This window comes from Euprymna scolopes, chromosome 43 (assembly GCF_053919585.1).
Source record: "Euprymna scolopes isolate OS-2025 chromosome 43, ASM5391958v1, whole genome shotgun sequence".
NCBI lineage: Eukaryota > Metazoa > Mollusca > Cephalopoda > Sepiida > Sepiolidae > Euprymna > Euprymna scolopes.
In genome coordinates, this window is record NC_136524.1 from 33668012 (window position 1) to 33812190 (window position 144179).

General features: G+C 32.5%; 2 protein-coding genes across 3 annotated transcripts in view; one reads left to right on the forward strand and one right to left on the reverse strand.

Moving 5' to 3' along the window:
• Nucleotides 1–14064: 14064 nt before the first annotated feature.
• LOC145268273 (uncharacterized) lies at nt 14065–113456 on the reverse strand. Of its 2 annotated transcripts, XM_080123644.1 has the most exons (7): nt 112742–113456; nt 83761–83841; nt 63781–63972; nt 51046–51141; nt 36332–36454; nt 16748–16930; nt 14065–14382 (listed from the first exon to the last, which is right to left on the reverse strand). In XM_080123644.1, the coding sequence occupies exons 1-7, from the start codon at nt 113308–113310 to the stop codon at nt 14295–14297; spliced, it is 1332 nt and encodes a 443-aa protein (XP_079979770.1). In that variant the 5' UTR covers nt 113311–113456; the 3' UTR covers nt 14065–14294. The 2 variants fall into 2 exon arrangements, with proteins under 2 accessions (XP_079979770.1, XP_079979771.1); XM_080123645.1 differs by lacking the exon at nt 51046–51141.
• Nucleotides 113457–138548: 25092 nt separating this feature from the next.
• The window catches only part of LOC145268275 (exocyst complex component 8-like), a 149125-nt gene continuing 143494 nt past the window's right edge, over nt 138549–144179 (forward strand). Inside the window, exon 1 of the mRNA XM_080123646.1 lies at nt 138549–138666. Coding sequence (XP_079979772.1) covers nt 138618–138666 — 49 coding nt within the window. The 5' untranslated portion in view covers nt 138549–138617. The remainder of the gene's footprint in view (nt 138667–144179) is intronic.

The window sequence follows — 144179 nt, forward strand, 5'->3', positions numbered from 1 at the left end:
TTATGCTGTTGACGTCAAAGGGAGACAATCAGTTAATCCTGAATTATTAGCTAAGAAGAGAATCTGATGATGGCAAACGTCTCTAAACTACAATGCCTAGTTGAATTTCATAAATAAAAATGCTCTATCATTTTCCAGTGTACAGTAATATTTTTCAATACCAAGTAAGTATTTAATAAAGTTTTGATGTTTTATTTTTAACTGCTATATTTCAAAGGTGTCATTGAATTTTCTTTTTTCTATAACGTGCATTAAGTTTTCTTTTTTATATACCATGCATTCATGATGCTGATAGACATAGTACAAAGTTTAATCTCTTTCTCCCCAATTTTATTTTTTTTTTTTTTTTAGTTTTTGTAGAGAAATGTTGCTTCCAAAGCGCATGAAACGGTCACTCATCTGGTACTGACCAGTCTAAATGCCATTTAATTTTCGTGATCTAATAAGAGCCAGTGTGGCAATAAGGATTTTGCCTTATAATTAGAATATTTGTTTAAATAGAGAGACCAGGAAATACCCTCCGTGCACATTCTCCTTTGTCAATAACATTTGCGATGGATGGGCCATGTCTACAGAATGGGCGACACACACATTTCCAAGATGCTTATGTACAGTGAACTTTAACTGGGCAAATGGTAAAAAAAAAAAAAAAAAAAGGTTGTCCACGCCTACGTTTCACAGACGTCTACAAACATGACGTGCATGTGGTATCGATCAAACCAGCTGGGTGGCACATGCTGCTGACAGATCATCCTGGAAAACTGGTATTCCAAGGACTTACTCTGGGTGAGGAAAGATATGCAGACCATGAAACAGGGAAAAAAAACAAAAGGAAAACCACCCAGTATATTCCCCAACTAGATCCTGCTGCTTCATCTAGCACACCTACTTTTACCTGCAACATCTGCGTCTGACCATGCAAATCCAGGATCAGCCTATTTAGCCACCATCAACTGGTGTTCCTCATCATAGTCCCCTACACTGAAGGATGTCCTGCCTATATTCCTCTTTAGAATGCTAACAATCATTGTTTCGATGAAAACAAGTAGATCCCAAGTATAAAATTTAAAAAAGAGAAAAATGTTTATAAATTGAAAAAAAAAAATAAATCTTTAATTCTGAACCAGAATTAGTTACATTATTTATTCCATCTTACAAGAACTATAACTGCTGATTACAGTGTGTGTGTGTGTGTGTGTATATATATATATATATATATATATATGATCGTTGAGCTGGATTAAATGCGACGATATGAAATAAAATGGAGGTGAAAGGACCTGAATACTCAACGTTTCGCCCGATTGAAAAAGCCCGCATAAATCGGGTGAAACGTTGAGTATCAGGTCCTTTCACGTCCATTTTATTTCATATATATATATATATTTATATATATATCAACCCATTCTTTGATGTCTTGGTTCTTGTTAAAACAATATATGAATGCTCAATTTATGAAATATGATAATTTTGTAGCTTACAGCTTAAGTCATCTCTTTTTGGCTTAAAATTTATCGGTATATGAACGACTACTGAATTATATAAACCCAGTAAAATTCGGAATACTACAAATAAGACATATATATATATATATATATATATGTATATATATATATATATATATATATATATATATATATATATAAGTGACCTTGTCTGTCTGTGTGTAAGGAATGATCTCCATCAATTTTTGGTCTACAGACTTGAAACTTGATATATAAACAATTCGGACCTGTGAAGCAAATTCAATTTGTTTTATAGTCAGTAAAAGTAACTGCTATGGGATCAAAACTGAAAAATTGGAACTTGACCGGCATAAGTTGATTAAACATGTACCCTCCACACATGCGCAAATATACAGTTATACGTTTAACTATGTTAATTTTTTAAGTTTTGATATGCATATGGACTCAATTCAGATGGCAACGAATAATGATGGAGAGATATATGTTTGGGTTTCGATTCTAGCTGATGGCACTGAATTTTTTGTTTTTTAAATCACTATTATATATATTGGCCTCTATAATAATAAATATCAAATCTGCATAAATCAAAATATTATATTGAAGCGTATTTTACGATCGGGCGAATAGCCACTATTATCTATTTGGTACAATATAATAATCAATAGAGTATTGGCCATATAATAATAAATACAAAATCTACATAAATTAAAATATCATATTTAAGCATATCTTATGACTGGGCCATGCTGAATGGCCTGCTAATACGATTCTAATTTTATTGGATGCACACTTGTTATTGCATAGAAAAATAATAAATTAAAATTTGAGCGGAAATTAATAAGTAAAATAATAACAAAAAATTGTTTTCATAAAAATTTAAATTTTTTGAATCCAGTTCATTCCACATAGACATTTTCATCAAAAGCTCACACTTGACCTTGTGTCTAGCCACTTGGAAAGGAGATCAATAAAAAATAAGTTCCAAAATTAGAATCTTACGTGTTTGTTTATATTGGTGATCTTCTTAAACAACACATTTCAGGTGAAGTCATTACATACTTACGTGTCATGGCGAAATTAGTATGAATTCCAAAAATTATGAAAAATGAGCCACTAAAAAAAAAAAAAATAAGTAAAAAAAATAGATCTTATTGAATTATCGAGTTTATCATGTTTTACTGCGAAAGAGTTATGAGATCAATTCTATATGACAAACAGGGGAGATAACCCTCCCCCCGCGACTTAAATTGACAAATTAATGGCCCACCATTTTTAAACCAACACATTGTGGCTTATTCTTTTGTTAAAATTACATCCAGCACACTTCTATCAGATCATTTTTAGCAATTTCTGGAATTTATACTAATTTCGCCATGACATGTAAGTACATAATATTTTTACTTGAAATGCATTGGTTTAAGAGATCACCAATATAATCACACACCAAATCTTATATACTGCAGTTGCTGAGGATTGTTATCTTAAGGGTCATGCATTTATATTACATCCTCATATCTGTGAGAGCACTGGCCTGTTGGTGTAAGTTTAACTTTTTTCATTACTGAATGCTTAGATTGAATGGACTACAATCTAAGACTGGATCTGTTTTTCTTAGCTTTTATGGTCACGTTTGAGACACTGTACAACAACTGGACCATGCTCCCCTTCTTTTTCATCTGCATAGTTAAGACATATAAACATGGAGAGTAGAAAAAGAGCTAATCCTCACATATTCAGGCATTGTTGGGCTTTGAGGAATCAGGAGAGCCACCAATCTTAAATGGACAGTTAATTTGACTAGTTTGTTTGCATAGCAAGCATGTTTGGGTATTTTAACGCAGAAAAAAAAATAGTTAACTATATATGCATAATTGAACAAAATCCATAATTTTATCCTAACTGGAGTGAGACTAGGGTTCAAACCTTCCCCTCAACAATATTAGTGCATATTTGAACACAAGAGATCTAGAAAGATTTGAACTTGGCATACAGATTCCATAATCCACGATGGTATTCCAGTAAACAATTTCCATGGATGGACGAGGAAGGCCTTGTCACACACAGTCCGACAGCAAAATGACAGCACTACTAGTGCTAAATCATGTAAGTTTAAAATTAGAAAAATAGATAGGAGAAAAATAAAATTTAAAAAAAAAAAAAACGTTGAGACATTCCAAAGGCAGACAATAACAAAAAAAAAAAAAAAAAAAAAAAAAAAAAAAACGGTGGAAAATAAAAAAAATTTCCCCACCCCAAAAATAACTATCAAAATTAACAAATGAATAACAACATCCAAACAATAAAATAAAGGCTTCAATAAGTATAAAAATTGTATATTATGAATGAGTAAATGAAGTAATATACAATGAAATCTGGTATATGATATATCAATAAAAATTGCATAACAGACAAACTCCTCCATAAGTACATCATACACACACAATCTTAACCTTATTCAATGATACAGGCAAGAAAGAGCAAAAAAAATTTTTAAAAAGAGGAAAATTGTTGAGTCATCACTGAAAGATCTCTTAAAGGCAGTGACAGGATTCAAAATGGCTTTCATAAAAGAGAGAATTAATAATAATTAAAAAAAAAAAAAATATTAACACTTATTCTTTAGTGTCCTTTTGCCTTGATAAGTAGTGCCTAGTTAGTAAGAAATTTAAAAAAAAAAAATGTTTTTTAATTTCATAAAATTTACAGAACCAGTTTTCTTCAATACAAATGTTTGTTTTTTTAATTTTTCATAAAATTTATAGAACCAGTTTTCTTCAATATTTTTTCTAACACAAAAGTTTAAATAGGTAAATTCTAACAGTAATTTATCAAAGATGCTGCTTTACAAAACGTGTGCCTTTTCATCTTCTAGATTGGCCCATTATGAGAAAGTGTGCTCCTATTTTTGCTCATTTTGATAAAAACAAAAACTCCCCCAAAAAAGTAGTTTGGTTCTTCTCCAGAATTTCCTCTACGTCCAAAAAAAAAAATAAAAATAAAAAATAAAGGAAATTCCGAATGATGTATGACCCATTATCAAATGAAAATATATCTCCAAAATTACGTAAATTGATTAATTTGTCCTATTTTTACTATAAAATCATTTTTAAGTAATTAATAGGAATTCATAAGCATTACAACATAAATTTCATAAGTTTGAAGTATTGTTGAATTATCTCCCTTTGTTTTTGTCTTTTTTAGATTGTTTTCAAAATGGCATACAAGACGGTCATTCTTTGGTTACTCATGAAATTTGATTTTATTTAAAAATAAAACTACTCAATGAATTTACATGATTTTTGGAATATGATATTTTCATTTCATCATGGATATGTACATCATACAGATTTTTTTCTTATTTTTGTCTCTTTAATATATAGGAGGAATTGTAAGCAAGAACCTACAGTTTTTGTTCTTTTTTTGTTATTTTTTCACTTTTACAGGTGTCAGCATATTATACGTATATTAAAATTATGGTAGCACAGAACTCCTACTATTTTACTGTTCAATGAACTTGGGATAAAAAAAAAATAAGATTCACAAAGCTCTGAAAAGATCAAAATAGTGAATGTTGGGTGCTACCATAGTTTAATACAGATGACGTCAAAAAACGCTAACACCTGTAACGTTATAATGTAATAAGTAAATAAGCTCATTTGTTATTGTGTGGTTCTTGTAACAGAGCCTATCTGCTAAGCACCAGTCTATATGACATCTCTAGACAGCAACCAATCACACAAGTGTGAAACAAAACCCAATTATCTGCAGCCAATTGGGGCTGCTAACTCATCTGTATGCTCACGACCAGACATTGCAATCATGTATAGATAACCTTCTTCCATTAAGAAGTAACAATAACCATTTTGTATTGTCTCAGAAATGATCATACATTGATTGTTAATATTGAATTCTTGCTGCATAAGTAAATGATTTTTCCATAAATCATTTTACCATTTGCTTTATATATATATATATATATATATATATATATATATAATTATATTAATCCACATAAAACTTTATGTATCTATTTTCAGTATTTACTTCAACAGTGCTTGATACCTAAGAGCTAGGTAATCTATATATATAAAAGCGAAAATGTATGTAGGTATGTGTTCGCTTTTTTCAGAAAAGCGGTCGCTCGCTTCACAACTTTTTAAAACTTTTTATATCACATATAAATCATAATATCTCATAGTTAACAACGAAGCTCGCCTATCTATTTAATTTGCTCGATTTTGGGAAGATAAAATATTCAATATTTGTCGCTCGCCGCATGTGGGTTAGTCTTTTTCCTATAACATCTTCAGGGGGGGGGGCGTTCAGCAGTAAATGAATACTATCCCGCAGTCAAACTTGACCTCATTAACTCATTAAAACGGGCACCTGCTAAATCCAAGTAATTAAATAAATTCAAACGTGTTTCCGTTAGCATCTCGCGGTGGGGCAATCGTTAACATCGCACTTTTTTTTTTCACACTTTAATTTACAACTTTGCCTCAACGGTTCGGGTTCGATCCTCATACTTACTTTTTTTTTTTTTTTAAAACCCCCCACACACACACCTCCAAACACCCGGGCAACGCCAGGTACCCCTCGCTAGTAAGTTTATAAAATATCTATCGCAATTAAGCTATACAGAATTTTCTGCTTTCATCCTTGTAAGGATTCATCAGGCTATTGCCTTATAAATATATATAAGCAAAATGTGTATATATGCATGTGTGTGTTTATATGTCTACCAAAAACTTTTGACAGTCGGACCATGACAAAATTGGTATTTTTTAAAAGTTCAATGTCTCAGACAACAAATATCGAAAAATTGATAAAAAATTTCACCGTCAACTGGGCCGTTTTTTTTTACAAGGAGAGGGTCACTTTTTTTTGTCAACATTTTTGCAAGTCAGTCAAACATTGCGTCAACGACATCGCATAAAACACGCTATTTCAACTGCCAGTGACGTCACAATCGCAGTGAGCGCATCGATAAGACCGTTTGCTTTTTTTCGCCTGCATACTACTCCTAATTTTTTTTTTTGCTCGTTGTTTTATTTGCTCAACCAACACCCTTACACACGCCTCCACATGCATGGACAACGCCGGGCACCCATGCTAATATATATATAAGGCCCCTTTAAGAAAACAAGTTATGGTCTCTTTAGGAAATCAAGAATAAGCAGTCAACTTCAGCACAATGCAATATTCCAACATCAGTTGTTGAATGCTCTCTAATTGTTTATGCCTGCTGATTTAGTATTTATAGATAATTTACTTCTCTTAGTTCTTGTGTTAACTGCAAGTGGCCTGAAAGTAAATTACCAGATTATGAAGTCAAGGATGATTTTGTGACTTAGAATCTAACAGCTGGTAGTAATTATCATCTCTTACACTGAAGAGAACGTAAGTCTGAAACACATGTTTTTAAGTTTAAAAATAATTGTTAGTATTCATTTTAAAATATTATCACTAACATATATAATTAAACTGAAAAAATAACATCAGCTACATATATAAAAGCGAAAATGTGTGCATGTGTGTGTGTGCATTTTTTTCTGTATGTTCGCCAAAGGCTCCCCCCCCCTCCGGTGGTTCTCGACTTGTTCGCTCATTCTTATAACTGTTTATATGCTACCGAGATGATAATATCTAAGATTTAAGAAACGACTCGGCGTTTACCAGCCCCACCCCCACAACACACGCACACACCACCAAACACCCAGGCAATGCCAGGCACCCCTGCTAGTCTATATATATAAAAGGCAAAATGGGCGCACGAGTTTTTGCATGTCCAACAAAGGCTTTTTTGTCTTAGAACTGTTTATATACCCCCTAGATAATAATATCTAGGATTTGCAAATGCGCGTCGCGTCTAGATTTATTTACATTAACTTTTACACAATTCTTGCTATTTTGGCCCCTCTCGTGTTGATTCGGTTTTTTCGCATAAAAGCGAAACTGATGTGAAACTAAAGTACGGTTCTCAGCCTACGGGCCGGGAGCGTCCAGAAAGCAATGGACATTTGGTTCATGTCGGTTTTACCGTCACATCAGACAATTGCTTTCATTTGGATACATTCCCCTAATAAAGGGGAGCTGGTTTTCCTCAACACATTGGGGAAACAAAACCAGACAAAGTGTGGTAAAAAAACAAACCTAAAAGAACTATCCCACAGTTAAAATTAAGTGCAGAATTTAATTTCCTTTGACTTAATTAAATTTGCCGCGCACCTGCCATTTATAAACGTTAAATTGAAATTGGTTTCAGTTACCTTCCTTTCGTGGGCGAGTGGTAACTTATCAAGTTTTTAGCCACAACATTCCGGGTTCAATCCTACCTACCTACCTAAACTTTTTTTAATTTTTTTTTTTTTATTCCACTTTTTCTTTTACATTATGCTTGCTGTTTTTTGTTTTTCCGATTTTTAAAAAAAAGTTTAACGTAGGGTTCGGATCTACCCTCTCCCAACACACACACATACCTACAAAAAAACTTTTTTCGCAGTTTTTTTTGTTTTTGTCAGTTTTTTTAATATTTGTTTTCGAGCCTACCTTCCTACCAAAACGTTTTTTCTTTGATCTACCCCCTCCCCTCCTCCCACACACACCTACAAACACCTGGGCAACACAGGGTACCCCTGCTAGTCTATATATATATATATATAAAAGGTAAAGCGGTGCACGCATTTTTTCTATTTCTTAGAACTTTTATATACCCCCTAGATCATAATATCTATGATTTGCAAAGGGACGTCTTATCTACATTTATTTGGATCGACTTTTATAAGATTCGCACTATTTCGTTGTGTCGCATGTTTTTTTGGCTTTTTAGTATAAATAAAGTGGAACTAAATTGAAACAAAGTCAGTTCCTTGGCTTCCCCGCCGGGGACGTCCAGAAAGCAAATCAGCTGTGATCAATGCGGTGAAAACCGTCATATCAGACAATTGCTATTCATTTGAACACTTCTAATTATTATGAGGAGTTGGTTTTCCCCCAACAACTTGGGGAAACAAAACAAAAACAAAAAAACTGCCTTTCAGCCAAAGTTAAGTGCGGGATTTCGTTCCGCTATGGTGTGATGTTTGACCTCATTAAATTTACGCACACCTGTCACATAACTTTTCAATCGTTTAATTTCATGCACTCTCATTCCACTGCCTTCGTAGCGTCGAGGTAAGTTACCATGCTTTTTTTCCACCTTTGCCTCAAGGATTCAGGTTCAAGCCTACCTGACACCCACCCACCCACCATTTTTTTTTCTTTTACACCTCAAAACACCCAGGCAATGCCGGGTACGCCGCTAGTCTATAATATAAATCTCACCTATCTGTAAGTATGTCTGCCTAAAACTTTCGACAGAGATGACGGATTTTCACAAAATAAGAATTCTTTTGGAGCTCGACCCTTCGGATGACAAATATAAAAAAATTGGCTAAGAGCATTAATTCCTTTACCCTCAACTGTGCACTTTTCTACAGGGAGGAGTCACTTTTTTTGCTGATATTTTCGAAAGTTATCCCCTCTTTTCGACTGACTAGCCTTAATTTAAACCTTCGCCAATTCCAGTTTGGTGATGGACATAACGGCAAAGATGTTTTATTTTACATTCTTCTCCTCTTTTGCGGTACAGGTTCAAGCCTGCCTGCCTGCCTGCCTACAACCATTTTCTTTTTTTTTTTTTTTTGCTCAATACTCACCTCCAAACACCCAAGCAACGCCAGGCACCCAGGCTAGTTTTCAAATAAGACAAACCTATATAGATAAAAATTGCTCTACACAATTAAAGAGAGCAAATCATAGAAGTTAAAAAGATAAGGAGAAAAGTTACATAACTTTATCACATTATCGATTCAATAAGAGTTAAAGAAAAGGCAAAAAAAAAAAAAAAAAAGAGTACAAACTTATTTAGCCCATGGCATTTCAAAACTAAATGCTTCTCATCAGAAGAGGAAAAAAGCCGGCATTATACAAAAATAAGGGTAAAAAGATAATACAGATTTCAAATCTAAATGTATTTGAAGTCAGTAGTACCCTTTTACTCTTATTTTTTGCATAATACTGGCTTTTTCTCTTTCGATGAGAAACATTTACCTTTGAAATGCCATGGCCTAAAAAGGTCCTTCCCTTTTTTCTCTTTCTTTCATCTTTATTGACTTGATGATGTAATAAAGTTCCTACATAACTTTACACCTTACCTTTTTAACTTATTCTTATATATAACTAGCCTGGGTGCTCGGCATTGCCTGGGTGTTTGGAGGTGTGTGTTAAACAAAAAACCAAAAAAGTGGTAGTAGGCAGGCAGGCTTTAACCCGTATCACAAAGGAGGAAAAGAACGTGGAAAAAAAAAAGTGACATCTTTGCTGTTGCGCCCATCGCCAAATCGGAAGTGACATATGTTTAAATTAAGGCTAGTCAATCGAAAAGAGGGAATGACTTTTGAAAATATCGGAAAAAAAAAAAGAAAAAAAAAAGAGCCCTCCTTGTAGAAAAGTGCCCAGTTGAGGGAGCAGGAATTAATGCTTTTAGCCAATTTTTCAATATTTGTCGTCCAAAGGGTCGAGCTTCAAAACAATACCGATCTTGTGAAAATCCGTTGCCTATGCCAAAAGTTTTAGGCAGATATACATACATACATTTAAACAGACAGGTGAAGTTTATATTATAGACTAGCGGGGGGTATCCGGCGTTGCCCGGGTGTTTGGAGGTGTGTGTGTGTGTGTGTGTGTGTGTTGGGGGAGGGGATAGATCAAAACAACCCTGTTTAAAAAAAAAAAAGAAAAAAAAAGAAAAAGAGAAAACTTTGGCTGGGTGCTTGGAAGTGTAAAAGAAAAAAAAAAGTTTTAATAGGAAGGTAGGCTTGAGCCCCGAAGCATTGACGCGAAGGTGGAAACGAAATGGAAAAAAATCGGGACCTAACCATCCGATTTCTGTTTCCCCCGCCCCATCATTCGTTTTTTTTTATACTGAAAAGCATAACGACGATGAAAACAGCGCATAAAAGTCGGGCAAATTAAAGATAGCCGCAACCCCCGTTCTTAAGTCGTAGTTATTATGATTTAGACGTGATATAAAAAGTTTTAAGAAGGAGTGAGCCGACCGAGAAGCCCTGCGAAAAAAGCTTTTTGCAGACACACACACACATTTTCACTTTTATATACATAGATTATAATTAAATAATAATTATTCTTTTACACCTATAAACACTTGTTTCATTCTTATGCAATTATCAGTGTAGGATAACAATTCCTGCCGGTTGAGAGAGTCGCACACAGCCACAAAACCACCTTTTACTCCATTTTCCTTACCTCTGGGCTACCAAACAATTGCTATGAGAAAGGGAATTAATAATTAATAAACGCAAAATTCAGGCGTAGACATTAGACAATACAGTATTTGAACAATCAAAGTCATGAACATTTCATAAAAGCTAGTTGACTGCCTCTTGGTTTATACTTCCCGGACAGTGCCGATCCTTAAGTATTCTTAAAGGGGCTTGATATTTAGAATTCAATAATAATTATTCTTTTATGCATATCAATATAATATTAAATGAAAGATGAGGAATAAAAGTTATATACAACTTTATTATATCATCAGAACAATAAGGAAAAAATTAAAAACTCAAGACCATGGCATTTCGAAACTAAATGCTTCTCATCAGAAGAGAACAACCAGAATTATACAAAATGCAAATATAGGAAAAAAAAACTGGCGTAATGACATATAGAAATCAAATGAGAATGAAGGAATAGGATAAGATTGTAAATTTATTTTTTATCTATATATGTATTTCTGTGTCCCCTATTTACTGTCTATCTCCTCCCCTTCTTTCTCCACTTTCTTTTTTTATCTTCCCTTTCTTCTTTTATTATTGGCTTTTCTATAATGATCCCAATTATTTCATAGTGGCCTATATTTTTTTTTTTTTAAATATTACCTACATGTATATACTACTCTTCCGATTTACCCTTACATGTTGTACCTACTTTTAATTACTGTTTAACATTTCATCCTATTCCTTCATTTTCATTTCATTTCTAAATGTCATTAAGCCAGCTTTTACCTATACTTACATTTTGTATATTTCTGACCCTTTTTCTCTCCTGATGAGAAGCACTTAACTTTGAAATGTGATGGCCTAAAGAGGTCTTTCCTTAAATTTCTCCTCAACTTTTCATTATTGTTCTGATGATATTTTATTCCTCATCTTTCATTTAATATTGTTTGCTTCTCATAAGTTTTGCTTTGTTAAAGATTTACTCTTTGATAGCCTAATTAAAAAACAAAATGGTATAAACATTTTATTTTGTACTTACGTGAAAAGGTTTTTATAAACAGTACAGTACACCAAAAATTACGCAAATTCATCAAGTCATTTTTTTAAACAATAAAAAACACATTTTCATGGGAAAATGTCTCATCCACCATTTTCTGCTTACATTAAAGTCAACAGCTAATGGACATAATTCAACAGTCATAATAGTACTGGCTAGAAATCATTGATTTGATTTTATAAAAACAAAAATACTGCATAAATTTGAATAAATTTCGGTGTACAGCCATTTTTTAACCTACTAAGTACGTACATAAAGTTTTTGCTCAATTATAATTGTTTTCATATTAGGGTAAAACTGGATAAGCAACCATTTTTCTCTTAATGTTAATTTTTTTTTTTTTTTAGTATATTTTATGGATTGTTCTGTTTTAACGTTCTTTAAAATGAGCAAATATTAATTAGTTGAATTAAAATTTTTGGCGGGCTGTGCCTGGCCTGCGGGCTGTAGTTTGGAGATTCCTGTCATAACGAATTATGAATGGAGATCGCCATCCTACCAGTGCCACATCTGTACACTCATTTGCATCTTATTTTCTTATTCTTTTTACTATGGCAAAACAGTGGTTTGTGTTAGTTTCTTTTGTTCTATTGCTATCATTGAGGTGCTGGTGTATTTAAACATTACCTAATGTCTGGCCTCGAAAAATTTAGATCACATGATATTATTTTACATGATCTTAACTTGAAAAATGTCACATCACCTGAAAGCACTTATCAATAATTGACAAAAAAAAAATTCAATTCAAATTATAAAAGACAAACAAAACAAAATAAAAATATTTTTCTAAAGAACAATCTAAAAACAAAACTTTCATTAAATGTAAGTGGATTCAGATTTTATATTCAAATAATCCTTTTTCAATTAATTTACTTAAAAACAACTTTGGTTTGGTTAGTTTTGTGTAGAAGTATCCATAATTATATTTTTTGATAAGTTTGTTTTTTCTTTCTTTTTTTTCAGGCAAAACTGACATTTTCAATGCAGTATGCTATTAAATTTAGAAAACAAAACAATATTTAATTAAAAAATCTTTTAAAATTGATTTCTTTTGTCAATTTGTGATTTTACTGATATAAAGTTGGACAATTTTTTAATCTATTGTTAAAAGTCCTCTGGTAACTTATTTTTTGGGGGGAAGGGGTAATTTCAGACTAGGTGACATTTTTGGAGTTTACACCATCAAGTAAACTAAATTTTTAGAGGGCAGAAATTTGGTACTGTTAAAATACACCAGCACTCACTGAAGCTGACGCCCTGATCAGTCTACTACTAAATTATATATATATATATTCCAGGTTAATATTTTCCAGAGGTAAAGCAACGAATGAATTTTTAACAAGGTCCATACAAGAGCGCTTAATACTGAAATAGAGCAAGATATACTTTTTATTTGTTTTACATAGGCAGTCATATGTATATGTCACTACACATTCCTAAGCATGTTTCGGTCAATGGGGTCTCTAGTTACTTATAACTGGTTGACAGAAACATGCTCATGAATGTGTAATAACATAAATGCTTATCTAAAAGAAATAAAAAGTGTGTATATATATATAATATATATTATATATATATATATATATATATATATATATATATAGTATCTTCTTTGCTACTGTAGCAAAATTCAACAGCCAAAAACTTGAGTTTTCATTAAAAACAATAGCTACCGTTTTTTGTCAATTTCAAACATAAGCAATGTTATCTACCTAATCGTTATGTCACAATTAACTAAATATTTCTGGAATATTACATAAAAAACATGTTTTTCCATGATTCAATGGAAAAAATAATTTCGGCCATGTTTGTTTTATCATGTGTGACAAACACAAGGAAAATAACTCATAATTTGAATTGGCCTAAGCTTTTGACAGTTTTCAAAAATGAATTACCTCCCCTACTAATTTGTGCGCTCTTCAGTTCTTATGTAAGCTAAAATTGCTAATTTCTTCGAAAACCATTTTCTTTAATAATTAATTTTCTACCTTACTGTTTTTCGTAATTTAAAAAAAAATTTTTTGTGACATGACAATTCAGTAAATACAATTGGTTTCGCTTGAAATTCAACATTATAATTTTCGAATTTCACTACAATAACAAGAAAACATGAAAACATTTTCTTTTTCTAAATTATGTTCTATAAGAAATCTGGTTACACTGAGAAACTGCTTTGAATCCAATCATGGTCTAGAGATGTGTACAAATGTGTTTGAGAAACACAACATTAAGAAAAAAACATTTAAAAGAAACAAAATTTAAAAAAAAAAAAAAAAAGGCCCATCTTTTAATTCTCTTTCTTACACCAGACAGGCATAGGTTTATTTAGTTGGGTAATTAATGAATTTTCTTACTAAGAAGATTTTGTTCACTGGATAAACTCTGAAATTTGGACAATCTTGTCTCAGTCAAATGACAGACAAATAGTTTATTTGTTTTGTTTTGTTTTTTTGTTTACTTTTGTAAGAGATCTTTTCTTTTCTTTTTTTCATATCAGATGTCCATTACATCATCATCTTCAGGTGAAAACGTGATATCATTGAAAGTGTGAGAAAGTGAGTTTGCTGTGTCAGGCAGTAAGCTGGAATATAAAAAAAAAAGTTCATTATTTGTTTGAATGATATAAATGAAATGTATTCTCAAATTTTTGCATAGTTAAGAATTTTTTTTTCAGAAGTCCTTTTTTTTTTCTTTTCTTTTATAGACCACAAAGTTGGAAGTGTTTATTTTTACAACCAACTCCCTATGTTTAGATATGCCCCAGAAAGGGATATATTTGTTTTAATTAGCCGAGTGAATCTTAGTTACACTAATAGAATAATACTATTTACTAAGTTGTCTTAATGAGCAGTTGTACATAATCATAATTGTGCACCGGAGAGATACTATTAGTATATTTAGTTAGCTGTACTATATCATAAAGGTCCATACAAAATTTCAGCCAGATTGACCCAGTAGTTCTCCAGAAAAAGTGGAACGGATAGACAGACAGAAAGATTAAAAGAAATATGACAGATTGTGAAAGTTGTATCCACTAATGATTAGTATAGAACAGCAACAAAACAAAGACTGTTGGATATAATGACTGACCCTTGCAGGACAAGGCAGGTATAGATTGAAGTATATTTATTCCAAATACGGTTCGATTATAGAAAGGATTGTGAATTTTATTAATGATTCCATGTGTGGCATTGTTTGGAGTGTTGTGCTTGATTAATATAAATATAAAAATTTGGTTAAAGTTTTTATATGTACCAAAAAGGGAAATATTTGTTTGAAGTGACTGAGTAATCTTGGCCACAGTAATAGAATATAATTTAGTAAATCACTTTAGTAAACACTTGTACATAGTTGTAGCTGATAATAAACATGTTTCAACGCCTCTCTCAGGCTGATACACCTGTCCCTATTTATGACTTACACCAGTCAATCATATTCTTGTGAGAAGGAATCTTGATGTTCATTACACCAAACCCTTGAAAAAATGAGATGAGTATGTAACAAAATTTAATTAACAAAAGAAAATGAAAGATGGCCCATAATAAAATTGAATAAAACAAAGGATTTGAGCAACCAATGACAAAATAAAGTGAAAAATAAAATATTTCCCAACCTGAGAGAACAATGATTCTTCTAACATTCCTCCTCTATGTAAAATTTTACTTAAACTGGGTCTATTATTGAGTTTATTCTATCATTTTAAGGGTAACTGACCAAAAAAAAAGTTTTACTTTGGAAGATAAATTCTGGGGAATTTCTTTTTTTTTTTTTGGGGGGGGGGGGTAGTTTACAAAAAAAAAAAAAAAAAATTACTTACCCTACAATTAATCCTATATCCAAATAGTTATCAATCCCACCTTCCTGAAAAAATCATGTCATTAACTACTACTAACCTAATGTCCAAGCCCCCCCCCCCTCCCAATAAAAAAAAATATCTTTAATCATCGCACAAAGTATAAGTTTGGGTGACTCTCTCCAAAGAAACAAACAAAAAACTTTAACATGTAATCACTTAAAAATGTAGTTTCTGACAAAAATTTAAAATGCACAGGACTTATTTCCTATGAAAAAAATTGGTTAACTGTCCTAAAATGCTAATAAGAGATCATATTACTATTTTTTTTATATAAGTGTGTAAATTTTTATTTATGTGTATAGTATATAAATTGTATAATTATTTTTAGCTCCTGTTTTTTTTCTGCAAAGAACCATTCTGTTACGTTTTAGAATTTTTTTACATTGACGATTAATGATTTGTATAATTCAAACTATTTTCATTTTGGTTGTTATTGCCAATGTTTCTCTTACCTTCTTCGGGTGTATCATTTTCAAACTCAGGAATTTATAAAGAATTTATAACTGAACCTGTCACATAATTAAGGTTTTCGCTTTTTATTAATGCAAATGAAAGCGAAAACTAAAAACTTTCTACAGTTCTAAATTTTTTAGATGAAGCATGAATATTTGTTTAGATTGAGGATTGATAATTTGTATTAATCAGATTATTTTTGTCTTGGTCATTATAGCCACAATGTTTTGGTCGATGTAATCTTGTACCTTTTTTAGGTGCATCATTTTCAAACTTAGGAACTTATACAGAATTTACAACTGAACTCCTCACATAATCAGGCAAGAATATACACAGATGAGGGCTATAACTGTGGAAATTCCACAGGTCCTGCTAGTTCCAAACCACATATGGGGATGCTACCAATGCACCAATGACGATAAATATAGTTTTTTATCGTAAACGTTAAATGGATTACATAAAAGGTTCCATTTGAAATTCAATGCAGATTCCCATATTTCAACAAGATACACTTAAAGGAATTCGGAGGTTACATAGACACTCAAGATGAAAACAGTAGCCAGAAAAATTCAAATAATACGAATTATCAGTCCTCATAAAAAAAAAACAATCAGAAACAATTTTTTATCGTACTTACCTAATATCTGGTAAGTTTAAGGCACTTTTTGATGAATTGTTTCCTCCTCCTGACGGCTGACTCTCACGCATGTTCTCAGTCCTAACACTGCCTTCAGATGAACTTTTCACAACGTTAGCCAAAACGTCCGGGGGTCTCCACAGCACAACATCTAAACATGGTTTAGGGTTTGGCAGAGATATTCTGAAAATAGCAAAGAAAAGCAAAAGGAAATTTTTATCTTAAAATAACATTTCAACGAATGAAATCCTTTTTTTTTAATATATTTTTTGGAAATGATTTGTAGGCATTTATTTTTTAATGTGGATTTCTGAAAATTAAGAAATTTTTGGTGTTTGTCCAGAATTCTCGCTATATTAAAAGACAAAAAGAAAAGAAATATCTTTATGATGTACATATCTGTGACAGAAAGAAAATATATCATATTCCAAAAAGCATAAATTTATCAAGTAGTTTATGTTTTTAAATAAGAAAATCAAATGTTGTGACTAAGCGAACAGTTACGATATTGCGCATCATTTTGAAAATAAGCTGAAGGAAAAAAGGAGAGAACTCCAAATAATTCGAACTGTCAAAATTCTAGAAAGCCATTCTTAACATGGAGAGAATGGAAATACTTAAATTTGTTTAAAAATTATTTTCTTTATAAGAATAGAACTACTTGATCAATCTATGTGATTCTTGGAATACAATTTATTTTTTTCATCGAAAAGGTACATACACATTTCTTTATTTTTTGTTTTTTTTAATATAGGGAGAATTCTATACAAACACCAACTTTTTATCTATTTTTTGTGTTGATTTATTTTTAGTGTAATTCTTTTTTACATACATTCACGAAAATTTAAGCAAATTTTCATCGTTGGGAATGATCGTCATGCAACTTCGCATCACAAAATTAAAACTTTTCTAAATCCATAACTTAAGTTGTGTAATCTATATTCATGCATTTCTTAGTATAGTCATGTTGAAACACTACTTTTGATTGTTGGATAATGCGAGAGAGGAAAGGAGTAGGAGTTGCCTAATGCCCATCACATGAGAGGAGGGGGGACGTTCTGGCTTCTGTTTTTCAAGTTGGGTCTTTTTTTTAGTTTGGGATTTCATCTATATAGAATGTTCGTCAGCCAATGGACAGTGTTAAAGGTGCTAATAGGTGCTTGCCTTTTTCCTGGGTCATTTAAAAATGACAGTTCAGACAGACTGTTTACTGGCTCCTTTGGAAATGTCGAAGTTAATTTATGGCACTTATCCAGTTTTACATCAATACCCCCTCTTGTGTTGCATGTGAGATGACACCACAAAAAAAATAGTGAAGAAATGATGAATGTGAGAAGTGCGAAGGGCCAACGCTGCCTTCACATTTTTACCAAGTTTCAGAAAAAATCTAATGGATGGGGCAAAAGTTATGGTGTAAAAAGTGTAATTTTTTGCAATTTTGGGGCATTTGTGACCCCCTTTTGAGCTCCTAGGAATGCTAAATCCCAGTGAAAATGGACAAACGATGCAGTTTCACACCTTAAGACAAGTATATTTGAATTCAGCACCATAGAAAACTACAATATAGATATACAGATCAAGTTCTTGAGTAATATGAAAAAAGAGCTCCAAAAAGGCATGTTTTTTTAGCCCTAAAAGTCCCAGAGGGCTGTGAACCAAAATTTTGGCAGGGTCATCCATACTGAATTTATATTAAGAACAATGGCCTCCACATTTTGGACAAGTTTCAGGAAAATCTAATGGATGGATCAAACACTATAGAGCAAAAAGTGTCATTTTTGGCCATTTTGGAGCATTTTTGAGCTCTTTTGAGCCCCTGAGGGTGCCGAATCCCAGTCTAAATGGATAACAGTGCAGTTTCAGGCCTTAACATATGTATATTTGAGTTGACCACCGTAAAAAAACCGCTACATAGTCAGACATATCCAGTTTTTGTTGAGAAATATGAAAAAAGAACCACAAAAAGAGGCGTTTTTAGCACTGAAAGTCCCCGAGAACGCTAACCAGAATTTTGCCAGGGTCACCCATACTGGATTTATATTAAGAACAATGGGCTCCACATTTTGAGCAAGTTTCAAAAAAGGCTAATAGATGGATCAAAAGTTATGGAGCAAAATGTGTCATTTTTGGCTATTTTGGGGCATTTTAGACCTCTTTTGAGCCCCTGGGGGCGCAACGGGAATTTTTGTAAAAATAATTTTTTTAGTGTGCACATATATTTAATGAAATACAATTTGTGGCAAAATTTCAGGAAAAACTAATGGACGGTTATCTGGCAATAGTCCGGACTAACAGACGCCACTGAAAACAGATCCCTCTCCGATAAATCGGGGGACCAAAAAATTATAATTGCACAAAAACACTTTATGTGTTGGAACAATTTTGGAACTGTTGGAACAGTTTAGTGTTGGAACAATGAATCAAAATTGAGAATAAAAAAATTTAATAAATAGATAAAAATAAAAAAAATTTTAAAAATCAGAACTTTTTGAGGTATCGGAATTGGAAAAAATTGTATATTTTCAGATGCCAAAAAACAATTCTTTTTATTGGTCCCCCGATTTATCGGAGAGGGACCTAGTTTTCAGTGGCGTCCATGCTATTGCCAGGAGTGGAGCTTGATTAAGTTCGAGTTACATTCCTTTGGCATTAAACTTAATGAAGGCGATATAAATGGCCAATGAAAGAATTCGGCAACCAAATTAGTTTGTTTTGTTTTTAACAAAATTGCTTCATGAATTTGCTTAATTTTTGCCGTACTGTCTTTTTTAATTTAACACACAAGTACATAAGGTTTTGTTAAATTGTTTTTTTTCTTTTTGTGATCAATTTTTAAATATTAAGGTGAAATTCATCTGTACTGTCTTATGGTTTATTTTCAAAGTTTTTCTTTCCCAGCCAGATAAAAAAAAAAAAAAAACACTTTGAATAAAAGATGACAAAGTGATAAGTCAAAAACCTGTTGACATCGTCAGACAGGAATTGAGTTTGGCTGATGTATGCGACAAAATTGATTGGCAAGTGGTTCTTATCCAACACTCATGACATCACCAAAATTAAGGAAAACTGAGCTTGGTCAGTACTACATGAGTGACCATTTACAAATAGAAGTACTGTTTATGTAGGAGGAGGACAACAACACCTCCCTGCAAAACTAGTGTTGTTTAATTTATCTCTTATGACTGGCACATGTATACAACTTATGTAGATTGCTTGTCAATTTGAATATCTCCTAGAAACTTCCTCCTCAACTCATGTGCAGGTAAAAGAGCTGGTTCCACCTACTCCAGTAGGGTGGGAAAAAAAAAAAAAAAAAAAAAAAAACTTAAGATACTTTCCATGAAAGAAAAAAACTTTTGATTTTCATTCCTAGTCGTTTCTATGTTTTCGTTTAAAAAATAAAAACTTTTATTTCTTTGAAAAATTTGTTGAAAATAAAAATATTTCTTTTATATAATTGAACACATGGTAGGTCTTATCTTGTGCTAAAGTTTTGTTGTTACTTGCACACCTATGTCACTGCACTGAAATAACATTATTTAGAAACCTATTCTTAACATGGAGAGGTGGGGAGAGGTTCTGTAAATATTCTGTACTTTCACCTAACAAATAAATAAACAAAAATATTGTAAAAATTGAATTTCACTTGAAAATACTATTTAAAAAAAAAAAAAAAAAAAAAAACGCATGGTAACATAGATGCATAAATACTATTTTGTTTTCAGTGTTTTTGCATTGTTCACATCTTTTTCCAGCAATTTTTTTGGTTGCTTAGTATAAACTACTGGAGGATGCCAAAGCAAACTTGGGTCAGGAAATCAATTGTTATAAATAAAAAAAAAAATTATTTACTCCTCCTCATGTCAAGGTTGTGTAGCTCTGCTAGTATTCAATAAATAGTGATATTTGAGTAAATGCTAATTTTGGTTTGTGGCATTGAAACTGGCAAAGCTCTTCATCCATTTTGTTTTGTTTGTGTTCCCTCAGTCGACAAGGTCATATATGTGGTGATGCTCTCAAAATATTGTATACTCCTATCACACATAAGAGTTTGCATAATAAAAACTGGTCAGAAAAGAAGAGAGAATGGAGAGCAAGATGTCTCCCAGCTGAAGTGGATTCGCACTCCATTTTCTGGCAAGAGCCATCAGTAATTTGGGCATTAAAAAGAGAGTGGAAAACAAAATCCATCTGTAGCAAGAGCGAAATGGTGAAGATGTGGCTAAAAGAAGAAACATGGGATTACAGTAGCTAGCTACCTCAATACAAGCTGTGGTGTGATTAACCCCAGATGGTTCATCTGAAGTAGGGTATATGATGTCGAAAGACTCGAAACACTTAAGGATTCCAAAAAACATCACTGACAAGGTTTTTATCATAGAGTGAAGGATAGAATAGTAGACCAATTTTTTTATTATAAAGTGGAGGATAGAATTCAAAATTATGTGGTGCGTTTATGAAAGGGAAAGAGCATCAACCATAGTCCAAAAGCAGATATCTTGATCAACTTTTCCCTTCCTAAGCGAGAAGTTATCTGCTTTGCAGATAGCAATCTGAGGGACAAGATATCTTCTTTGCAGATATCTTGAACTTTTCCCTTCTCTCACAGAAGAAGTGATGAAAAGTTTAGCAAGATGGTACAATAACAACTTGAAAGATTTCAAACAGGTTACAGTGACAATCAAAACCATTGACGAGAATCTAAAGACAATCAAATGCTGTCCACTCCAAGGTAAATACAAGGTATGGTGTCTTCAATCCAATTCTGTTATGGCCTCTTCTATCAGCACAGTTGAGGCAATAGAAACAAAAATCAGCAGATATACAAGAAAATGGCAAGGTTTGTTGCCAGAATTATCAAATGTAACTCTGTATAGCAAACAACCTAAACTAAAATTACTACTTAAGTCTATTGCAGAGGAGTTACTGTAAAATGTTTTTGACTTGTGATGGGGGGTATGAAACGAATGGATTCGCCAATCATTTTTATAACAACGGCTGTGCTAAACAACCAATCAAAACGTTGCAAAATTATTATAAAAATCGTCGAATTTTGGATTCAATCAGTTTGCCATTTGCTACGTCACGGACCGCATTTAATTCTTCACCGCCATCTTGGTTACTGATTTGAACTACGCCGCCATCTTGGTTACTGATCTGAACTACGCCGCCATCTTTGTTCAACATAATATCTTAGAACTTAAGAGGTTACCTACGCGACGGACCGCATTTGATTCTTGGTCACTATCTTCGTTACTGATCTGATCTACACCGCCATCTGTGTTCAACACAATGTCTCAAAACTTAACAGGTTATGCGCCCAGCCACCGTCTTTTCTTTGACGGATCGGAATCTAAATTTGAATTGTGGCAGGTAAAATTTCTGGGATATCTAAGGATTCGAAAACTACACAAAGTCATACAATCTACAACAGAGAATCCAAACGACCCCAAATTTCTCGAAAAAAAACGTGACTGTTTTTTCAGAACTGATTCAATGTTTAGACGATAGAAGTCTGTCTCTGATTATAAGAGATGCACTGGATGATGGGAGGAAAGCATTGAACATATTACAAGAACATTATTTATCAAAAGGGAAACCGAAAATAATATCCCTATATACAGAATTAACCTCTTTGAAACGTAACAAGGATGAAACGATTACCGACTACGTCATAAGGGCAGAAACAACCGCCAATGCCTTAAAACTGTCAGGTGAAATAATAAGCGATAACTTGTTGATATCAATGACCCTCAAGGGACTTCCAGCCGATTTTAAACCATTTACAACTGTTATAACTCAGAAAGACAAACCCATAAATTTCAGCGAATTTAAAGTGGCATTGCGCAGTTACGAAGAGACTACTCGTATGCTCGTGGATAATAATAACTCCAGCAATATTATGAAGTTCATAAATGCTTCTCAAAAGCAGACACCACCAAATTACGCAACGTATTCTCCAAAAGCAATTTTCCCAAGAAAAAGAATAAAATTATCTGCTATAATTGTGGACGACCCAACCACAAAAGTTTCCAATGTCGATATAAACGCTCTAAAATGGACTCCGTAAAAAACGTTGAGAACTTTGAGGAAGAATATACATTTCTATTCATATGTAACTTTGACAATACCACAAACGGTAAAAACCTCCTTGTAGACTGTGGTGCTACAGCGCACGTTATCACCAAGGAATCTGATTTTATTAACTTTGATTCAAACTTTAATCCTCAAAGTCATTTTGTCGAACTTGCCGACGGTAGTTAAATAAATGATATAGTCTTGAAAAGAGGCGATGCTAAAATATACCTAAAAAATAATAAAGGCGAAATCTATAACTGTATTCTAAAGAATGCTCTGTTTATACCTACATTTAAGCAAGACATATTTTCCGTGCAGGCTTCAATTAAACAAGGTGCGAATATACAATTTGGCCAAAATACATCAAAATTGACATACCCCAATGGAACTGTATTTGACATTAAAGAAAATGGCCGACTATATTATTTAAAAAGCATGGTTCCCTCAAAAACTGCCTGTCACGACTTGGAAACCTGGCATAAAATTCTAGGACACTGCAATACAGCAGATATAAGCCGAACGCCAGACAAAAAAGCTACGAAAATTCTCTCACTTGTGCATTGTGACTTAACAGGTCCAATCAGCCCGTTAGGGAGAAACAATCTAAGGTACGTTTTGAACTTTATTGATAATTTTTCCGGTTTAATTATGGTTTATTTTCTAAACAAACAAATCCAACACTATCCTCGCCACTAAGAAATATTTAGCTGATGTTGCCCCGTACAGTTCAGTAAAATGTATTCGCTCAGACAATGGGACTGTAAAGACTTTGAACTTCTACTAATTAACCACCGTATTAAACATGAGAAATCGGCGCCGTACTCCCCCTTCCAAAATGGCACAGCTGAAAGGGCATGGCGAACCCTTTTTGAGATGACAAGATGCCTACTTATCGAATCGAAATTAGCGCATAGTTTATGGACATACGCTTTAATGGCAGCAGCATATATCAGAAATAGATCGTTCAATAAGAGGCTAGGAAAAACGCTGTATGAAGCGTTTTGTGGTATAAAACCTAAAATGAATAGACTGCATCTATTTGGTTCTGATTGTTTTGCATTTATAGAAAACACTAGTAAACTAAATACTAAAAGCGAAAAAGGTACTTTCGTAGGTTACGATAAATATAGTCCTGCATATTTAATCTACTTTGCAGCTCAAAATGCCATAAAAAGGGTTAGATGTGTAAAATTCAATGATACATTAAATTTAAAAAATGGCGATCCAGTGAATGAAAAACGTGAAATATTACCTAGCATCTTAATCAATCACAATGAAAGTATTAATAACGACAATTACAGTACTTCTGACGAAAACAGTAACCAGACACGTCGATACCCAATAAGGGAGCGAAAAAGGCCAGACTTCTTACAAATTGAAAAGATACAAGATTACGCCGTGGATCACTGTTATTCGTTGAACAGCGCACCGGAAAGTTATGAGGCGGTTAATTCACAAAACCACCAAGAATGGGAACAAGCTATGGTATCCGAATTGAAAGCTTTATCTGAAAATAACACATACGAAATAGTGGCAAAACCAACAGATAAAAATATAATTTCTTCACGCTGGGTTTTTTCAAAAAAAAAAAAAAAAAAAAAAAATCACAGCTTCTGGCAGTGAAACTTTTAAAGCAAGATTTGTAGCGAAAGGTTTCTCACAAATTCCTGGAGTGGAATATTGTGCAACATTTTCACCAACGACAAATTTAACGACAATTAGAATTTTATTACAACTTGCCACACAGTACAATTTAAAAATACATCAAATGGATGTAAAAAATGCTTATTTAAATGCTCCGATTGACTGTGAAATCTAGATTTACCCTCCAGAGGGATTTAAAATGAAAAATAAAAATTGGGTGTGGAAATTAAATAAATCGTTATATGGACTAAAACAAAGTGCACACAATTGGAATTTAACACTCCATAATTATTTAATAGAACAGGAATTCAAACAATGTCCTGTAGACGCGTGCATGTATACCAAAAATGTAGGTAATAAATTGTTGATTTTGATTTTTTGGGTTGACGATATATTACTCGCCTCAAACTGTGACAACACTTTAAGAGATGTTAAAAATGAATTAAATATAAAATTTAAAATGGCCGATCTTGGACGACTGTCATGGTTCCTCGGTATAAAATTTACCTGTGAAAATGAAACTATAACTATGAACCAATCACGATACATTGAAAAAATTTTGCTCAAATTCAGAATGCAAGATTGTAAGCCGCGTTCAACTCCCGTCGAAATGGAAATAAATAAAAATATAGGGACCAAAACAAAATTCATAGATAACCGAATATACAGGGAAATGGTAGGAAGCCTCATCTACTTGATGACCGCAACAAGGCCGGACATATGTTACACTGTAACAAAGCTATCTCAAAACTTATCGAAACCGACAATTAAAGACCTTAATCGTGCAAAACAAATCCTTCGTTACCTAAAAGGAACCAAGGAACAATCTTTAAGATTTAAAAAATTCACATATCCTCTAAATTTAGAAGGCTTCTCGGATTCAGATTGGGCTAACTCTGAGGATAGAAAGAGTATAGCGAGGTATTGTTTTAGACTGTCAAAGACTGGACCTATGATCTCTTGGAAAACTAAAAAGCAACAAATTGTTGCACTTTCTACTTGTGAAGCAGAATATGTGGCTCTTACTCATTCCGCGCAGAACACCCTTCTAAAATCTATTTTAAAACCAGATCTAAGTAAAAAACCTATAGTAATTCATTGTGATAATCAGAGCAGTATCTTATTAGCAAATAATTCTATGATTCATCAAAGGTCGAAACATATTGATATCAGATATCATTTTATAAGGGATGAAATAAGAAAAAAATCTATTACTCTTACTTATGTGACATCTGAGAATAATATAGCCAACATTTTCACTAAACCTATAAAAAGAATAAAATTAAGACATTTTATAACCGAACTTTTTGGAATCTAATTATGAATAAATCTCTTTTCAGAAACCCAAAAGGAGAAGCATGAACAGTTAAAATCACACCAAAACAAAAAAAAAATTGTAAATTGTCCCAGGCACGACGTTAAACTGCGACCATTTCTGCCTTACTAACCAAATTAACCAATTAATACCTAACATAATGTTTCCAGTTTTTGTTACAAAAAAAAAAAAAGCCACTTGTTAAAACCCTTTTGTAAACCTCCTATTTTGCCAAATAGTTCTTTTTGTATCTTTTTTTTTTTTTGGCAAACATTTGTTAAAACAAAACAAAAATGTATATTTGTGAATTTTTGTGCATATGTTTATATGTATTTGAAAAGTATTCTATTTGTATGTTTACATATATTTAAAAAGTGTTTATTTTTATACGTATCCAAAACAAAAAAAAAATGGCTTCTTTTGCACACATTATACCAACATATTAATTCTTTTTGACCGATGAGAATAAAGACAAATTCCCATAGAACCAGAAGAAAAAGAAAAGAAAAAAAAAACAATTATTTTATTGGTTTATTTTTCTTTGTTCATTTATTTTTATTTATTTTTCTTTCCTTTTCTCAAGTGAAACCAAAATTGAATCCGAAAGGATTTTTCCATTATATCAAAAAAGGGGGTGTGTAAAATGTTTTTGACTTGTGATGGGGGGGGGGGGGGTATGAGACGAATGGATTCGCCAATCATTTTTATAACCAACGGCTGTGCTAAACAACCAATCAAAACGTTGCAAAATTATTATAAAAATCGTCGAATTTTGGATTCAATCAGTTCACCATTTGCTACGTCATGGACTGCATTTAATTCTTCGCCACCATCTTGGTTACTGATCTGAACTACGCCGCCATCTTGGTTACTGATCTGAACTACGCCGCCATCTTGGTTACTGATCTGAACTACGCCGCCATCTGTGTTCAACACAATGTCTCAAAACTTAACAGTTACAAACTTGGAAAAATCAAGTTCTATATGATGCTGGACAATTCCAATGACACAGTGGTAAAGACAGTACAACCCTCTATCAAAACAGGAAGGAAGTGGAGAGTTGGAGATGCTATAAATGAAGCAAAAGAAAACCTAGTTTCTTGGACAGAGAAATCTCTGCTGGGAATGACTAGAATTCAAGGATGGTCTATGGCTACAGCCAAAGATCACAGAAATCTGGTCATTCAGGAAATAAAGAGCAAAGAGAAAAGCAAAAAGCTCAAAAGTAGAGACAATGGACAAACTCAGAAGAAGCTGTGCAAAGATCCATTACATTGAACAACATTTAGCATATGTCACTGCTAAGGTTGAGCTTCATAATACGCTCAACTTATGACATGCTTTCGTCAATGACTAACCTCGCCAAATAAAAAAAGGAGGACAATTCAACCTGTCTTTTATACAAAAAAAAAAAAAAACACAGACTATGGAACATGTTCTTGGTTCCTGTTAAGTAGCCCTTGCTAGTGGCCGATATACGTGGTGTTATAACAGAGTACTGGAGGAACTGACCACAACAATAAGTAATCACATGAAGTCTGAAGCAGCTAACATAAACCGAAAGTTTTTTGCCGAGGGAGAAAAATGTGGATTGGACCAAAACGTAAAACTGGCCCATTACTAGTACATAGCCAAAATATTCTTGGAATCAATGAGGATAGATGGCTGGCTGGCAAAGTAATTACCCAAAAATTATAAGAGAAAAGTGTAGTTATGTCTGTGAGTATGTTGTATATATTATGTCTTCTTACTTACATAAGGGGACAGCCCTTCATGTAACAAGTAGATTTATTTATTCGTTTATTTAATTATTTATATTTTAATCTTATTTATTCATTTAATTTAAATTTATTCATTTCTAGTAATTGTATTTAAAATTTAGTTTATTTGTTTTATTATATTTATTTATTTTTCTTTTCTACTTTTCTTTTTAATTCTTTTCGATATAAGTTTGTCGTAACATGTTAGATGCAGCCTTTGAACATTTAAATGACAGGCGCAAAACCATTGCTCGTAACAGGAAACACTAAATTATTAAATGTCAATTTTTTTATTTGAGCAGTTCATTCAAATGAAAATTCAGATAATCGGATTCACATCAGTGGGTGGGTGGGGAGGGTGGTAGTAACAGAAAAAAAAAAAAAAAAAAAGAGACGAAGGCCCCGTAATGGTGCATATTCTCTCCTGATGACCAGATATTATCTGGAGGATGAAATAAAATATCCCACAAAAATAGATAAAAAGAAAACCAATAAACATGGTTATATACAAGTCTGAATAAACTAAGAGAGAGTCCCGGAAATGGCTCATTTTCTCTCTGGATAACTGACATTAACTGGAGGCTCTTTGTGTAAACAAATTGAGCATAGGTATTTGAATAATGTCAAAACATTGTTAATTCACTAGCTGTATAGCACAACGGTTACAAGCTCCGACTGTCATTTGGGTAATCGGGGGGGGGGGTCGATCCTGGTTTGAGGTAGTTGCTTGTCTAGCTGCACTGATGAGCTGTGAAACAGCGAAACAGTCCTGTATATGGATGACATATACATATATATATGGTTTAAATTTTATTCAAATCAGTTATACGTATTCGAAGTACTAAGGAGATTCTGTTCCAAAGGATCACTAAGAGATGGGGAACACATAATAGATATTCAGCACATGGAAGATAATCCAGAGATTTCAGGACAACTTTTATAATCTCCCTAGACAATTTTATACATACATGAATATGATCAAAAAATAGAATAAATTTGAGGTTTAAAGGAAGTTTGTCAACCCATAACTGTTTCAGGTTAGGAAGGCACTTAGAGATTTAGGACCACTTCCATTGTCTTCCAGTAAATTTAGACTGGACTCAAATTAAATTGCTTTTGGAGACACATTCCCCTATATGACTCCAAAAAGAATTCATACATTGACATGACTAGGACCAGCATTTCTCACTTGCTTACATGTCACCTGTCTTCCCCGAACAACTCCGTCTGTCAACATCTAGTAGCACATGACATCTCAAAAAAACGAATTTAGAAACAATAAAAAAAAAGTCATTCTAGCTGTCTGATATTGTAACCTGCACCTCCCAATCGTTTGCATAAATAAACCGACCATCAATCTGGCTCAATATGACGGAGAGGGTACACAAGTGTTATCAACCAATTTTTTTCAATAAATACACTTTTTTTTATTTATTTATCACTCGCCTGAAGATGATTCATAGAAATCGAAAACGTTTGTGACTACAACAAATTTCTTTTTACACTAACACAATATTCGAATGTTGGCCTACCTAATAGAAAAGATGGATTCGCAAGAGAAAAAAACAAGAATTATCCATGCTGTTCAATGAAATATATATATATATATATATTTTTTTTTTCTTTGTCTTTTCATTGAACTTTTTCTCAGAAACTAGTGAGTCGATCTGACTGAAATTTTGCATAATCTGTTATAATAAGGTGCAACAATTTAAGTATTATGGTATCTGTTCTATGCGCCATTAGAGATTAATAAGCATTAGTATTTAATGCAAAAATGAGCACAAATTTAACATTCAACCATAAAGCACTCATTCTAAATTAACGGCTAGAAGTTTTTTTATTATAATATAAAATTTAACTTTTCATTGTTTAATCATTGCTTTGTGCCTGTTTCTTTTCTAATTTTCTCATCTTGTGTATTTCACTGTTAACCACAGAACTCAGGATATTCCTTCAGGAGTTAAGCGTTCCGGTAAAATATAAATATTAATGTGGGATGATAATATATTAATATTAACATAACATTATTTTTACTCAGGCTGTAACAATACATATATATAAATAATCATCCACATACAGTACTGTTTTGTTATATCACAACTCGTCAGTGCGGTTAGACATGCACCTTTCCCTAGTCGTGGATTGAACCTACAACTGTCATGTTGACAGCCGGCAGCTCTAAACTAGATAGCTATATATTTAAATAAAATATGTGGAGATTTCTCTAGAACTCTTTCGGCTATCATCTCTTCAGAAAAAAAAAAAAAAAAAATCGATAGAAAGCAAAGCAATATTATTGGTGAAAATGAAGAGCACTAAGGGAGGCGCATCCGAATTCCCCTTAGTGCCCTTTATTTTCGCAAATAATATTGTTTTGCTTGCTATCGATTTTTTTTTTTCTGAAGAGATGATAGCCGAAAGAGTTCTAGAGAAATTTCCACATATTTTATTTAAATCTATATATAAGTTTTGTACCTTCAAACATTTTTTTATAACACACACATATATATATATATATATATACACACACACACACTAGCAGGCTGCCAGGCATTGCACAGTTGTAAAATATGCTTATATATATTTTAATTAATGCAGATTTTGTATTTGTTATTATATTGGACCCAATATATAGTAATGATTTAAAAAGTTTAAAAAAAAAAAATAAAAAATAAAAAAAAATAGCTTGTGCGTCACAACCAGAAATTAAAACTAAAACAATTGCGCTTATGGTTTACTTTGTCCTTTGACGTTAATACCTGAGCTATAAAGACAGGTTTGCTTCAAGGATAAAAATTAAAACATGAACCAATAATTATTACATTACACATGGATATTTGTAATGCCATCATTCGACTTTCACCTGGCAAATTCTATTTTTTTCATTTTCACACCGATTTTCCCCTGCTAAAACTCAAATATAAAGTTTTGCATAGGTTCGAATACCCTATATATTAAGTTTTATGTCTGTATACCAAAAACTGACAGAGGAGTTTGATAGGCAAAATTTTTTAAACAAATATATTTATATATATATACACGCATATATATATATATAGAAAGTGGTTTGTGTTTACTATAAGCTTTTTATGCAAATATTACGCAAGTGTAAATCCTATAGAATATCTGCATGAATATAATTACACATAATAGTTAACTAAGGATGATTATTCCATAAGAAAACCAAAAAGACTAATAGGGAATTAATTAAAGTGAATGTTTAAAAGAATATGCAAATTAGCTAGCTCTTTTGCAGATGAATGCAAATCCACAATTTCTTTTTAAATGAAAAGAAAAAAAAAAGGAGGTTTAATATGAAAACCAATACACAAAAAGCCCAAATTTATAGGAGTGTGTATGTATATATATAGCTTTCAAAGTTCCAAAATCAAATCTCCTCAGTTATTAATTGATTATATTTCAAAATGAAAATTATGACAACTAACAACAATACTTGCAACTAACAATAATTCATTATTTTCATATCTCAGTAAATATTATTATTTAAATTTATTTTAACGTTTTTATTTTTTGTATATTATTTTATTTTTATTATTTATTTTACATTTCAGTTCTATTTTTAAGTTATATTAATTGTGATATTTAAAATTTCTACAAAATTAGGTCTTTATCGCATTATTAGTGGCTTGCTTACCAGATAAATTCCTTAAAAAACAGGAAAACATTATTTCTAACTTATATGGTTCAAATAATCGACACATACTGCCAACAATCTTCTCGTAAAGATAACCTTCATACTGTGTTTATCTTAATTCATTATTTTTCGTATCTCAGTAAATATTATTAAATTTAAAGTTTTTATTGTTTGTATATCATTTTATTTTTATTTTAATATTTCATTTTATTTTTATTATACCACATTTCAGTTCTATTTTTAACTTATATTAATTGTTACATTCAAAATTTGTTCTTTGTTAAAATACTTTTTATGCGATAAAATGTTTTGAATTAGATTCGAAACTACACATCTGATTTCCTTTTGTTTACTTTTGCGAAGAATTGGTTTGATAGTTAAAATTGATGTATTTAATAATTTTATTTGTTAACCACAACACTAAATATAAGATTGTTATATTTGTGTATTTTTTTACATCTCTTTGTTTACGTTGAGCATGCTGATTTGATTATTCAAGATAGATTTTTTTTCTTCTGTTCTTTAAAATGTTTATCAACAGTTAAAGGGAAGCAACTCTGCTGATTCAATTTTTAAAATTAATTATAACTAGCAGTTCAGACCGGCTTTGCTTGGGCCCTATGTACTGTTCATAACTTTATGTGCATAATTATATATATTAAAACATTATATTTATTATTATAACTTTATGTGCATAATATATATATATATATTAAAAAGTTTGACTCGTGTTCAGGTAACCCCACATCTAAAATTTCAAGTGTGTAGATCCAAAATTAGCAGAGGAGTTTGGTAGAGTCTGCAAAGGTCAACTCTTTCAACTTTGACCTCTTGGCAGCTAAATTTTCGCCCAAAAACTGATTAAAAAGCTTGCTGCATGTCTGAATACCTTTTATGTAAAACTTCAAATGTTTAGACTCAAAATTGGCTGAATAGTTTGCTAGAGACCGTAAAGGTCAAATCTTTTGAACTTTGAGTCTCTTGGCAACCAAATTTCAGCTAAAAACTGATTAAAAAGCTTGCCCTATGTCTGAATACACTTTGTGTAAAATTTCAAATGTTTAGACCAAAAGTTGGCTGAGTAATTTGGTAGAGACCACAGAATTCAAATTTTTTTTAACTGACCCCAATTTTGACCCCTTAAACACTCATTGTTTTGGACTCAAATCAAATTAAAAAATTTGATCCATATCCAAGTAACCTACATCTAAAATTTCAAGTGTTTAGACACAAAATTGGCGGAGGAGTTTGGTAGAGTTTTCAAAGGTCAAATCGTTGAACTTTGACAACCAAATTTCTGGCCAAAAACCGATTAAAAAGATTTACCCAAATGTCAATACCCATTATGTATGTTAAAACTTTCATCTTGCGGTCATTTTTTAAATCTTTCTTTTATATTCTTAGATTTTCTCTTTATTATATTTAATTAATGTTCAATAATGAATATTTTCTTACCCTAATATACATTAGATTATTGAAGTAAAGCATATTAATCATTTAAATATATTTCCATTGTTATTATATTTATATTCGACACCAGAAAAAATATTTTCTGTTTGCTTTCTATTATACTAGCCCAGGTGCCCTGCGTTGCCCGGGTGTTTGGAAATGCGTATTGAAAAAAAAAAAAAAAAAGTGTAAGTAGGCAGGCAGGCAGGCTCGAACCTGTACCACGAAGGAGGCAAAGAACGTGAAAAAAAAATATAAATAAAAAAATGACATTGCTGTTGTGCCCATCGCCAAACCGGAAGTGGTGTAGGTTTAAATTAAGGCTAGCCAATCAAAAAGAGGGGATGACTTTCGAAAATATCGGCGATAAAAGCAACCCATTCCTGTAGAAAAGTGCCCGGTTGAGGGTGAAGGAATTAATGTTTTTAGCCAATTTTTCAATATTTGTCGTCCGAAGGGTCAGGCTTCAAAATGATACTAATCTCGTGAAAATCCATCGCTTCTGTCAAAAGTTTTAGGCAGATATACAAACATGAATACATACATTTAAACAGACAGGTGAGATTTATATATCGATTATCATATACTAGCAACATGAATGAATCAATCTAGATTAACTGAATTACTTTACCGCCAAAAGTAATTCTGCATTTTACAATAAATTAATATCCTACGTTAAAACTTGTCTTTATTTATCTACATTTGTTAACTCTCTTGTATACTTTCCATCTTATCGTTTCCAAATATTTTTAAAATTTGAATCATCCTCCTATCTGATTTTTACTATTTCTTTATAATTCGCCTTCTATTCATATTTCTATGTGCATGTATTATCAAATGTAATTTACACTTATTAAGAATTCTAAGAATTGGTATGGTTAATAGCTATGTTTGGTCCTAAGTCAATATACCTTGTCTCTTGTTACAATCAATTATACAATTTTAATTTCTGGTATCACTTAAAAGACTGCTCAAATAAATATTCTCTAAATCCTTAATATTTATTAAGTTAACTTAAACATAAGTTAATTGTGTTCTCCTAAATACATATAACAAACTAAAAAGTCTAGAGTGTGCATTATATATATACTGGGGGGGGGGGGGGGTACCCGGTGCGGACAAGGTGTTTGTAGGTGCATGTGTTTGGGGGGGGGGCAAAACAACCCTTTTTGGAGGTGTAAAAGAAAAAAAAAGTTTTAGTAGGAAGGTAGGCTTGAACCCCAAACCTTTGACGTGGAGGTGGAAACGAAATGGAGAAAAAAACCCTGGGACCTAACCATCTGACACGAGAGACAAGGAATGAAAAGCATCTTAATTTAACGTTTATAAAACGAAATTAACAGGTGCGAGAAACTTAAGTCGCGTGATGTTTGACCTTGAAAAATGATGCGGCTGCAAACCAGTTTTATACTGAAAAGCGAAAGATACATGGGACACTCTAAAAATCTGGAAAAAATAATGCGTGAAAGTCGGGCAAATTAAATAGACAGGCGACCCCCGTTCGTAACTCTTAGATATTATCATTTTGATGTGATATAAAAAGTTTTAAAAAGGAATGAGCTGATCGAGACGTCCAGCGAAAAAAGCCTTTTACAGGCATACACAAAAAGCGAGCATAAACTTGAAAAATACATAAACTCCCACAAAGTTATTTTTTTGTTTTCTCCCCATTTTCAGCATAACCCTTTATATCATTTAAGGCTATCAACACATACATACATCTTTTAATGTTATCATGTAAAAGGAATAGGCTAGGCAGAGAAGGGTGGAGAGGAAATGGAGAAAAAGAAAGGGATAGAAGTTGCATTTTTGCCCTACTAGTTAATTGTAAAATGATAAAATCTATTTATTTTTAATGTTTTACAGCAGTTTGTAGGTATCAAATGATCACATGTTTCTGACTTCTAATGATTGGTGATACTGTAAAACCGCAATAAAATGCTAAAACTAAATAACATATATGGCAATATATATATATATAAAACATGCCTGCCGAAATTAAAAAGATATCCAGAAAGATCAGAAAAAAGAATAACTGTCGTGTTCAATCAGACATGCTTGAATAATGACTTGCTGCCAAAATATACAATATATATATATATATATCTATAATATAAAGCTGAACGTCTGCGTGTGTGTGTCTGGTCACGAATAGGCTCCTATATAGTTGACTATTATAGAAAACTGATCACATATAATGATAGAAGATGTATCGAGACACAGGAATGGATATGTTTGATCTGGCATAATGATGATTCATTAAAATTGTGGGGTCTGCGTATGTGCCTGGTCCACAAAGTATGGAAATAAAAAATTTAAAAATGAAAAAAAAAAAACGTTTACAAGTGTTTTTGATATAGATGTCCATAATAATACTTTGATAAGTATGTTTTAACTTAAATAGGGATGGTATAAAATTGTGGGGTCTGCATTCGCGCCTGGCCTCAATAGAATGGAAATAGCCACAAACTTTAAGAAAGACTTTTCATATCTATCTGCATAAGTATACTTTCATAATTATGTTTCAGTTTGAAGAAATATGGTATAATAAAATTATGGGGTGTTCGTTTGCGCCTGACCTCCATTAGAATGGAAATATGTCACAAAGTTTAACAAGGTTTTTTAATATAGATGCACAGAATATTGTGATAAGTGTTTCAGTGTGAACAGGTATGGTATAATAAATTATGGGGTTTATCTATTTCATTTTTACTTTCATCATATTTTGCTTTGGTTTTGATATCCCCAAATTCAAAGCTATCTCTTTACAACCCTTCCTTTTCATAACCTATCATACTTTCATAAATCAGAGTCCATTTTCTGTAGACCGTTTTTGAATCCAGTCAACGACGGGTACTTTTGCTAGTATATGTATATATAATAATTAAAATGAGGGTTATTCAAAATACTTTATAATAAGTATCATAATTTATATTTTGTTATTATTCATGTAAAAAATCTACTTTCTTTACCTTGCTCTTGATTCAATTCCATGAAATTGATTTTTCATGTTATTAACCCATAAAGTTTTGTCCTATAAATAGGATAAAAAATGTTTTTTTTTAATCTATAAGATAATATATAATAGTACTGTTTATTGCATAATGTCTCTGAAGAAAGGATAGAATTCATCAATATTCATCAACTTGAGAGTTGTTGGAACCATCTTGAAAAAAAATTCTTGTGAAATTTGTTAAAATTCAATAGTTTTCAATTATGTATGAACTTATATAATTGAATCTTGAAATCATAAGTCATTAACTCATTGACGACAATGCAATAGAATTCTTTGCGTGAATTGATTTGTTCCGTAGCATAATGTGTAAATTTTATCTTGAATGTATAGCTTATTGATTTCTAAAATATATCATGCATTCAGTTATGCTATTTATAGGAGAGGAAATATTTTGCTATCTAAATAAAACAAATTTATTTTTTCACTTTATTTTTAGTCATTACACCAAGTTTTAACTCAAAAGACCAGATACGTTGGAACTTAATGGGTTAAGATTACATATACCATAAAAGAAACTTCAGCCAGTTTTGTTTTATAGTAATGCAAAAAAAGACAAAAAAATTATGAAAAACAAAGCACAAAAACAAGGCTTATTCAATATTTTGTAATTGTGAATTTGAAAATTAAACAGAATCATGTGTGTATATGCATGTTAAATATTTACATTTCTTGCAGAATTTTCCTTGGTAAAACTGTTTTAGGAGCTAAAATGTCATTACTTAAATCTTCCACAATGTGAAGTGATCGTTGCGTCTTCTTCGAAGTTTGGTTTTCATCATCATCGATTCTGAAAAAAAAAAAAAAAAAAAAAAAAAAAAAAAAAAGAAATTGCAGGATACAAACAAAGATCATGAAAAGTGTAAACAAAAAAATACATTTAATGATGCTTCTTCGCTATAACAACAAAATTCAAAAATCAGAATATTGAATTTCAAGTAAAACTAATGGTATCTACTTAATTGTCACGTCGCAGTAATGAAAATATCCAAAAATTACAAAAATAGATAAAGTAAAAAATGAATTATTAATGAAAATAGTTTTCAAATTAGTGAAAATTAAGTTTTGCTTAAAAGAAAAAAAAAAAAAAGAAACGGAGAATTTGAATTGTAACAAAGAAAGTAAATGTTTTCTGAAAATTTTGAAAATCTTAAGCCAAATTAGCAAAACTCAATCTTCACTAAGTGTCTGAAAACTGTTGCATATATATGTATCACGCACATATACACAGGCGTGTATGCATATACATATTGACATATACACTTTGGCAAAAGAACAACTTCAAGTACACTTAGGGTGGTTTCCCTTAAACTATTCGCTTTACCCAAACCAGATATTACACAACACCAATACAGCAGTCATTAACATTCCAAATACACTTTAAGTGTAATATGCAAAAATTATTCATTTATATACATAAGAAAATAAAAAAAAAAAGCTACAATAATTCCCAACAATACTAATTAATAATAATTCATCACAACTTGTATCCTGGAAATTGGTTTGACAGCCATTCTGCGACACCGACTTCCAGAAATAAAGAAATGAAAAAAAAAATAAATAAATAAATGAAAGGAAATAAAGGAAAGCCTCGTTGAGCAGTTGTACACGTTTCTTTTTATTTTCCCCCATTGAAGAAGGGATACTATTGAAAATTAGGGACATCAATACCTACCATCTTCTACGACATATTATGTTGGTAAATAAATGTAATATAATTGAAAGTTATTAATAATTTTTTCTAATATTGTCATTCTTTTATATGCTAACTCGTGTCCATGGTGTTTCCTAGAACCGTATTGATATAGTCTTCAAGCACAACTCCTTTCACACTACACACAAGGCTTTAAGCAAACTACAACATCTGTCTGTTTTCATTAATAATTGTCTACTCAATCATTTTTGTAATTTTTGGATATGTTCATTACTGTGACATAACGATTAAGTAGATACCATTGGTTTTACTTGAAATTCAATATTTTAATTTTTGAATTTCGTTATTATAATGAAGAAGGGCCCATTTAAAGACAGATAAAATGTTGATTCGATTTAATTTACAATGGATGAACTTTTCAACTTATTCAATGCCAGCAATTTATTTTGGAAAAGATTTAATCTTAAGTGAAGTATGGTAGATAAAAATAAAATAGCATGAAAACTTATAAAAACTACTAATCTGTAAAAAATATTAGTGGACACCAAAAATCAAAGAAAATAAGCAAGTAGAAATTAAAAAAAAAAAAATAAATAAATAAAAAATTTACTATTCCGAGAACAAAAACTCTGAATTTGCATCAAGCCAACTTGATTAATTCCCTTCTTCTAAAAGATAGACAAAATGCTGGCTTATTTATTTATATATATTTTTGTTTGTTTTTTATTTTTGGGATCCTTTTGAGATGAAGCTTCATTCATTCTTTTTGCAGACTGTTATTCTCATCTCCATAGTAGTTGTTTCACCACGTTTCGGACAACTCATCCTCTGGCCTTCATCAAGTGATTAACCATGACGGGAAAGGAATGCCAGGTCTCATAACTATATCCCCAGTAATTACTACTCCTATAATTGTTGTCCCTCCATGTTTCGGCCAACTAATCCTCTGACCTTGCTTGCGTAGGATTGAACATGCTATCTTCACACAATGCTCACCTGAAACAGTAGAGACTCAATGCCTCTATCACTGCTCCACAGGCACTTAAAGAAGGCCAGAGAAAGAGTTGGCCAAAATGTGGTTAAACAACAACTTTAAAGATGAGGATTGTCATATTAGCATTGTTACTTTGTATAAAATCTTAGAAATTTTTCATTCTTCTATTTCAGCAAACCTGTGATTCTAAAAAAACAAACAAAATTTACTGACTTTCAATGTGAAAGGAGAGATCAGGGCTCTGGTTGGATCAACACTGAAAGAAGTCGCTGAGTTTACGTATCTGGACAGCAACATAGTTTCCACACAGAGAGATATCGAAATTCGCATCTCAAAAGCATGGACCGCATTGGATGAGCTGCGTTCACTATGGACTTCGGGACTAACTAACAAACTCAAAAGGCGGTTCTTCAGGGCAGTGGTAGAGTCTGTCCTTGTTTACGGTGCTACAACCTGGACACTCACCAAAAGATTGGAAAGAAAACTAGACGGCACATACACCCGTATGCTACAAACAGTATTAAATATATCTTCGCAAAATCATAGCATACACCCGTATGCTACAAACAGTATTAAATATATCTTCGCAAACTCATCCCATGAAGCAGCAACTTTATGGCAACCTACCTGCCATATCTAATGCCATCAAAGAAAGATGCCTACGATTTGCTGGTCATTGTCTGAGGAGCAAGCATGAATTGGTGAGTGATGTATTGCTATGGACTCCATGACACGAACACGCAAGAAAAAGACAGCCTAGATCCACGTACATCCAGCAAATAGCACACGATGCCAACTGTGAACCTGAGGATCTGAGGCAACTGATGGAAGGCAGGAAACTCTGGAGAGGAAGAGTCACATTGGTCCAGGCAAGGAGCCAGTCATGATGATGATGATGATGTGATTCTAAATGAGCAAAGCCTTATTAACTTATCATTCGTCTTCCGAATCATTACACCATAATTACAGTCTGTAAAAAAAATGAATGCACAAAACATGTTGACTTGTCGCTTAGAGTTTTTGGACTCGGAACCAGAGCTTCATGAGCTAAGAAAGAATCTTAAAATTTTTTTAAATTCAATTAAAATTAAGGAAGTTATGACTATTTTTGTGCCTCACATGTTTGGAAATTTTTACCTCTTTAAGGCCATATGCATTTTGTCATATTTTTTACACTACTTTTTCAGTAAAAATGCTATATCTTTGTTATGGCATTTTTAAGGAATTGCAGCATATTTATGTATATTTACTGCAAATTATTTGGAAACCATTAATTTTTGGAAATTTTCAGTAGCATATTCTAATTCCTAGCACAAAAATACACTTATATGATAAATTTCATTGCTTAATCTTCTGTTTTAATAAAGATATAGCATTTTTACTGTAAAAAATGTGACGAAACGCATATGGTCTTAAAGAGGTAAAAATATCCAAACGTGTGAGGCACAAAAATAGTCATAACTTCCTTAATTTTAATTGGATTTTAAAAATTTATAAAGATTCTTTCTTAGCTCATCATCTTTCTATAGATACTAATATTGAAATATTTTAAGCTATTTCAATTTTTTCATGTGTATTGCTACTAATAGTGCAGGTAATAAAATAATCGAAATTTCAAATTGAATGTCGAAATAAACAATTAGATTCCAATTAAGGAATGTGGGTGATGTCAATATAAGTCATAAACAAAGGTGTCTGGTATTGCTAGTTGTACAGCATTTAAGTTTTGCAAAGAAAATGTAATATGCCAGTAAAGGGAAAGTATTAGTAGGGAATTATATGGAGATATATATATATATATATATATATATATATATATATATATATATATATTATTATAGTAAATAATTATATATTTATATATATGCCTTTGAAAGCATGCACATGCATTTATATACACTTGCTTAGCCAGTGTATTGTGGAACCAAATGAAATGGGTTAATGTGGTATAGTATTATTCAGATCTGAAACAAAATGAGGTTCATACTTGATACAAATATTGATATTAAAAAGGAAAGTTGTTATAAATAATTACTTTTAGTTTAATAAAGTTTAATAAATAATGTTTAGATTGCTGAGGTGTTTTTTATAATGCCTACAATTTAAGGGGGTTTCTTGTTTTTTAATGTGTAACCTCTCCCTGTGCTTCAATCTCGTAATATATAATTTTTAAGCAAACAAAAATAACAAGGCAAATTAAGGGAGGAACACATACAGCACCTGGAAGTCCCAAATAGTCACCTATTTTAGTACTAACCAGGCTCAACATTGCTTAACTTTAGTGATCTAAAGGTAACCGGTATGTCAACATTATAGCATTTCACTACATTAACGAAGAAGAACCGATATTTGACCCCTTTTTGGTTAATACCTAAGTTCTTTGTATCACTAAACAATACATTTACTCACACGCTATTCTCTATCTCTACAAATCTACTATCAGACTAATATAAGGATTATTGTTGCCATATTTAGGCTGGTTAATCTCTCTCCTATTTGAAGGTTCTTGATTAAGTGCAGAAACTTATTTGTAATTTGATTAGCCCACACTCTTTTTTTTTCTTGTCTGCAATCTCTTCCTCTTACAGACATGCTGTTGGTAGTCGTTTTTTATATCAATACCATTATTGCACGTGTTCTTCAGAATTGTCTAATCTATTCCCTGTTTCATGAGTTTCAGTTTGTATGTGGCAAAGTTAGGAGATGGAAAGTGTGTACGATTTAAATTACACGTTGGTCCTTCTAATCAAACTTGTTTTTCTTCGTAATCCACAAGGCCAGAAGAAGGAGTATCCATGCAGCAATCCTTTCTGCCACTCAACATGACTCTTCTTTATTACTCCTATCTATAAATAGGATTGATGCTGCTTTTCAGTTCCAAGAGACAATGGATACCCCCTGTATGGATAGCTGCGCATGTAATTGTGAAGCAAGGGTTGCACAATAACTAACCACACCTTTTCTGAATCGACACTGTTTAAGTCCAGTGGCAAGGAGAGGCTCAAGAGTGAGTAGAAACAATACCTAGATAAGTTGAGAGCACATACAGCACCTGGAATTCCTAACATTGCTTAACTTCAGTGATCTATCAGGAACCGGTGTGTCAATATGATTATGCCGTACATTTAATACTTATCGGATAATTTCTTTTTATCTTGAAGTATGATTTTTTTTAGCTTAAAAAAAAGGGGGGGCATAACTACACCTGAAATTAGCAATACATATGAAAAAATTTAAATAGCTTAAAATATTTCAATATCGGTATATATAGAAAGAGCTTGATGAACTAAGAAAGAATCTTTTTAAATTTTTTAAATCCAATTAAAATTAAGGAAGTTATGACTATTTTTATGCCTTGCACGTTTGGATATTTTCCCCTCTTTAAGACCATATGCGTTTTGTCACATTATTTTAACTCTTCTTTCAGTAAAAATGCTATATCTTTGTTAAAACACAAGACTAAGCAATGAAATTTACCATATAAGTGTATTTTTGTGTAAGGAATCTGAATATGCTATTGAAAATCTCCAGAAAATGAATGGTTTCCAAATAATCTTCAGTAAATGCACATAATTATGCTGCAATTGCTTAAAAATGCCATGTATTCATTAAAAGAAAAGTTAGAGAACTCAAAGCTAAATTGTAATGCATTTTATGTGCCAAAAACTGAAATCGAAATCTAGGATTGGTTAAAAATGAATATATTGCAACCTTCTGTTACCCCTCCCCATCTGACCACCTCTCCAAAATATGATTCTACCTTTATAGACAATTGCATGTGAACAACTTGAAAAACTTTAATAAAAGATTAAAAAAAAAAAATTATTTTATAATTTAATGTAAAATGATTTCCCATTTTGAATCATTCGAGCATTTTAGGGCAATTACCTCCCCCCCCCTTTTTCCTATGAAAGATAAATCCTGGGAGTTTTGTTTGTTTGTTTGTTTTCTAAAAGGCGATTATGCATGGTTTTAAGAGGGCCTTTGTGCAATTATGAGAAGGTGGGTAGGTTGCCACTCTGACTTTGGGTTAATGATAGGGCTAAGGAAAATTATATGTAAACATCCTGAAGACTTGATAGAAACAAAACAAAAACAACTTTAGAATTTAGAGTGGGGGCTGGTTTCACATAAATGTAAAATAATTCATCATTTCAAGACGATCCTAGCGTTTTAGGACAGTTGACCAATTTATTTTTTTTATGGGAGATTAATCATGTGTACTTTCCTTTTTAAACGTTTTTTACGCTTATATGAGCTCACAGAGGAAGTTTGTTTAGTGGGGAGTTCTGCCACTTGTACTTAACGTTATTGTTAAGGCCAAAGGTTTTAGGAGGAGGCTTGCCACTCGTGCCTAGGATTAGACATAGAATTAAGCGAGTTTTTTTTTTTTTTTTAAGAGGGTGTTTGCTACCCATTGTGTAACTTTACAAGAATTATGACAAACAGACAAAGATAAATGTTATTTAAAAAAGTGACGTCCCTCTTACAGAAAACATGATGCTTGGAAAAATATCAAGTATTTTTGTCCCATCTATTTAAATATAAAAAAAAGAAACAAGTTTTTGCTAAAGTTGACAAATTGTTAAAAAATTTTAATTTAATGTTATTTTGATTTTTAATGACATTTCTTGTCTTTTTCTACGGTTTTTATTTTTTTAACTTAGCACCTCCTCCAAATATTTAAATATTGATTATGTTTTTTTTTTATTTTATTTCATTTTTTTAATAATCGGGTAAATTAGTTTCCATTCGATAATAATTCACTGAGAAGGTTTTTAAAGGACGAAAATTAGAAGTGTATACCGTTCATACACATAAATCAAAACAATTGTATTTCACATCTTCACTTGTTCAAATATTTTAAAAATTTACTACTACCCAATTTTTAAAAATATTTGTATGTTTGATAACAAAATAGCTCTAACTAAACATGTAAGAAATTTTTTTTATAACCAAATTTTCAATTGAAAAAAAAAAAAAAAAAATCGATCTGGAATAAAAATAAACAACAAAAACAAAACGTCTGTTTACGCCATGTTATTGCTCTGCTGCTATAACTAATACTACAGAAGTCTTGATTCAAATTCATAACGATTTTTTCGGATATCATGTTTTTAAATTGCTACGAACCACTAGAGAAATCACTGTCCAATCATCTTTTTAATGAATAAAAAGTAAAAAGATTGTTTTATTTAATAGTGAGTGTTCAAAGACAAATCTTTTCAAAATTTTCTGTACTCGTCATTTTGAAATCTTTTTTTTTTTAACACAACAAAAAAAAAAACGAGTGATCGAAGGAATTTCGGACACTCGAAATTATTAAAAATGACATCTCTTTTGGCTAATTTCCAAATTTCATTAAACAATTCTTAACAGAAACACGGTACGAGTGTTTACAAATCAGAGAGGGTTATTACAAAATTTTACTGAAAATGCCGTTTTATGATGTTCACATTTTTATCACTTTATTTGCTTAAAACTCTAAAAATATATAATGTATGTTATTTACTAAATCATTTGAAAGTATATTCATTTCCGAACAAAAACGGTATTTTGAATACTTAAAGTGCTTTGGTTTTTAAAATATGACTATTTTAGTAGAAACCCTTGAAATCTGTGATTATCCAAAGTGTTTTATTGAGCCATGTGTATTGCTACTGAAATTCACACAATTGGAATATGTTCCTTTTATTCTCTTTAGTTTTAAGAATTGGCTCACAAATAAGAGCATAAAATTTAGTTGTTGCCCAACAAAAAGACATTATCAGCTTTTAATGATACTTACTATATATACAAAGGAATCTTGTGATGAAACCATGAGTTATATACTCTAATCTCAGTAGTGTTACAGGGCTTTACATTGCAAGCGAAACAGTCACATTTGCAAGTGATTTTTCAAAGTAGCGACCAGAAATAACAAAACGCTTATCTTTTGACAATTGTTTTTTTATTTCACGGGCAATCTTCCAAAACTCATTAATAAGTGAAAAATGTGCTTTCAACTTATTATTGTAAATAAAACAATCAAAGTCAAATGATATAAACAATAGAAGTTTAATAAACCAATAGCCTTCATAAAAAAAAAGAGTATATTTAAAAAACATCTGAAGAGTTTCAAATGTTTATACATTCAAGTTTCAACATAAAATTTGGCACATTTAGAATTATATTCATTTAAAATAAAAAAGTACAGAAAAGTCTTTATGATGTACATATTCGTCATGGAACAAGGATCTCATATTCCAAAAATCAAGTAGGTTTGTTTAGTATTTGGCTAATAGACGAAAATATTTACTTGTCAAGGGTCAACTAAAGATAAATTTGTCCGTAGTGTCATACATTATGAAGAAACATATTGATCACTTCTAGAAGGATACAATAAATAAAAATAAAATTAGAAACCGGATCTTTTTTCAGGTGTCACTCATAACTCAGAAAAACAACATATAACAGTAACCAAGTATCAAATTAATAACATCTATTTAAATCAAGAAAATGGAAATACCAAAACATTCAATAGGAATAAATGAATCTGTGTTCCAAGAAGCTTTAGGAATAATTAAACAAACGATTAAAAAAAAAAAAAAAAAAATTGCAAGGACAGTTTTCAATGAAACAAACCCTTAGAATATTTGGCCCTTATTTTTGTGTGGCCTTTGGACCTTGATAAGTAGTGATCAATATATATATATATATATATATATATATATAAACACAAAGTTTGAAGAACCTTTAATGGATTAAGTATGGAATAAAGATCCCGGAAGCCAAGAGACTCAACTTTAAATCTAAAAATATATTCCGTTCTTGTTTACTTAAATATTTATTTTATTTTAAAAATCAACGAATAAAGCAAACAACTCAGGTTGTGTATGTTTATTGACAAATGACACGTATAATGGCAGTCGACTGAAACTTGAAACGTGTCCCGGTTGAGTCTCTCGGCTTCCGGGTCCTTCCTTATTCCATACTTCAACCCTTTAACATGTTTTCATGTGGCATGTACGTAAACAGTGGATATAAAAGATGAATTTAGAAAATTTTCATCTGAGAGAGAAATTTGCACATGTGAAAGTTTAAAAGCAGGAAAGTTACTCAGATTCTGATATGGTAATTCTTGGTTATCACAAAGCTATAAGATTCTCATTCAAATGTCAGTTTCATCATTTGGGGCATTTAATTCTCCATATGTTTTATTTACTGTCCCTCCAGGAAGTTAGACACAAGGTTACGCATGGTTTTAAAAAGCAGTGCACTAGAAGCACACTTGGGTCTACACAAAATACTTGAGAATCCTTGTTAGCATTCTGTGGCCCAGGCAATTAGCAATAAATTAAACTCCTCTCTCAGTAGTAATACACACGGACGAAAAAACGCTTTGGATAATCACAGATTTCAAGGTAGTTCTACTAAAATAGCCATATTTTTTAAACCAAAGCACTTCAAGTCTTCAAATTACTACTGTTTTGTTCGGAAATGAATATACTTTCAAATGAATTAATAAATATGAATGTACATTATATATTTTAAGAGTTTTAAGCAAATAAAGTGATAAAAATGTGAACGTCATAAAATGGCGTTTTCGGTAAGGTTTTGTAATAATAATAAAAATAATTTTCGGTAAGGTTTTGTAATAATAATAAAAATAATAATAATTTGTTTATCTTTCATTAAAGTTTTTCATAGCATTTTATACATAATTTCCTAAAAAGGTAGAATCACATTTTGGAGGGGTGGTCAGAAGGAGTTGATTGGGGTTAAACAGAAGGTGTTAATCTACAATAATACCAAAGAAATATTGCAATATATTCATTTTTAAATGGTCTTATGTTTAGATTTAAGTTTTTTGTACATAAAGCACATTACAATTCAACTTTGAGTTCTCCAACTTCTTTTCTGTTTATGAATACATGGCATTTTTAAGGAATTGCTGCATATTTATGCACATTTACTGCAGATTATTTGGAAACCATAAACTTTGGGAGATTTTCAGTTGCATATTCTGATTCTTTGTACAAAAATACACTTATATGGTAAATTTCATTTCTTAGTCTTGTGTTTTAACAAAGATATGACATTTTTACTGAAAAAGTAGTGTAAAAAATGTGACGAAACGCATATGGTCTTGAGGGAAAAATATCCAAACGTGTGAGGCACAAAAATAGTCATAACTTCCTTAATCTTAATCAGATTTTAAAAATTTAAAAAGATTCTTTCTTAGCTCATCAAGCTCTTTCTATGCATACCAATATTGAAATATTTCAAGCTATTTCAATTTTTTCATGTGTATTGCTACTCTAAGAGAAGGTAAAGCCTAGAGAGTTGACTGCCTGAGCCAGACAGTAACAAAGTCCCTGTCAGACTTATGTTGAGCTTATAACGGCTGACCCCCCCAAAAAAACAGGCCCCAACTCTAATCAGGCCTTGTTTCTTACTATTTTGTCTGAATTAAATGAAACTTTGGTCATAACTAGTTTATTATATTCAAAAATCACATCAAAACACTAGGATCTTTGGCCTTTTTTTCTCCGTTGACTGTAAAATGCTCAAAAAAACAATTGAAGGTCCTGTTTTTTTGGGGGGTCACTCTGTACACCCGACTTAAGAATATGCCAATATATAGAGAGACTACTTTCGGTCAAGTCAAATCTAAGGTCAGGTTTTGGGTGCACAAATTCCCTCACTATGCGTCTATTTTATACAGCATACAAGTAACTTCTCTCATTACTGTCCACGTTCATACTCCATTAATGTTTCCACTTTCAAATGTATTAACATTTGATCTCTTTTTACTGTTCATGCATGTCTAGCTTTGAGGTAGAAAAAAAAAAAAAGCAGGTGTTAATAATGAAACAGATTATTTAACTAAATCTTGTTGAACATCTCAGTACAATAATAAGGGTGGATGCAGCATATTATATCATTCCTTGATGCAAGGTTAGGTGTGGTTTTGAGAAGCAAGAACATTAGAAGATAAGCACATTCTGGCCTACAAAAAATGTAGGAGCAGCCACATCAGCATCCCCCCCCCCCGGTAGAGGTACTTAAAACAATTAACAATAAGATAACCCCCCTTCTTAGAGAAAAAATAAAGCTTAGGCGAGTGGACCTCTTGGGACCATGACTTACAAAGCCGCTGTCAGAAAACAGTTTGAAGAAAGTATGAATGAAATTTCGCAAGCTACGCCTCTCTACACCCAGGATAAGTCGGATAGCAGTGATGTTAGGAGTGTCATGTTTAACAGACCCTAAACTCTATCTTAAAATTAATCAGATTAAAATGCTATGACGAGTCCATGATTAGATGTATCTGCAATGTGAATTACGCTGGTCCAGTCATGCGGGGTATTTATCTTTCGGGATAAACCATTGCAGAAGCACGGTTCTCCTGCATGGCAGAAAGGTTGGCCAGTTAAGGAAAACTTGGAAGCAAGCGATTAGACAAGACTGCACAGAGTGGAATGTGGAGACAGCTGACCCACTGAACAGCGAGAAATGAGAGCAAAGTTGCAAAATATCAAAAACGTCGGATCGCTAACACAAGAAAAGTGACATTAAATGTTTATTGTACCAGCAAATGAAAAGCAAAAGAGTGTTCTTTTATTTAACAGATGCCTTATTTCTTGTATGAATATATTTCTTTCTTCAGTAAAACAAATGGAAAACACAGAGAGGCACAATAAACTTACATACCCAAACTTCAATCTCTACTGGATGGTAAATTATTTCCAACACGTTTAATTGGTATATTATTTTATTATTGGAATTCTTTGAGAAGAGTAATTTGCATATTTATTTATTTATTTATTTGTGGACTGTTATGCTTGAAAATGAGGATAACCGTCTGCAAATAAGTAAATGTTTAATCGGGGTCGCTCAAGAGTAGAAAGTTATTTTCATAATATTAGAAAATATCAGCAGTAGTTCATACAAGGGAGACAACTGTCACACTTTCACTATCACAGAAAGTTATGCGAACTTTATGGTTTCTGTAATCGTGTCTTCGTATATCGAATAAGCAACAGTTTTGCGTACTAGTCTTTCAAGAAAAACTGGTTAACCCATTCGTCTAATCTGATTATTTAATATTTTGTTACCAACAAGAATTTTGATGCACGTAATCTTTGCATCACTTCCTGAAACACTTCTTTACCTTTCACCAACTTCCGGTTTTTGTTTTTGCCAAAATATTGTCTTGTTGTGAAATTATATTGCCAATCACTGCATGACTCGTATTGTTGATTCATAAGATATCTTTCTTCATCCACTCCAGAAAACACTGATCAAGAATTGCACTCACTTCCATCTTGTTTTAAGATAGAGATCTTCTTATAAACTCACCAGGTAGTGGTGCAATGATTAACAATTTTGGTGCTTGCCCAGAATTACTCCATATTAAAAAAAAAAAAAAAAAAATCTATATGATGTATGTATCCAAGGCAAAATGAAAATATATTCCAAAAATCGCAAATTGATCAAGTAGTTTTATTTTTATAAATAAAATAATTTCAAGTATATTTAAGTTTTCCAATATACCCTTGTTAAAATAACCTCCTAAAATCTCGCAAGTTTGAATTATTAGTATTTATCTTCCTTGTTTTCAAAATGGCATCTCAATATCGTCGCTTTTCATTTGGCCACAAAATTTGATTTTGTTATTAAAAAATAAAACTAGATCTTTTTATGTGATTTTTGTTATACAATATACTTTCTTTCTCTCACAGATACATACATCATACAGATTTTTCTTTATTTTTGTTTTTTTATATAGGAGGTATTTAGAACAAACATCACAATTTCATTGTGAGTAGATGCGTTGGTCCCAAAGGGTCATCAATACTAGCTGCAGATAAGGGTCAGCTTTTCACTACTGCTTCATTTTGATGATGCCATTGGCCTAGACCCAAGTGGAGCAGGTGGCTATGAAGCACTGAAGCCTTCAATACTTTATACAGGAAGGTTTCAAGAAGGAATTATTTAGCAGTACATCATTCTAAATAAGAGTGTGAGGTAATTATTCATCAAAAAAAGGCATTTGTAAAATCTAGCAATTTGGTTTCAAAATCTACCGATTTGAAATGGAGAGTCAACAGAGGAGATAATTAAGATTTCAATTTCTCACAAATTCAATCAGTTATTTTTTTTTTTTATAAAAGAAAAATTCGAACATTTAAAGATTACTTTTAAAGTCTTCACAAATTATGTGTGTGTATATATATATATATATATATATATATATATATATATTTGTTTTCTGAATAAATTGTCTGGTTTCAATTGAGTTACTTCCCTTTTTGCTTACATCACATGACCCAATATGTCCGACCTAACACAAACTTATTAAACTCTTTTTACTCTTATCTGAACTGTTTTCATTAATAATCATTTTTCTACTTTATTGATTTCCAAAACTTTTGGATATGTAACTATTTGCGACATGACAATTACGTCCTACGATTTGTTTTACTTGAAATTCAATATTTTTTTCGTTATTATAATACAGAATGTGATTTAAAACATTTCTTACTGTTCTAATTTGTCTCTCCAAGACACGTATATGGCAAGAAATAAGTGGATCCATTATCTATATTATATTTCTGTTAGTCTGTTTGTTTGCCTGTCTATTCCACTTTTTTTCTTTGAAACTCCCAGGGCTGATTTATCTCTGACTGTCCAATTGAGAGATCGTTTTAAGATTGTAATTATTCCAATTTCGACACAATAATTCCCAAGTTCAATATAAAGAGGCATTTGAGGAAGCTCAGATTACATCGGTCAAAACGTTATGACAATCAAGATGAAAATAGTAGACTGAATAACACAAAGGCTATGAAGTTCAAAAAGATGCACCTAAAGAAAGTTGTGAAGCGCAGATCAGCAGACCAAATAAATTCCTTTTGCTTGTTTTCCGAGTCAGCCTACAAAAATGTTTCTGAATTTTTTTTAGATGAGGATTGATAGTTCATATTATAAAGATTATTTGGACTACTGTTCTCACCTTGAGTGAGATTCGCATGTTTTGATCAAAGTAATCTCCAGCCTTCTTCAGATGTATCTTGTCAAACTCAGTACTCTGAACGGCATTTCAAAAAGAACTGGCGTAGCACGCTCTCATTCCATCAGCAATAACTTGATAGACGGCCTAAGTAATTTGCATTTGTATTTTTAGTGTTAGTATTTTTTAGTATCATCGCCCTGAGGATTGAACCATCAACCTCTAGAAGAGGTAAAGAAATATAATTGCGAATTACTTAGGACTTCTACCCAATCATGGCTGACGGAATGAGAGCGAGCTACCTTTCCTCCCCCATTAATTAAATAAAGGTTTCTGTTTGAAATTTCGTGCAGTTTTTCAGAGTTCAAGAGAAAGATTTCCAAGTTTAACAATGGTTGGAAGGTACAACTGGTGTGTGAATAGTACTCAAGATAGGAACAGTAATTAGAATAATCCAAATATGAACTTATACAATTTTTTCAGAGGGAGGGAGGAAGATTTGTTTACGTAATCTTTCTAACACTAAAAACCTATATTGTATTAACAGAAACGTTTTTTTTTTTGCTGCCACCTGTATCATGACACATGACCGACTACAGCGTTACATGCCTATTTCATCTCTCATATGAACAATCACCATCATCATAGGTACTGTAACATTTTCAGGTTTGCTTGGGTTTTTTTTGTGTGGGAGAGGGTAGATTATAAGTACATGGGCACATAAAGATAACTTACATTTCTTGTAGAAGTTTTCGTGGTATGACATTTTTGAAAGGTTGACTATCTGTTCTTATATTGGACAATTTTGAAGTATTATCATTAGAAATCATACTGTAGGAGGAGAAGAAGAAAAAAAGAAAATGGAATTCAAATAACAAACACAACTTGACTAAAATACAAGAAAATGTACAAATACCATTTTTTTTTTTTTTTTTTTTTTTTAACAAAAACTGTGGTTGTTGTCCAGAATTCAACTCAATTTAAAAAAAAAAAAAATACAGAAAAATTTTTATGATGTACATATTCATCACATAAAAATAATGCCATATTCCAAAAAATCACTTAAATTGATAAAGTAAAAAATCATGTTTTTGCTTTTTACTTTTACTTCCTCATTGAATTTGATCAATTTACATGTTTTTTGGAATATGACATGTTCATTCCGTGATGGGTAATGTATACCATACATATTTATCTGTATATATACGGTTTTTTATTAGATCGAATTTTGGACAAGAACCCAAATAAATAGATTACTAATAACAAGACAGTATATCATAAAACATAATTAAAGTTAATATATGACAATGATTTAATATCGATAATGAAAACATAAGTTATTCTTAACTTCACACCACCAAACACAACAAAGCATTATATTTAAATCGTTAAATTTTTTGGTACAAGTACCCCAATAGTTGCAGTTTTAAAAGTTTGTCATATTTTGATATCGAGCAATAAGTTCTTAATTTATTGTGGACTATTTTCCTCCTTTTTCTTAGTTCTTGTTTCACGACGTTTCTGCCAACTATTCCTCTGGCCTTCATCAAGTGGTAACTGCAAAGGGATAGGAACTCTGAATCTCCTAACTGCATCTTTAGCAATTACTGCCTTCCATAGTTGTTGTTGTCTCACCACGTTTTGACCAAGTAAGACTCTGGCCGGCTTTGGGTAGGATTGAATCCGCTATCTCCAGATAATTCTCACCTGGAACCATAGAGAATCAACGTCTCTATCCACTTCGCCACGGGCCCCGAAGTACGATCAAGGTTGAATTTTTTGGTCTTATAAATCCACGTTTATTTATCATCTGATCTTCCATGGTCAGGTCCGTACCGATTGGTATATATATTATTTAATTGGAATTCATTATTGAGATGAGTATTATTTATTAATAAATGGGGGGCTATATAGGGATGACGCACTATTTATAGTTAATTCCAGACTATATTAACTATTATAATAGTCCGCAATAAATAAATATATAATATCAGAAGTTTTTTTAATGAAATGGGATCAGAAATAACAATAGACAGCAATTACAAAAAAAGTAAACTTTTTAGACATTACTCTTAATCTAGATGATAACACACATGAACCGTATCACAAATCTAATCAAAAAATATTCTATATTGATTATCAATCGAATCATCCTAAGTATATGAAGAAGGCATTTATCTCTAACATTTCTAAAAGAATATCTGAACTTTCAAAGAATGAGTTTTTTTGATAAAATCAAAGGATATTACAATGAAGCTCTTCTTAGATCGGGTTACCATGGTAAAATAGAATACAAGAGGAGTGCAAACAGTAAGAGTAGCAAACCTAACTGCACAATATCGTACCACATAGCAATAAGAGAAAGAAAGAAACCTAAGATTAATAAAGGATGCATCAATAAGGATCAAAGGAATGAAAACAGGGAGAGTAATAATAGCAGTGAAACAGGTAATGATGAGGTGGGTACTAGGAATAAGAAAACCAGACGCAAGAAGCAGGTTTGGTTTAATCCGCCGTTTAGCGAGCATATCCAAAACAATATACGTAAGGAATTATACAGAATAATTGATAAAAAATTTCCCACCTGAAAATAGATTAAGCAAAATAATTAATAGGAACTCAGTAAAACTATCTTTCTCCAACTCTGCAACTTAGCCAACACTATAAGAAGCTCTAATAACAGGAAAATAAGCAAAATAAGGGATAATGTCAGTATCGGATGAACATGTTTTAGAGAGAAAATGTAACTGCAGAATACCTGGCAATTGTCCGTTGGGTGGCAAATGTTTAACCTCAGAAATAGTGTACAAATGTGAGATTAAGGCCAATAATATTAAGGAGGTATATCTTTGAGCCATGGGGTGCATTTTTAAGGAAAGATACAGAAACCATGTTGTATCCTTCCAAAATGAACCGGAGATGGAAACTAATAGAGAAGGTGTTAATGATAGAAGGGGGGATGGTACAAGAATCAACATTAGAAATAAAAAGAGGAACACAACTGCATTAGGTGATTGGGTCAGGGTTAGAAGAAGTCCTCTTGTATGAACTTGTCAATGGCCCTTGTCACAACCACTTTTATCTCCTCAATTGTTTCCTAATGACAGCCTTTAAGGTTTTCCTAGAGCTTACGGAATAACCAAAAGATACAGGGAGCAAGGTTTGGACTATATGGAGGGTGAAGAACTGTTTTGGTGCCCATCTTGGTCAAAGAGTCTGTGACAAGGATAGAGTTGTGGACTGGTGCATTGTCCTGGTAGAAATGCCACTGATTAGATTTGGAGAGCACTGGCCTCTTCTGATGGAATCTCTTCCTGAACTCCCTTAAAACCTCAACATAGTATTCTTTGGTGACTGGGATCATTAGCTTCTGTATTTTTGGGGTCACCAGATAATCAAGAAGTGCAAGATCTGAACCATATCCCTACTATCAGGATTTCTTTCTGATCTTCTGAGCACCCTTGGGACAAACTTTGTGCAAATCTTCAACATCTTTAGTTCCTTATGAATAATTGTGTGTACAGTTCCCACACTGACATCAAACTGTGCACTTATTGTCCCTACCCTATATACATGATGGTCCTTATCAATGAAATTCTTTATTTGGCCAATACAAGACTGGTCAAACTTCTATACAGTGGTCTAATGTGAAAGTGTTCCCAAATATATTTTGAGAAAGGTTCTCTTTGGAACACCATCACACATTAAATCACTGTATAGAAATTTGACTTTTCAAGTAAGATTTATTATTGGTAAAAAATAAATAAATAAAATAAAAGATTATATATATATATATATATATATATATAAAATACCACTTGCTTTGGCTTCCTTCCATAACACCAACAACCTTCCATTCCTTGTATTGTCATAGTTTTCCAACACTTCCCAAATTATATATATGATAAAAGGTATAAAAATATTCCAAATTTCAAGATGTTGTCCATCTTAACCTTTATTTCTTTAAGCCTGTTAAAATATTTAATTCTTGACAGCATCTGTTTCATAGCACAGAATTATTTATGTAATTATTATGTTAATTTTTTAATTTAATTGTAATGATTGATTAAAATTCAAAGATGGCATAACTAAAAGAAAACAATTATAACTTTTCTTCCGATTTTCGGATTTTGTAATCATGTCCATATTCCTTTATTTTCTTTTGAAATTGAGGAGTTCCTTTTTTCTGATGAGTTAAGGGCGGAATAAACTAAAAAATCGATGTAATCACATGACTAATTTTGCATTACAAAACAGGTGCTGTCAAGAATTGAACATTTTAACATGCTTAAAGAAATAAATAGTAAGATGGAAAACATCTAGAAATTTGGAATCTAGACCTTTTATTATTTATTTGTATATGCTCTGTAGTTACCTCGAGCTTCATGAATTAAAAGATTGATATAGATAAAAGGTGAAATATAATTGATTAAGTATATTTTCCCCATAAAAACACACACACACACATATATATAAAAAGCTTTGTGAACCACAAGTGGATAGTGAACTAAAGCGATATAGGAATGCTTGGTAACTCAGCACGAAATGTATCAATATCCCAACAAAACTGATAAGTAAAACATTACCAGGGTCAACAAATAGAGAGAGAGAGAGAGAGAGAGAGAGAGAGAGAGAGAGAGAGAGAGAGAGAGAGAGAGAGATGCATGTACAATGGATAAGTAAATATTTGCATTAAAGTTAAGCTATTCTGGTAGTCTAATCTGACTATGACCACAAGATACATGAGAGTAACGCATCAAGACATGTGGCTGGTTGGTTGGTTGTTTCTGTTTTATGGCATATCAACCCTTTTCAGGTTATTTAATGCCGAATCCAGTGATTTTGAAGAAAAGTTTTTTAATAGACTATATTTGTTTTTTTATTTTTTTTCAAGTCAGTTTCTATTTAACCCATAGTTGGGACCCTAACAGGTACTACCACTCCAGGTCAGAGTGGACCTGGGAGCAATGGCAATTAAAGGGTGGCTCCACATGGGGCCTCACCATCGGATATAGTTTAAGGTCATATCCAGGACCAAGACATGTGGCAGTCAGTTGCTTTGGGGTCCAAGCCAGAAAGAGAATGTAACAATACCTTCCGTAAATTGAAGATTTTCTTTTTATATTTATATAGACTAGATCATTAGCCATTACTATCAATATTTGTGTCTAAGATCATCTGCAAAGATGGAAAACAATTATTTTAAACTATACATTTACAATAAAATTCCTTCTATCAAATAAAATAGCACAAATGGGTTGCTCAGGTCTATTCTGAAATTAAGTGAGCATATAGAATGCGCATAAGTAGAAAAATGGAGACAGACAACATACTTTGAAATAAGGTAAAAGAATCATAAATTACCCTATAGGAGATTCAAGCAAAATTTGATAAATTCATTACAGAAAACAAATGGTAAAAAAAATTTTTTTTTTTTTTTTTTTTTTTTTTTTACATAGACGTCACCACTTATCAAGGCCGATAGGCCACTCAAGGATAAGGGTTAAAGAGTGTAGAGTAGTCAAAAGGACAATATAGTAATCGATAGTAATGGAAGTTCGGTAAATTTGTTAACCTAAGTGGAACGGCTCATCAGAAACTTGTTCACGTTGGACTTGAAGACAACCATATTATAGAAAGCTGGAAAGCAGGAAAACGGAAGACAATTCCACAGGCGTGCAGTTCTAAGGAAGAAACTTTGATCATGGAATCTATGTTTAGGTTTAGGTACAGATAAAGAGTGGGGAAAATTATTGATAGTGTTTTCAGCTAGTCTAGTGTTTCTTGTGAAAGTTTGGCGAGGGGGGACCATAGATTGAAGCTCAGTCGAACACTTTCCATGAAAATAACGATAAAGCAGAGACAAACTCGCAACATCTCTTCTGTGAGACAGAGGTTGCAGCGAAGAGAAAAGGACATCTCCCACCAAGCCCCGAAGTCTATTTTGAACTCTATCAAGGCAGGACAAGTCTTTTCTAGCAGCTCCTGCCCATATGTGGCAACAGCACTCCATCCTTGGACGTATCTGGCTCTTATATAGATAGAGAATTGCATCAGCAGTGAGATAATAAAGTTTCTTCTTGTGATGGTATTTTATTATGGTTAATATCTGGTAATACCAGCATCACTAAAGAAAAATAATAAATGGTTTTCATATGGGAGATTCCGAAATTTCAAGGATGAAAATCCGTACAGGAGTTATATTTATTGGACTGGCATGAAAAAAAAAAAAAAAAAAAATCTTGCAAAACCTTGTAAATGATATATAATGCCAGCAGAAGCACTATCATCAAAAATTAACCCCTGGTCGAAAACGGACAGACAATGGTTAAGACTATATTGAGTGAGATATCTTACCATAATTTTGTTGTTCATAAAATATGCTGAATATATTTTAATTCATGCAGATTTCGTATTTATTATTAGAGCCAATTCTCAATTGAATATTAATTGTACTAAATATATAGTACTGATTTCAAAAGTTAATAAAAAAATAAAAAGACTCTGGTACCATCAGCTAAAATCGAAACCAAAACATTTAGCACCTCAGCTGTATTCACTACCGCTTGAACTAACCTGACAGATAGATAAGAAAGTTATAAAATTAAACCACCTTTAGCTATGATCAGTTTCCACATGAGCAAAAGTAATACAAATATGCCAGCAAGTTCAAATGCATTTCAACTTACCGACTTGTGTATGCGTTATTCATCCATCCAAAGATTTTACTCATAAACCATCCTTGATGTATGATTACAATTTCTTGTTAATTTCAGTGTTATGTGACTAGTAGTTTAAGAGTTTATCGGTTAAATATTTTCACATAGACACACACACACATACATACATTGTTTGACTTATATAGACACACATACATACATTGTTTGACTTATATAGATAAAGAAAATGAAATTTTATGAGTAACAAAAAAAAAAAAAGCATCCATTTTTGCCACTATTTTTAAAACAATCTAAAAATACAAAAAGACAACTCAATTCACACTTGGTTGCTTGTTAAGATATTGTTAAGTTGACAGATGGATTTTTTAAAATATATTGTTTTAAGCAAAAACAATATTACATACTTAATTGTCATGCTAAAAATAGTAATATATCCAAAAATTATGAAAAATCATTAAGAAATTTATTTCTAGTTAAAAGTAATTTTTACGGAAAATTGGGTAAAATCACATTTTTCTTTGACGTTATAAAGTAGGCAGTAGGAGGCTATACCCAGGGGACATAACTCCGAAAAGAATATTTTAGATGATTTGTGTCATGGCTGCAATATTTGTTGTCTATAGCGATAGACTTTCTTTTATTTTTTTTACTAAAAACATAATAGCAGGTGTTCTATTCAATGAATTTTTGGATATATTACTATTTTCAACATGACAATTAAGTATATAATATTGTTTTTGCTTAAAATGATATATTTAAAAAATCTATTTGTCGACTATAGCTTAACAAGCACCCAAACTTGCAAGATTTCTGCCGTAATACTTATGAATTCAAATTAATTGCTTAAAAATAGTTTTCTTATTTAAAAATAAAACTACTTGATTAATTTACATGATCTTTTTAGGTACATTTTCATTTTGTTACAGATATGTAAACATACAAATTTTTGTTTATTTTGTATTTTTTTTAAAAGAACCAAAGATCTAATTAGTACAGGGTGACCCCCCAAAAAACGGGCCCCAACTCTAATTAGGCCCTTGTTTCTTAGTGTTTTGTCCGAATCAAATGAAACTTTGGTCATAACTAGTTTATTATATTCAAAAAATCACATCAAAACACTAGGGTCTTTAGCCTTTTTTTTCTCCGTTGACTGTAAAATGCTCAGAAAAACAATTGAATGTCCTGTTTTTTTGTTGTTTTTTTTTGGGGGGGGGGGTCACCCTATATTTGATAAACTGATAATGAAACCAAAAATAAATCTATGATGAAAATAGTAACAAAAAGATTAGTAAAAGCAACAAATTGGAAGACTCATGCATATCAAAATCCAAAATGGTTCATCAAACTGCAACATCATAACAAGTTTAAAAACAGGTATACAGTAGAATCAAATTATCATAGAGAGTTTATGAAGATAAAAACCATGATTTATTTGATGCACTAAAACCTCAAATAGCACCCAAAGCGAAACAGTTAGCAAGCATAAGAGAACAGCATCTTTAATTCTAGACATCTAAATATATAAAAGCGAAAATGTATGTATGTATGTTTGTGTCTGCTAAAAACTTTCGACAGACAGAACAAAAATTCACAAATTTGGTCTCATATGAAAACTCCATCCTTCGCCCGACAAATATCGAAAAATTGGTCAAAAACGTTAATTTTTTCACCCTGAAATCGGCACTTTTCTACAGGGGGGAGGGGTCAGCAAAAACCGTCCTCTCATGATGAGATCAGTTCTACGCATGCGTTAGACGACATCATAACTTGATTTATATATTTAAATATTTGAAGAACTGACACAATTTCATGTACGTCGTGTTGGCTCAGTTGGTTAGAGCATTGGGTGATTATCTAAACGTTTTGGGTTCGAATCATGGTGTGAAATGTCTTTTCTTTTTTTTTTTTTTTTGATTTTTTAAATTTTAATATTGAAGCAGAGTTATTTAGGCCATTTTTCACGTAACATTTGTTTTTCTATTTTTTTTTTTACTTTGCTTATTTTTAGGTTTTCATTAACAACCCCCACCCCCGACAGACCGCACACACCCAAAAACACCCGGGTACCCACCAATTTTTAAAATTTTAATGCTGAAATAGGTTTATTGAAGCCATTTTTCATGTGGTTTTTTTTTTTTGTTTTTATTTTACAGATTTTTTAAAGCAGTTTTAATGTTCGTTTTTCTGTTTTCTTTTTTGTTTTTTCGATTTTTACATTTAACATTGTTCGTTTGCCTTGCATTAGTTTTTTTGTGTGTTTTTTTCGATGCTTTGACCCCCCACCCCACCCCCCACCCGGGTAAACCCCGCTTTATTTTTCAGATAAGTTTTAACATTCGTTTTTCTGTTTTCTTTTTTTACTTTGCTTATTCTTAGGTTTTCATTAACACCCTCCTACCCCCGCCGACCACACACACCTCCAAACACTCGGGCAACGCCGGGTACCCCCCACTAGTTAATTAATAAAAGACAAAAGTATGACTTCAAAAAGTAAAATTTCAAAAGATCTGAAGTGATAACGATAATAATCATCCAGAAAGGACTGTAAACATTATGCAATGTATTTCTCGTGTTTTATGTAAAAACAAGGATAGAAACACGTGAAGCATGCACGCAAGTGCACAGTGAACGAGGCATAAAAAAAAATGACTAAGTTCAGCATTTGCTCCCCCCACCTCCCATTTAGACCCAAAAGTCCCCAGGAGACATCAAATCTTGGTGAAAAATGAATAAACGGGGCAGTTTTAGGCCTTAACATATGTAAATTTGAGTTCTGCACCATGCAAAAAAAGAAATGATTAAGTCCATCATTACTCCCACCCCCCATTTAGCCCCAAAAGTTCCCAAGGCCTTAACATATTTAAATTTGAGTTCAGCACCATGCAAAACTGCTAAATAGACATACACAGAAAATTTTAGACAAATATGGTAAAATACTCCCAAAAATGGAGTGTTTTTATTAGTCCTAAATGAGCCGCTGGGGCACACCCAAGAGTTATCACGAAGTATAGACAAACAAAATTATATAGAAATCACTTAGTTACAACTTTTCAGAAAGTTTTATAAAATCCAAGGCATCAATTTCTTTTTAATAAACACAAGTGTCAATTTTAGCCATTTTAACCTGAAAGGCATGCCTAGGGGGTGACAACCGGAGTCTTCCCGGAAAATCCATTCCGTTACGGTTTTACTCATATCATGTTTAATGTTTGTGCAAAATTTCAAAAGATTTCAAGGCGTAGTTATTGAGGAAAGTGCAGGCAGGCGAACAGACAAAGGTGAATTTACAGGTCCACCCTCCTTTTGTTGGGGGACCAAAAATATATGGTTTAATTCTTAATCCTATGTTCAAGTATATTTATTCTAATAACTTAATTTTTGTTCATCTCTATATATACACTGCTGATCAAAAATTTAAGACCACTTAAAAAACTTTTTTTTTTTTAAGGATAGATTTTAAACTCTTCCGACTTAAGGTTACCAATACTATAATCTAAAAGGTTATGGAAACAAAAAGCTACATTTCAAAAAATTATTTTTAAAATTTACATTTTTATTATAGGCTTTTTATACATGATCAAAATCATAAGACCAGAGACAAAAAATTCTATTAAATTGTACAAAAAGTGTATGAAAACATTCAATAATCACTCTTAATGAGTTCTAACTCCACTGCTTTTGATGATTTCAAAAATTCTTGGGGCATGCTAAAAATAAGGATTTCCATTAAGGTGCGGGGGGTTCTGCTCCAGTTTCTGAACATGGCTTCACGAAGTTCATTTTTTGTTGAGTATTATTTGCCATTTCAATAAACCTCTCTAGTCATCCATCCCGAAACATTTTCAATTGGGTTCAAGTCTGGTGAGCATGCAGGATGTCCCAGGAGATGGACTTCATTTTCTTGTAGAAAGCTCAAGGTCTGTCTTGCAGTATGGATTGTTGGAATAACCATCCATCCCCACACAAACGATGACCCTCCATCAAAGATGCTTTATGTAGCATGCTAACATAACCAGCTGCTGTCTGATGACCCTGCACCATCTGGAGCTCCATTGTCCCTCTGTAAGAAAAGGCACCCCATACCATTACGGACCTTACATCACTATGACGTGGAAAAACTTTCAGGGGGCATGTTTTTGTCATGCTAATATCACTGGAAGCCATCAGGACCATCTATATTGAATTTTTTCTGATCAGAAAACAGGACTTTCTTTCACTTCTCAACGTCACAGGCTTGGTATTCACGGCCAAATCTTAAGCAGTCCATTTTGTGACATGGAAGCAATCAAGGAATTTGTTTACACTTTTTATTTACCAACCACCTTAATTTGACTAGAAGAAAGTCCTTTGTCATTCATAAGAACCTGTCTGATTCTCCTACTCAACGCAGGAGAAATTTTGGGGTGCTTACCAAAGGATTTTGCTTTTTCATAATTTTCAGTGTTCTTTAAAAAGTTGCAAATAACAGTTTTACTGCGATTTACCTTAGCTGCTATCACTCGCTATGACAAACCTTGCTTATGGAATCCTAGAATTCAAGAGCGCTGAACTTTGGTTAGTTTTCTTTCTTTAGGCATGGTAACACCTTTACACAGTGATTGCTAGTCTCTAACTGAACTAAAAACATTAGAATAACCATAAATCTAACAATTTATACCCTTGATCTCATAATTTTGATCATGTATAAAAAGCCTAATTTAATAAAAATGCAAATTTTTAAATGAAATTTTTGGAATGTACCTTTTTGTTTCCATAACCTTTTAGATTGTAGTATTAGTAACCTTAAGTCGGAAGAGTTTAAAATCTATCCTTAAAAAAAAAATTTCTTTTTAAAGATTTTTAAGTGGTCTTAAATTTTTGATCAGCAGTGTTAATTACAAAAAAAAAATGTTTGTTTGTAATTCCAAGCTCCTTAAAATTTACCCCAGCCAAACATTAAACATACCTACTTCCGAAAGGCGTGTCTCTTTATATGCTTTTTATCACAAAAATAATTTTATTAATTTTTTTTAATTATGGTACAATCCCCTTAAAATAAGAACAGAGATGACAAATAAAAACTTGTACAATACGTTTTTTATTTAAACATTTTTAAAAATACTTTAATAAACTTCAAAACTAAAAATCAAGAAACTAAAAATTATCAACGGGGTACATATGGAGAGTAGAAATCGAACCTAGTGTTTATTTTTGTCTATCTTGTAATTCTCGCTTCCCTTATTTTGTCCTTTAGTTCTCACATTCCATGAGCAATGTTTCTGACAAAGGAGAAAGAACTGCTGTTTTCTGGGTCAGAATTTATTTATATAACACTTATTGTTGGTTCATTTTTTACCTTGGAGTTGTTTTTTGTTTTAACTCATGACAAGTGGTTTCTAGCTTTAAAGTGATTTCCAATAAAAAATATAAATTTTACAAATGCAAACTGCATTAATAACTTGCATCTTAAGCATTGCTTCATTATTATATATATTTACAAATCTTAATACTTATTAATGTAATTCTAAAAGTAAAATTTTAGAAAAATAAAATAAAACTAATGTTTACTTCACAAAAAATAAGCATACCAAAATATGGGAGTTAAAGAATTAGAACAAAGATTCGAAGTCATGTTCGTTGTTTCAAGAAATTAACCATAAAAAATTAAACAAGTCATAGATGGTCGTGTAATATTACATTATTCTACACGAAATTGATCGGACTTTGTTCCACTTTGCTTACATCATTCTGTTCAGCTATCGGAACATGAAAACATGGCACTGCCCAGATATGTATAGAGGTGAACACCCAATTCCAAAACCCAACCACCATACAAAAGTCGTATTTTAACAGTTAGCACCTTAAATAAGAGAATGATAGAGTCAAAAAGTAGAGCACCTTCTTGTAATAGTAACCATAATTCAATGGTACATGCATTAATGGCTAATCGTTACAGTAGAGAATGAATAGTTTTCTTAGAAAGACAAAATGCTACATAAAATAAAACCCATACCATACCAGCAATGAATGTTACATAAGTGAGGGAGGGATGTCAAACTACTTGTCTTGTTTATGCATGCAATTGTGTGAGAATTAATGTCTTATAAAATGTTTGAATTCATTTCTTTTACTTCCCAGCAAAATGAAGATGCTGATGAATTTGGTTCAAACAAAATTACAAAATTTTTCCATATTGCATCTAGGTTATTTTTAATGTATTTGGGGGGGAGAGGGGATCTTGGTCAGAATTAATAAACAAAAATGAAAATATATTTGTACGATGTATGTACCAATGACGAAACAAAAATACACTAAAAAAAAAAAAAAAAAAAATTACATAATTGAATACAGTATTTTGATTTCTATAAAGAAAATCATTTTTTGGAATCCATAAGCATTGCAACATAAGTCTTGCAAGTTTGAATTAATGAGTTATGTTTTTTTTATTTTTAAATTGTTTTTAAAATGGAACACAAGACAGGCGCTTTTCTGTTACTCATAAAAGTTTTGTTTTTTTATTTAAAAATAAAATTAATTGATCAATATATGTGATTTTTGGAATCTATTTTCATTTTGTCACAGGTACATACATTATACAGATTTTTCTTAATTTTTTTTTTTTTTTTTTAATATAAGGGGGAATCTTGGACAAACATCCATTTTTATATATATAAACCCAATTTTAGAAACAGGATGGTTACTGACATTATATGATATATAGGGTACATAAGTAAAAATGATTGAGAAATCTTATATTGCTAGAAACATTTACTTTAAAAAAATATTTTTTAATGTTTAAAGAAAGACATACATATTAGATTCTGAATGTATTCCTCTCCAGTTTCCTGGCCGTGTATATGATAGATTTTTGTTTTCTCCTACATTGGAAATTCCACAAGATTTGTTTCTGGACAGACAGGAATTTGGATCTATAGAAAGTTCCTGCATTTGTTGAGCAAACTTTTCTTCAGAAAGGCAGACTTTACTCGGAGGCATCTGGAACCTAAAAAGCAGAAAATAAAAGTTTTCTTTTTAGTTAAAAAGTACTTGACAAAAGAAAATGTAGAGCAATATAAATGTATGGAGATTTATATATAATATATAAATGTATAACTTATATTTTATTCTGGAAGTATTAAACATAAATAATAATTTTTAAAAAAAGACAACTAATCAATTTTTATCATTATATATATATATATATATATATGATTGTTGAGCTGGATTAAATCCGACGATATGAAATAAAATGGAGGTGGAAGGACCTGGATACTCAACGTTTCGCCCGATTTATGCGGGCTTCTTCAAGAGGGATGGTCATTGACGAGAGAGTCGGAGGATTGGGGCTATATATAATGATGGGGGAGAGCAGCGTGTTTTCCTTATGTAAATTAGATGTCATATATACATGTATATACATTTTATGTCAATGACCATCCCTCTTGAAGAAGCCCGCATAAATCGGGCGAAACGTTGAGTATCCAGGTCCTTCCACCTCCATTTTATTTTATATATATATATATATATGCAGCACTACTCAGTATTGTTTAGGGTCATAAAAAAATAAATAAATAAAAAGTTAAACGTGTGTATAACATCTTTATATTAAAACTTAACTTATATAAAAAAGTTCTAAGAATGAGTGGATAGAGATGTTGAATCTCTACGGTTCCAGGTAAGAATTGTCTGAAGATAGCGGTTTAAATCCTACCCAAAGCCGAACAGAGGCTTACTTAGCCAAAAAGTGGTGAGACAACAACTATGGATGGCAGTAATTGCTAAGAATGTAGTTAGGAGATTCAGAGTTCCTATCCCATCTCGTTTACCACCTGACGAAGGCCAGAGGAATAGTTGGCCGAAACAAATTCCAAATAAATAATATATACTTTTTATTCTGTTCCAAATTATATTGTTTAATGCTCCAAAAGAATATGCGATATAAATCTGAAACGATACGATTTATTTGAAAGAATAAAAATGAATTTGGTTTAAAGTAAGACTAAATATTTCAAAATATTTCTCTTTAAATCCAACGTTTTTCCAGTGTCTTCTTTGATTTCAGTTGCTTTCTTTTCTTAAATACATGAAGATTTTGGACAAACAAAACAGAAGTTAATAATAATGAATATGTATTGCGCTGAAATAATGTTATTTAGAAACCGATTCTAAACATATGAAGGGTGGATATTGTGTAACTATTTTGTATGTTCATCTAACAAATCAATAAGCAAAAGACATCATAAAAATTGACTGTAGCTTGAAAATTGTAGTAAAAAAAAAAAAAAAAAAAAAAAATAGAATCGTCTGTATTGTACAGGGCACTTAAAAACAAAAAAAAAAAAAAAAATCAAAAACAAATTCAGATTGAAATCTGTCAACAGTCTGCAATCTAACCTGAGAATTTTTTTGCTATCTATTTTATGCTTATTGGTAAAGAAAATGTTATATTGTTTGTTTAATTTATGAGGAAATTAAGCAACTATCACGATACATATGACTAACATAAATATGCTGTGGTAAGTGAAAGTTGAGCTGTTTGTTTTTACAATCTCCTATTTTGAAAATGTTGTGAACTGATAGTTCCACTATGTATGGGCATGCTATCAAACCATTAAGAATAGGGGAATGTTTGTTAAATGAATTTGTAAGCGAAATGTATCATTTATGTATCATTTAGTAAATATTAATATGTAGAAAATCAAATAATAAATCTGCTACATGCTTTATGCTGATAACACTACTATCTATGGTAGCACATCTAGGACCGTAAACGACCAAGTTCTCTCTGATTCTCTCTCTTCTGATCTTGAGCAAGTGATACAATGGGGAAAGAGGTGGCTGGTTACTTTTAATGCATCTAAAACCAAGCTTTTATCTTTACATCATCAACGCTCTGATCCCCATCTGGCATCAATTGAAATGAATGGCTCTCGAGGAGGCCTCATGTTTTGACAAGTTTCTGGGCTTGACTTTACTCCTGATCTGAAATGGAACACATACATTAAATCCGTTGCCAAGGCCGCTGGAAAAATGGTGGGATCCTTCTATCGATCCAGTAGATATCTCACTGCTGATGCAATTCTCTATCTATATAAGAACTAGGTACGTCCAAGGATGGAGTACTGTTGCCACATCTGGGCAGGAGCTACTAGAAAGGACTTATCCTGCCTTGATAGAGTTCAAAATAGACTTTGTAACCTCGTAGGAGATGTCCTTTTCGCTTCTCTGCAACCTCTTTCTCATAGAAGAGATGTTGCGAGTGTCTCAGCTTTATCGTTATTTTCACGGCAAGTGCTCGTCTGAGCTCCAATCTATGGTCCCCCCTCATCAGACTTTCACAAGAAACACTCATCTAGCAGAAAACACTATCAATAATTTCCCCCACTCTTTATCTGTGCCTAAACGTAAACATAGATTCCATGAACAAAGCTTCTTTCTTAGAACTGCACGCCTGTGGAATTATCTTCCGTTTTCCTGCTTTCCAGCTGACTACAATATGGTAGTCTTCAAGTCTAATGCAAACAAGTTTTTGATGAACCGTTCCATATAAGTTAAATTTACCGAATTTCCATTATTAATGATTACTATACTGTCCAATTTCTAGTGTACACTCTTTAACCCTTATCCTCGAGTGGTCTCTTGGCCTTTATAAGTGATGATGCCTATGTAAAAAAAAAAAAAAAAAAGTTAACCTCTGAATAAAAGCAGTGATTTTAGGTTATGGAAGAAGATTGAATTGCATCAGGGTGAAAACCTTTGTTACTCTTAGTAGGGTTACGTATTTGAGAGAGTATGCCCACTATGGAAAAAAAAAAAAGAAATAAAAAGAATTGCATGGTGGGCTAAGAACACACTTTAGAAGTAAGTGTAAGTGGTGAGCATAAAAGTTGTGCAGAAGCAGGGTTTTCTTATTTAACTATAATGCTGAAAGTTAGAGAAAAAATTATTTCCATTATATTAATATAGCGATATCATGGAAAAAAAGTCCTTCTCTTCAGAACAAAACTCAACCAAGTTGACCCCTAAAGAAAAAATTTTTTTTTTTTTTATTATTCATTCAGAGCAATGCCAATCAAGAAAATTCCAACTTTGTAAGTGTTTGTTTCATAATTTTTAACATTTAGCTGAACATATATACATATAGAAAACTGCCCTTTATATAATAGATTAGTGGGGGTGCCCAGCGTTGCCCAGGTCTTTGAGGCAAAAAAAGAAAAAAAAACAGTGGTAGTAGGCAGGCAGGCCGGAACCTGTACCGCGAAGGAGGAAAAGAATGTGAAAAACAGGGGATACTAACTTAAATAAGTTGGTAATTAACTTGCCTGGGTGGAGGATATTGGCACAAAGATGAAATTAAAAAATTAAAAAAAAAAAAATAGATATAGAGAGAAAAGTGGGATCGAACTCGAAAACGTAGGGTAATTAGTCTTTCTCGCTAACCATTATGCCAAAGAGGATAGTGAATTCGATGAGTTGGTAATTAACTTAAGAATCATAGGAGTTGGCACAGAAATGAAAGTCACTTTTAAACCTGGCTGACGGCCAGTTAAGATTTCTGCTTTCTGTTGTGGTATTTATTTGCTTCCATATGAAAGCAAATTAGACACAAGGTCATTTATACTGTGGGGGAAATCAATTCCCCCAAAATATAAATCATAAATATCTCAGTATGAAGGGTTTCCCCTACAATGACCAAAATTCAATTACAGAACAGATACTACCCAGGTGAAGGTCGGGAGTTTGCAGTTGCGTTAGATTAGATTCGCTTTATTTATACGAAAAAGACAAACTCAAAACGAAGGAATTTTTAAAAATTCGATCAAAGATAGAGACAATGTCCTTTTGCAAATCTGAGATATTATAATCTAGGAAGTATAAGAAAACTTCTCTAGGAATCTAACCGACGTGAGAACCCTGACACAAAAACCGTTTATTGGAAATACACAAACACGCACGCACATTTTGCCTTTAATAGCGAGGGTACCTGGCAATGCCCGAGTGTTTGTAGGTGGGGGGGGGTAAGTAATAACCCTGTTTAAATATAAAAAAGAAACAATGTTAAAAAAATCGGAAAAAAAACAAAACAAAAAAAAAACAGTGACCCCCCGGCCCAAAAAAACAGCGAAAAGCAGAAAAAAAAACAGCGTAAATAACCCTGTCGGATCGACCTGCAATCTTAAGATAACAACGCTGTGTGTGTAGCTAAAGAATAAGCGAAATAATAACCCTGTTTAAATTATAAAAAAAAAAATTTTAAAGAAAAAAAAAAATTTTAAAGAAAAAAAAATGCTGCCCGCGTGTTTAGAGGTGTAAAAGAAAAGTTCTGGTAGGGAGGTAGGCTTGAACTCGAAGCCTTGAGGCTAAGGCGGAAAAAATAGTCTGACACATTACACCGAGGCCAAAGAGACAACTAGGAACTGACAAAATGAAACGTTTAAAAAACCAGCAAGTTAAACTAACATCAACGTTTTCTAGGTCAAACATGGCGTCATCGGCACAGTAGCATAATTAAATCCTTCTTAGATAAGAGAAAAATTCAGGTTGTCCTCGACAGTCGTACATCTAAACAATATGATATAAACGTGGGAGTGCCTCAGGGGGCTATCCTTGGACATCTATTATTCCTAATATTCATAAATTACCTCCCTGACAAAATTGTCTGTGAGATGAGTTAGGTGTGTCAGAAATTTCGTAAAAACTAGTGAATAATTCCACCCCATCTTTCCAAGCTTATAACTCCTCGAAAAATGTAATTCAAGCCTTAATTTTTTTTTTCAATTAAAGGAGCAAGGTTTCATTAAAAAAAAAAAATTTAAAAAAAAAAAACAAAAAAAAACAGCATGGTTTTTTTTTTTTAAAAAGGTTTTGAACTTCGGACTTTACAGGTAAATTTCTAAAAAACACTACTTTTTTGTTTTAAATTTGAATATATTATTTATTGACCTTTTCTCTTCAATTTGCTATATATAACACTTTGGTGAGTAAATTAATTATTTACTTTTTAATAGACATTTCAAAATGGGAGGCGTGAATTATTCGACCCCTTGTCTTTCCAAGCTTATAATTACTCGAAAAATGTAATTCAAGCCTTAATTTTTTTTCAATTAAAGGAGCAAGGACCAAGGTTTCATTAAAAAAAAATACGAACAAGGTGGTTAAAAAAAAAAAAAAAAAGGTTTTAAACTTCGAACTCTACAGGTAAATTTCTAAAAAACACTACTTTTTTTTGTTTGGAATTTTAATATATTATTTATTAACCTTTTCTTTTCTTCAATTTGTGATATATAACACTTTGGTGAGTAAATTAATTATTTACTTTTTAATAGACACTTGAAAATGGGGGGGCGTGAATTTAAAAAGAAACGTTTGTCTAAAATATTATATTCGGTTTATTGGAAAGAGCATAAAATTTCACATTGACCCTGAAAATATCGTAAAAATAGAATCAATAGAAAAATTTTGATAGATTTTTAAAGTTTAAAAATTGAAAAATATTGAGTTCGTGAAATTCATTACTGTTTTTTAAAAAATAAAAAAAAATATTTCTATTACTTTTAAAACAACTTTAACAGTTTATTTTGGGAGTATAATCCATAAAGAAAATAAACAACCCACTTTTAAAAGAGAAATTATGAGATTTTTTATATTTTATTCGCAGTTTCGTGTTAGGGGTGTCAAAAATTCCTACAAAAATTCTGATACACCTAGAGATGAGTATATATGCTGATGACACCACGCTCTATAACAGACACAACAGGAAAACAAATGAACACATATCTAAGGAAATGGCAGAAACACTAGAGGATGACCTCCAATCTGTAGTGGAATGGGGACAAAAATGGGTGGTCACATTCAATGCTGCCAAGACTAAACTTGTTTCCTTCAATAATTACAAGAAACCTTCTCTACCACCAATAGCAATGGCCAAAGACTCTTTATCTGAAAGTACATCTTTTAAACTCCTCGGCCTAACATTCACAGGAAACATGAGTTGAAACAATTACATTGAGTGCATTGCCAGGACCGCTGCAAAAAAAGGTGGGTTCTCTCTACCGTGCTAGAAAGTTACTAATGCCCGAAAGTATCCTGTACCTCTATAAGGCCACCATTCGCCCATGTATGGAGTATTATTGTCGTATTTGGGCCCGTGCATCTGCTACTAGTCTCTCACTACTAGACAAGGTTCAAAAGAGAGTCGCCAACCCGATAGGTCCTGAACTGTCATCCAAGCTTCAGCCTCTGTCCCATCGGCGAGATGTAGCATCCATCTGCCTGTTCTACAAGTACTTTAACGGTGAATGCTCCGCAAGCACTTTTACCCCCGTCTACGTAAATACCCCCTACAAGCAGTAAAACCCCACCCCTTCACAGTAGAGATCTCTAGATGTAAAAGAGCCTTCTACTCCAGTAGTTTCTTCCTCAGAACCACTAGACTTTGGAATTCTCTTCTGGGTTCCTGCTTTCCCAACTGTACTGACATGCAGAAGGTCAAGTGTAACTGCCCAACTCCCCACATAGTACCCCTGTAGCTTAGTAGCCTCCTACATCAAAGTGGCAATGTGCCTTGTTTGGGGTGAAAATGTAATAAAAATAAAAAAAGTAGCAGTAGAAAGGGAAAATGAAGGAACGTTTACTTTGAGGTTTTTTTTGCTACCCTCCATGTAGAAAAGGGTCCAGTTGAGGGTGAAGGAATAAATGTTTTTGGCCAATTTTTCGATATTTGTCGGCCGAAGGTTCAAGCTTGAAAATGATACCTATCTGGCGAAAATCCGTGGCCTCTGTCGAAAGTTTTTGCAAAACATACAAACACACACACATTTTCGCTTTTATATATAGACTAGCGGAGGGGTACCCGGCGTTGCCCGGGTGTTTGTAGGTGTGTGTATGGGGGGGGGATAAGTAATAACCCTGAAACGATGTTAAAAAAAAAATCGGAAAAACCAAAACAAAAAAAACAGCGAAAAAAAACAAAAAAACACTGTGTGTATAGGGGGGGGGGGAAGTAAACTAAAGAATAAGCGAAGTAAAAAAAAATAAAGAAACGTTGCCTGCGTGTCTAAAGATGTAAAAGAAAAAAAAATAGTTTTGGTCGTGAGGCTGGATTGAACCCGGGAGCCTTGACGCGGAGGTGAAACAAACTCCAATCACTTAACCGTGTAGGCCAAGAGTAAGAGGAATTGATTATAGTGTTAAAATAAGGCTTATAAAGCGAGTGAAAGAGGTTTGATTGACAGATAGCCACTAAATGAGGTCATCGCGGGAGCGTTACGAGATGACGTAGCAGTATTTTATTTTTTTTGTTTTACTTCACATTAGCGTTTATTAAATTATGTATTTCATTTCCTGTCTAGACATCTCTCTCCATCTGTCTCTGTCTCTCTCTCTGTTTGCATTTGTGTATATGTGTCTCTCTCTCTCTCACTTCGTCCTCCTTACTCTAAAGACTGCTACTAAAACAGAAAATGGCGTCTGGCTGTTTTTTTTTTGTAAAAACTTCGATCGTTAATATTTTTTGTAAGCGTATTTTTTTTTTTTTACTTCACATTATTGGCTTGTTATTTTCGTTTAACTATCGTATCTAACTATTTTTAATGTGCTAATAACTTTGGTAACGTTGTCATAGCGTAGAAGTTCATAGTTTAGCTCGTGTGAGGGTTAAATTTTTTTTTACCCATAACAACATTTTTAAATTTTAAATTCAGACTGCCATTAGAACTTGCTGACGTCAAGATCACGTGACATGACTCAGCGGGTTTTAAATACAAGTTGACCCAAAATAAATGGCCCCGTGTATACTTTATGTAGAAGAGTTGGCGCCCGTATTTTTTGGGGCAGTTATAAATCGATTTAAAAATATGTAATGTTTAACATTAAAATGTCATTTTTTGCCCCCCCCCCCTGCAGAAAATCGATCAGTTGACGCACTTCTGATGGTCCTTTTGGGCTAATTTTTTTATATTTGTCGTCCGGAGGGTGGGGCTTTAATATGATACCAAGTTTGTGAATTTTTGTTCCGTCGGTCAAAAGTTTTTAGCAGACACACAAACATACATACATACATTTTCGCTTTTATATATATAGACTAGCAGAAGTACCCAGCGTTGCCCGGGTGTTTAGAGGTGTGTGTTTGTGTTGGGAGGAGGGGGGGGGGTTAAATCAAAACAAAAGAATAAGCCAAGTAATAACCGTTTAAATATTATTAAAAAAAAAAAAAAACGAACGCGATGCAAACGAATGATGTTAAAATTTCTTAAAATCGAAAAAACAAAAACTAAAAAGAAAATGTAAACATGATGGAAAAAAAACAAAAAAAACATGATGCAAAACAAACAATGTTAAAACTTCTTTAAAAAATCTGAAAAATAAAAAGAAAAAAACAGCGAATGTGAAAAATGGCATAAATAACCGTTTCAGGGGGGGAGGGGTAGATGGAAACTAAAAGTAATAATCCTGTTTACATATTAAAAAAAACAACAAAAACAAATAAAAAAAAAACAGCGAAAAAAGTTTTGGGAGGGAGGTAGGCTCGAACCTGAAGCCTTGACGTTAATAGTTTGACGACATAGCATTACGCCACAAAGTCAGGCACTTTAAAAAGAGTTGAAAGTAAGAATTTAAAAACGAAGGTGGTTTTTTAGGTTAAATATCATGTCATGGCAGCAGCAGGAGCAAAGAAAACGAATTCACAGCACAAATTTTTTTTGTAAGATAAAACTGGGCGAAATAAAAGATTTTTACAACGTTGTTTCATAAGTGTCAAAACATCGGAGAAAAAAAAAAAAAAACTAACGTAAGGCAAACAACCGATGTTAAATGTAAAAATCGAAAATACAAAAAAAAAAAACAAAGAAGAAAACAGAAAAGCGAACGTTAAAACTGCTTTAAAAAATCTGAAAAATAAAAACAAAAAAAACATGTGAAAAATGGCTTAAATAAGCCGGTTTCGATATTAAAATTTAAAAAAATTGGTGGGTACCCGGGTGTTTTTGGATGTGTGTGGTCGGTCGGAGGTGGGGGGGGTAATGAAAACCTAAGAATAAGCGAAGTAAAAAAAAAAAAAAAAAAAACAGAAAAACGAACGCTACGTGAAAAATGGCTTAAATAACCCTGCTTCAATATTAAAATTTTTTAAAAAATTAAAAAAAAAAAATCTCACACCACAATTCAAACACAAAACGTTTAGATAATCACTCAACACTTTACCAACTGAGCTAACACGATATACATGAAATTGTGTTAGTTCTTCAAATATTTAAACTAAATCAGGTCATGACGTCGTCTGACACATGCATAGAACTGATCTCGTCATGAGAGGACGGTTCCTGTTAATTTCCAGGAAAACCAATAATCTTTTCAACATTTGAATTTCACGCCTAATGTGCTTAAACCATATCTTTCTTACAATTATATAGATGGAAAGGGAATAAAATAAGCATTCCAATAATGTTGAAGGCATGTGACTTTAATGAAACAAATGCTAAAACTGACGAACCAGAAATTTAAACAATATTTATCACTTAATAGAGTGATGTTTAGATTAGGCAAATTCCACCGAGCAATTGTACATACTTTATTTCTTCTTTTCCCAAGAAAAGATCTACCTCAAAAATTCAAAGAACATAACACTATCATGATTATTTTAATAATTAAAAAAAAAAAAAAAAAAAAATACACCTTAATTTCATAACCGTATCTCACTAAATAGTAAGATAGACACGACTTTGTTTTAGGTTAGTCAAGTCTACACTAATACCTCTTGGAAAGGTATTAATCCACATCTATGAATTAAATAGTAAAGTAGAATAAGTCAAGCCTTGATCAGTCAACTAGTCTATGAGAAGGAAAACTTATGAATGAAACTACATTGTTTCTAGTTATTTTTTTTTTACTTCTTACCATAAGTTTTACTAATTACGTAGAACAACTTAAAGCACAACTAACTGCTCCTATTCATGTGATATTTAGAGATGTCATTCAAGCAGTCTGGGATTCTTGTATGAAAAAAAAAGCAACCAATTTTAATTTAGACAGATTGGTATGCCATTTTTGTTTCTGCTAAAACTTTTGTAAAAAAAAAAAAAAAAAAAGTCTTTTTTTCAGGCTAACAGGTCAAAATTTAAAAGCATTAAATAGTTTGTTGATACATTTACATATTTATGTTTCATTGTTTTTTTTTTGTTGTTGATAAGCTTTTATCATTGCAAAAAAAAAAAAAAAAAGGAAAAACAATTACAATTTTAAAAAAGTAATTTTTTTTCTTTTAACTTAAAACAATTTTTCTTTTTATGTTTAACTCGTGTTTTTTTCTTTTTAAATATCACCCTCAATCTGAAGAAAAAAATATTTGTACAAAATCTTTGTAAAAAGAAATTAAAATCAAAGCAAGTTCTTTTTTTAAATTGATCGGCTGAGATTTACAAGCTATACATAATTTGTTGTTATATTTTATTGTCCATTTTTTTAAATAAATATTTACTATTGCAAAAAAAAAAAAAAAAAAAAAATTGTTTTTTTCCCCCCCTTTTTAAATATCACTGGAAATATATCTGGAAAAAAAAATTCAGAAGCAATTTGTTGTGCTTTAATATAACACAAACAAACACTCATCAGGAACAGTTGTGCCTTGTACATTTTCAATGCCCTAATTTTTCATACATAAATAATAAAACGGTTCTTGCCTCTGGATTTAAAAAAAGTGTGTTTGGAGATTATGCAACACTTCTTTTATGCGAGCACTCAATCAGAGGAGATCAATTATATACCAATTTATTTGATAGTAAAAACATGCATAATACAACCACTTTGATTTGACTTTCAGATGTTTGTAAAAAAAAAAAAATGCAACTCTTAAACGTGGAGGCCTTTTCAGTTCAAACAAGAATTTTTTCCACTATGTAGAAAACAAATAAATAATCATTAATTAGAACTCTGGATGGATTCTAGATAAAAACTAGTGTGGTAAATCTTAAATATTTGAAAAGAAAAAAAAAAAAAAAAAAAAGAAATGCTACTTTGAAACATTTTAGCTCCCAGCTGAAAGAAAAAGTAAACTTTTCACAGAAAAATTTGGCTCCTCACTCAGTTTTCTGTGTCATTCATAAGACTTTGTGGAAAATTCTGAGAGATACAAACCAATTCCAAGAAAATGGGAAGAACAGAATAATGGAGAGGGACAAGTATCTAAGCACTTTCAGGTTAACATTCGGGGATCAGAAAGGTTTTCTGCTTTTTTAAACCAAATATGATGGTAATTAATGGTAATCTGTTTTACAGACACATTGTCTAACTTAAACTTTACATTAATTCTTTGAAAAATCTTCTTGTCCAGAATTCCTACTGTATCAAAAAGAAAGAAAAATCTTTATTATATACATAATCATGACGAAACAAAAATATATTCCAAAAGTCATGTAAATTGATCAAGTAGTTTTATCATTTTTAAGTGATTAATAGGAATTCATCAGTATTACGACATAAATACAGTATTCATATTATTTAGATTCATATGACTACTGTTATCATCTTGAATGTGACTCTCACAATGTTTCGGTCAATGTAACCTCCGACCCGTTTCTGTCAAACTCGGGATTTTGGACAGAATTTCAAGCGGAATCCTTTATTTATTTCACGGGGGTAGCGTGCTCTTGTTTCATCAGCCATGACTGGATAGAGGTCCTAAGTAATCATAATCCGAAAGGACCTGTAGTGCAGTGGTTAGAGTACTTGAAAAAAATCAATTGTAAAAAGTGATATTCTCCTGAAGGTTGAAGGTTCAATCCTCAGTGCGGGCGACCGAAAAATACAATTGCGGAGGTTACATCGACCGAAACGTTGTGAAAAGTGACACTTAGGATGGGAACAGTGAGCTGATAAATCCAAATAATACGAATAACCAATCCTCATCTAAAAAATTCCGTAACGATAAATATAGTAGTATGAATTATTGAATTGTCTCCCTTTGTTTCTTGAAATTTTTTTTCAAAAGTGCAGGGGAGACAATCACTCCTCAGATACTTATTAAATTTGAGTTTTGGAATATATTTTTTTTTCATCACTGGTAGAAATCACCATAGAAATTTTTCTTTATTTTTGTTTTTTTTAATACAGGGAGAATTCTGGACAAGAACCGATTGTGATTGGTTCTTTTAGAGAATTTGTAAGGAAAGGTTTTTTGCTTTTTTTTAACTGAATGCTTATTTAGAATTAAATCTATCTTTATGAATTAGGTTGCAGAAAAATCTTGGTGCACATATCTGTCAAAGAACGACGATGTCATATTAAAAAATTCACATAAACTGATAAAGTACTTATTTTTTTTTATAGATAGAAAAAAAAATTTTTTTAATTTTTAATGATTTTATTAAGAGTAGACATTAGAAAGTCTGATTTTAATAGTTCGAATTGAGTTGTCTCATTTACAAAACATGGGGATAAAAATAACACATTGTTTAATCATAAAAATTTGATTTTCTTAGTTAAAAGACAAAAAAAATCTTTACTAATTTACATGATTTTTGGAATATGACATCTTTGTTCCATGAACAGTACGTAGAGCATAAAGACTTTTTAAAAAGTCTTTTTTTGTTTCTTTGTTTAGAAATTAGGTTTAATTCTAAATAAGCACCAACTATATTTATCCTTTCAGTAAAGAAAAGTTTTTATCTTTCCATTTTTTTTTTCTCTGGGTAAAGAAAAAGGTTTTAGGAAATGCACTAATCAAATATCAACAAGAAAACATCCATCAATTTTGAAGGATGAACTCTGACCTCTGTTGAAAAAAATGTCATTATTTCCACTATCAGATTGACATGTAGATTAATAACAACATCTGCTGTGTCTGTTATGTATACATATACTCAAATCAATAAAGTTTGCACTGCAGTTTCATCAGACAAGGATAATCAGATAAATGGGTACACTTTTCTTATTCTTGCAGCTTTTTGTTATATTTTTTCAACCGGTTGTCTAAAATGTTATTTTATATCTAATCTATAAAATCGAATTGGTTGAATTTTCCAAGTAAGATCTGAATAGCAAGGCAGCTCGCAAACCAGTATTTGATTCTGCCTAGCCAATGTCTATTATTGTTATATCTTGCTCTTAGCTATAAAAAAGAAGAAAACATACCACTTTCATTTCTTTCAGAAAATATTTAATTGAACTAGGAATATTTTTTTCTGCTAGAAGTCATCTTTGTGATCTGCAACAAATTTCAGTTAAAGTGATACCACCTTTTTATCAACAGCAAACGCAACTGCTAATAGTAAACACTAATGCATTCTTTCATTCATAACAGTATTGTTTATTTTTTAACAGGAAAATGGTGAAAATTGTTTGCATTTACTCTTGCCATGAATTACAGGGAAAGAAAGCCTCAAGGAAACTAATGTTGATTATCTCAAGTTTATTATTATTTGCATTATTCGGACTACTGTTCTTATCTTGAATGTCATTTTCATAAACTTTCAGTTGATGTAACTTCTGACCCTCTTTAAGTGTATCCTGTCAAACTCTGGAACCTGCACAAAATTTTATACGGAACACTTTAATTAATCCACGGGAGTAGCATGCTTTCGTTGTGTTATCCATGACTGGGTAGAAGTAAGTCATTTGCAATTGAGGATTGAACTTTCAACCTCCGGAAGAATGTTATTTGCAACTAAAATTTATCAAGTACTTTATCCAATACGTCACAGGTTTCTTGCAGACAATTCTAGAATAAATTTGGTGAGCCATAAATCTATTTTTGTTTTTAGATGTACGATTTTACTACTTATGTCATCATTTATTTTATATATATAGATAGATATATAAAAACAAAGTTAACTTGAAAAATTAGATTTTTTTTCGGCAAGAAAGGGGCAACTTGTCTGGATAGATGAAGCTCTACTCAATTAAGAGCAGCAATTATAAGAAAAGATAGGAAAATAATAACTACAAATATATCAGATCTTTATTACATTACCGTGTCAATAAGAATAATGGTTACTGCAATAAGTGAAAGGGAAATGCACTTATTTCACTTAACTTGAATTAAAAATGTTTTTATTATATATATATATATATATATATATATATATATATATATATATATATTCCGTGCAGATTCTTAGGTTCGACAAGATAAACCTGAAGAAGGTCGGAGATTACATCGATTAAAATGTGAAAGAAGATGAGAACAGTAGTACAAACAATACAAATGAATCCTCATCTAAAAAATTTAGAAACAATCTCAACTTTATTAGAACACATAGAAAGAGAGATATGCTCGATTTGAAATGTCAAATGTTTTACATTTGAGAATTTAAGCTTCAGTAAATATTGATTTGTGGTGGCCATATTTAATTCATCTTTATTGCATTCCTAGCAGGCTGCCCGACGTTGCTTGGTTGTAAAATATGCATAAATATTATATATTAATTCATACAGAAACTGACACATGTGCATATGAGTAGCAATACACATAAAAAAATTGAAATGGCTTAAAATATTTCAATATTGGTATCTATAGAAAGAGCTTGATGAGCTACGAAAGAATCTTTAAATTTTTAAAATCCAATCAAAATTAAGGAAGTTATGACTATTTTTCCCTCTTTAAGACCATATGCGTTTTGTCACATTTTTTACACTACTTTTTCAGTAAAAATACTATATCTTTGTTAAAACAAAAGATTAAGCAATGAAAACTTATTATATAAGTGTATTTTTTGTGCTAGGAATTAGAATATGCTACTGAAAATCTCCACAAATTAATGGTTTCCGAATAATTTGCAGTAAATATGCTGTAATTCCTTAAAAATGCCATGTATCGATTAAAAGAAAAGAAGTTAAAGAACTCAAAGCTGAATTGTAATGCATTATATGTACAAATAATTGAAATCGAAATCTAGGACTGCTTAAAAATGAATATATTGCAATATTTCTTTGGTATTATTGTAGATTAATACCTTCCGTTACCCGACCTGATCACCCTTACCCCATCTGATCACCTCTCCAAAATATGCGATTTTACCTTTGTAGGCAATTACGTGTGAATACCTTAAAAAACTTTAATGAAAGATAAACAAGTATTATTTTAGAATTTAATGTAAAATGATTCCTCATTGTGAGCCATTCTAGCGTTTTAGGGCAGTTAACCATTTTTTTTCTATCGGAGATAAATCCTGTGCGCCTTTTTTTTTTCTAAAGATGATTATGTGTAGTTTTAAGAGGGTCTTTGTGCAATTATGAAAGGGTGGGGAGGTTGCCACTCTGACTTTGGGTTAATGATAGAGCTAAGGAAAATTATGTGTGAACACCCTGAAGACTTGATAGAAACAAAACAAAAACAATTTTAGAATTTAGAGTGGGGGTTAGTTTCACATAAATTTAATGTAAAATAATTCACCATTTCGAGACCATTCTAGTAGTAATACACACGGACGAAAAACCGCTTTGGATAATCACAGATTTCAAAGTAGTTCTACTAAAATAGCCATATTTTTTAAACCAAAGCACTTCAAGTCTTCAAATTACTACTGTTTTGTTCGGAAATGAATATACTTTCAAATGAATTAATAAATATGGATGTAGATTATATATTTTAAGAGTTTTAAGCAAATAAAGTGATAAAAATGTGAACGTCATAAAATGGCGTTTTCGGTAAGGTTTTGTAACTTTTTACAACCTGCTCCAGTGTAGTATAAACGGCCTATGGAATTAACACCTTCAACCTCGAAAATAGAAATCAACAAATTTATGGAATTTTCTTTGACTTCACCTCTAATCCAAATTATGTGTGGCAAGTCTCCTCCTAAAACACTCTTTAATTCTAACAATAACACTAAGTTCGAGTGGCAAGCCCCCCCCCAACAAAATACCTCTGTAAGCCACATACAAGCATCTAAAACAAACAAAAAATAGATCCTTCCTTAAAGAAAAATACACATAAAAATAAATTGGTTAACTCTCCTAAAATGCTAGAATGGCCAGGAAATGGTGAATTATTTTACATTAAATTTTTGTGAAACTAACCGCTGCCCCCTCAAATATTGTTTTGGTTAGCTTTGTCTCTGTCAAATTTTCAGTATGTTCACACATAATTTTCCTTAGCCCTACAATTAATTCAAAGTCCGAATGGCAACTCTCCCCATATTCTCATTGCAAAGAAACCCTCTTAAAACTACACATAATAATCTTAAAAAAAAAAAAAAAAGCATGCATATTTTCCCATAGAAAAAAAAAACAGTTAACTGCCCTAAAATGCTAGAATGACCTGTAATAGGAAATTATTTTACATTCAATTCTAAAATAATTTGTTTATCTTTCATTAAAGTTTTTCATGGCATTTTATACATAATTTCCTAAAAAGGTAGAATCACATTTTAGAGGGGTGGTCAGAAGGAGTTGAGTGGGGTTAAACAGAAGGTGTTAATCTACAATAATACCAAAGAAATATTGCAATATATTCATTTTTAAATGGTCTTATGTTTAGATTTAAGTTTTTTGTACATAAAGCACATTACAATTCAACTTTTGAGTTCTCCAACTTCTTTTCTGTTTATGGATACATGGCATTTTTAAGGAATTGCTGCATATTTATGCACATTTACTGCAGATTATTTGGAAACCATAAACTTTGGGAGATTTTCAGTTGCATATTCTGATTCCTTGTACAAAAATACACTTATATGGTAAATTTCATTTCTTAGTCTTGTGTTTTAACAAAGATATGACATTTTTACTGAAAAAGTAGTGTAAAAAATGTGACGAAACGCATATGGTCTTAAAGAGGGATAAATATCCAAACGTGTGAGGCACAAAAATAGTCATAACTTCCTTAATCTTAATCAGATTTTAAAAATTTAAAAAGATTCTTTCTTAGCTCATCAAGCTCTTTCTATGCATACCAATATTGAAATATTTCAAGCTATTTCAATTTTTTCATGTGTATTGCTAATTCTAGAGTTTTAGGACAGTTGATTAATTTATTTTTTTATGGGTGATAAATGGTGCACTTTTCTTTAAGGAAGGATTTTTTTTTGATTTTTTTTAGACACTTATATGTAGCAGGGTTTGTTTAGTGAGGAGCTTGCCACTTAGACTTAGCATTATTGTTAGGGCTAAAGAGGTTTTAAGAGGAGGAGGCTTGCAACTCGTACATAGGGTTAGAGGTAGGATTAAGGGAGTTTTATTTTTTTTTTTTAAGGCGTTTGATCCTCATATTTACAATTAGTGGGTCATAATTATTGGCTTTTAAAAATGTTATGCCTTAGATTTTGGACAAATTACTTTTAAATATGAAATTTGTTTTTTTTTGTTTGTTGTAAGTATTAAGGAGTGTGAAACTTAATTACAACAAATAGACAAAAATAAATTTTATTGAAAACAAGTGACGTCACTAACAGAAAACGTGACGTTTGGAAAACTTAAGTATTTTTGCCCACTTATTTAAATATCAAAATAATTTATTTGCTAAAGCTAACAAATCGTTCACAAATTTTTGATAAATTTGGTTTTTATTTTCAATTACATTTCTTGTCCGAGTGACACATTATTTCGTTAAACTTTCCAGTTTAAGACGTTTTTTTATTTCTCCACCTGGACTTCAGGCCAAGATCACAGTGTAGTATTCTGATGCTACACTTCGCCTTTTCTGTCCTCTGTCAGTGAAGGAGAAATCCTTAATGACTGAGACAATTTTTATGTTTGTTTCTATCCAGATTGACCCTTTTTGGGAAGCTGGATTTTCCTCACATTAATTGACCTTGTGTCAAACCGTCCTCGTGAGGAGGCAAGTAAATAGGAACTTAACTAGAAACTGAGCACCTTTTACAAATATTTAAATACTGATTTTGTATTATATATATATATATATATATATAATTGGGTAGACTAGTGTCCATTCGATTATAATCCGCTGAAAAAAATTGTAAAGAAAGACGAAAAAAATATATTTGGAGTGGGGGGAGGGGGGTACTGCTCGCACACGTGAAATAAAAAAATCATGTCACATTTTCGTTTTTTTTTGTTTTGTTAAAAAAAAAACAAAAAAAAAACACACACTGTTTAATTCTATCCAGATTGACCCTTTTTGGGAAGCTGGATTTTCCTCACATTAATTGACCTTGTGTCAAACCGTCCTCGTGAGGAGGCAAGTAAATAGGAACTTAACTAGAAACTGAGCACCTTTTACAAATATTTAAATACTGATTTTGTATTATATATATATATATATATATATAATTGGGTAGACTAGTGTCCATTCGATTATAATCCGCTAAAAAAAATTGTAAAGAAAGACGAAAAAAATATATTTGGAGTGGGGGGAGGGGGGTACTGCTCGCACACGTGAAATAAAAAAATCATGTCACATTTTCGTTTTTTTTTGTTTTGTTAAAAAAAAAACAAAAAAAAAACACACACTGTTTAATTCACTGTTAAAAACTTATGTAATGGTTAGAAGTGCACACGTTACATATTTGTTTTTCAACTATATTTTTTAAATTTGACCAAAAATAACAGATTGCTTTAAAATTATATATTCTTATAACCGAATAGCTCTAGTTAAGCTAATTATGTTCTGATAATATGAACTCCAACTAAATATGTAAGAACATTTTTTATATTCATATTTTCAGTTTTTTTTAATTTTTAATTCGTTCTGGAAAAAAAAAAAAAAAAAAAATTTGTTTACAGTAAAGTAATTAATATCAGCGATAGTAGCTGCTGCTGCTTCTACAGATCGTTTTTCAATACTTTTTAAAAATAGAACGATTTTTTCCTGGTATCATGATTTTAAATTGCTCGGTACCACAAGAGAAAGCCAGTTACATTTTTATTTTTAACGGATAAATGTAGTAAAAAGATTGATTTATTTAACAGTGAGTGTCCAAATAAATTTTTTTCAAAATTTTCCAAAATTTTTCGGCATGTTGAAGTCTTGTTTTTAACACAACAAAAAAATGAGCTGTCAAAAATTTTGGACAACCGAATCTATTAAAAGTGATATCTCTTCTAGTTAATTTCCAAATTTCATGACAAAATTCTTAAGAGAAACGCGGTACGACCATTTATAAATCGGAAGGGGGAGGGTCATTACAAAATCTTACCATAAACGCTATTTTAGCACTTTTTTTGCTTAAAACTCTTAAAATATATAATGTACATTATTATTTAATTTATTTGAAAGTATATTCATTTCCAAACAAAACGGTGGTATTTTGAGGACTTAAGGTGCTTTGGTTTTTAAAATATGACGATTTTAGCAGAACCCTCTTGAAATCCATGTTTATCCAAAGCGTTTTATTGTCCGTGTGTATTGCTAATATGAGTATTATGTTTTTATTTTTAAACAATTCACTTCAAGTAAAAAAAAAAAAAAAAAAAAAAAAATACTCGAGCTGAGACTAAAACCAAAACTTAAAGACAGTAATTCAAATATGATAACCATTAGGCCAGCTTGAGGGGATCTTTAAAAAACGTTTTCAAACCTACTTATTCTTAACATAAGGAATCTATCATGTGAACGATTCACACATGCACATTCATGAAACAGTTGACAAACAGATAAAAATTCAACAACCCCCATGTACCAATTTTTTAAATTTTTACCCCTTAGCAACCCTTTTTTCCTGATGAAAACCAATTTAAAATTTTTCCATATGTCTTAATACCCTATATACCAAGTTTCAAATCTGCAGATCAAAAATTAGTTGAGTTATACAGGTTGAGAAGTGTCCTCACACACACGTGCACACATTCTCACTTTTATAGAGTTTTAAAGATTTTTTTTTTTTTTACAAATACTTACATATCAGCCTCTTCATACATGTCAGTTCCTCTTCTTTTGGGTCTTCGTGGAGAGCAACTGCAAGAAGGTTTCGGATCTGTTCTGAAATTTGGAGGATAAGAAAAATAATTAACTTTTTTATTAAGAGAGATAATTTTCTTGTCAGTCACTGATTAAAAAAAAAAAAAAAAATACTAACGGGACAAATTTCCATATTATCGGTTTCGTTTATTAGGTGCAAAACTTACTGTAATTTTCAATTTCTTTCCCTTTAATTCAACAAATAAATCATAATACTTCACTTTTTAAAAGTTATTCCAAGCCAGACTTGACTTTTTAATTAATAGTTTGATATCTTAGACAACAATTTTTGGAATTTGAAAAGCCATAATAAAACTTTAACACAACAAAATCAAAAGCCTGGCAAGTGCTCGACTGAGCTTCAATCTATGGTCCCTCCTCGCAAAACTTTCACAAGAAACACACATCTAGCTGAAAACACTATCAATAATTTCCCCCACTCTTTATTTGTGTCTAAACCTAAACAGATTCCATGAACAAAGCTTTCTTAGAACTGCACGCCTGTGGAACTGTCTTCTGGTTTCCTGCTTTCCAGATGACTACAATATGGTTGTCTTCAAGTCCAATGTAAACAAGTTCTTGATAAGCCGTTCTACTTAAGTTAACAAATTTACAGAATTTCCACTAACGATTACTATATTGTCCAATTGACTACTGTACACTCTTAACCCTTATCCTCGAGTGGTCTCTGGGCCTTGATAAGTGGTTATGCTGATGTAAAACAAACAAAAAAAGCCTTTGAACTAGAAGTAGGAAAGCAATGTCCGTTAGTCACAAGCTAAGATCATTTTAATGGCTTTAAATCAAGGTTCATAGAGACTTTTCAAGACCTTCTCTAGACAAAATTCACGTTTTAAAAACAAAATTTGAGACAAAGAATGAAAAAAAAAACACAAAAAACTAATATTTTAATATTTAAAAAAATATTTTAATACTATTCCGATTTTGAATTTCCCTTTGGCTACATGTGTAAAGTATATTGATAACACTGGGTTCATGATAAAGGGGCATAACTCTTGTAGGAACAATACCAGAAATAATGTTGTAATTTCAGAAGGATATTTTATTTCGAATTTTTAAAAATATTTTAATAGTATTTTAAAAATATTTAAATAGTATTTATTTCGATTTCATTTTTAATGTTGCAACACAAATTTTTACTGGGTATAAAAAATATGATTTTCAAGCCTTTTTCAAACTCTTTCTCATATTTTCAAGGCTTTTCAAAGTATTAATAGAAATAAAGTCTTTTCAACACAAAGCTTGAAATTCAAGTCTGTGCCAATCTTGTAAATCATTGATTGGAAAAGAAATTTCAGGCTTTTAATTAGCAAATAAAATTCATCATTATGCATCCTGATTCCTTCGTAAACATTCCACCATTTTAATTTTTTGTAAATATTACCACTATACATTAAACTTCATTTGCTTTTTTTATTGTAAGAAACTTAAAAGCCAATAGAAGGTAATATTCCTGGTTGATGCTAAATAGTATTACAACAAATCCAAGTAAACAGAAACATTCTAATTATTTTTATTATTATTATAACCAGCAGGAAAAGGGGGGGGGGTGCTTGCTAGTCATAAATTTTTTTTTTTTTTTTTTTTCTACACAGTGATCACCACTTATCAAGGCCCGGAAGCCACTCAGGGATAAGGGTTATTGCAAGTACATTACGTTAATGTGGAGATTTGATGAAGTGTTTAATTAAGGGGGCGGTTCATTAGGAATTTGTTAACATTGGACTTGAAGACATCCAAGCTGTAGTCCGGAGGGAAGCAGGCAGACGGAACAGAGTTCCACAGGCGTGCAGTTCTAAGAAAGAAGCTTTGTTCATGGAATCCGCGTTTTGATTTAGGCACAGATATTGGGAAATTTTTCACAGTGGATTCAGCTAGACAGGTGTTTTTCGTGAAAGATTGGCGAGGGGGGACCAGAGATTGGAGTTCAGACGATCACCTGCCATATGTTTATATTTATTATTAAAGAGCAAATCATCTATTGAATATATATATATATATATATATATATATATATATATATATAATCATACACCAAGGACGGTTTATAATGAATCTTTTTTTGGATGGGTGAATAACCCATACAGAAGCTGAAATAACTTGAAATGATAACCCGACAGAGAGATAAGTTATAAAGTTAAACAACTTTTAGCTATGATTAGATTATTCGTAGACATTTATGCTGACGACACTACCATCACCTCAAAGGCCGTACACAACGAAGTTCTCTCTGATGCTCCCTCCTCTGATCTTGAGCACGTGGTACAATGGGGAAAAAAGTGGCCGGTTACTTTTGATGCATCTAAAACCAAGCTTCTATCTTTACATCACCAATGCTCTGATCTCCATCTGGCATCACTTGAAATAAATGGCTCTCGTCTTGGGAAGGCTCCATGTTTTGACAAACTTCTGGGCTTGACTTTTACTCCTGATCTGAAATGGAACACATACATCAAATCCGTTGCCAAGGTCACTGGAAAAATGGTGGGATCCTTCTATCGATCCAGTAGATATCACACTGCTGATGCAATTCTGTACCTATATAAGAGCCAGATATATCCAAGGATATAGTATTGTTGCCCCATCTGGGCAGGACCTGCTAGAAAGACTTCTCTTGTAGATTTTGTAGCCTCATAGGGGATGCCCTTTTCTCTTCCCTGCAACCTCTTTCTCACAGAAGAGATGCTGCAAGCCTGTCTCTGCTTTATTGTTATTTTCATAGCAAGTGCTCATCTGAGCTCTAATCTATGCCCCTCCCCCTCACCAAACTTTCATGAGATTTCCCCCACTCTTTGTCTGTGTCTAAACCTAAACAGATTCCATGAACAAAGTTCCTTTCTTAGAACTGCACACCTGTGGAACTGTCTTCAGTTTGCCTGCTTTCCAGCTGATTACAATATGGCCATCTTCAAGTCCAATGTAAACAAGTTCTTGATGAGCTGTTCCCCTTAAGTAATCCAATTTACCAAATTTACACTACTAACGATTACTATATTGGTCCCATTGACTACTTTACACTCTTTAACCCTTATCCTCGAGTGGCCTCTGGGCCTTGATTAGTGGTGACTCCCATATAAAAAAACAAAATTAAAAATTTTTTTTAAAAATATAGTACTGATTTCTAAAATTTTAAAAATAAAATACTTGGGTGTCATCAGCTAGACTCAAAATCAAAACATTTAGCGCTGCAGACGCGCTCCAGTCACATTCGCTACCATTTGAGCTAGCCTGACAGAGAGAGAAGTTATAAAATTAAACAACTTTTAGCTATGATTAGATCACGCATGTGCAAACTAATAGAAATGTCAGCAAGTTGAAAGGAACATTTTGCATTTCAATTTGTTGGATTCTGTATGGGTTATTCACACATCCAAACAAAGAAAGCCATAACCTTTTTGTGAATGGAATAACCCTGGAGGCTCTGGTGGCTCATAAAGCTATATATCATCGAACATCATCCATAAGTAAAACTGGCTGACACAAACTTCTCGCAAGATATCAATGTGTCTACAGCTTTATCAAGCAGTACATTAAGTCACTGCTATGCGTCATGGACTGTGAACTTGAGCAAGGTCACTGGCGATGACTAAGTACAATTTACTTATTGAAGGCAGAATACTTGCTGACCTAAAAATTCAGTCATTGTCCTTCTAAGTTATCCAGTTCCTCAATTGTCCACCAATATGCTTGTACCACATAGAAGTAGGGAAGGTTATATTGTGAACTTGTTCTCTTCTTGGTGATGAGCTACATTGCCAAACCATTAAAAACATCACTGCAACAAGACAACTGGCAGGGGCTTTAAATTGAGACATTGGTGGAGAACAGCATTTGGGATATAGTCAACCCACCAGGAATGCAGGGTGCATTGGCAACAGTCATTGTCAAAAGCTTCCAATAATCAACCACCTTCACTGACCATGTCTTGCAGCCATAAGGATCAACCAGATGACAGATTACTACACACGATTCTTGCGTGATATTGAAATTGCCGAACACCTTTACAAGGATTATTGGAGTTGCACAATAGTAAATCTAGTGACGCCAACTTATTCTATAGAACAAGCATGACATATCACAGATTATTAAACTTGTGTCACTAATACCCATAGCCCACTCAGGAATACTGATCACCTTGCACTATTGGTGGATATCACTCTTTCTCTGAACCTTCAATTTCAAACCACTCAAAATAAGATATTTCAAAAAAGCTGATCAATATAAATATATTTTACTGGTTGGTTGCATCCCAATGACCAAAGGAAAGAACATCTGCTCACAATAATAATTTTTATTTATTTATTTATGGCAGATGCCTATATTTTTTTTTTTACCGTCTTACACGCACTGCCCAATCGGTTACAAAAAAAAATTAAAATAAATGTCACCAGTTGCAAATCCTTTATAAGATGGTAAAGAAAAAATATAGATATTCACCAACATGAATAATTTTAAATAAAAATCATGATTGTGGACTGATTTATTCCTTTGCTCATTGGGATGCAACCAACAAGTATATATGCTCTGAAGCTGGAAACCTCCTTCATTGAGCTTGTTATTTGAAACAATTTGGACAGTATTATAAAGGATCTATACATTAAAATATAATTTATTTATATATAGGACTTTTTTAGCCTGTTAAAAACGGACAAAAATTAAAGTCGGTTAGCGTAGAATATGCCAAGCTTCTTGAGTAAATATAGTATTGTGGAGACCAATCCATGCATGGAATGGATACCATAATACTTAGTTCACTGCACCTTATCATAAAGATCTATCCAAATTTCAGCCAGATTCGCCAGTAGTTTCCAAGAAAAAGTGAAATAAATAAATTAAAAGAAATACAATAGAGATTTTCTTTCTCTAATGCACAAACAGAGAGGGAGCATTGTTCTAAATACATCCACTCTCCTTTGCGGTTCAGAAACAAGATAAAGATTTTATCAGCTTATTTGTTTCATATCACTAACATCTTCCTGCCTGTTTCACAATGTCCTGAACATGTAACTATTTCTAAACTTCAATTGAATTTTACCATTTTTTTATGCCTCCCTGCATGGACTTAGTCCACAATACACATTGTAATCTACATTGCACTGTAGAGAAACTACATTTGTAATGTTAGGTTGTGTAAGGTGTTAACTTTGGTCAGAATCACCTGTTCCTTCTTTCATCGGATTATTTTGATTATTGATACTTATTGAAGACATTCTAATATAAAACCTATCTAAGAACACTATTAGATACATAAAGTAATTGCATTTCGAAAAATTCCACTTTTAACATTATTTTGACTTGTCTAATTAGGATATTGATAATACTAGCATACGAGAGATCCAACATTGACCAGGATTGAATAATCAATGAATGTTTCATATTCCCATATTTTTATTGTCATCCAAATTGGTGAAATCACCCATTTTTCAATCAAATCGATTGATTGCCTGCTCTAGTTGGGGACCCATCGCGGTGCACTGGCAGGAAACTTCACTAGCCTCCCTGCAGTGACAGTCCACAATACATTAAACTACATTGCACTGTAGAGAACCTGCTGTTGATTTTATAAAATTATTTTTTATATACAATGGCTTGAATTTAAGTTTAAACTGCAAAAGTCAAGTGTAATGGTTCAATTGTGCTCTAAACGGAAATATTCATTTCGAATGCACCTATGTCATATCAAAGAACCTACTGTTGATTTGAAATTTCAAGCCTTTTGACTTATATGGTAATAAAACTTCTTAAATGCATTTATCATGTTAGGCTGTGTAAGGTGTTAACTTTGGTCAGAATCACCTGTTTCTTCTTTCATTGGATTATTTTATTATGGATACTTATTGAAGACATTCTGATATAAAACTTATCTAAGAACACTACTAGATACACAAAGTACATTTGAAATTTCATAAAAATCGGCCCAACCATTTTGGACCAACTCACAAACACACACACAGACAAAGTTCCTTTTCTATAATAGTATAGATAGAGATTTACATGGCAATTGTTTTCTCACTATTATTGGATTTTATATTTTTATTCCAATTTTTGCACATCTGTTTCCTCAACAGACAGCAGTTACTGCTCAAGTGCCTTTAGATATAGGTCAAATGAATGTGATATGTCTTAACTTGGAAAGCTCTGAAGACAAAGTGATCAATCATTACATTTTGTCATAGGGATGAAATCCCACTTGATCAATATGTGACTTTACTGGCAATACAAAAATGGGAACAGCAATCCTTGAACGTGAATTTTTAAAAGATTAAATTATTTTAAAACTAATATATTGAATCCTTTAAGAAACAAACAAGAGATGGGAAACCTACAACATTTCTATCCTATATAATTTATGAACTACATAAACTTTGGAGGGCAAGGTCTATTTCCCCATATCATTCATGTGTAATACATACTTAGGTGTCTGAACTATTTTGAATCAGTTACATAACATATGAATGGTTTAATTTGGATTCTAAACTGATTAGGAGCTGAAAAGCAAGGCAATTGAACTTGAAAAATTTGTCAGCTTTACTAAAGAAAATACGTTTGAACGAAAAGATATTATCATATATTTGTCTTTATTGGTAAAAGGAAACTGAAATTAGATCTTCCAAACATTAGGAAATTATTTTACGTCAAGAAAAAGAAAACGTGAAGCATGCATGGTCTCCCGTGAGTGCACAGTGAACGAAGCATAAAAAAAATGACCGAGTTCAGTATTTGCCCCCCCCCCCCCATTTAGCCCCAAAAGTCCCAAGGGGACGTCAAATCCTGATGAAAATGAACAAACAGTGCAGTTTTAGGTCTTAACATATGTAAATTTGAGTTCTGCACCATGCAAAAAAAGAAATCACTAAGTCTATCATTTCCCCCCACCCCCCCACTTAGCCCCAAAAGTCCTCAAGGCCTTAACATATTTAAATTTGAGTTCAGCATCATACAAAACTGCTTAACAGACATATACAGAAAATTTTGGATAAATATGGTAAAATAGTCCCAAACTTGGAGTGTTTTTATTAGCCCTGAAAAAGCTCCAAGAGTTATAGCGAAGTATAGACAAACAAAATTATATAGAAATCAGTTAGTTACAACTTTTCAGAAAATTTTATAGGCATCAATTTTTTTTTAATAGGCACAAGTGTCAATTTTAGCCATTTTAACCCGAAAGGCACCCCTAGTGGTGCAACCAGAGCTTTCCTGGAAAATCCGTTTTCTTATTTTTTTACTCATATCAGAGCAGAGAAAATCCATGGTTATTTCTTTACTATTCCAAATCTTCATAAACGACTTCCTTAATGCAAAAATAATAAATAAAAAACTAGAATTAGACAATATACATTTCAGAATCCTAAGATAACAATATGCTTTTTACATGGTACAGTAAACTCTTGCCAATATGCCACTCTCACTATTATACCACTTTTGCTTTAGTCCTAACAAAATTCAATACAAAATAAATTTACTATACCACCCCCATAATCTTGATACTGAGTTACTATTATGTCACTTCTGTGTGTGTTGTGCTTTTTTAATTCAATTTTTTTCATTTTTTTTTATTCATTTATTTTTTAGTCTATAAGTGTTTTTTTTTTTTTTAGAAAATAAATCTTGGTTACTATGCCCCTTTTGCTCGGTCTCGACAGGTAGCAAAGTAGCAAGATTCTACTGTATTTCTCTTTATTCTTTTGCTATACTTATTGCATATTATGAACGTATATGATGCTGCATCCCCTAAAGGCGGAGATAATGTATGAGCATATGGTTTAATAACAGGACAGATACTACACTACCTCCCCCCTCCAAATTGAGCATTGAAAGATAGCATATTAGTCTGAAACGGTATAAGTAAATTGAATTGACCATTAAAATATTTCGACAGTATAATTCCGGCTTCAGACAGATACCATATTTCAGATACTTATGAGGAAAAAAAAAAATGTCTTTATTATTTTCAAATCGTTTACTTTTAGAAAATCTTGAATTTTATTTTCATAGCTTTTCAGTCAATCTAACCTCCAACCTTCTTCAGGTGTATTGTGTAGAATTTGGGAATGTTTCTGCCAAACTCAGGAATCTCCACAAAATTTTGAATGGAACTCTTTATCTAATTCATGGGGATAGCATGTTCTTGTTCCATCAGCCATAATTGGATAGAAGTCCTAAGTAATTTGTAATTATATTTTCGAGTACTGTCCGCACTGAGGATTGAACCTTTTAAGTTCAAGAAGAGTGTAACTTACAATTGAACTTTACCAAATACTTTATGCACAATAAAAACAGTAGTCCGAATAATCAAAATGATATGAATTATCGATCCTTGTCTAAAGTCAAAACCATAAAATCTTTAAAGTAAGAAAATATTTAAAAATATGGTAGTCTTAGAACAAGATGAATTTTCATAATTTACAGTTATCCCAATTATGCTTTGGCACTGATTAGATCAAGAATATTAACAGTTTTTAAGTTAATTTCATGTGTTCGATCTTGCCTGTATGGACTGCATGAAGTTAGTTTCATGAGCTTGTTCCTATCTTAACCTGCCATTCCCTCTTCTTTACTCTGGATCGAATTTATAACAACGTAAATATACGTAGCGCTATGTTACATGTGAGTGAATACTCGTCTCCTACTAGCTCAAACTTTCTAAGAATGCAAAGGAGTAGCATGGCTATGGTTCCGTGGGTTTGTAGAGTGTGCATCTTGATGATATTAAGAAAGAAATATTGAGTCTGGTGGTGCCCAGATTGAATATACAGCCACCCATATCCCAATTGAAAGAGTAATCAAGGGAACGACAAATGAATAAAGACTTGGAATTACTCAGTAAAAGATGATTGCATGGAGTTAATTTCATGTGCTTCTTCCCAGATTAACCAGCTATTTCCTCTCATTTGTTATTGCTATGTGCAAGAAAATGTTTAGGGAAGACACATATATTGAAAAAAAAAAAGAAAAAAAACTAAAAGGAGTTAAAGTGAAAAATAAAAGAATTTATTAAACAGTGAAAACATTACAATAAAAGGGTGTAAGGGAAATAATTCCAGTTTCAGATTAATCTAGCTTTTATGCGGTATAAATATAACAGTTTGAGAAATAACAATATCTTTGGTCAGAATCTAAAATCAGAAAAATCAATATTTACCAAGAGTCCAGTTCTTTGCGAGAGTGTAATAGGCTCGTTTCAGGAATTCCTTATGGTCAGATTTTATCCCAGTTAAAATAGGCCAGAGTCATAAATAATTGAAAGGTTGTCCCAAAATAGCATACCTTCTGAGAGCTGATTTAATAACTGAAGTTATGACACTATTAGCATCGATTTATAGTCGTTATGGATGGAACTTCTAGAATTTCTAAAATGGAACACTAAGATTAGTAACTTTCTGGAGCCCTTGAAAAAAGAAAACTTTTATGATCTGTTTTTAGAACTCTCCAGAAATGCTTAAGAAGAATCTTTTTATTTTGTAATTGTGATGTAATGTATTTTAATAGCAAAAGTTTTATATTATATATTTTATATTATAAGAATAATTTATATATTTTTATATTTATGCTATACTAGCGGGGGTGCCCGGCGTTGCTCGGGTGTTTGTAGGTGCATGTTGAGCAAAAAAAAAAAAAAAAAGTGTCAGTGGCAATGAATAGCTATTGTCAGATATGAAGGGTTTCCCCCACATTGATCAAACCTAATTGTCTTTCTGGATGTCCCAGCTGGGAAGGGCAGGCGCTGTTTGCTTCAATACTTTAAAAAATATCGGCAAAAAAAGCGACCCCTTCTTGTAGTAAAGTGCCCAGTGGAAGGTGAAGGAATTGATGATTTTAGCCAATTTTTCGATATTTGTCATCTAAAGGGTCAAACTTCAAAACAATACAGATCTCATGAAAATCCGTCACCTCTGTCAAAAGTTTTAGGCAGACATACAAACATACATACATACATTTAAAAAGACAGGCAAGATTTATATTATAGATTATTATTTATGTAAAATTGTAACTTCTTCATATTTTTAAGAAAAAAATTTTCTTTCATGACAGTTACTTGGGGTTGAATTTACAACAACATCAATGTCCCTCGTGCCATGTTACATGCGGGTGAATACTCGGCTTCCCACTAGTTTGCTCTTTCTAAAAATGCAAATGAATGACATGGCTATGGCTTGGTGGATTTATCGTGTGTGATTTGATGGCAGAGATAGTTCTGATTCCTTGCTATTAAAGCTGAAGGTACTCAGACTCAAGTGAGTTCTGCATTGCAAGTGCCTATGTTAGCATGGACATGTTGCCTGAAGATCTGGTTAGATAAACAGATGTACCAACATCCGAGTTGAAGGCAAGAAAGACTTAAAATAACTTGAAATCAAATACGACCTCAAACAAAAGCACATCAAAAGCAAACATAAATGACATTTTCATAGACAAAGTGCCACCAATGTTCAACCTACATCTGATATGGAAGAAACACATCAAATAAAGACTATTATATGCAATTATTTTTTTTAAAATAGGAGAAAAATTTTAATTTAAACACAAAATTGTTTATCTGATAACTGAAATAGGTTGCACAATGTTGTATATTTTTTATCTTAATGACATAAGCCAGTTTTTCTTTTAAGAACATTGGAAAAATACCTCCATGATACCAATCATCCAAGCTGGGACAAGCACATTTTGAAAGGAATTTAAGCAAAGTACTTATTTTTAATGGCAAAGAACGTGGTGCAGCAATAATAAAGCAAAAAGTTGGCTAGTCCAAATCAATTACCAATATTCACAAGCACATCAGAACCACTAGAAACAGTTACTTTGTGCTATCATGGCCAACGTGCAACTCACATCTGATGTGGAAGAGAAAGGAAGAATGTATAACAATAAATCAGTTAAACTTTTAAATTATATGCATTGACATCATCATCACATCGGTTTTACATGCTGGCATGCTAGATGGATTTTTAGAATGACTTCCTAAATAATTAAGGTTTCCCCAGGTCTTTATCCCTGTCTTCCATGTTTTCCTTGATCTTTCTCTATGAAATGGACCTGATAGCTTAACTGTTCTACAAGTAGTAAACCAAGAACTTTCATCCATTCTTTCAATGTGACCATACCATCAAAGTCTCCTGGTTTTGCATACATGTTCCTATACTGTCCAGATTTAACCTACCTCTGAAGTAATCAGCTCTAAGTCTTTAAGAATCACATTAAACAGCTATTGTATCCTTTCTCTCCCTTGACAGCCAAATTTCTGGCTGAAAACAGATTAAAAAGATTTTCCCAAATGTCAATACCCCTTATGTCAAATCAGAGTAGGTTGGTAGGGAAATGTACACACACAAACAACACTGACAATTTCACTTTTATATAGATAAATTGGTTTTGATTGGGGGAGGGATTACATTTAAATACATGGCAAAATCAGAATGGTTCAGATTTTACATATTAATCTAGTTAGATTTTTTTTTTTTTTTTTTTTAAATAACTTTTATTCGCTCCCAAACAAGGCATATTGCCACTGAAGCATAAGAGGTTAGAGTGATATGGGACAGATTTATAGAGTGACAATCGGGTTGGGGAGTTGAGCAGTAAGATATTTGTTTACATTTAAATTTCTTTATGTTGATAAGGTTGGTTGGTTGTTTTTGTTTTATGGCATATCAACCCTTTTCAGGTTATTTAATGCCAAATACAAAGATTTTGAAGAAAAAATTTTTAATAGAATATATTTGTTTGTTTCAAGTCGGTTTTCTATTTAACGCATAGTTGAGACCCTAACAGGTACTACCACTCCGGGTCAAAGTGGACCTGGGAGCAATGGTAATTAAAGAGTGGCTCCACACTCCCCAAAGCCCGCAAGCTAGGGTCTCACCACTGGATATAGTTTAAAGTCATATCCAAGACCTTGATATGGTTGGAGAAACAGAGAGCAGGAAGTAATTCCCAAAGGCAAGCGGTCCCAGTAAAGAACCTACCAAAGTTAAACAACTTCCAGCATCTAGGGATCTCTATAGTAAGTAGAAATGTTTTTGCATCCTGTCTAAGATGAAGAAGCTAGCAGTGCACTAGCCCATATACATCAACAATATCACATACACTGGTGAATGGTAGCTCTGTAGAGATATAGAGATACTGGCATGTGTGAGAAAGTTTCTAACCCAATAGAGTAGAAGTTAAACAGACAGAACCTCCCATGAACACTATATTGGCTGCTGTGGACAGTCATACATGATCTGCATTCATCCAGGATGCTGTGTGTTCTATGGGAGGAGCCGGCCCAACCCATCCTAGATCAATGTCGCCTCAAGACAAGTAACCTAATAGAGGAAGCATACCTCCTTTACAACAGATGTGGCAGCCAGACGTGGCAGCATTTTCTATGTACTTATTCCAATTTATGTTATCCGAGGATGATAGGCGAATGAGTTTACATGTTGAACTCCCAGGAAGAGAGTGCTATCAGTAAATTATTTATATCTGTATATACATTGCGAGTGAAACAGTTGCATTTGTGGGTGATTTTTCAAGTGACAACTAGAACTAATAAAACACTTATCCTTTGGCGATTGTGTTTTTTTCATCAACAATCTTCCAAAGCTCATTACCGAGTAAAAAATGTTTTTTCAACCTTTTTTTTTTTTTAATAAAACAAGCAAAGTCAAATTATTTAAACAAGAAAAGGTTTAAAAAAAAACAATATACTTATTTTTTTAAGCAAAGGCGATTTAAAAAACACCTGAAGAAATTCAAATGTTTATACCTTCAAGTCGCAACATAAAATTCAGTGCATATTTAAAATTACACTTACCAAAATATATATATATATAAAGAAAAATATAGAAAAATCTTTATGAAGTACATACTCATTACGGAACAAAGATGTCATATTCCAAAAATTATGTAGATTTGGCTAGTAACTTTTCTATTTGACTGGTAAACAAAAATATTTAGTTGTCGAAGGTTAACTAAAGATAAAATTACTTATAGAACCTCGATATAGTCATATTAAATCCTCATATTCTGATGAAATATTACTACACTGCAACTGTGCTTCTTTTTTTTTTTTTACTAATGAATCCACACTTATTAAGGTTAAAAGACACTCAAGGATTAATGAGATGGATGGATGGATTGGCAGTTGCAGGATGAAGAATATTATGAAAGAATTGTAAATAAAGAATGGGATGAGCAAAATTTGATTCATGAGGATGGTTTATAATGAGTATTTATTAACATTGGATTTAAAGACAACTATAGCCTTCAGGGAAGTAGTTCTGTGGTCAGAAGTTCTTGGGAAGAAACTATGATTAAATGGAAATTCCATTTGATGTTATGCACAGACAAATTGATAAGGTGGCTGTCACAGAGGATCAAATGTTATGGGTGAAATGTGTCTAGACATGTTAAAAATTAGATGCAAATGGGGTTTTCATAAATTGAAATGAATGTGAGCTGACATTGTTTATATTTATGGGGTTAGTTTTCATGAGGCATAGAGAAAAAAAAAATCTTGAATGTAGTAATAATAGATTAGTTGGTTGGTTAGTTGGTTGGTTGGTTGGTTAATTTTTTGTCTTTAATCTTTAATTCCTACCAGAAATTATTTTAAAACTTGAAAGAGCAAAAAACAAATATACAGACACTGGACAATTTTTTTTATTCATAATATTTAAAGAATGGCAGACTTTACTATCTTATAACATTAAAATAAAAATTTGACAGAAAAAAAAATAAAATCATTTTAGAACTTAGGGTAAGGGATTAGTTTTATATATAAATTTATTGTAACTATCTCCTATGGCGAGGCAATTCTAACTTTTGTATATACAAAACTGATAAACACTAAATTCTAAAATAATTGTTTTTTTGCTTTCAAGTTTTTCAAGGTGTTCATATATAATTACCTAAACAAAAAAATAATAAAAAAAGAGTAGAATATCATTTTATTATAGAGGTAATTTAGCAGAGGGTGTACTTGTACAAATTTACCAAATTAGATTCGAAATGCTTTATATCGACAGAAAATGTGATACTAAAGATGGTTCAATTATAATTATGTTGTCAAAGAAATGGCGACAGATTTTGGTTAGCTAGCACATTTTCAATAGGCATAATATGCCATTTATATATTTTTTTATTGCATAGAAATATTCAGAAAAATATATATATATATATATATATATATATATATATATATATTAATCGATTTTAAAATTCATTATTGATTATATAAAAAAAGGTTTACAGGCTGGCATGTGCTAGATAGCTTTATAAATTGACTTCTAAACAAATCTATCTCTGCTGGGTCTTTGCTCCTTTTTCTCAAATCTAATTTTATCATTTCCTCAGGTTTCCATTGCTGCTAACCATGTTACCACAATTGTTCTACATCTAACCCAAAAACTCTCCATTCTTTAAATGTGACCAAACCAACAGTTTTCTTCTAAAATTATCAGATCTAAGCATGCCTTTACAACACACATTACACATCCATTGTATCATTCTCATATCATTTCTCTCCAGGCAACAACACATGTCGAAATCTTTCGCTGGCCTTCTATATATTATCACAGAGTAAATATGCCTGATAGACTCTTCCCTTAGTTGATATCAGAAACGCTCTGCTCATTAGCAAATTTCCTTGAACGTATCACATCTATGTCTCCATTGTCTTATATTCCTTAATTTAAACTGTTATTCCATTAACAAATATTGACATTATTAACAAAATCATAAAGTTTCTGAATTTTTGAGATAATGATTGATAATATATATTACTTAGACTATCGTTTTCATTTTGAGTGTTATTTTAACGCTTTGATTAATGTAACCTCTGAACAATGTAACCGTGGATCTTGTTGAACTCTGAAATCTTTCTGTCAAACTCGGGAACAAAACCCTTTATTTAATTCATGAGAGTAGCATGCTTTCGTTCCATCAGCCATGATTCGGTAGAAGCCCTAAGCAATTCGCAATTGTATTTTTTGGGTTGCTCTCATTGAGGAATGAACCTTCAAGCTCCAGGAATGTAATTTTTACAACTGACTTTCACCAAGTACTCTAGACTTGCAGACAACTCTACTACAAATTTTAGTAACTTTAAACCTATTTTTGTCTCTAGATGTAAATACCACTATTTATTACTACTCCATATATATATATATATATAAATATATATATATATTTCGACCAACTTTATTACTATCTATATATTATCTATTATTCATAATTAACGGCTCCTATATGTGAAATTCTATACTAGGTCTGCTTAGTCACCCAGCAAACGCGTTGCTTTTTTGAGTTGTCTTACTCTCCACTTTCCGACAGAAAAATTCTCAAGTTTGATAAAATACGCTTGAAAGAGGTCAGAGGTTACATCGTCCGAAACATTGTGCAAATAAGACTCAAGATGAGGACAGTAGTCCGAAGAATCCAAATAATATGAATTAGGAATCTTTCTATTGAACTCTGGATGTTCATGAAATTTTGGACAGAACCCTTTATTTAATCCATGGGAGTAGCATACTCTTGTCCTCTTAGCCAATTACAAGTTACACATTTTGGAGGTTAAAGGTTCAATCTTTAGTGTGGCAATACTCAAAATACAATTGCAAATTACTTAGGACTTCTACCCAGTACATCTGAAAGAGGTCTGAAGTTAGATCGGCTGAAACATTGTGCAAATAACACTCAAGATGAGAACAGTAGTTAAAAAAATAAAAATATGGAAGTCAATGTTTACTATTTGTTTTTAACTGGTGTAGATAAGTCTGTCGAACTTAAATTTCTGATTTATTTTGTCAAACTATTTTTTTGGTTCCTTAATAAAATAGAGACATGATCGAAATGAATGCTTTTGCTTTGGTTTTAAAGCACAAATGTAATTGTCACAATGATTTTTCTATGAACATACAAAACTATAACGTGATTTTGAAGCCTTTAAATTAACAGATAGAAAATAATTTCTAACTATGACTATGACTATGCGTGCAATGTGAAGGTCCGTGTTGACATGTAACAACATTACAGAATGATGGAGATCTTCCTAAGATTCCAGTTTCTTTTCATGTCAAAAGACGGTATTTCGTTATCTTATTTTCATCTATGTTTAACCCAACATTATTAAGGACATTAACTTCTACTTAGTAAGAAATTTCTGAGATAAATAAATTAACCATTTTCTTCAGTCACAGCCAGTTTATATTACAGACCTTACTTCCTGTATCTGAAAAGAACGGCTAGGCCTAGTCCATATCTATAACTTAAAATACTTGTATCCCATTAAAAAAATAACTTAAAATACTTGTATCCCATTAAAAAAATAACTTAAAATACTTGTATCCCATTAAAAAAAGTAATGCAAATATGTCACAAATAAGTAGCTAAAGCAAAATAAATTGTTTTTTTGACAAATTTTCAAACAGCATTTCAGTGGTTTGAAATGCATTTATTTGCATATCTGGGAGAAGAAAGTTTATAAAATGACTGAATTGGAGAGAACGGTCAAATGTTCGGCACCATGAATGTGATGTATCTCGTAGTATATCAGTCGAGGTTCCGACTTCACCAATCAGTTCAACACAAACTGGGCCATTTCGGTGGCTTTTTTATTGTCAGACTGATACAAATGTTTTTGCCTCCTGACTTTTGGGAGGAGTAAATTTATCACTTTTTGTCTGAGGAACCTTCACTAGAGAATACCAATAGGCCTACTCAGGCTTATTTTTACAGGGCCAAAGTGCTCCTCCTCTTGTGGCGCTGGCCCATTTTCCCACCTTCTGACCTTGTGCCACATCCCCATCGCGGTGGGCGAGAGATAAATGCTGAGTGGTTGGGAAGAAGAGAACAAACCGTATTTAAAAAGTCATGTCATCAATTGCTTTTGCATGCTGTCAATTACTTTTGTCCTAAGATTAAGATTTCCTTTCCTCGATAACAGTAATGATTATCTTAAATTAATTTGTAAACAAAAAATAATGAAACTCCATTCTATCGAGATAATCAGCAGTTATAATTAGGGCTATGACAACAACATATTCTTTTGATTCTAGAGTGTGTTTCTGTTGATATCTTACATTTTATATAGAGTTATGTGGTTCTCGGTTGATTAACAGTGTCGGATATATACTCGAGAGTCAAAACAATGAGAAGAATATGCTGTTGTCATAGCCCCAGTGATAACAACTAGTGCGGGGTGCACTTGGGAAAGATACCAACCAACCAAATATAAGAGATGCAGTAAGTCTGCATGTATCTGAAATACAATTATTTGTTCGGCTTAAAGACAAACTCCATTTCATTTGCTTCCACTTAAATATCACCCCCACTCAGAGATTAATCTATTCGTTTTCTGTTGTAAACAATCCAGAAAATAATTCTTTTACCATAATATTATCTTTTATTTTGTTCTTTTTGGATGGGGTTTTGCAAACAAAATTCATTTAAAACCATTCTGTATTTTTTTTTTTTAAGATATTCCATAGAGTAAATGTGGTATTGTGATGATTGCTGAAATGAAAGTGATGAGCGAATGTTGAAATTTGCATTATCTAGAGCACTTCCGCCGCTGTTTCATTATGGGAGTTGCCTTTGAATGTTTTTTGCTCTTTTTATATACATGCATGACACACCAAAGGCGCAGTTTCAGTTTTCAACTCAATTTCACCATGTAAGAACTTGTTATAGTCATCCCTAATTTAAGGGAAATTTTCTTGCCTTATTCTTGCAGAACGCATTCAGGCAAACTCCTACTTCTATGGATGAATACTCGTTCTAGAGAGTTTACTGTTTTGGTTCAATTCCTGTCATGAACTTTATAAGAACTTTTCAACTGTACAGCAATATGGATAATCACTATTCTTCCAAATTCTTGATTTGCATCAGTCAAGAAGGATGGGTATTCTGGCACACCAAGGTGCTTTTCTTCTGCTGCAACCACTGCGTGAATCAAGAAATCTATTCAAGGTAAGTGTCCTAGCTTTGTGAATTTTGTATCTTCCAAAATCTTTCATGAATTTTTGCAGAAGTGTGCATTCTGTTTATTTTAGCAGAAACAACTAGATTGTTCCTCTGGATGTCTCATTAATTAATCTTATTTTAAAAATTATATATATATATATATATATATATATATATATATATATGAATAAAAAAGAATGCGAAAAGTATAAAAGATTATAACTTTTCTTTATTCGTTTTTAATTGGTGACGTGCAGGAATACAAAATAATAATATTATGAAAAAAAATTTAAAAACTTTTATTATATAAGTACATAATTTTCGACCGATCCTTCAGTCTTCATCGGTGTAGTGAAAGTATGAGGATGCACGGGGAAAAGGGGAATGGAAAAGGAAGGAAGGTAGAGGAGGAGGAGAAGGAGGAGGAGAAGGAGGTATAGCCAATGAGAAGGTGCCACGTCAGTCTTAAATATATAAACATATAAGTACGCACATACACACAGTACATATATACATACAAACGAAAAATTAAAAATTAAACAGTAAATAAAAATGAGAAACGCGTCTTTAACTGTCTAATCCTTTGAATTCTAACGATATTATTTATTCTAAGAGAGAATAAGAATTCAAAGGATATAAGACGTTATGAGGAGAAACGCTATGATGCTCATTTGTAATATAACGGCTATTTCTCGTTCGAAAAAGAACGAAAACGTCGTTTCTAAATTCAACCGTTTTAAGACAAAAACGAAACGCTACTTTTTATTAATATGTATATTAATATGTACATGTACATACGTATACAAACAAATACTCACATGTACAAATATATACATTATATATATATATATAATGTATATATGCACATATGCATACATAAATGCATGCATATATACATATATACATATACTAACAGACATACATGTACATACATAAATGCTTGCGCATACATTTACACGTAGAGACAGCTGTACATATATACATATAAGTTTACATAAGCGAATGTAGGGAGAGAGAGAGAGAGAGAGGAAGAGGAGAAGAGAGTGACAGGAAAAGAAGTATAGGTGTGCGAGAAATACATACACTTATATACACATATACATATACGGTAATATGAAGAAAATTAACTCAAAGAAAATGTGTTTTGAAAACATACACACATATATGCGCACACATACACATATATCCAAATATACATACATATATATATATATATATACACATACATATACATACACATACATATACTGACGTGTATATACACTATCAGGTACGCGTGCACATACACTCGCACAAATACATACAAATATGCGTACATAATACGCACACACATACATATGCCATGTGTATGAGATGATAAAGAAAGAAAACATTAGGGAAAATGTAAAGATTTCGGAAAGAGTTACCCCATCTCACCGTGCATTTTAGTCCTAAGGAAATGTTTATAGAATATCTATGTAGTTATGAAAATTGTAGTCACTGAGTAGTCCTAGGTTTTTGTTAAGGCCTGTAGTGTGCGTGTTGAGTTTTAGAATTAATTTTTTTCATATTTTCGTCTCTGGTGTTGTGTAATAAAATTGGATGCTATGAGGATATATCTGATATTGTCTATTGTGTGGTTAGGGAAATTATAGTGGATAGCTACTGGATGCTGTGTAGATTTATCTCTGATGGTATGTTTGTGGTTATTAAGACGTAGGCGGAACTCCAGGCCTGTTTCCCCCACGTAGTTGCCTTTTGTGCAGTATAACAGATATATTACATTTGCGCTATTGCAATTTAGAGGGGGAAGTTTGAGATGGACGTTGGTGCCTGGAGGAGTGAATGTGCTATTGGTGTTAATATGTGTACATATTAGACACCTGGGTCTATTGCAAGGTTTGTTTCCTTGAGATGTTTGGGTGCGGTTAATCCGAGTGGATGTGAGTAAGGAACGTAAGTTGGGGAGTTGTCGTTTGGCACAAATGGGTGGTTTATTGTATATTGTGTTGAGTGTGGGGTCCTGTTGTAATTGTTTGAACATCTGTTTCATGGGGTTGTATAAATGTTTGGTGTTATTATTGAAGTGAAATACCATAGGTATTCGTGTGGATGTTTTGTTGTTTTTGTATTGTGTCTGCTAATGTGTGATGCTCTGTTGATGGCTTTTTTTAATATTTTGAATGGGTAGTTTTTGCGAAGGAAGTGGTTGATTAAGATGCCTACCTGTATGTCATAATTGGATGGGTCTGTGCATATCCTTTTAATGCGCAGGCATTGACTGTATACGATTGACTTTTTCGTTGTGATTGGGTGGCAACTTTCGAAATGTAGGTAATTGTGTCCATCGGTCGGTTTTGTGTGTAGAGATGTGGTGATATGATTATTTGAAATATTAATCTGAACGTCTAAAAATGTGATATGCGTGGTTGAATGTTCAATTGTGAATTTTATACTATTATGGCAGTTGTTTATATGTTGGAAGAAGTTCATCAATGTCTTTTCACCGTGTGGCCAAATGACAAAGATGTTGTCTATATACCTGTAATAGTGTGTCGGTTTGAGGTGGTGTGGTGGTGTGTGTGTATGTATTTTAGTTCGAATGTGTGCATGAAGATGTTGGCATAACTGGGAACCATTCTAGTTCCCATGGCTGTGCCTTTTATTTGTAAAAAGTGTCTGTTGTTGAATGTAAAATTGTTATGTGTTAGAATGTACTCTATAATGCTGCATATGTTTGTGATGCGGGTGTCTTGTAAGTTCTGGGTTTGTAAAAAAACTCCTGCATGCGGATATTCCTTCCTCATGTGGAATATTCGAGTAGAGAGAGGAAACATCCATCGTGACGAGTATTGTATTGTCTGGTAAGTTACCGATGTCACGTAGGATCTGTAGGAAGTGTGTCGTGTCTTTAATATAACTGGGTATGTTTGGCATCAATGGGTTGAGGATGCTGTCAATGTATCCCGAAATCTTCTCCGTGAGGGTCCCGATGCCCGAGACGATAGGTCTGCCAGGTGGATGGATTTGAAGAGCCTTAGCTATGTGGTATATGTCTGTGGGTTCGGTAACCGATGCCTCAGTGTTTCCCGTGTCTTCAAATGGGAGGTGTGCGAGTATGTTGCTGACTATTTTCGGGAGTTTATGAAGTTTAGGGATAGTGTAAAAGACAGCCGGATTATGATGTTCTGGTACTAATTTTTCAACCGGTGTCCTAATGGTTTGGTCTAGACTGCTGATTAGGGTGTTTAGTTCAGATTTGAAAGTGCTACTGGGATCACTGAGGAGTGGTTTGTAGAAATCTCTGTTCGCTAGCTGTGTGTTTATTTCTATTATGTAATCATTTGTGTTCATGATAGTGATAGCTCCTCCCTTATCTGCTGGTTTTATGGTGATGAGATCATTATTCTGTAATGATTTTATGGCCTGTTGTTCATCCTTTGTGATATTATGATGGGTTTCCTTGTGCATATATATATATATATATATATATATATATATACACACACACACACACACACAAACTTTATGGTTTACAAATGTTGTTTAATAAGGATTAAACACGTTACCATTTGATTTTGGATGGTGAATAAATAATAAACACTCATATTAAAAAGAAAAATATGTAAAATATTTCTTTGACGTTTGCTGAAATTTGCTGGGTTAACTCACGGCTACTGAGAGAGCAGGCCAATGAACATGACAGAGTGACATCGTTAGTAGATCAACATGTAGGTAAAGGTACGAAGGTGCTTAAAGCTTCTGGTGTTTAACCGTGTGGCCATAAAAAATATTTTTCATTGTCTTATATTTGTGGCTGTTGTGATTATGTTTTTTATTCTCCTAAAGAGAAAAAACAATTCTCCATTTAGATCATTATTACAATTATCATAATTGCACATTGGGATAATTTTAATCTAACAAAATATAATGGTAAGTGAACTTGTTTTATTTATATCAAAGGAGGTCGAATATTTCATTTCATTTATTTTTTTAAACTGCTTAACAAACAATTTTTATATGAGAATATTTTTCAGTCCGTTCTTTTAATAATGAATAAAACTTTTCAATGAGTATTTTCAAATATTTTAAAGTTAGAAGCATTTTTTACAACAGTTTTTTTTGTTTTATTTTATTTTTTAATTTATATATATATTTTTTAAAAAGACAATCGACGAATATTGAATTCATCGGTGGCCGTGGTTAACCCATCTAATGTTTAAATTCAGTTTTAACTATTTTCTGTACAATCACCTAAGAAATTTTAAATAATTCCTTCTATCCATGTATAACTATGTTCCCTTACTTCTGCAAAATTGAATGTTATGGATAATTATTTGTGTGAAAATTGGGTTATTTTATCTAAAGCTCAAATTTAATAGAAATTTTAAGTTGTGAAAATGTTTCCATCGAGAAAAAAATCTTGATAAAAGACTTTTTTACATAGGTATCACCACTTATCAAGGCCCAGAGGCCACTTGAGGATGAGGATAAGTGTTAAAAAGTGTACAGTAGTCAATTAGACAATATAGTAATCGTTAGTAATGGAAATTCAGTAAATTTGTTATGTTAACTTAAGTTCATCAAGAACTTGCTTATGCTGGACCTGAAGATAACCATATTGTATTGCAGGCAAACGGAAGACAGTTCCAAGAAATAAACTTTGTTCATGGAATCTACATTTAGGTTTAGGCAGAGATAAAGAATGGGGGGAATTATTGACAGCGCTTTCAGCTAAATGAGTGTTTCTCGCAAAAGTTTGGCGAGGGGGAACCACAGTTGAGCACTTGCCATGAAAATAACGATAAAGCAGAGACAGGCTTGCAATATCTCCTCTGTGAGAAAGAGGCTGCAGGGAAGAGAAAAGGGCATCCTCCACCAGACCACGAAATTTATTTTGAACTCTATCATCACGAAAGTGAACAAGGCAAACATGCCTATTGGCAATAAGTTCTGTCTCTAACATTAAAAGATTGCTAGTAGATTATGAAGGTCTAGTAGACCAGATAATAACTAAATGTATGGTTGATGAGCATGTTGTGATTTGCCAAGAAGATTTAGCATTCACATGGGGAGTCGGTGAGAGCTTGGATAGACCCAAGAAGAAATATCCTTCGCTCAGAACGATAGTTGAGAATGCGCCAGAAATTGTTAAATCTAATATGGTGACACCTCTTTGCCCAAAAACGCAGGAAAATGGTCTACCAAAAATGTTCACCATCTTGCCGGCTAACCAACATGGTCAACATGGAATCTGAGGCATCCACGGTTGAATTAAGAGTTTTTCTCCTGACTCGTTTGGTATAGACAGAGACACCAATCTGTTGTTCTATGATGAGAACAAAATTCAAGTTTTAAACTATTGTTTTCAAGGAAGAAAAGCATCACATTGATGTGTCTTGGAATAAGAACATAATATCTCAAGTGGAGTCAAACTACTTCTCTTCCTTGAAAACGGGTGGACTCTTTAAAAAAAGATTATATGAAGACTATGTAAATGTCTTCAGGCAAATATGAAAAAAATGGATATCATAGAACCCATATATGTATCTCGGAAAGACTTCAAAAATTATTACTGGATCCCCCTCATCATCATCATGTTATTAAACAAGATGCAGAAGTCAGCATTAAAAAAAAAAAAAAAAAAAAAAAAATCGATTTTATGTTTTTCTGAAGGATCGTGATCATCTGCATAACTTCAGGTATAAGTCGATCATCTTTGGCCTTAATACCTGTTCATCTTTAGTTTCATACTCAAGTATCATGCTGAACAATTCACTTACGATGGCTTCAACAAACAAGTTCATTGGAAGGAAGAAATTAGAATAACAATCATTTCAGATGTCGAAAAGGCGCTTCTACAGTATTGGGACAAAATTTTGGAAATCATAATCCTGAATTTCACATGAAAACAATGGTATCTACGTATTCCTCATATTTTTAAGGTAATTATATCCCAAAATTACGAAAATCGATAAGATAGAAAATTATTTATTAAAGAAAATAAAAAATAGAATTTGATGAAAACGATTGTAAAACACAGGAGAGTTCAAAAGGGGGGTAATTTTCCGTTTCGATTTGAACAAGATGGCAGAAAATTTTCACATGTTAACACGATTAAAGTTGGGGTTTTTTTCTTAATAATTCAGTAATATTCAGGTAATTCCGACTCCATAACCTGGAAGTTACCATTGTAACTTATTAGAATTAACAAAAAACTCAGTTGAAACCATTGTTTTTTATCTGAAAACTCGATTTATCGACTACAAAATCCTGTCCCAATTGTGTAGAAGCACTATTGAAAAAGCTGTTAATGACAGACCACTCACTACACTAATTCTTCTGGCAAGGATCTAAATATTTTGACTTCAAACCAATTTTTGCGAACTGGTTGCAACCCATATTTATTGCTGAGAATTCATGCAGTTGATGATCTCTGTCTTTATCCTCCAAGAAAGATTGAATTGTTGGGATCTCTTCAATTAAGCAAGGAGTCTGGCAAAATAATTATCTCGTTTCTTTAAGAGAAAAGGACAGAAATACAAGTCATTGTACTGAGAAAATATCAGTCGGTGGTATTGTTTGGTGAAGTCGCCAAAACAGACCAGGTCATTCTGGAATTTTGGTAAAGTTCTTTTTCACATTCATGGGCGAGTTCATTTCCAGCTGTATATCAAGGGATGGTTGTAAACAAATCCGTCCCCTAAAACATTTCTATCCCTTAGATATTAAGGAAGTTTCTTCTGCAGATCATGCAAGGACTGAATTTGAAGAAGAGGTAGGGGTAGAAATGATGGTTCTTCTTCAATGATATGTTGTGATGAATACAACAGATGTGGTTTTGACTATGTGGGAGTCTCTGAAAAAGAGACTTGTGGAGATTGGCTTTATCCAGATTGTAAGAGTTAAAGCTCTTTTGCTAATGTTATGTAAAGCACTTGTAAACAAAGCTTCTTGTGTCTCATTTAGTTTAAAGAGAAGATATGTCTTGAGACTAAAAAAAAAAAAAATAATAATTCTTCGATTCTTATAACGTTGAGTTAAAACAATCAATTGTACATTACGTGTTGTAAAATTATTCTTGATTGTAAAATTTAAAACAAACGTTTTTTTTACATTACTTCTATGAAACATGTAGTATTCCTTCCTCGACTAGCATCACTTAAAAACATTAATTAAAATTTTTTTAAAAAAATTTAAAGAGGTTCAAATGTAAATTATACAATTAAAAAATGGAGGGACATTTTATTATTCCACAAGTGTTAAAAAAAAGTAATGAATATTCATAGATCTTGCTTTTTCTTTTCTTTTTTTTTTTTTTGAAGGTGTCGGAATTCACATTGTCTGGAGCATTTCCGCCATTGCATTTTGCAAGTTGCCTTTGAACGTTTTTCCCTTTTTTTTATGTAGACGCATGACACACCAAAGGTGCAGTTTCAGTTTCCAAGTCGACTTTACTGCATAAGGATGTGTTATGGTTAATTTCTAATTCAAGAGAAATTTCCCTGCTTTATTCTCACAGAACTCATGCTTCTGTGAATGAATCCCCTTTGTAGGGAGTTTGAATTAAGTCCCAATTGAAAACTTGTATAAAATAAATTACCGATTCAACTCCATTTTTCTCATGGACTTTATAAGAAATTTTCAATCGTACGGTGATACAGATAGTTGCTATTCTTCCAAATCCTTCATTTGCATCCAATCAAGAAGGATGGAATACTCGGAGAGGCTACTAACAGCCCTGGTGACAGGCAGAGGTCCATCGCTTCTGCAGTCAGTGACTGGATCGAGAAATTCATTCAAGGTAGGTGCTCTAGCTTTGAAAATTTAGTATCTTAAAGAGTCTTTCATTTCTGTGAATTTTCTTTGCACAAACGGTGGAAGAGACAAAAAGCGAATACTTGGATGAATGGGTCAAAATGCATCTAGTTAAAAAGATTGAGAATCACCATCGATTCCACGCTACAAAGTTTTGATGGCCTTGTATCTGATCTGTAACATTTGTTTACCTTTTTTTTCTTCGCAAGTGTATTTTTGGGGAAGCGGAGTAGCTAAATTTTCCTGCACATTAAAAGTAGACCTTGTTTTAAACTTTGCTCTCGTGGTCAAGTAAATAGGAGCATGTGTTATTGCACTGTTGAGTGTATGGTTTGTGGTAGTTGCACACCATACACGTCGTTTGGTAAAACAAATATATAAAACATGAAGTGTTTTATTTATTTGTATACGTCTTTCTATAAAAGTCCCGCCATGATAATACCTTATTTTGTAAATAGTTGATTTTGGGGGTATTTTTTTACGACCTGTCTCAGCGTCGTATAAACACCCTCAAGCACCCCATGTTAAGAACGGCTTTCGGAATAAACATCCCCACTCCCCATGTTAAGAACGGCTTTCGAGGTTGGGGGGGGGGGTATTCCGAAAGCCGTTCTTAACATGGGGAAGTTGGGGTGTTTATAATATGCTGGGGCACGTCGTAAAATTTTTTTGTACCATTGACTATTACAATGCATTTTAATAAATAAGTGGCTTTCTTCAAGATGAGCACTGTGTTGACAAAGGCTTTTTTCCGTCCTGTCGACTGAACGAAAAAAAAAAAACTTTATTAAAAATCCCTCCCACGTCTTTTAAGATGTTTGATTAAAAAAAAAAAAAAAAAAAAATGTAACTCATGGTTTAAAAAACATTTTTTTTTTTAAATATAAAGGCTTTTTCTATCCAGCCGACAGGACAGCAGAAAGCCTTTTGAAAACCGTTAACCACAGAGGTGCTGATTTTGAATAAAACCAAATAAGAGTGCAATTACTAAAATAGTTATTACGTTTACTTGTTTGCTATTGGAATGCATGCGATTCCAAGAGTTTATAACTACTGGAATACACCCCCCCCCCCGTCACTCTTGAAAAGAATTGGAAAATGACGAGAGACTTGTCTCATGATAGGGCTAAGGGAAAGAATCGCCAAAGCAAAAGTTGTTAGTTGAGCGAGAAGTGAAGACCAAAAACGTATTTTGTGATTGATAAGAGGAGTGGGGTAAACAGTTTAGTTTACAGGCCGTGCCATGTTTTTAGATAGATTTTTCGAGTTAAAAGATACCGTAAAAAATGAATTTAAGTTTTCTAAATTATTAGGTGAAAGTACAAAATAGTTAAAGTCCCCTCCCCATGCTAAGAATGGGTTTCTAAAAAATAAAGTTATTTCAGTAGTCTGCAAATTGCAGAAGTACTACAGTTTTTGTTTGTTTGTTTTGTTATTGTTTTGGTATTTGTAATGAATGAGCAATCCAGAGGATTTCAGTACTTTGATGGACAATTCAGAGTTAGTGCTGGCTGGAAAGCTTACGATTTGAAAGTCACGAGGAAAAAAAAAAAAAAAGAAAAGCAGATCTTATACTAAGAATTAGAGTTCTTTTTTGTTTGCTTTGAATTTAATTTAAAAATAAAAATGCAACTTTTGGTAAATTTTTTACTTACTTTCTATCTTAACAATCACCTTTAAAATGTCGACTTTAAAGGTTTTAGGGTATGCTGAAAACGAATATCGCATTTAAAGTTTCCGCATATTAAGCAATATAATTCCTTATGTTATACATGGTGACCATTATTATAGGTGCAAGAATATACGAAAAATATACGCGCCTACAACAATAGCCACCACTTATGACATAAGGAATTACATTGCTTACTGTGCGGAGAATTCAAATGCGATATTCGTTTTCAGCATACCCGAAAACCTAGAAAGTTGTCATTTTAAAAGTAATTAAGGTGGAAAGTGAATATGGTACTGATGCGTTTTTGTTACCGTGCTGAAATAACGTTATTATTTTGAAAGCCATTCTTAACATAGGGATGGGAAGGTGTTTTGTAACTAAAGATATCGTAAAACTTGAATTTAACCTGAAAGACTGTTTAAAAATAACACGGAAACAAAAGTCCATAAGCACCGTAAAAATTTACCAAAATTAAAAATATAAAAAATAAAAAAATAAATTGACTTTCGAACCGTAAACTGCTTCGGCCATTTCCAGAGTTAACTTCGGATTATCCGTCGATACTCGGGACAAACTCAGTCAGTACTGACTGAGTGCACTTATTGATCCGCGTTTTTTTTTTTTTTAATATTTTCAAGTTTAAAGTTTAGCGATCATTTTTTTTTAATTAAATTGTTAGGTGAAAGTACAGAATAGGTAACAACAACACCCTCCCGTCCCCATGTTTAAAATGGCTTTCTAAATAAAAAAAAAAAAAAAAAAAACGTTATTATTTCAGCATGGATCAATAAGTGCACGAGTACCCTGTAATCTTTTGAATATTCATTTATTAAAATGATAAAACGCTATTTTTTTATTGTTTTTTTTTGGGGGGGGTGCTAGTGCACTTACTGATCCACGCTATTTTTTAAATCGTATTTCCAAGTTTAAATTGGATAAAAAAAAATATCAATGTTTTGGTACTCGTGCAGTTAGTTGTGCAGCGTGCACTTATTGATCCGTGCTGAAATAATAACGTTATTATTTACAAAGCCATTCTTAACATGGGGAGGGGAGAGGGTTTTGTACCTATTCTATACTTTAACCTTACAATTGAAAAAAAAAAACATAAAATTTTAATTAAACTTGGAAATACGATTTAAAAAATAGCGCGGATCAGTAAGTGCATTAGCACTAATGTTTTTTTTTTTATTCAATTGTAAGGTTAAAGTATAGAATAGGTACAAAACACCCTCCCCTCACCTTAAGAATGGCTTTTTAAATAACGTTGTTATTTCAGCACGGATCAATAAGTGCACTGCAGTGACTGCACTAGTACCGTTTTTTGTTTGTTTGTTTGTTTTGTTTGTTTTTGTTTTTTTCGTGACGAAGATATTGTAAAGTATCACAGAAAATTGTTGATTGGAAGATACAAAAAAAAAAAGCAAAACAACAACAAAAAAAGAAACGCTTTTAGTTTAGAATTTGTGATTTGTTTATACTTACCCGGTAATAATAGACGAAGAAGACATAACATCGCTGAAACATACTGGATTTGGTGTAATGGAGTTTGTTTGTACCCACGGCATAGAAGACGGCACTGTATGTTGCCAAGTCACTCCGACTCCAGGAGCCGTGCTCGGTGTGGTGGCCGTTGAAGTCTGTAGGTAGGGATTTGACCCGACATGATGATAGTGCATATTAAGATGTTGACTGTGTGGCGAAATACCCGCGTGCATTATGGAGACAGGGGGAGATCCCATCAAAGAATACGACTGAGTCGGCGACGTAAATGTAAAACCAGTCTGAATGTGCTGGGCAGACGGCAAACCACCGTAGTTCAGAAATAAGGACAATGGAGGGCCAGGTGGCGAAAGAACTGTCGAAGTGTACGAGGAAGAGACGGTGTTAGTTGTGCTTGAGGGTACGGACGAACCACCCATGGAAGAGAAATGGGCAGCACATGGCAAACCTATACCCGGCATGTAATTATTGTTAGGAAATTGGCCAAAGCCTGCAGGGTTCGTCGACATTGGGGACAGACTACAAATTGTTACTTCAGCACCTAAAATCATGTCCCTCGTAGTACATAGACTTAGACAACGTGAACACCCCCCCAAGAAGGGGCTTATTATTCACTCCTTGCGGGAGGAGGGGGCGTCTACGAAGGCGATATGTTTATGCTGAGGATGTCGGGTGCATACACACCAACCCCCCCAGACGAAGAATGTTGAGACGTCGATGGAAATTAGTAAATAAATATATACCAAATATTTGTTAGTTTTTGTGTTTGTGTGTGTGTATATTTGGGTATAACTATTTTCTTTGGCTTTATAATTAGTAAAAATATGCAGAGGTAATAGCCTTACAAACAAATATATAATATATATATATATATATATATATATATATATATATATATATATTAGGGGAGAGAGCACGATTAAACAGGGGGCTTTTTCTTGTTTTTGCTTCTTATTTTTTTTTCTTTCTTTCGTTCGTTCAGTCGTTCACGTAAAACAAATTTGCTGCGTCGAAAATATTTTGAAACCAAAAAAAAAACAAAAAAAAACAACAGGATACAAAACGTGAATTTGATTCTGGCTTACATAGATCCCCTCGAACTATTTAAAACAATAAGAGGTTTTCTGAAGGAGAAGTCATTTTTAGTGAACATCAATTTGTTGTGTCGGTTCGAGAGAGGGAGAGACAGAAATAGAGAGCGGCCACTTTAGCCTCGTTTTGCCTTTTTGCCGAAAACCAATCCAACCTCCCAACACAATGGAAAATCACTTTTCAGCATTTGCTATCTTTTACAGAAATAATTATAAAATGAAGTATACAACAGTTGTATAAACCCATATATGAATTATTGATCTTTGATATTATTTTTTTATATTAATTTGACCGATTAATAACTTTACGACAGTATACGATCAATTGTTGGCACGTACGTAGTTTTTGGCAATAATACATGTGCTCGTCTATGTGTGTGTGCGTGTCCGCACACACGCACGCACGCGCGTGTATGTGTTGGTATTTACATCTTACAATGAACACTGAAATAAATATATGTATAGGAGAGATTACTTTTGTTGTTGTTGTTGTTGTTGTTAGGTTTTTGTTTCTTTGCAACTGAAACGCGTTTATATTTGTGTGTTATGAAACTTATTATTTAGCATAGTCCGCAACATCTGTATACGCATAACGAATTCAGTAGTAGTAGTTTTTGTACAAAAGTAAATGAATTTAACAATCTCTTGCAATAAGAGCACATGCACGTGTTTGCGTGATAATATATATATGTGTGTGTGTGTGTGTGTGTGTGTTTGTAATTATGTGTACGTTTTAAGTTTACGATACTTTTTGCAATTACGCGTTTTTGTTTATGTGAAGACTGAAATTAAAATCGAATACGTGCGTAGTTGTTGCGTGGATTTAAGTGAGAGTGGTTTTATTTGGAGTTTGAAATCAATTTTACTTAAATTGGAGTTGCTACCTCATTATTTATGCGCGCAACAATTTACTTATTAACTTCCTTTCTTTATTTTTTTTTCTTTTATTTTTCTTTCTTTCTTTTTCTTACACGCGTTTGCTATATTAACCGAGTTTATTCAACAAACTTAACTGCTTATTTTCTTTTCACGCCATGAACAAAAGTATTGAACTTCGCTGCTTATAGATTGTTGTGTTTTATTCCGCGAACAGTCAGGCAGTTTTCAAGGGAAGACTTGATTCCAAATATTTCTTATATGTTATATCTCTCGTCTTTAGTTTTCTTATATAAAGTAAATTTCACAGTGTATAAGATTTATTTGATACTGGAGATATTCATAATCATGCCCTATTTCCAAAAGAGGGGAGATATAACATATGAGAAATATTTGGAATCAAGTCTCCCCTTGCTATTATTTCAGATTATTTGAAATGATAGTAGCAAATTTTAGTCTCCTCTCCATCAAGCCAATGGTTTGGGGGAAATATACATATAGATATGAATATATCTATACTTGTAGCAAAATTGAATATTGAAATGCTCGTATCTTTGGTTCTATGCAACAAAACAACATGAAAATTTGAAGATTATAATACTATTCTTTGGTTAAAATTTTAAGACAATTAATAAAAAAAGAAGCTATATTTTCAAACCAATAAATTATACCAAAATTTGCTTACATTTGTACATATAGTGTCCTGGCAGATCAGCTTTAACTTTGCTAGTTTGGGTGAATTTTGCTTAGTGTTTTTTTTCTTCTTCTTCTTTTTTGGTTGTCTCTCCTGTGGTCTTGCCAGGCCACTAATATATATATATATATATATATATATATATATATATATATATATATATATATATATATGTTGGTTCTGCATGTGTGTATTAATTATAGTAGGAATGTAATCAAATCTGAGTCTTTTAATTCAAGCGTGAAATTGAATCTCGTCTCCCTACAATTCCTGGAAAGAGATGAAAAAGGTAATATAGTGTCTTGTTGTATAATTTCAACAAACAAATGTTAAATGAACCATTTACATACGTCAACAAATGCATACTTGCTGCACATGTGTGTTATCACTAGTGAGCAATCAGGAAATAAATCAATTAATAATAGTTTTGGTTTTTTTTTTCAACTTTTAGGCACCATCTAGTCTCGATTCTTTGATTGTCACTTTTCCATGTGTGCCATTCCCTGTATGGCTGCATCGTCTAGGTGGCTGTTGATTACCTGTTTAACTCCTGCATGGAAAAATGGTGATGTTATGATTTTAAAGGTTTTATTGGTGCGAGAAAATTCATTCAGAAGGGGAGACACTAAAATTAATTCCTTCTGAAAAAGAGATTAAAATCAATTCCTTCTTTTACTTTGCCTTTGAAAAATGAACAGACAGGTCTAGAGGAAATATTCACTTAGATATCTACATTATCAGACATGATACTCCTTTGACTTGGACTAACTTGAAACTCTGTTCTCTGCTCCGAATACGTGATGTAATTTCTATCCCGTAATTATCTTAAAATTCCAGAAACTTCTGCACATATCCAAATTTTATGTTGAATCTTGAAGTTATAAATATCCAAAATTCTTCAGATATTTTTTTTAAGCAGAAATGTAAACATTCCTAGTCACCACTTGAGAAAAAATCACTCACAAATGTGACTGTTTCGCTCACAACATAAACACTGTATGTACAAATATAGCGTAATATAAGTGTAATTGTAAATATGCACCAAATTTTATGTTGAAGGCGTAAACAATTAAATTTCTTTTTTCTTTGTTTTTTTCAAACAGCTTTCATTAAAAAAAATGAGTATATTGTTCTATTAGACTTTTATTGCTTGAATAATTTGATTTTGCTCGTTTTATTAAGAAAAAAATGAAAGTTGAACAGGCATTTTTCACCCAGTAATGAATTTTGGAAGATTGTCAATGAAAAAAAAACACAATCACCAAAAGATAATCATTTTATGATTCCTAGCCGCCACTTGGAAAAATCACTTATAAATGTGACTGTTTCACTCACAACGTAAAGCCCTGTTAATGTAGTACTCTTGAAATCCATGCTAGTTAGCATAATCTCTGGCATAAAGTTCCAATATACAATATTGTCAGATCTGTATCTCGGTTGGAACTGAATTTGCATGCCCATACTCATGTTTTGCAGATCTTAGGAAAAATATGGACGTGCAGAAATATTCAAATCAACCATACCATTATGTAAGTCGGGGCATAAAAGCACGCAAAAATTACTTGTAAATAAAACAGAACAGAGTAGTAGTCCTTCAAGTGAGGGCCACATCATGCCACCTCACATCTTTGAAATCGGCTTGAAAGTCAACACCAAAGTGTACCTGGATGTGCTGAAGAGTGTGGTGATCCCCTGGTGTAATCAGGTCGCCACTGACAGACCGTGGGTGTGGCAGTAGGACTCTGTGTTGGCCCACAAGTCCAAAGAGACCCAGGCTTGGCTTCAGAAGGAGTGCTACAACTTTGTACCTTTCTCTCACTGGTCCTCCTCCTCCCCCGATCTGAACCTGCTGAACTACTTTGTTTGATCATATGCCACGAACATCACCAACATGACCTCCCACAACACCAAAACCAGCCTGATCGCCACCATCTGCCAAGTATTTTCCGAGCTCTTGCTGGTGCTTATGCAAAAGGCATGCTCCCATTTCTGGACCTGTATCAAGGCAGCGATTGAGGCTGAAAGCGGTTCTATTGAATAGATATCAGCTCAACTACATAATCAAGTTACCTGAATTGATATTTTCAATAAAAGTTTTAAGATAAAGCTGTAGTGTTGTTTTCTTTAGGGTGACACTTTTATCGTTCCACCTTATACTAATTCGACTGAGCTGACTTAAAATGAAGAACAAAATGATATCACTAGAATTCCATATAAAAATACCAATATCTCCTGTACATTAAAATCAACGTTTTTTTAACAGTTTTGTTAAAACAGAACAGGAACATAAGGACATGAAGCAAGTTGGTTCGGCAGGCATGTATTATGTAAATTTATTTCTTTAACTTGAACTTCATAAGTCCAGGTTAAAGAAATAGTAGAACAAGTGCGAGTATCAGAAATTAGACAAATCCATTTTGTTCATCTGACTCGGCTGGCTTGAAATGAAGAAGAGAACAGTATCGCTAGAATTCCATATAAAAATAGAACTTTCCTCACTCCCTATCTGTGCCCAAAATTAAATGCAAATTCCATGAGCAGAGTTTCTTTCCTAGAACTGTCCATATGTGGAATACAGTACAGTTTGTCTACTTCCTGGCTGACTATAACATGGTCATCTTCAAGTCTAATGTGAATAAATTCCTATTGAGTCGTCCATTTAGATAATCCACCCCCTACCCAAGTTCCACCATGACTGATCTTGTCTCGCCATCTAATTAACGCTTATCTTTGAATGGTCTCTAGGTCTTGATAAGTGTTGATCTCCCAAGAGTAATAATGTAGGGCAAGTTGGTTTGGCAGGCATGTATAGAGTGGAAATGTAATTGAATTCAGGTTAGTTTCAAGTCTACTTCTGCTTCTCATCAATGGTGACTAGAAGCAAGAAGAAATGCAATGTATATCTATATTCACATCTCCACTGGAACTGAATTATATTTTTTTCATGCACAAGCTGGGTAGAAATGGAAAACTGAACATGTGCAGAGTTTGGATTTTTAAGATAAGGATTGACAATTCGGATTACTGTTCTAATCTTAAGTGTTATTTTCACATTTTGGTTGATGTGTTATATATTTGCTGTGGCCGATCATTTAAATGTGTCTTTTAGTCTATATAATTGCTAAATCAACTTTTGCCACTGGTCTACGATGTATACACACTGGCAGTGAGTAAAACACAACACAGCTGATCTATAAAATAATGTTTTGTTTTTATTTCACACCATCAACAGTTTTGGATTTACAGCTATGATGGGTTTTTGACATCAGTGAAGGCATGTGAGGATGGTGTGGATGTTTGATGGTTAAGAATGTGTCCACTTATTCTCTCTCCATGACCAACTTCTCCACTTTCTGTTGTGTCGATTTATATAAACATTCTTTCCCCCTGAAATGTTTAATATTTCCCATTGTCTATTATCTCAAATCCTTTGACCAATATCCTCTCACATATTTCTGGTCAAATTATGCATTCTAATAGAGAATGGTAGAAAGTCCCGCATTCTTCAATGGAATTAATCTGCGTGTGTGCAACCCATCGAATGCCTCTCTTTCCAGGATCACCTACCAGATATAAACCTTCAAATTTCTTCAGGTGTATTTTGTCAAACTTGAGAAAGTGTTTCTACTAGTGATGAGACGATTATAATATTTTTCCTAATTTCGATACAATTATTAATTCCGTACTAAATTCCTGATCCAAGATAATTAAAAATTCCTACTAAATTTCTGATTCCGATGCAATTACCAATTCTTATTCTGATTCTTTATAAATCTCTAAAAAGTTAACTATAAAATTGCTATTTTTCCACGATTATTGTAAAAACACATGTTAAATGTGCATCTATTTTCTTAAATGTAAAAACACACTTGTAACCCCTTACTCGAGAAGGTGGTTAAGGACCCCTTTTTATCTAGAAATCTCGGCTTGTGTAGTTTAGTCCTCTCTGAGGTTGTTACATGAAATCTGGTATACTGAAAGTGAATATCGAAGAAAGACAAACTCATGTAGTCTATCTACAGAAGCTTAATTTCGCAAAATTATGTACAAGCTTTTACAATTATCACTCAGTTTCTGCAAGTTCTTTTCACAGTCTCAAATCTCTTCACAGACAGCGACAGGCGGTTGGATAAGGAAGGTGGAGGGGTCACATCTCTTCTCGGATTCAACAAGCAATCTCCAACTAATCTGATCTGCGACTCAACTAAACTGACTAATTTTCACACGACAGTCCTATATATAGTAAGGTATGTGGATGGGGTGGAAATTCCCCCCCCAGCCAATAAGATCTCGCCACGAAATCGGAGGCTTTAGGGTTTTGCGTGTGTACGATTCCCATCCCTGGAATCTGAATTACTCATTCTCACGATTTCCAAGGTCAGATGTCAATTCTGACATCCGACTTTGAGTTCATTTAAGGCCAGACAATGTTATAAGTGAAATTTCCTGTCATCAACTTTTAACCGTAAAAATATATTTCTCTGGTTTCAAACAATATATCTATTTTGACATGAAATAGAATATATATATTTATCTTCTCTATCTTAAATCCTTGGGTTATCTGGCGTCACCCGGGAATAAAAAGCTACTTCAGCGTAGTTCTAACGTTCCTCAATGGGGGATTACGTTACACACTCGTCGGGGGTGATATATAGCTTTTAGCTCTGCTGGTAGTTTAAAAATCAATAAATTATTATTATTTTATTATTAATACCAACAGTGGAAGATTTTGTTTTAAACAAAATCAAATAAAAAAAAGATAATGTAAGAAATCGTTTTTTGGCATTGGAAAATAGGTACAGATCCAGATTTCGATATTGATTCTAATGCCCCCAAAAGTTCTGATTTTTCCAATTCCCAATTCCGATTAATCGTCCCAACATTAATCTCTGCACAAGTTTGGGCATACGGGTTTTAGCTAATTGAACCACAACTCGATCATTTTATGCAAACGCAGAAGAAAGTAGATCTGAATCATTTAGCTGTTACAAACTCAAATTTAACCATTTTCGCATCAACCACAGCAAATGATGAACCCCAATCTAAGGAGATATTTTAGGAGGCAGGTATACCTGGTTACTTGCCTCCCCACAAAGTTACATACAAGATCCTTTGCCGATACTTCCAAGAACTTTCAAAACTGGAACTGAGTTGAATTAGTTAAATATGCAATATCACCAATCGTTTTTTTTTTTTAATTTTGCTTTTTGTTTGTTTGTTTTTTTTTTTTTGTTTTTTTTTTTTTCTTTTAATGCCGATGGGATACCCAGCTTCCTCAAAGGATTGAGATGAAAACAAAAAATTGCATAGGTTGATAAAAATTTAATCTCATTCTCCTCTGGTCAAGGACAGAACAGATACTACACTTTGAATTATTTATTTGTAAATAAAAAAAAAATGAAAAATATATTCTATTTAAAAATTAAGTGCAAAGCCATCAAACAGTGTGGGGAATAGGGTATTTGGTCATTCTCTATCCACTCTTAATTAAATGCATTTTGACCCAATCATACAATCATTGTTGCTTCCATTCTTTTAGCATTTTCATTCCACTAGTCACCACAATACCGCATTTACTCTATGGATTACTATACTTAATATTTCACCAATCGTTTAAAATCAATTTTATCTAAATCAATTATAAATTTATTTTTATTTCTCTTAATCTGTGTGTATGTTCCTCTGTCTATCTGTGCCACTTTTTCTCGAAAACTACTTGGCCGATCTGGTTAAAATTTTCATGAAAGTGCGTAGCGAACTAAGTATTATGTTATTCATCAGATGAGCCGTTAGTGATTTATAGGGATTAGTCATCACAATACAGCATTTAATCTTGAAATTTCTCCGCAAACTACTGAGCTGATTTGGCTGAAATTTTGTATGGACCATTGTTATGATAAAATGCAGTGAACTAGGTGTTATGGTTTCCGTTCACATATGGGAATTAATATTTAAGGCTAAAATGAGTACTATCGTATTCAACCATCAGTTTGGCATAAAGCACTCGTTCTAAACCAATGGTACATAACTTTTGCCCGTTTTTAACAAAATCAAAAGTCTAGTACACACACACACACACACACTACTCAATCTCATTGTTTCTTTGATCCTTTCACTATCCGTCCATCATTTTCACTTCAACGGTCACTACAATACCACACTCACCCCATTAACTATCTTACTTAAAATATAAGCAATGGTTTCAAATTAATTTTATTTACAAAAGATATTTTCTCAGCCGAAAGCCCGGAAAGTGCAAAAAAGGTATTAAAAAAGGGAGGTTATTTTTAAGCATGGGAAAAAACGAAAACTTTCCCTGCATATATGTTAATTTCCTGTTTGTTTGGCAACATATCGGATAGCCAAAGAAACGAGTATTTATAATATATGCCGGATTTAGAAGAAGCGAGGCCCTAGATCATTCCATTTGTGAGACACCAATAGACTCATGAAATATGGAAGAATGATAGATTAAAGCCGAGATTAATGTGTATATATATAGGAAGTCTCGAAATAAAGACGAAACGTTGATGAACATATAATCCGGTTTGTTCTTTTTTATCTATATATATATATATATATATATATATATATATATATATATATATATATATATATATATATATATATATATATATATATTAATTGCATTTTCACCCCAAATAAGGCACAGTGCCACTTTGATGTAGGGGCTACTATCTGAGACATAAGTTGTATGAAATTGAGCAGCAAGGTGTTTGTTTACATTACACTTGAACTTGTGCATGTTAGTACAGTCGGGAAGCTGGAACTCAGAAGGAAATTCCAAAGTCTAGCAGTCCTATGGAAGAAGCTATTGCAGTAGAAGACTTTCTAGCATCTGGAGTTTATGTATAATTCCACAATAACCCCCACCCCAATAGGGGGCATGAAATATTCTATTCAGTAAAAAATGTATAAACCTTAAAAATATTTATTTATGAGGCTTTTATAACTAAAGATGGCTCAAAGAATCTGATTTTCTCCATCTCTCCCAAATATGAGTTCAGTCTAATAATTCCCACAGTGTGAAAAGCAGACATTTTTTTGTTGTTGTTGTTGTTGTTGTTGAAATCGCTCTAGACAAGGCATAAAGCTACTTGATATAATGAGCTAAGAAAATTCTTTTTAGATAACACTTCAAAGTCAAAAACTAACCAATGATTAGTGTTAAATTCCGATAGATAGATTCTGACAGAGAAATTGGCAAATCTCCTCCTTTACTCATGGAATGCGGAGACTGAAGGAGAAAATAAGAGAAGCAAGAGTTATATCTGTCAAAAGTAAATCAAAGATCCGCCTTCTGTTCTACTCTCCTATTACTTTATATATTATTTAATTGGAATTCATTATTTAGATGAGTATTATTTATTGATTTATTTATTGCAGACTATTATCCTCGTCTTTTAGTAGTTGTTGTTTCATGACGTTTCAGCCAACTATTCCTCTGGCCTTTGTCAGATGGTAACCACGACAGGATAGGACCTCCAAATCTCCTAATTACATCCTCAGCGATTACTGCCATCCATAGTTGTTGAAGTTTCACCACGTTGTGAAACAACAACTAATAAAGATGGGGATAATGGTCCACAATAAATAAATTAATAAATAATACTCATCTCAATAATGAATTCTAATTAAATAATATATATACCATTCTGTACGGACCCGACCATGGAAGATCAGATAATAAATAAACCTGGATTTATATGACCAAAAAATCCAACCTTGATCGCCCTTCAGGGCCCGTGGTTCAGTGGATAGAGACATTGAATCTCTACGGTTCTACGACTGAAATAATTAAATAATATATATATATTTATATAACATTCGGTACGAACCCGACCATAGAAGATCAGATAATAAATAAATGTGGATTTATAAGACTAAAAAATCCAACCATGATCGCCCTTCAGGGCCCGTGGTACAGTTGATAGAGATATTGAATCTCTATGGCTCCAAGTGAGAACTGTCTGAAGATAGCTTGGCCAAAACGTGGTGAGACAACAACAACTATAGATGGTAGTAATTGCTGAGAATGCAATTAGGAGATTCAGAGTTCCTATTCCGTCGCGGTTACCACCTGACGAAGGCCAGTTGAATAGTTGGTCGAAACGTCATGAAACAACTAAGAAAGATGGCGATACTGGTCATTATACAGAGTCGAACAATAAAATTGCTTCCCTAAAGAAAACAACACTACAGCTTTATTTTCAAACTTTTATTGAAAAAAATCAGTTCAGGTAACTTGATTATGTGATATCTATTCAATGTAGCCGCCTTCAGCCTCAATCACTACCTTGATAGAGGTCCGGAACTGGGAGCATGCCTTTTCCACAAGCTCCAACTGAAGCTTGGCGAATACTCGGCCGATGGTGGCAATCAGGCTGGCTTTGGTGTTGTGGGATGTCATGTTGGAGATGTTCTTGTATGACCAAACGAAGGACGTCTTCTTCTCCTTTATACAGCCTCTTCATCATAAAAAAAAGATTTATCTACTTTATTGTTACTTCTATCATAAGTATCTGATTCTTTGCACACTCCTCTGCCCGTATAAGGGTCAAATACATTTGTTGCCTCATCTGGGAAGTTGCCACTCAGATCTCTCTTTCCTGTCTTGAGACGCTGCAAGTATTTCTTTACTCTGTCATTATTATCATGATGGATGTTCAACTGAGCGCCAATCTATGGCACCCCCCCACCCTGCCCATAAAACATTCACAGCAAGAGCCCATTTAATAGCTACAACGACTGTGAATGATTTTACTTTCTTACTTTGTCTATCTAAAACCAAATGGAAATTCCATGTTTCTTCCCAAGAACAACCTGCCTGTGGAACACAATACCATGGAACTGTTTCCCAACAGACTACAAGTCGTTTTCAAACCAAATGATAACAAATTCTTGTTGAACCATTCTCTTAAATAATGAAAAAAAGTCGCTGTTTAAATTATCGTCCCCAATCCTCAAAGTGTTGTTTCACCGTCTGAGTGACACCCTCATTAATCTCATAATCCTCGAGTGGCTTTTGTGTCTTAATGAGTGCTGACTCATAAGTAATAAAAAAGGTGCAATTACTTTTCTTTTTCAAAGTGTTACACACAAGAGTTAAAAGAGCAACAACACATAATATAAATATATATACAAAAATATACACTACATATATAGTGTTATAAAGAAAACGGCATCATATTTAAATGACATATAGTATTATAATGACATATAGTATTATAATGACATATAGTATTTTTTTATTCAATTTTCACTCCAAACAAGGCACAGTGCTACTTTGAAGTAGGGGGCTACTATCAGGGACAAAAGTTGCAGGGGTATTATGAAGGGAGATGAGTGGCAAGATGTCTGTTCACATTACACTTGAACTTCTGCATGTCAGTACAGTTGGGAAAGAAAAATCCTGGAAGGGAGTTCCAAAGTCTAGCAGTTGTGGGGAATAAACTACTGGAGTAGAAGGCCTTCTTACACCTAGGGATCTCTACTGTGAAGAGGTGGGATTTAGCTGCTTGTCGGGTTTTCGGGGATATTTACCTCGAAGAGGTACACGTGCTTGTAGTTCATCAGAACACTTACCATTAAAGTACTTGTAGAGCAGACAGAGGGATTCAACATTTCATTGATGGGACAGAGGCTGAAACCTAGATGACAGTTCAGGACCTATCAGGTTGGCAACTCTCTTTTGAACCTTGTCCAGGAGTGGGAGATAAGTAGCAGATGCACCAGCCCAAATGTGACAACAGTACTCCATACATGGGCGAATGGTGGCCTTATACAAGTACAGGATGCTTTCAGGCATAAGTAGTTTTCTAGCACAGTAGAGAGAGCCCATCTTCGCAGCAGCAGCCTTGGCAATGCTCTCAATGTATTTATTCCAGTTCATGTTCACTGTAAACGTTAGGCCAAGGAGTTTAAAGGAAGTACTTTCAGGTAATGTGTTCTTGGCCATTGCTATTAGTGGTAGAGAAGGTTTCTTGTAATTATAGAAGGAAACAAGCTTAGTCTTGGCAGCATTGAATGTGACCATCAATTTTTGTCCGCATTCCACTACAGATTTAAAGTCATCCTCTAGTGTTTCTGCCATTTCCTTAGATATATATCCATTTGTTCTCCCCTCGTGCCTGTTATAGAGAGTAATGGCATCAGCAAATATACCAATCTCAGAAACAATTTTATCAGGGAGGTCATTTATGAATATCAGAAATAATAAAGGTCCAAGGATAGAAACCTGAGGTACCCGCATTTATATAATAATGTTTAAATGTACGACTGTCAAGGACAACCTGAATTTTTCACTTACATGAGAAGGATTTAATTACATTACATATTTTTCCAGTGATACCATATGATCTAATTTTCCTTAGAAGACCACTGTGCCATACACGTCAAAAGCCTTATACAGTATTTTAATGACATATATTATTATAAAGAAAATGACATAGTATTCAAACGACATATAGTATTATAATGACATATAGTATTATAAATAAGATGACATCGTATTTAAATGACACACAATATCATAATGACATATAGTATTATAAAGAAAATGACATCCTATTTAAATGATATACAATATCATAATGACATATAGTATTATAAAGAAAATGACATCATATATAAATGAGATATAGCATTATAATGACATATAGTATTATAATGAAATATAGTATTATGATGACATATATTATTCTAAGGAAAAAGACATTGTATTTAAATGGCATAAAGTATTATAATGACATATAGTATTATGATGAGATATATTATTCTAAAGAAAATGACATCGTATTTAAATGTCATATAGTATTATAATGATATATTATTATAAAGAAAATGACATCATATTTAAATGCCATATAGTATCATAATGACATATAGTATTATAAAGAAAATGGCATCGTATTTAAATGACATATAGTATTATGATTACATATAGCCTTATAAAGAAAATGGCATATAGTATTATGATGACATATAGTATTATAAAGAAAATGACATCATATTTAAATGACATATAGTATTATAATGACATATAGCATTATAAAGAAAATGGCATCGTATTTAAATGACATATTGTATTATGATGACATATTCCATTATAAAGAAAATGGCATCATATTTAAATGACATATAGTATTATGACGACATATAGTATTATAAAAGAAATTATATCATATTTAAGTGACATATAGCATTATAATGCCATATAGTATTATAAAAAACATATATTATTATGAAGAAAATTACATCATATTTAAATGACATATAGTATTAGGTTGACATATAGTATTGTAAAGAAAATTGCATCGTATGTAAATGACCCTTTTTCCTTTCTAAAACACTTGTTAAGTGTGTTCAATTATTAAATAATTGACAACATTCGCGTTTTTCGCTGTAGATTTTGGTAGCAAGTTTTTTCCTGTCGCCAAATTACTATTGTAGTAATTAATTCGCTGTTAATCCTTGCGTATACAAATATCTGTTGAAATGACAAAGTGTTCTGCTGTAAAGATTTTATGAATCTTTATTTCAATCACTTTTGGTGATTCTCTGCAGTGACGGTCGTTTCGATTCCTTGTCGCCAAATTGTTGTGTCGTGAAACAACAGTGAAAATAAGAACAATCAAGCCGAGGTTCAGTTAAGGAACAAGTGTATTAACAATAATGTACAAAGATAGGAAAGTGTGTATATCTGCTGGGCACTCGGCTAGCAGTTGAAGTGCAGTTGCATTTTTCTCACCGATGCTGGAATTCTGGCGCTATTTATAGTGCTAATCGGTGTAAATTCCTCTGTTCAAGGAAGGCTGGTATAACAGTATGTATGTTTGTATGTCTGCCTAAAACTTTAGACAGAGGCGACGGATTTTCACAAGATCAGTATCGGTTTGAAGCTCGACCCTTCAGACGACAAATACCGAAAAAATGTCTAAAAATATTAATTTCTTCACCTTTAACTAGCCACTTTTGTACAGGGAGGGGTCGCTTTTTTCGCCGATATTTTCGAAAGTCATCCCCTCTTTTCAATTGGCTAGCCTTAATTTAAACCTATGTCACTGCCGGTTTGATGGTGGTCGTAACAGCAAAGACGTCACATTTTTTCCCCCGTTCTTTTCTCCCCTCTGCGGTACGGGTTCAAGCCTGCCTTCCTACTACCACTTTTTTTTTTTTGCTCAACACACACCTCCAAACACCTGGGCAACGCCGGGCACACATGCTAGTTAGTAATAAAAAAAAAAAAAGGTGCAATTATTTTTCTTTTATTATTTATCAATATTCATCTTTACGCTTTAGCATTGGAACTTAAATAATTAAAAAAAATTTTATATCAAATGTAAATGATTTGTCAATTTATTTGAACTCAAAAATACAATATATTATATTACTGCACTAGCAGGGAGACCCAACGGTGCCCAGGATTGAATGATGATCAACGAATTTTTCCCACTTTCATATTTTTATTGTCATCAAAATTGGCGAATTTGCCTATTTTTCAAGCAAATCGACTGATTGCTAACTCTAGTTAGAGACCCATCGCGGTGAATCGGATGAAGCTTCACATGCCTCTCTGCAGTGACTCAGTCCACAATACACTGTAGTCTACATTGCATTGTAGAGAACCTACTGTTGATTTTATAAAAAAAAATTATATACAATGGCTTGAATTGCAGTTTAAAATGAAAAAGTCAAGTATCATGGTTCAATCGTACTCAAAATAGAAACATTCATTTCAAACCTGCCCCTGTCATATCAAAGAACCTACTATTGATTTTATTTGCCTGGTATTACTGCTTTTGTGGTGATAATGGCTTTAATTAAAGTTTAAAATTTAAAAAAAAATCAAGTATCATGGTGCAATTTTACTTTAAACAGAAACATTCATTTTAAATTTTAAATGCACCCCTGTCATATCAAAGAACCTTCTGTTGATTTTATATGCCAGGAGTTTCAGCTTCTGTGGTAATAAAACTTGTGATGTTAGGTGTTAACTTTGGTTAAAATCGCCTGTTCAGTATATTGAAATTTCCTTAATCCGCAGAGTTTCAAAGAAACGTGTTCTTCTCATCAGAGAAAAGATATCAACAAATTAATATTTTAGCAAAGCTATGAATTTGCTGGTACCGGCCTAAATTGAAACAGCATTACATGAAAACTAGTCATAAATGCAAAAACAAAACATTTTTTGTGCAAAGGGTTTATAAAATGGGGGGAAAAAATCTTAAGAAATCAGAGGATACATTAAAAGTCAAAGATTTTAAAAAAAACAGATGAAAAGATATGGGGAAATCAAGTATTATCCATAAAAAATGTGATAGGAGATAATGTTCCCATGGGAAAAATTCGGAATTATGTTGTTGACACACAAAATCAAATTAAAACCCAGAATGTGCATAGTAATCAAAAAAGATTTTAGTAATTCAAAAAGTTTGTAATAATCCAAATATTTGTAATACATGTTTGCAGAAAAATCCGTTTACAAGCAGTCCATGAGTAAAGATTATTTAAATCCGGTAAATTTTTTTTTTTTTTTTTTTTTTACTTTTATGAACAATTTAAATGGTGTAACTACTTCTCTGGGATTTAAAAGATAATGTGAAAACAAATATTCAAAAGAAAACAATTGAGATAAAATTATCGTGGAAGTGGTAAACAAAAAAGACAGAAAGAATAGAAAGGAAAACAAAAAGAAAAAGAGAAAAAGAGAAAAAGAAAAAGAATGATAGACAGATATTTGGACAAAGGCACAGACACTGTGACCTACAAACAGAAAAAATATGTGTTAAACAGAACATCTAGAGATATGTAAGCCACAAGTAAGCCAGACAGGGGAAAGGGAAGAAAATTTTGTGTTAACACACAAACATCAATATAATAACATTAGAATTTAATAATAGATAATAATAATAATGACAGAATTTAATAATAGATAATAATAGAATTTAATGATAGATAATAATTGAAGTAAAATAAAAATCTAGTTTAGACAAAAACAAATCAAATACCACTATTACAACATTTGGGAGAGTCCAGAGAACAACACCAAGGCTATAAACAAACACACATAACCTAAAGAAAGTTCCAGAAAAATAATAGAGAACAGAGGGCATATGTTACCTATTGGTTTAAAAGAAAAAGCTGGATATCTCAGGAAATGCACTTATTTATTTGAAGTGGTATGTGAGAGTTATTTCAAACTGGTAAATAGAATAGGTATATTACAGGATTTAATAAAGGCTAAGTAATTTTAAATCTACTACACTTGTATTTTACTTTATACTTGCATTGGAAAATTAGTTCGCTTTTAGTGTTAATTGCATTTTTACTTTGAGGGGTTGTTATTTCTAAACAGGCTCAAAAATGCATGGACAACAAGATTTGGAACCTGGGTATATGATTTGGATTTACTGATAATAGGCCAATTGATCATGAAGGGAATGTTCTTAGATCTTTTTTTTTATTATTAAAGTCATTAAAGATGTCCCTTGGTTGTTGCCTGTGTTAATATTATTAAACGAAGACATGTGGGTGGATATTCTTAGCTTAATCAAAGTAGAATTACAGCCAATATAAGTGTATGTTTTAAGTGAAGACTGTTTATTTTTGGTGGAATGATGATTACTAATATGGTTCCAGGCAGGGGAAGAAAGTGGATGATTGTTGTTGTGATTATCTATTGAGGGATCTGAAGTAATAAGACCAGTAAGGGCAGGTGGGTTACCAGCAATTCTATTTTAGAAATTACTGATCGAAAAGCTATTACCGTGCTTGTTAGTAGCATTGTTACCTGGTGGGGTAGATTGTTGAGTCAAAGGTAATTGATTGAAAGAGAATTAGAGGTTGTAAAAGATTTGAGGTTGTTGTTTTGAGGGCTTAGTAGGTATCTCAGTTACGGTGCAAGAATAGATAACATATATGTATGCAATTGTTACCGAGAGGGCAATCACTCATTTTGGCAGTTACAATTATGGCGGGGGGGGGGCTAAAAGTAAAGAAAATTTCCTGGCTGTTTTAATTTTTTTATTATTTTATGAGATTATCATCTGTTCTAGGTATTGTTGAGTAAAAAATCTTCAGAGAATTTTATGTAGTAAAGTGATGTACTTGTGAGGGTACTTAAATGATTTTTCTACAATTTTGAAAAACTCTCTAGGAATATTTGTTTCTACATTAGGACTGAAAGAGGGGTTAAACCAGATATTGTTCATTCTTCTTAATCTTTTTCACAGGCTAGAGTTATTATGGTTAGAAATGTAATTAGTGTAATTGTGTGTAGAGCGATTGCAATTGTTGTTATTAAATTTAATATAATGGTTTCTTTTAGTTTGAGACATATTAAGTGTAATTATTAAAGATAGGTGGCGAATCAAAGGGTTATTCTGGTGATGTAATCTTTTCAGTATATCCTGATTTCCTTAGAGCATTATTGAAAAAGGGTTTTGTTCAAAGGTTTTTATCAGCAGAGAGCCTAGAAATTCTATTAGAAATGGACAGTATTATAGATTTAGTGATTGAATGAGGGGATTAAAGAACTTATGAACATATAAAAGAGTGAGGTTTAGTTTATGATATGAACTGTAGGATTCGTAATTGAGATTTAGAGAAATGTCTAAGAAATTAGATGTTTTTTTATCAGATTCAATAGTTATAGAAAGGCCAAAGCTATTTTAAAAAATTATTAAGTTTAAACTATTATATTCTCTTCATCTAGCTCGTGTGGCAAAAAGGGCATTGTCTCTATAAAGGCCTCCTTGGATCTTATTAAGATGTATCTTAAGCTCTTTCAAAAGGAACAGCCCGACCAAACCCGTCCTTTAGCTGAGTCTGAATAACCCATAAGAATATCAAAATTATTGGAGTATCCTTCCTAGTCCAATGCTTATTAGAAAATTTTATCAGGGATCTTCTAGCTAAGAGAATTAATTTAATTTCTAAATTTATTAAGTCTGAGTTTCTTTTTGCAAAACAAGGGCCTTATTTAAAAGTATAGGGGAAATTGATTGATAATAATTATTAATATCAAAAGTTATCAAGTTTAGCTTCTGTTTATACTTAAGGCTAGTGAACCAATTAATTACTGCATTAGAGTTTTGCCAAAACTTTACAGAAGGAATAATCCTATCCAGGATTCTTTTACTCACGGCAACTATATCAGAACTTGAGGGACAAATTAGTCTAATAGTGGGGTTATCATGGAAATTGGGCTTACGGTTCTTAAGGGTAAACCTTGGTGTACCTGGAACTAAAACTTCAGTAAAATTATGTATATTCATTGACTGTAAAAGTTGTTGCCTCAGTATTGATAATACCCAAAGAAGTAGGAGGTACGACTTTGTATTATTTGTTTAGTTCCTTGTTGTGACATAATCCTTAAATTGGATTATATGTTTTAATAAAATTTCATAATTTAGTTTTAGGCTGGCGAAAAATGTATTGTTTTTTGTTGTTGTTTTTTTTTTTTTGTTTTTGTTGCGAGGCAAAATGAACAAAGGAGAGAAAGAGAGAGTGTAGGAAAAAAGAGAGAGGAGGAAAGAGTTGAATGAAACATTCAATGGATATTACATCTCCACCCTCTTCAGTATGAGAGCGAGTTGACAGGTCACCTAGTTAGTGACACACTTTCTGACCCCTGTTAGTTACTAAGCAAGCAAAGAAAGAAAGAAAAAGATAAGAAAAGTATGGAGAAGAGAGAGAGAGAGAGAGAGAGAGAGAGAAAGAGAGGGAGAGGAAAAAAAAAATTTTGTACAAACACTCCGCCGAGCCGCCGGTCCGGATGGATGTGAAAAATTCCCATCCCAACAAACGAGAGAAAGGAGAACAAACTGACGTTGTCGAAATATAGAATGTCGACTCTACGAACACAAGGGACATGGCGCACCAAAAAGACATACAGCGAAGAATAACCAAAACAAAAAGAGATAATGCCAACCATAAAATGATGAGGAAATGGCGAACTTTACAAATATGTTTTCGAATTATGGACTAATGAGGAGATTATTGTTGAAGACATCTGTTTTAACCATCTACCCAAAAGAAAAAGAAGAAAAAAAAGAAAGGAACCCTAAACAACAGACTGCCGAAGAAGCCTCACACAAGAAACAAATATGAACTGTAAGTCCTCTCTCTCAACATGTCTCTTTCGTGCAATGTATCAGCAACTTGTTTGTTTTGCCATTTTTTTTTGTCTTTCACTGATGTATTTTGCATCAGCATTTTTGAACACTAGCATAAGACCCCCCCCCCCGTCCTCATGATTTGTTTTTCTTTTGATGTTTAATTAATTTTTTTCACACCCCCTCTCTTAGCCTATTATTTTCTCTGTAATAAAATTGACTTAAAATTTAAGACTGCGTTTGCCTGTTTTCTCTCACTGTGTTCTGTGCCTATTCTGTTTTATTTCACTGGTCTGAGAAAGGTGTTCCCCTCCCCTCTTGTTTGATATACTGCATGCATTCGAACCCGAGGACCAAAAGTTAATTTCCTTTTTTTTTCTTTTTGTTACATAATCCTCCTTCGTCGTTCCCAATGGAGGAGCATTTGTAACATTGTACATGAACTTTTTATAAGCAGAGTAATCCATTTTGTAGTGGATTTTGGTTTTGTCAGCCGGGACATAGATATATGATTTGGATTTTGAGCAAAAGTATCATTTTTCCCCGATTTTGATACAATTACCAATTCCGATTCTTTTTAAATCAATTAATATTTTAATATAAAGTTGTTTTTTTCTTGGGGGGGCAGATTATCATAAATACCTGAGTAATATGTACATACATTAATGGAGACATAAAAATACATTTGTGGGTAATAGGTATCCATAAATTTTAGTCTCACTAGTAGTTTAAAAAATATATGTATTATTTTATTATTAATACAAGTAATGGAAAAATTATGCTTTAAACAAACGTAAAATAAAACAATTAAAAGGATTTTTCTGATTCTGATATCGATTCTGATACCTCCAAAAGTAAAGTTATGATTTTTCCAATTCCTAACTCCGATTAATCGTCCCAATACCAGTATTTACTATGTGTCCAGACTTTACAGACACCCTGTATATACAAGTGGCATTCGCGTTAGGCAGGTTGAACCAGCTTCTCTCGAAGGAGGAAGTTTCATGGGAATATCAAGTTCACAAGTGGTTCCCAGTTGTGCATATATCCTGGTCAGAGAAGATGATGGCATTAGGTTTTTGGAGTTCTTGCGAGGAGGTATTGGCATCCTTCTGTATACAGCACCTGGTATTCCCAAATGGTCATCTATTTGATATTGACTAGGCTCAATGTTGCTTAACTTTGGTGATATTATGAGAACTGATGTGTCATAATAATATCATATGCAGGTAATGACAGCTATAAAATAGTTACCTGTGCATTTTAGATCACAAAATAATGAAAAAAATCAGGTAAAATTTTCTACTTAATTAATAAAATATGTAGTCCGATTATTTTTTTTTTTATATATATAACAAAATGTCTGTTTTTTTGTGGGTGGTGTATTTTAAATACTTATTTAGAATAATAAATTTGTGTATTTTATGAAAAAATTGTTTATTTTTCTAAATATATGTAAATGTACATTTAATCTAATTAATTTAATTTAATACTAATATAGCACATAGATGATAATGGTGAAGTAATTTATCTTTCTTAGCGATGTTTAATAAAAGGGACTACATCTAACCCAACACTGTTTGCAGTTAATTTGCTTCTAAACTTGATTATTCGGAACTTGTGCATTTTAAGTTTAAAGGACAATTTTATTTTGTTTGTATTTACTTTTGAAGAATTCCACTCGGAACAAGGGGAGACAATTCAAAGAGTTGAAAAGGTTATAGCCAGCTAAAGTCTGTCTATACTTTCCACTTTTTTTCTCATGTTTGTATATTATGTGTGCATGTATTCTTTTGGCGCTTCTACATTATTGACACGAAATTTCGGAAATTATAAAACTGAATTTCACATGAAAACAATGGTATATACATATTCCTCATATTTTTAAGATGATTATATCCAAAAATTACGAAAATCGATAAGATAGAAAATTATTTATTAAAGAAAATAAAAAATAGAATTTGATAAAAACGATCATAAGACATAGGAGAGTTCAAACAGGTGGTAATTTTCTGTTTTGATTTTTAAAAAAAGATGGCGGCAATTTTTCACTTGCTAACACGATTAAAGTTATTTTGTTTAATAATTCAGTAATAATTCAGGTAATTTCGACTGCATAATTTGGAAGCTACTATTGTAACTTATTAGAATTGAAAAAAAAATCAATTGAAACCACTTTATTTTATTTTTTTTACAAGGAAGTCACCACTTATCAAGGCCCGGAGGCCACTCAGGGATATAGGTTATTGTGTGTACAGTAATCAATGGGACAATATCGTAGTAATCGTTAGTAATGGAGATCTGATAAAGTGTCTTACTTAAGAGGGCGGTTTATCAGGAATTTGTTTATGTTGGACTTGAAGACATCCAAGTTGTAGTCAGGTGGGAAAGAAGCAAACAGAAGAGAGTTCCACAGGCATGCACTTCTCCAAATTCCATTTATCAACTACAAAATCTTGTTTCAATTCTGTAGAAGTGCCATTTTTTATCCTATCTTTTTTTTATTATTAAGAATTTTTGAAAACACTTTTGTTATCTTTTTTTTAGGGAGGGGGTATGGATTTTATGATATTTGATTTATAAAAACCTCATAAAAACGTAAAAAGTGAAAATAAAGATAAATTTTTAAAATTTTTATTCTATAATTTAATAAATATATATCTATAATATAAAGCTGAATGTGTGTGTGTGCGTGTGTGTGTGTGTGTGTGTGTGTGTGTGTGTGTGTGTGTGTGTGTGTGGTCACGAATAGGCTCCTATATGGTTGACTATTTTAAAAAACTGATTACATATAATGATAGAAGATGTATCGATACATAGAAATGGGTATGTTTGATCCTGCAGAACGGTGGTTCATTAAAATTGTGGGGTCTGCGTTCGCGCCTGGTCAACAAAGTATGGAAATAAAAAATTTTTAAAAACCGTTTACAAGTGATTTTGATATAGATGTACATAAGAATACTTTGATAAGTATATGTTTTACCTTAAATAGGGATGGTATAATAAAATTGTGGGGTCTGCGTGCGCGCCTGGCCTCCATAGAATGGAAATAGGCACAAACTTTAATAAAGACTTTTCATATCTATCTGCGTAAGTATACTTTGATAATTATGTTTCAGTTTGAAGAAATATGGTATAATAAAATTATGGGGTGTTCGTTCACGCTTGACCTCCATAGAATGGAAATATGTCACAAAGTTTAACAAAGTTTTTTAATATAGATCCACAGAATATTGTGATAAGTGTTTCAGTGTGAACAGGTATGGTATATAGTTTATGGAGTTTATCTATTTTATTTTTACTTTAATCATGTTTTGCTTTGGTTTTGACACCCCTGAATTCGAAGCTATCTCTTTACAACCCTTTCTTTTCATAACCTATCATACTTTCATAAATCAGAGTCCATTTTCTGTAGGCTGTTTTTTAACCCAGTCAACGACGGGTACTTTTGCTAGTTTATTATAAAATTTCAAATAGAAAATTTTCGTCTTAATAATTTCATGAACATACATTTATTTTTATAATTACATAAATATGAATTCATTATAAAATTTAAAATAGAAATAAATTTTATTTTTATAATTTTGTTATTAAAAGTACAAATAAACACTAATTTTATTATTTTCAACTTCCTTTTTTAATTTTGTTATTCTTTAGCTCAGTCGTTCTCAACCTTTCCTCTATAATTGGCCCCTCGACTTTATGGTGGTGGCTTAAAAAATTTCATGGCGACGACGATAGTCTTAAAAATGATGAGCATAGTGGTCAGCCATCGAATGTTGACAACGATCAATTAAGAGCTTAAGTCAAAGCCAACCAACGCACAATTGTTCGAGAACTTGCTTCTGAATGAGAGAAATTGGAAAGACAAAAATATTAATCAATGAGTGCATCACGAATTGATTGACAACCAAAGAAAACGCCATTATGATGTGTCCTCTTCTCTTCTTTTACGCAACAAGAATGACTCGTTTCTGGGCCAGGTTGTGACTTGCAATGAAAAGTGAGTTCTTTACGGCAACTGGCGATATTACGCCGACAAAGCTCCATAACACTTTTTTTTTTTACACAGTGGTCACCACTTATCAAGGCCCGGAAGCCACTCAGGGGTAATGAAGCCAAAGTTGCACCAAAAGAAGGTCATACTGTCTGTTTGGTGGTCTGCATCTGATCTCATACATTACAGTTTTTTTTTAATACAAGCAAAACCATTATGGTAGAAAAATACTGTCAACAAATGGATGAAATGCATAAAAAATATTAACACCAACACCCAGCATTAGTCAACAGAAAAGGCCCAATTCTCCTCCACGACAATGTCCGACCGTACATTGCTAAACCAACCCTGCAGAAGTTGAACGAATTGGGCTACGAAACTCTGCCTCATCCGCCATACTCTCCAGACCTATCATCTACCAACTACCACTTTTTCAAGCATCTTGACAACTTTCTGCGTGAGAAATGTTTCAAAAACCTAAGCGATATAAAAACGCCTTCAGAGACTTCATCGCCACATGAACACAAGATTTTTACGTTACTGCATATACACTTGTTTTGCGTAGGCAAAAATGTGTCGATCCTCGTGGGGCTTATTTCAATTGATAAATTTGTTTAAACTGAGATATGTTCATCTGAATGTAAAAGTTAAAACCGCAAGAAATTTCTTGTCAACCTGATAGCAAATCGATCATCAATTTTAGAACAACTCTTTGCTTTTAACCCCAATTTCTTGACTTTAGACTATTTTAAACAGTTTAGCCTTTTTTAAAGATTAGTTTAAAAGGCGAAATTAAAAAAAAAGGCTAAACTATTTTTTAAAAAGGCTAAATTTGTGAAATTTGGCCTAAAAACATTGAGTGGTTCTCTCAAATGGGTGATTGATTTACTAGAACGTTGCATTAGGAACTGAGCATCCCTACAAGTATTTAAATATTGACTTGTTTTTCATTTTCTTTTTTTTTTTTTAATAATCTGGTAGACTAGTGTCAATTCGATAATAATCCGCTCAAAAAAAATTTTTTTTAATGCGAAAACAAAAAAATAGAGGTGAGGAGGCTGTGAGGCAAGATTTTTCAGCACCGCCAAAAAAAAAAACAAATAAAAAAAACCCTAATATTTCAAATTAATTATTTAGTGTTTTTTCAGAATTCCCCTTATTAAAAAAGAAAGAAAGAAAGAAAGATCTGACGTGACGGAAAGAAAATATCGTATTCCAAGAATCACGTAAATTGATCAAGCAGCCAGCTTTTTATTTTTATTTTCATTTTAATGTCCTTATAGCAAGAATGACTTTCTAAATCTCGCAAGTTTAAATTATTTGGAGTTTTTCGTCAACCTGTTGTCAAGATTGCGTCAAGATATCGTTACCGTTGGTGTTTGCTTGGTCGCTAAAGTTGATTTCTTATATAAACTTGATCAATTTATGTGATTTTTTTAGTATAAAATCGCAGGTACATACAGGTACATAAATTATATAAATATTTCTTGATTTTTGTTTTTTAATATAAGTGGAATACTAGACAAGAAGCACCAATTATTTTTAGTGTCGTTTATATAGTTTTGAAACCGTCAAAATGTTGTTTGTAATCGTTTGGCACAAAAAGAAACAATTCGCTGATGGCTGTCCACAGGCATAAAATTCGGAATTTTGTTACCGCCTTATTATATTAAAAATAAATTCAAGCTATAACGTTATTTTTGAAGGGTTGAAATCAAATCACTTGGGTTCTTCAAATTGAATAGACGGACATCTTTGTCTATGGTTTTGCCAAAAAGTTACACCGCAAATTTACTAATATCAGCAACAACAACAACAACAACAACATTAGTTTCGAAAATAATCATTATAATAAAACCGAATATTTAATAATTTAGCTGATACTATATTCATTTAAAATAAAAATGAATTATTTTCATGACAAGAAATAATGTTTTGCGATGAATTATGAAAATGTTTATTTATTTGAGGGGGGGGGGGCGCACGGTGCTAATAAAGTGTTTCTTCTCCAGCTTTGCAAGGTGCCCGGCCATAGACTTATTTCCTGTCCTCGAAACTCCAAATGGATGTGAAGGCGATTCTATCGAAGCCTGGATTTGATCCTGAGCTTTGTAAGTAAATGTGATGCATTTTAGGGCATATGTCTGAAAAACATTAATGATTCTCTACCAATAAGCTGTTTTTTATTTATTTTTTTGTTGTTGTTGTTTTGTTTTTTTAATTTTATAATCATCCTCCCTTTAGTGTGTTGTCGGATGATGTACATTTTATCGTAGTTGTTGTTAACTCTTATCATTTTTATTTCATAAAAAGTAACGCCTTTCTTGTCTTTGACAAGTACTAAAAACGAATTAAGTCATTTTATCGAAGACATTTTATTTCGTCATTTTTCGATTAAAATAGTTTATTCTCTAAATTAAAGTATATTCAATTGCCAAGGAATACCATTTGCCACACTGCAGATATTTTTGAGATTAAAAAAAAAAAAATTCTTTTGATTAAGGAAAATTATGTGATGATCGCCATCCTAAACAGAATACGATGTTTTTAAATTGTGTCTAGGTAATAAAAATGGTCAAATAATTTTTACAAGGGCCAACGAAACAAAAAGGTGGGTAATAAATAAATCCTATCAACCAAGACAAGTTTTTGTGTGTATGTTTAACTTATTTTAAAGCGTTTATTTACTTTGAAACAAAAGTAGTATTAGAACGAAAAAAAATGTGTTTCATTACTCTGTAAAAATCAAAAAGGGGATTGTGCAATGAACTCAATAAACGAAAAAGGGATTTTCAAAAAATCAAATATACAATAAATAAATGTTATCATAGCCAATAAAAGTTATTTTTCTACCTACCTGGCTATTTTTTTTTAATTTTATTTTATTTATTATTTATTTGTGTATGTGCTTATGGTTACAGTCATGTGGAGCCTTGATAATCACTCAAAAATCGAAAATTAAACAAAACACTAGTAGAACAGTAACACTATCTAATAAAATGTCACCAATCGTACGAAAATGCAATGTTGCACATTTTTCAGCATAGACAACAAAACGAACACATAATAAATGTTACCAGAGTTACTCTTCTACCTACCTGGATGAGTTTTGTGGGGAGGGGATAACTTATTTTAAAGCGTTTATTTACTTTGAAACACAGTGCCGAGTCTTAGACAAAAAATGTTGGCATCAGACTGTCATTTCGGGAGTCTCGATAATCTCTCAAAAATCGAAAATTAAACAAAATACTGGCTCAACATGGTTGTAACGAAAGCGCCGTTTTTGTCGTTGTAACTCAACAGACTGGACTCTACTTTTTTGAAGTGAACAAATGCTTTAAAATAAGTTAAAATGCAAAAAGAACATCCAGATATGCAGAAGAGTTAGCTTGTCTTTGATAACATTGGCCTTTTGGCTAAGAACAAAGTGTAATAACTGTTCTTATACTACACTTGACCCTTTCTGTCCTCGATTAGTGCAGAATAAATCCTTCTGGACGGAGGAAATTTAATTTTTGTTCCTATCCAGAGTGGCCCTTTTGGGGTAGCTGGATTTTCCCCACATTAAAAACCGCTGCCCTCGTAGGGAGGCAAATTTGTTTAATATTTATATTTTTAACTCCTTTCTTTTCTTTTGTTGGCCCAGTATTTTTTTTTTGTTTGTTTTTTCAATATTCTCTAAAATATGAACGGTTGCGAATTAAAATCTGTGGTAAAACCACAGTTTAGTGGCCTGAACATGATACAATGAAAATTAACTATTAATTTAACGAAAGTAAGGTATTTTGTTTACGTCCACTGAAACGAAGCAAACACTTTCATTATCTTGGAAAGCAATTTGATGGGTTTTTTTTTGGGGGGGGGCGTACCAAAAGAGTCACCTTATCAAGGCCCTAAGGCCAGTCGAGATAAGGGTTAATGAGCGTACGGTAGTCAATGGGACGATACTCTAGTAATCGTTAGTCGTGGAAATTTGGTAAATTGGATTACTTATGAGGACAGCTTATCAAGAACTTGCTTCTAGTGATACCAGATCAGGCTGTCTGAAGATATTGGTTTCCTTAGACGAATGCACCTAACTGTGATGCTTTTTGTTTTTCTACTTTCTTTTGAAAAACTTAATTATGTTCTGTAAAGCCAAAAATAAAAATCAACAACCCACCTTTTTCCCCTTTTTCTTCTTCTTCTTCCCATTTCCCCTTTCTCTTTTTATCCCCCCCCTCACTTCCTAACTGGTTTCCTTACTTAAAATGTACCAGACATTAATACTATAACCCTTATCCCTCTCCTAATGCAAAACCCATTTATGTTCTGCAGGGCAAGGAACAAAACGATAAAATATACTTTAAAACAACCAAACCAAACACTACAAACTAGCGATTGAAGATACAAACTTTGTTATTTCTTCTCTTTTAAATTTCTTATTTCATTTTGTAATTTGTAATAATTTATATATGCACTAGCTGTACCCTGCCACGCGTTGCTGTGGCTCAAATTGGTGCAATGGAAAAAGTTCCAAAATGAGAAAAAGCATGTTTCCTATAGGTTTAAATTTCCATTTTGCATGGGTACACAGTTTTTGTTGTTCCATTTTCTTAGCTGATATAGAGATTTTCCGGTTTGGTGACTCTTGAATATGTAACATAAATTATCCATGTGAAAAAACAGTCAGTGTGTAACTGTAAGGCCCACAATTGTAAAGATTGTTCCCTGTGCTTTGTTGATGGTTATTGCAAATGACAATAAAATTGGAAAGTGCAATTTGCTTAAGTGTAATGATGTATCCGGTGGAATCATAGGAATGCATGTAATGAAGATATATTCATCTGTGAAAGGTCCTGTTAAGATTGCTGTTTCTATGATATTGTTTGTTATTTTTTTTTTTTACTGCAAGTTATGTGCCATTGCAAAGCTTGGATTGGTTTATATTTCACAACATGATAATTAGTACACCAAATTTCAGTTACAATACATGCGGTGGCATCCCTGGCAAATATAACTGTTGGATAATTAACCACTTTATCTGCTTTCACAACAGTGTCGATGGATTTGTATTTGACTACCTCACTTGGAATTTTACATTTAATTATAGCGTTAAGTTCATGGGCATCTTTGTATTGACCTGCAAGAATAGCTCATTCACTCAGTCAAATGGAATTCTTATATTTTGAATATCTGCAAAAACCTTTTAAACTAACTATTCTTTTGATGAAATAAAATTACAGAAATTACAGAAGTTAAAAGTCAAAGAATTTTGCCCTTAACTCTGATCAGCTGGCACTTTTTCGTACCCAATTTCCCACAAGTGATTCAAAAGTTTTTGTGCGGATCGAACAGTCTGCAACTGTACATGCATATTTTGAGTTAAGTTTAATGTCTTCACATGGAACAAAAAAGTAGAGTATTTGGGGCAAGCATTTATTTCATCTGCTGGTGTTGATTGAAGAATAACAGGTAACATTTGTCTGAAATCTCCTGCAAGCAATATTACTGCATTCCCAAATGGTCTGACATTGCCACGCAAATCTTGCAAGGATCGACCAAGAACCTCAAGTGATTTTTTGCGTACCATTGTGCATTCATCCTAAACAATAAGTTTGCATTTCTGCAATATTTTTCCCCATATTGGATGTTTTGGAGATGTCGAAGATGAGATTTTTGAAAAGTTGAATGTTTTAAAGTAGAATAAATAATTCTTCTACTTGGCAGCAAGGTCGCAAGTATTCCTCATGCAGCAAGGGCTAAGGTTATGTCATTTTGTTACCAAATGGCTGCCAAAATCAATTTAATTAGAAAGGTTTTATCAGTTATTTCTGGTGCTGTTCAAGGTAGCAGTAATTTCCAAATAACTTCTATTCTCACAGTCAATAAATTAGGTGACTAAAATAGGATTTATCCATGTTTTGACAATGCCTTATTCACTGTAATTAATTTAGGAGACTAAAATAGGATGAGGGATTAGAGATGAACAGATAGAGAGGAAGATATATAGATAGAAAAGAGACAGTGAGAGGAAAATAGAGAAAGAGAAGGAGATAGAGAGATAAAGGGATTGATAGATAAACAGAGAGAGGTGGAGTGTTAGAAACAGAGAGGGATGAAACAGAGGAAAGGAGAGAGATAGAGGGAGTTAGAGAGAGAAAGGGACTCAAAGAGAGATGGAGAGGGTGATATAGAGAGAAAGATAGATTGAGAGAGGGAAAGGGAGAGATGGATAGAGAGATATTGAGAGAGGGGGAGAGAAACAGAAGGTGAACTACACTTCACCGTTTTTTTCCTCGTTCAGTAGAGAAGAAATCTTTCGAGACTGAGGCAATTTTAATGTTTTGTTATTATCCAGAGTACCCCTTTTTTTTGGGGGGGGGGGCTAGATTTTCCTCGCATTAGAAACCGATCGGGTTATCTGTACTTTCACTTAACAAATTAATAAAAGAAAAACATATTGTAAAATTTTAATTTAACAGGAAAATACTATTTAAAAAAATAGCACGGTAACATAAGTGCCACTTTAGGTACTCCTTGGGCGTTGAGTTCCATGGCGACCAGCATAATTATTTAATGGTCGCTCCCTTAGCCCCCCCCCCCAGTCAAGGCTAATGCATGCGCATGTAACATTTTTTTTATTTACTGACGTTGGCTTAATAACTCAACGATTTATTTATAATTTCGTAACCCTTAAACGCATGCCGGAAGATTTAAATTGGTTCATTATTGTTGTAATGAAAAAAAAAAGTTTCATTCAACACAAAACCAAAAACACATATTAATGATAAATGATTTATTATTCTATTCATTGAAATTTACTAATTTTTAAATTAAAAATTAAAAAAAAAAGTTAATAAAAAAATAGTTGCTTATGTGCGCATAAACAACTTGCTTTTTTTTTTTTTTAGATTAGGTCCACCTTATAATCACCCCCCTCCCCAACCTCCTCATATTAAGAACAGCTTCCGGAATAAACACCACTTTTGGAGGGGGGGGGCTATTTGCAAAATTTAACTGATATTTGTTGTCAGCATACCCACCCAAAAATACTATTAAAAAAAAAAAAAGGAGGGGTTCAGTGCCCGTGGCAGAGAAGTAGATTTATTTATCAATAAAAGTTGCGGAGAAGTAAATTTATTTATCAATAAAAGTCGTCATTTAAAAAAGAAAATTGTGGAGGTGGACCTAAATGTTTTGTTTTCGCACTATTCAACAATTTGTTCATCTGCGCATGTAAATTAAAAAATATTTGTAAAAGTGAGAAGTTATTAGTAAATGATTTAGTTTTTTTTTTCAAATTTATTTATTTATTTTTTTTTTTACATTAGATCCACCTCCACAAATGTTAAGAACGGCTTTCAGAATAAACACCCCCAACCTCTCCATGTTAACAACGGATTTCGGAATAAACACCATTGAGGGGGGGGGATATTTAAAAAAAAAAGTCGATAAAAGTCGTCATTTAAAAAGAAATTTAAAATCAAATGTTTGTAAAAAGTGAGAAATTATTAATAAATGTTTAGTAACATTTTTCGGTGCTAATGCAGGCAGAGAGTGATCTGCGCTATTTTTTAAATCGTGTTTTTTTTTTTTTAATCAATTGCAAGGTTAAAGTACAGAATAGGTACAAAACACCCCC

Coding starts and splice junctions, on each gene's coding strand:
- LOC145268273 (XM_080123644.1), bottom strand. CDS start 113,310: ATGATTTTAGGTGCTGAAGTAACAATTTGTAGTCTGTCCCCAATGTCG. Junction 83,842..112,741: donor TCTTCGTCTATTATTACCGG/GTAAGTATAAAC, acceptor TCCAAATTTCAG/AACAGATCCGAAACCTTCTT. Junction 63,973..83,760: donor ATGTATGAAGAGGCTGATAT/GTAAGTATTTGT, acceptor TCTGCTTTTTAG/GTTCCAGATGCCTCCGAGTA.